General features: G+C 36.8%; 1 protein-coding gene across 1 annotated transcript; it reads left to right on the forward strand.

Annotated features, from left to right (window-relative positions):
• Nucleotides 1-20,804: 20,804 nt before the first annotated feature.
• On the forward strand, nucleotides 20,805-121,653 carry LOC106054705 (protein bicaudal C homolog 1-A-like). The gene is made up of 21 exons (XM_056019015.1): nucleotides 20,805-21,044; nucleotides 50,801-50,850; nucleotides 62,189-62,258; nucleotides 82,554-82,633; nucleotides 91,470-91,631; nucleotides 92,704-92,757; nucleotides 101,413-101,646; nucleotides 102,903-103,115; nucleotides 103,427-103,484; nucleotides 104,152-104,225; nucleotides 105,440-105,593; nucleotides 106,869-107,144; nucleotides 107,265-107,408; nucleotides 107,697-107,783; nucleotides 108,070-108,259; nucleotides 110,629-110,786; nucleotides 111,620-111,780; nucleotides 112,596-112,713; nucleotides 113,109-113,254; nucleotides 115,860-115,959; nucleotides 116,059-121,653. The coding sequence occupies exons 1-21, from the start codon at nucleotides 20,858-20,860 to the stop codon at nucleotides 116,268-116,270; spliced, it is 2,928 nt and encodes a 975-aa protein (XP_055874990.1). The 5' UTR covers nucleotides 20,805-20,857; the 3' UTR covers nucleotides 116,271-121,653.
• Nucleotides 121,654-124,714: the final 3,061 nt, after the last annotated feature.

Consider the following 124,714-nt stretch of genomic DNA (forward strand, 5'->3'; position numbering starts at 1 on the left):
AAATGAGACTGGTGCGTCATATTGAATCGATGAGTAGCCAGAGTAGTCATACATGAGCATAATACAGAACTAGGCTGTAGTGTTTTTTTTCATTTAACCTATACAGTATAGGAGCGGTAAAGCGCTTGGCTTCTGAACCGAGGTCGCGGGTTCGAATCCTTGTGAAAACTGGGATTTTGGATTCGGGATCTCTGGGCGCCTCTGAGTCCACCCAGCTCTAATGGGCACCTGACATTAGTTGGGGAAAGTAAAGGCGGTTGGTCGTTGTGCTGACCGCATGGCACCCTCGTTAACTGTTGGCCATAGAAACAGATGACCTTTACCTTATCTGCCCTATAGATCTCAAGGTCTGAAAGTGGAACTTATACGTTATATAGAGGGACTTCTTATGGTCCAACAGTTACGCTGGGCAGGGCATGTATCACCTTTGGGCCAAAAGCAGTCTTTTTTTGGTGAGCTGAAAGGGTGGTCGACGTAAAAGAGGTCCCCCAGGGAAAGCTTTAAAGATCAGCTTAGGCGCCAACTTGCTTTAACTGACATAGAAGAGAGCACCTGGCTGCAAGCGGCTTCGGAACGAGACAGCTGGAGATCACCACAAAGTCCTCGGAATACACATTTGAGGCCAAAAGAAAGTCCACTGCCGAGGACAGACCTTGACAGCGAAAAAAATAATCTAAATCGACTACCGGCGGAAAATGGTCATGTCATGTTATGGATGTTGCAAAATATCAATTCGCAGCTTGGGCTCATTAATCTTCGGACTCGAAGACATATCTTATTTTTATACTTCTACTTTAGATCAGATTAGATGTGATCGCAAATCTTATCCAACTTTAAACCTTTTATGTGATAACAGACATTCAGATACTAAGCTGCTTATGTCAACTTATTCATAAATGTAGGCTTATGTCTCTGGGCGAAATTTGCCTGCATCATCATGTGAAATAAAAAAAAAAAGTTGACCTACATAAAAAAAAAAAAAGCAATAGATAAAAACATTGAACACAAAGCACAAGGCAATGACAGGTAAATATATAGAAAGATGACTCACAGACTATTGTTTTGTTATACTTAGCTCTTTATTTCTTAACAATCTAACGTCCGTTATATGTAGGCCTACTTTGAATGTTGCTTGCAGGAAAATAAATTACAATATATAATAATACTTACAACGAACTAACTAAGAACATCTCAGATGATTTTGGGGGTTTTTTATGGGGAAAAACGACACAGCCATATATCTCAATACTGTAAGATTTATTTCCCCCTTTTTCGAGATCATGCAAATTAATGAATTAATGACCTCTATTTAATTAACTAGTTAGTTATTTTTTTTAATTGATTCCTTTTTTGTTAGGAATAATAATTGTGCAAAGTTTCAACTTGATCCAAGAATGGAAAGTAAGAGAAATAACGTGTTCAAAATTTGTGCCAGACAGACAGACAGACAGAGTGAGTTGATAAAAACCTTGTCAAAAAATCCCATCTTGCCTTATCTCACAGATTACAGACGTTACTTTAAAAGAGAAGATAATTACGTCTGATTGGATCTTTCAAGCCCCTTTATATCTATGACATATTTTCCTCCTAAACTGTGCCTTCACAACATTGTTTTTTTGTTTTAAATCCTTTATGCTTGAGCAGGCATTTAATAATTGTTTCTAACATCTGTCCCATTTTGTGCAACAATCACGTACCCTGACCCAAAAACGTTGTCAAGTATAGCAAGGCGGGCGAACTGGCTAGTCCTAGAGAAGAATATACTTTTGGGGGAATTAAGGCGACAGTATATGCTGACAGAGGCCTGGCTATAGCATGGTGATCATACGGGGTATTCTTCTTTTACGCAAGCCATGCCTTTGCTCTTTCATCAAAAAAAAATGCATGTTTGTGATATAGTTCTGCAATATCACTTAATGTTAGGCTTTCATTTTTCTTTTAAATAAAGATACATTTGAAGATGTGACATTTGCAATGTTTAATATGACTCTTGCCTACTAGGTGATACTACATGTTACTTCGCTTTGCCATTCCTCTCAGGCATTATCTTCTGGGATTCGTAGTGAGTGTTGATTGGTGGGCTGGAAAAGGAAAATAGTGAAGTTGTCTTCGTGCGTTTCCGCGTGTCTCCGTGTGTTTCCGCGTTTCTCCGTGTAAATTTATAGAATATAGAGAACGGGAGGCGCTCTTTTACACTAGATCTATAACCAGATTTTAATATGCCACGAGTTGCAAGAATATAATCTAGTCACCCAAACATAACATTATATGTATAGAAAGTAAACAACTGCATCCATTTTAGGCTGTACTTCTTCTGTTGGTAGGGCAGAATACTTTCAGGAAGTGTTCACCCGTCACTAAATAGCGACGTATGCTACGCCACGGGTCGGCTAGTATTCTTGTAGTATTGTATTTTCTTCCATTGTCAGTCAATGACTATACAGTATTTTTTAAATAATAATAATAGGTCTACAACTTATTGAATGTTTATTTCCAACATAGTGTGACCTATTTCTCCTGGTCTCACAGTTCCATAAGAATTCTTGTCTGCTTTTGTATAATATTTTTATTTCTCAGTTATTTTATTCCACTAATGTCTCTATCAGTTCCTAGTCTTGAGTTCTATCATCGATGCTAATTAAATTTCTTCCTGGTTCGACATGACATCCTCCCCTTGATTTCCCCTTCCCCTGCACACACATCCATCCCCCATTAAGGGATCCAACTTCAAGAAAGCATTTTTAAGGTCTAATTTTTTATACCCATTCACGGGCTTGCTACAAATTAAATAACCCAAAAATGTAAAAGTAATAATATTTTTGTTTAGTGTGTAAACCTTCCTTACCGATAAAGACAGCACTTCGAATTTGTTCAATTTCTTTGACACATTGTTCATTATCGATTTTTGTTAGTTGACTTCAGCGCATGCATTATATATTCTTGTATTTTACATGAAGGCGAAGGCTGTTTATAGGTCTAAACTCTATGGGGATCTTTCATTGATCAATAGCATTGGGACAGATCGATTTTAATGTATTGCCCTATATATGCCAAACTCGTTTTTTTTCCCCTTTACATCGCCAGCCCTAGTCCATTTTCCAGGCTAAATTATTTTGTATAAAATTGATTTCATAATTACTTTGAAATAGACTCAGTATTTAAAAAAAAATAAACAAACCAGTTTTGTTGTTTTTAAAAGTGTGAACCTTTCCTGAGAGGGATGGCCCAATAAAAAATAATTTTATCCCGTGACTAGGATGGGAAACTGGCTCTTCACCGACATCCCAGTCAGAAAACCCCCAAGAAGGTGATCATTTATTCACACCTGTCTTTTATGAGACACGGCTCCTTGAGCCAACGTCATAGGTTCCTCATCCTATGGAAAGGCCGGAGGCCGAGCTCACGGGGGACTCTCCTTACTCCTATAATGTACCGAAGCAATTGGTATACTCAGAGAACGCATTCAATGCACTGGTATCCGAGTCACCAGATGGGGATTTAACAAAGATGTTAATCCATCCCCCCCCCCCCAAAAAAAAAAAGTCGCCTTACGTTCCACAAGGAGGACATCATCTGAATCCCAGTGGAGGTCTCTTCACAGAACATGACGGTCAAATAATAGGAATATGAAGGGATTCCTGTCATCTCAATCCCGGTGGAGGTCTCTTCACAGAACATGGCGGTCAAATAATAGGTCTATGAAGGGATTCCTGTCATGTAGTTTAGACAAGTGTCTTTAGCTTTCTCCCAACTGTTAAGTTTTTTCTCCGCTACTCGTAATGCTTGTACGAGGCGAGATTGCCTTGTTTTTTGTTTTGCATTGTTTGTTACGTCACAAAGTCCGTTGACATTTATTGGTCATTCTTTGTCACGAGACAGTTCACCATCTGAATTTGGTTGAAACAGACGGTGTGTTGGGCCGTAAAAAGATTATTAGTCTGTGTTAACAAATACTAGTTCCTTGGACGTATTATTTTGTAGGATTTTTGGACCCCTGTTTAGGGTGAGTTACTTCGTGTGTGATATCTCTTATTATATGTTGTATGAGGTTGTCACTATTTCTAGTTTTAGAGTAGAAGTTGAGTTTTGTGTTTATTTCGTTCCCTAGGGGGCGTTTTCGAGATTTTGGGGGACGCTGAGAGCCAAAGGGGCGGTAGGGGGGCGCTGGGCACAAAATGGGGCGGTAAGGGGGCGCTGGGCATAAAGGCGGAAAGAAGAATCTAAAGGTGCTCTGAAACAAAACAAATTTAAAAATTCTTCAACATTAAAGCTGGAAAACTAATTATAGACAAATTATAGTTAACTTGCTTTTAATTTAAGAACAGAAACAGCGTTAGTAAATTGAGTTCGGGAATCCCATTTTCTATTTTTAAATTCTTACTCTTATGCTATTATCGGAGAGTATTTATTGACCTTGGATCTCGCGCGTATAAACGTTTAAGATTTGATAAACAAACTAGGTAATACGCCTTTTAGATTATAGTTTATTTTATCTACACATGTTAATATATTGATATGTAAATGTTAATTGCAAAAAACATTAAAAGTAACATTTAACAGAATAATTTAACTTTTTAAAAACAAAAAACATTGATAAAATGTTATTACGAAAACCATAGACATAAATAAATATAGACTGGAAGTAGGAAGTTATTTTTATTTGGGGGGAGTCAATATGTTTTATGTACTATATCTATGTGAAAAAAAAATGGCGGCGATTGAGCTATAAATTCTAGGACTAACATTTCAGCCAATATATACCTTTGATCTTTAGTTTTAAAAAGTGCAAAACTGCCATATTCCCAATATTTTGTCTTTGTTTTATAATCATAGACATAGGCAAATATATATAGGTTTGTGAGGTGGATCTACAAACTGATCTTTTCCCAAATATTTCCGATAATAATTTGTTCTTTATCGTCCAGTCTATATATATATATGTCTATGACGAAAACTCACTGGTATGTCATGTAATATTTCCTGAGATTTAGTGAATTTCCACTAGAAAAAAAGTAAGCTCTACTTTGATGCCATTTTCAGATGAGGTTATGAAACCAAGTCGGCTTCACGAACATATAGCGATTTCCAAAAATAATTTAAGAATATTCCTGAACAATTATAAAAATCTACAATTAAAACAATATTAAAAACAAAAAACAGTAAAGCAAGATATATTTTAATGGCTGCTTAGAAAAATGCATAGCTTTTTAAAAATCGGCATGATGTTGAAAAATTGATTAAAACTAAATTTATTTTAAAACATATGTAACACTAATAGACTTTTTTTCTGTTAGAGATGAAATATTATTTCAAAATTGTCTAGTTATGTAGCTTATGAGGACATGTAGGAAACCATCAGTGGTTGGACGCTACAATGACTTCATAGGTGATATAGAATAAAGAACAAATCTGTTCACTATTCACCTTGTGAGTTATGATACACAAGAAAAGTTTAGCCCGCAATTTCATTTCTATTTGAATCTAATTATAAAACTGTAAATAAAATACAAACCCGTGCCGAAAATAATCGCATCTTTCAACAGTTTTGTGAAACAAATGATGAAAAAGGTGTTAGACTCTTGTTGTAAACTGGAGTTTGCTGGATTTCGAAAGGGGTTTGTTAATTGTTATCGTTTTTTTAAGCTCTTAAAAAAAATTTTTTTTTAAGAAACTGGAAGATTCAACGGTTGGCGATGACTTAAAGCAGGCTAAAAAATTTGTTTTACATGGCAGGCATCTCACACAAATGAATGAAACGAACCTCCGACTGCTAGGAAAGATATCGACTTTTATTGATAATATCATTTTGTCTTTTATCGAGATATTAAATCTATTTTAAAGAGTTTTACAATCTCACATAACTTGTTTGTTGACAAATGAATTAGCCTACTGCCCAAGGAGACCGATATCTATGCAATTCACATAACAATGCTCTATGAAGAAATTACGATTCGCTTCTAAAAATTAAACAATATATATATATATATATATATATATATATGACAATTATTAAACATCTGTTACTGATGTTGAAATTGAGTTGCATGAAAAAATAGATTTACAAAAACTATGTCTTCAGTAAAAAGAATGTAAACATAGGAGGCACACTGTGGCGTAGCTAGGGTAGGGGGAGGGTGGAATTAAAAAATCCCCCGGGCCCCCATTTAAGAAAGGGTGGGGGCAAATATTACGCTAAATGCAGCGGCTCCAAAAGATGTCAAGCCCACTAGCCCCAAACGATGAAAATTCCTAGCTACGCCCCTGGAGGCACAACAGAGATGTTTCAGTAAAATTCCAAAACTGTGGTCGAAATTGGAATTATGTTTTAGCATTTCAGTAAACATACATGGTTAACCTAGATTTAGTGCGTAACAAAGTTAATGAATAAGCAAAGAAATAGACAGGATGTAGCCACTAGAAGAGACCTTCGCCTTGCTTTGGCAAATTTAAAGCTTAAAATTTCTAATATTGTGAGACTGCATGGGGCACAAGGTTCCCATTAGCTTGATTTCTTTTTGTAGTGAATTCAGCAATAATAATATGTATATTAAAAAATAAAACTAAATTTACAATTAAACCTAAAAACAGTAGGCTCTAATATTCAAAAAATTAAACGGAGACTATTCTTAGGATTTGAAAGAAAGTCTTTACTATTAATTTTTGTGTGTAATCACTGCCAATTATTTGACATAATTTTTGTGTAATGATAATATTGGCTGTTTTTGCCTTTAATTCCGAAGATTACGGCTGAGTCCAGTGTTTCACATAACTACGCAAACCCAACTGCAACCTACATATTTTCCCGAATTTTATGCAGACAAAGCCTTTGTATGCTGTGTTCTATTTAAGTTTTCTTTCCGTCTTTTGCGCCTGTCTTCAATAATGGCTTTTCTTTGAGTTTCAAATGTTTGTCCCGCAGTTTTTGTAAGAGCTCTCGAAATGTTTCTCTCAGAGGCTATCTGCTGCCAGAGAATGCTGCCAGGTACTTTCCTCTATGCCAGGGAGAGCGGGGGGAGGGGGGCACCTCTGTAACTCAGTCCTCCTCAAAGCTCGTCAGTCATAGACCAAGGAGTTCACAACAATCGCCTTTGGCATGCGGTCGTCTCCAAAGCGGGATAAGTGTTATTGACAGCATAAAAATTAATAAATAGATGATATTTTGTTCAAATTTGCCTTCTCACGCTTCTTTATAACTGTTTTTCTTACGGGGAGGGGGGGGCGCTGGCGGATTTTTTAAAAGAAATAATTCGAAAAAGGGGGCGGTAGGCCAAAAAAGGTTGAAGACCACTGTATTACAGTCTTGAGTGTCTTCGTCAGACTGGCTATTGTTGACGGCGTTGAGTGTCAGTGGCCGTTACACAACAGTTCGTGCCAGTTAGGGGTCATTTGAGGTCTAACTCTATCATTGCCGATGTCGACAGTATTGTGACGTCAATCGGTCAGCGTCTGGTTTACTATGAAACCATGGTGACAATTTGGTAGCAGTAGCAAGGTGCTTATGTGTAATTACTGAATACATATCTATATCTATATATTCTATATATATTATCTATTCATCATTCAATCATTCTCATTGTACATATAGGCCTATATATATCAGTATCATACAATTAAAGTCAATTTGTTATGTTATTTAAATCCATCCACATAGTTGATTACTCTATGTACGACTGTGTGTGAATGATGTTCTTGTCAGGTTGAACCTCGGGACCTTAATTTTGTTCAGCTATTGAACAACCTAAATAACTCCTAAACCTGACAATTCCCTGTGATGCGCGGCCTTCATCCGCAAGAGCAAGGGGCAAGTTTGTCCGGAAGTTAAGACCGTGCAACATGGTGTGACCTATACCCATGGTCCCAAAGTGTCTCGACAATTAAGGGACCTTCAAACAGAAACGAGCGGCGAGGGGTGACAGAGAAAGGAAGAACCACCAGTCTGAGACAAATCTTTTTCAGTGGTCAAAGGGGGTCAGCCGAACCCTTGCACTTTATCCAAGATGATATTTCGTCGCTTTGGGGTCACATTTAGGATAATTTAAATATATTTCAGTAGGTCTCAACAATTGCCGCAAAGATTGACTTTAAACAAATTAGGTTTCCATTAAATGCAATACTTATTAGTAACTTATTACTGTTCTGTTTTATGACATTAATCAATGGTACCAGGCTTATTAGCAGTTTACTTCTTATCTTACGAAAATAATTCTTTCCTTGAGTTAAAAAAACAACACAAAAGTACGCGTGACACAATACGCAAAGTAAACCAAGAATTAAAATCATTTCTCTCTTTTTTGAATGCGTATTGGTTGATTACATAACTTACAACAGCGGGATCGATTCTAACTTTAAACCGATTACTATTTTCATGTGACGCAATTTTATGCTTTGGCCAGATAAGAATTGACAGCGTAAACACATATCATATGAAGATAGATCAGTTAGGGTCAAAAATGCTTGTAAAGATAACAGCGGTAGCGTTATTTTCGTTGCATCACCAGGGCGTATATAGATCTACATATGAAGGTCCAAGTATCCAACTAGGCCTAGATATATGTTTATGTTTTCTACAAACGCGGCCAACAATCACATTTTTTGAAACTCTAAATGAAATTCTTATGTTTTTTCCTAAAAAAAAAGCCAAAGTTTATTTAGGCCTATATCTTTGGAGCATAGGGGCACTGGAAATTTCAATGAGATGATCCATAGTCTCTTCGCGAACGAAGGAGGCCATAGACCTTTATTTTTAAGCTGTCAAAGGGAGCTAACTATTTATTTCTTTTGTATTCGTAGTATAATTCGAGTTACCTTCTTTGTTGTATATATTAATATTATTATGATGTCAGCCAGTCGTGCACTGGCTATATGGCATTCGGGAAAATGTCCAGTAGGCCGGCACAGAATGGTATGGTGAGGCCGCCGCCAAATAGGACAGTTTGAATGACAGTAAGGCCGTAAATGATTTCACATATTTCCTCTTCATGTTGATGACTAGATGGATGACGCGTAGGACGTAAATTTCTCTTTTGAAGTAACGTCTGTATTTTATAAGATAAGATAAGGTGACTATTGATTAAAAACGTTCTACTAGACATTGGGTTTGGACACAATCACGAACAATCTGTCAGCGGCTAGTTCATGTCTACGGTAGAAGTAAGGAACTTTTTCCTTTCCCATCTGTTTTTTCAAGAGTTCAGTTTTAGCCATCTCAAATAATTACAAAATCATCTTATAAAGTTTTTAATGTGAAACAATTAAGATTGTAATCATAATGTAGATTTATTTTATTTTATTTCATATAGCCAGCTCTAATGCTATCTCTATGTAGAAATACAATACGTTACGTAATCTAACGAATGAGTTCATTTTTCGATGCTTGATCCAACTTGGGACTTATAGTGACATACATATTGTGAATAGCATGGGCGTAGCCAGGATTTTCGTTTCAGTGGTGGGTGGGTGGCGAAGGGGGATTTTTTTCTACCCCCCCCCCCCGGGCCCAAAAAATTTATATGTGTGTGTGTGCGTGTGTGTGTGTACATAACTAATCTTTATTACATTCTGACTCTTCATTCTTTCAGAAGACGTTTATTGCGCCCTAGAATAGGCTATTCATGGAGTTAGTGGAAAAATTCTAGACTGCTCGCCCTTGCCAGCAAGGGGTACAGGGGAGCTCCCGAAGCGCGAGGCGGAGCCCCGCCACCAAGCCCTATTTCCGTTATTAAAAGCGAACAAAATGCATATTCTGAGGCATCTACAGTGCATTATCGTGCTATTAAAAAGTTTTATTTCAAAAACCTAGAGTGCTATTCTTACTGACTTGGGGCGGCAAGCTGTTTCCACAAAAAGCTATCACTGGCAATGTCTGAAGCCTCTTCCCACCTGCTCCGAGGACCTCCATGAAAGTGTGTACTAGGATGTCATCGCAACTCTTATTATGCGTAATTCATTTTGTCGGAGAACATATCCCGCAAACCTCATGCGACGCTCTGTCACAACCTTACAAGTGGTCGACTCTCAGTTCGGCATAGGATTTCCTTGATTGAGACCCGATCTCTATAACTGATTTCTAAAATCCGTCTTAGCCATCTTTGTTGAGCCACATTTAGGGTTTTTCAATTTCGGCAGATGACTATTCACTGCATTTTATTAATGGAGCCCAGCCACTGGTAGAAATGTGCAACCTCTCTTGTCTACGCTCTTGGAATTAGGTGACTGTAGTTTGCTTTAGATTTTATATCGAAAAGGGAAGTTTTATCATCAAAATCATCTGCTGGGGGATTTTTAAACTAAAAAATTTCTGAAGTTTTTTTTGTTTTTTTTTAAATTCAAAACCCCATTTAGCTATGCTCATAGAATTTGGTGACTGTAATTTGCTTTTTCAACCTCAAAACTCTCAGTAGGGGGATTTTAAACTCAAAACCATCTGGATGGGTTTTAAAATTTAAAAAAAGCCATCTGGAGGAGGGGGGTTTAAAATTCCCCCCCCCCCATTAGATTGGCTACCCTCATAGCATTTTGAGTGTGTAATTTCTTTTTTTTTATATTGAAGAGGTATTTTTTTAGCTTCAAACCCCACTGGTGGGGGGTTTAAACTCAAAACCCCTTTGGTTACGCTCATATATTTTAGAGTGTGCAATTTGCTTTTTTTTTTAAATATTGAAATGGTGTTTTTTAACTTCAAATCCCGCTGAAGGAGTGTTTAAACTCAAAACCCCTTTGGTTACGCTTATAGAATCTTGAGTGTGTAATTCGCTTTTTATATTGAGAATGGGTTTTATCGTAAATTTCCGAGGGGGTTTTAAAATCAAAATCTTTCTTAGCTGTGCTCTGGGAATTTGGGGATTGTCGTTTGCATTTTTTAATTTTATTTTATTGAAGAGGGAGATTTAACTGCAGAACCCCTTGGTAGGGGCTTTTAAACTCAAAACCCCCTTGACTGTGCTGGGGCAAGTGATGGTTTAGTATTAAAATGTCACATAAAATAAACAATGCAAAAAATTTGTCACTAAATTCCAGCCCCCCTCTCCCTGAGGGGAATTGCATTTCGGGGGGGGGGGGGGGGTTGAACCCCTCCTCCCCCCGGCTACGCCCATGATGAATAGGCCTATGACGACAAGCCTACGAATGGATCCTTGTCATATGCACCAAAGATGTGGGCCGTTTGAATGTTATGCTAGGGAAGATTTAGGCACCTCATATATAACATGGAGCAATACATGATAATGAAGCCTACAAATAGGGACCTACAATCACCTACCAATAATGTGCAGATGGTTTCGATCTCAATGATACTACATTAACCTTGTATCTAGTAAACGAATTCTCGCTGTAAAAGAAATCCATTGTGCTGTGATTAGAGGTTAATCTAGTACTATGAAAAACACTGTGTATTGTAGATCTACTGTATGATCCGTTTCAGACTTTTCCAATGTATCCTAATTAGGTATTACTTCCCTTGTATGTGAAAGAGTTTATGTTTGTATAGTGCTCTGATACCCAGCATTGCCATTCCTATTTATTGTGTTATCTCCCTTTTGTTATTATTATTTCTTGTTTTATGCAAACTTTCATCTTATCCTCTAATTAAATTACATTGTCCATTAATTAAAACAAAACAAAACCAAGTAATAATTGTTTTAATCAGGTCTCATTTTAATAATAATAATAATAATAATAGTAATAATAATAATAATTATTGTAATTTAAGAAAAACTGAGTTGGAAAAACAACGAAAATATGTGAACCTAGGCTTGGAGATTAAGCGTTTATGGAAGTTATCTAAAACAAAAAGCCCCATTGTTATATCAACTGAAAGGATAATAATAACTGATCTCACAGATACTTTCAAGGCCCTTGGTATTCCTAGGAAGATTCTCGTTGCCTGTCAGAGGGCGGTACTGCTGCAGACCTGCCACATCACCAGAAAACTCCTCGGTGGAAACTGATAAAGTGACTACGATGAATTGTGTTTCCCTTTAATGAAACTCGACCCAGGCAGCGCCAGAGAATGAATACTCGTTCTTTTCTAACATAATAATAATTACAGAGCATTGTTAACAAACAAAATGTAGGCTCAAGGCACTGTGATAACATTACAAACATAAACACGAGAGCTAAAATAACTAACTTATGTAAAAAAGTTTTTTACAGACAGATCTTAATGTTCTTCTTGAATGTAGTGTAGCATGTTTTCTGTCTGAGATCAATGGGGAGTGAGTTTCAAACATGTGGTCCGTGCACTGAAAAAGCCCTAAGACCGTAGCATTTGAGGGAGAAACGTGGCACCACGAGAAGCATTGATTCCATTGAATGTAGGGCTCTCTGTAATGGAGTGATCAGTCTGCTAAGGTAGAAAAGCCGAACAAATGCCTGTATATTGTTTTAAGATTTTATAATATTCTCTCTTTAAAAGCAACACTTTGAGCGTCGTGACTGGTGGAGGCGTCGCACAGGACTCTTTCACATTTTGTTTAAGGAAGAGATTGTGAAACGTGTGCATGTTAATGCTATAGTTCATTAGGTTTTTAAGAAATAGCGTACATTTTTTTTTTCGTTTATTTCGTTTAGGGCTTCCCATTATTTAAAGCTGGCCCTGATAACATTACCACAAAATGGCGACAGCGTCTATGGCCAACACATTTTGACAAAGTCGAAAACAAAAACAAACAAAATAAAAAAAAATACGTTACAAACAAACAAAACAAAGCTTATATGTAGAGAAGAACTACATATTTACAGCCATATATATATCAATATTTATACATCTATATCAATAAAATTAATTAAATAATTGGTTAATTTTTTGATTGATTCATGTGCTATTAGATGATGAATAATTGTGCAAAGTTTTACCTTGATCTGAGAATGAAGGTAGGAAAAATAACATATACAAAATTTTGTACCAGACACAGACGAGTGAGTTGAACTGTTGATAAAAGTTTTGTAAACAAGCTATAGAAAAAAAAAAAAGAATTCTTTTTATAAACAAAGCCTATCTAAGGTCAAGAACAGATAATAACCATTTACTGAAAAATATTGTTAAAACAAAATAGATTAATTAGTAACAAATGATTAACTAATTGGTTAATTTTTGGATTGATTCGTGGATTGTCATTAACTATGAATAATTATGCAAAATTTCAGCTGGAGCCGAAATGGGAAGTGGGAGAAAAAGCATATCAAAGCGAAGTTAGGGGAGTAAATCCATATAAACATCTACATCTCTCATTAAGTAGCATTTATTCCCCTTATTCTGTTATCAAACAAAATAATTAATCACCAATAATTAATTAACTAATTGGTTAATATTTTTTTATTCATGTCTTGTTAGGTTCATTGATTAATTGTGCAAAGTTTTAACTTGATCCGAGAATGGAAAATGGGAGAAAAACATGTTCAAATTTTTTACCAGATAGACAGACAGACAGCCAGCCAGAGTGAATTGATTGTGGTTGTAATCATTCAGTTTATATTGCTTTTATTTCTGATTCATTTCAAATTTTGGATAGGCCTATATATTGTATTGCGAGATTTTTTTTTTTAAAGTATAAACCTAAACCAACTTAATCCATGCTACTTTAGTGTATAATTTAACAAATCCGCACGTGTTCTGTTGTAATCAGCAGGGCCGGTTTTAGACTTGACAATGCCCTAGGTAAGCTATTTGAAATATGGATCCACTTGTAATCAAAATAAGGCATTTTTTCCCTTTGATTTCTTTTCAAAATGAGCGAAACTATCCCTGGAACCATTTTTGGTGGGCACCCGAACGAGTGGGGGCCCAAATCCCACGTCTATAGGTAAATCCAGAAATGGTAATGAGAGATATAATTAATACAAATTTACTATGAAATATACACATAAACCAACTTTCGAACAAACAACGCCTCACCGACCTATGTTAAGATGAAGTTCACACTAACATATGCACTATAGTTTGCTCGGTTGACATGTTGGTCCTATTTTGATTTGTTTCTATAGGTAAAAACTCCCCTGCCCCCCCCCCTTTCAACTTTCCCCTTTCTAGTAGATAACTGCATAGAAACATGCTTCGACGTCTGATTTTCAGAGCGCTACTATCATGCGAACTAAATTAGGGGCTACTAATCAAACAAGAGAGCTATAGATTAGCCCTGGCAAACAAAAAAAAATCTTTTTTTTTTAAATTTCAAAGGAAATATGTTCGTGTCTTTGACAATGCCATACTGTGTTTCTGGTAATATCGAGCTCTGAATGCGGTCACGTCACGTCATTATTGCTAATCGATTGATCTATGCTTTTCAAGAATGAGGAGGTGGGAGGGGGGGAATGAGGCCTGGAAAGTGGAAAGGTAGGTCGCTGTGCAAACTTTGTCCTGTTTTGAGTTCTAGCAGACAACTTCAATCAGTCGCTAGAGCTGTTTCCGATGTCAATAGGATCAATTTGTCGATACTCCCAGAGGAAATGTTGTATTAAGACTTATACAAATTTTAGAAACCTATTTTAAAAAATGTTACTTTCAAAACACTCTACACTTGGATTAGGAAACAATATACATCAGTCACTTTACATTCCTCTAATTTAAAGACGAAACACAACATTTTGTTTGATTAATCTTTTTTTTCTTTTTTTCTTTGTCTATTTATTCTTATGGATTATAAAACAGCTATCTCTGTCTCAAAAAAAAAAAAGATAATTGAAACATTATAGGCTACACTATTGGTTAAAGGACTAAACAAGCGAAATAAAATAAAGTCAAACAATATCAAGCAAAATAATTGATTACCAATAATTAATTGACTAATTGGTTCATTTTTTAAAAAATTATTATTGTTTACGCTCTAGGACAATCATAAATGAATAATTGTGCAAAGTTTCATGGGAGGGGGTGGGGCGAAGTATGTGTAGTCTACACAATTTTTCATGTATGTCCATGGCGCCGCGATCTGGAAGCAGATGCCAAGTAGATGGGCAAGACGTGGGGACAGTTGGAGAGATTCGCCCAGAACCGAGATGCCTCGAGGAAGCTGGTTGGTGGACTACGCCCCAGAAGGGACCACAGGCAGAGATGAGATGAGATGATACAAACTTTTTACCCGAAACACAGAGTGAGTTGATATAAGCTTTGTAAAAAAAGAAAATGCGATATACTAATCAGAGTTTTTAAATACAAAGTCCGCAGATTAAAGTCATATTCTTAAAGAATTGCTATGTGTACACTTGCCGTATACTGCTCTACCGCGGCCTTCCTTTTTTATTTGATAAACATACCCTGTGGTGGCGTGGCTGTTGCAGTATCTCATTCAATATAATCTTCTTTAGTTTTAATAGAAAGGGCTTTTTCACAATAATTTCTTTTAGTGGGTTTTCATTAGGCACATTTCTCTTGAACTAATCTTGAACTAATCTTGAGGATCTTTTGAGCATATATCTCTTTAACATTTCTTGAGCTAATTTTCAACATATCTTGAACCTATCTTAAATATCTCTTGAACTTATCTTGAACATCTCTTGAACTTATCTTGAACATCTCTTGAACTATCTTGAACATCTCTTGAACATCTCTAGAACTTATCTTGAACGTCTCTTGAACTATCTTGAACACCTCTTGAACTTATCTTGAACAACTTCTTGAACAACTTCTTGAACGTCTCTTGAACTATCTTGAACAAGCTAATTTCCTAAGCTAATTTGAAACATATCTTGAACCTATCTTAAATATCTCTTGAACTTATCTTGAACAACTTCTTGAACAACTTCTTGAACGTCTCTTGAACTATCTTGAACAAGCTAATTTCCTTAGCTAATTTGCAACATATCTTGAACCTATCTTAAATATCTCTTGAACTTATCTTGAACAACTTCTTGAACAACTTCTTGAACATCTCTTGAACTTATTTTGAACAACTTCTTGAACAACTTCTTGAACGTCTCTTGAACTATCTTGAATAAGCTAATTTCCTAAGCTAATTTGCAACATATCTTGAACCTATCTTAAATATCTCTTGAACTTATCTTGAACATCTCTTGAACTATCTTCAACATCCCTTGAACTTATCTTGAACATCTCTTGAACTTATCTTGAACATCTCTTGAACTTATGTTGAACATCTCTTGAACTTATCATGAACATCTCTTGAACTTATCTTGAACATCTCTTGAACTTATCTTGAACATCTCTTGAACTTATCATGAACATCTCTTGAACTTATCTTGAACATACCTTGAACTTATCTTGAACATCTCTTGAACTTATCTTGAACATCCCTTGAACTTATCTTGAACATCCCTTGAACTTATCTTGAACATCTCTTGAACTTATCTTGAACATCTCTTGAACTTATTTTGAACAACTTCTTGAACAACTTCTTGAACGTCTCTTGAACTTATTTTGAACTAACTTCTTGAACAACTCCTTGAACGTCTCTTGAACTATCTTGAACATCTTTTGAACTTATTTTGAACAACTTCTTGAACGTCTCTTGAACATCTCTTGAGCTTATCTTGAAGATTTCTTGAAATGTTCTTAAACAACTTTTGAACTCGTGCACATGTCTTGATGACCTTTTAGATCCTCTCTTGATTTTAATTTCATTAATGGCGCCTCTCTACATCTACAACTGTTCAAATCTTAAAAGACAATTCAAACATAGAACAAGTGCAACACAGACTGTAGATCTTGACTGATTTATATGCTCTACCAGATGGGAACAGAACAGACACATTGAATCTCCTTTGCTGTACTGTCGATCAGTATATTTCACGACCGCTCTTCATCTTCCTGTAGGCTTCTAGCAGAAATTCCAAGTATTATCTTATAGAGCAGCGGTTCTCAACCTTTTAAGCTCGGTGACCCCTTTTTACAATCCCCCACTCTGCCGCGACCCCCCCCCCCCACACACACACATACAGCAATAGAAGAGTAGACAATAACAATCCATATTTTAGATGGTCTTAAGCCACCCCTGGCAAATGGTCAATCGACCCCCCAAGAGGGTCGCGACCCACAGGTTGAGAACCCCTGCTATAGAGTTTTGGATGACAACTGACTTCAACACGTGATTCTTTTAACATTGCTTGCAATTTTTTTTGTTATAGTTTGTGTGTTTATGAAGTGCTTTAATAATAATGTTCAACACACGCATTTACAGTGGCGTAGCTAGGAATATGCTATCATTTGGGGACAGAATGCATTCAAAGACTTTCTTATGTTAGTCATAAACTCAAATCACTTAAAAAGATGAAATTTTATAAGTTAATTCAATAGAATGGTTTTTATTATCAAGATTAATTAGTCTTACGTATATTATAATCAGTATGATAAAAAACAACAACAGACACTCCGTCCTGACATGCTACTAATGCAAATTCTATTTTGGAATTTCATATACCCCTGAAAGTTTGGTGGCTCTCTCAGAGGCGTAGATAGGGTGGGGGAATGGAGGGGGAGAATTTGAAAATCCCCTCGGGCCGGCGCCTTCGACATTGAAAAGGGGGGGGGGGTCCTAATTGAGTGTTGTTTTTTTTTACATTAAATATTAAATATTACATCAAATGCAGGGGCCCCCAAAGAGGTCAAGCCCCCGGTCATTTGTTTCTATGGCCTGGGGTTTACGTAGGTGTTATGTGGCTAGCACAACGACCAACCGCCTTTGCTTTTCCCCTACTAATGTCAGGTACCCATTTGAGCTGGGTGGACTCACAGGTGCCCAAAGATATCGAAATTAAAACATTCCAGTCTTTGTCAGGTGGGAGAACAGTTTAAATAGGGTATGATATACGATCCCAGGCTCCCCACCGAACGCTGGTCATTAATTCCCTGTTGGGGTTGTACTTAAGTCGTGGCTCGTCTGCCTGGACACCACTAACAGTCTATTCTTTATTTATTAATAGTATTAACAAGGCAAATACAAGTTATACATATTATGCAAATGAAATATAGCACACCTTAAGCTCGGTGCCACAATTTGATCAGGACTCGCGAAGAACACACACAATCATTCACAACGCCATGGATGCACGGGCCATACCAAAACAAATCAGGCGCGACTATAACAGAGTTCCAAGCCTGCGTCCCTAAACAAGAAAAATAGGCGTTCCTTGAGACCGCCATTCACGATATTATATTAATAACGATTTCAAAACTACAACGCGCAGAATAAAGCAAAATAAACTAACTTACCCAATACTGGGGAAGAAAACAACAAAAGAAAGCTCCAACAAAAGATCCGCCATCAGCACAAACACAACTGAAGCAATGAAGCAATGACATCAATATAGCGCGTCCTTAGGAACTAGAACTAGCGCACAAAACCATTATGGTGCTTGAAAGAAAACATCACACAAGAAGCAACTCTAGATGCGCACGACATCCTCCCCTCTCCACCTAACTGGATCTTGCGAATACAAGTCCAGTCTTCAAAGAGATATTGACAACTGAACGACATAGACAACTGGAATCAGCAAAAAGTATTAGGAAACATTACCAAAACTTAAAGCCGAAGAACACAACCTTCAGATAGTCAAGAATAAGCAACTATGATGCCGCAAAGAACAACACCCCTCACGAAAATAATATACAACATTGCAATGCATAAAAAATACATATCACATATATATATATATAGCAATATCTATACTAAAATAGTCTTTATAAGAGAATCACACTAGTCTTGAGCACAGGTCCGCTAGTATATTGTCCTCTCCTTTCAGCGGCGGACTGGGCGTCAAAATAGGCCCGGGAATTTCTATACCATCCGGTCCTTAATTTGTATATCTTATGATCGGCATCCTGTTCTACCTGCCCTCAAAATCATTATGTTAATTTTGATAAAGTACCCCTTCCAGACCTTGCGATCTATAGGGCAGATGATGTAGAGGTCATCAGTTTCTGTAAAGGTTATCTGAATTTGTGGCCCACTGATTACGAGGGTGTCATAATGTGGCCAGCACACGACCAAAATCATTCACCTTTCCTCAACTTTTGTCTGGTACACATTAAAGCTGGATGGATATCGAAATTAAAATCTAAGTCTTTACCATGATTTGAGCCCGGGGCTTCTCGGTTCGTAAGGCAAGCTTTTCCACTAAGCCAATGCGCCCCTTTTCTACGGGTGAAGGTTATTACATTTTTTCAGAAAACGTGTTATATTAAATAAAGAGTTTGTAAAAGATTTTTTTAGAACACAACACTCAAAGGGTCACATTTTTAAGAGAATATTATAAAGCTTTTAACACAATACCTATCACAGTGACATCCATGCGGTCTTTTCGGTGGCCCTACCGGCCCACTTGGGTACCGGCCCACCGGGCATTAGCCTGCATGCCCATATAGCCAGTCCGCCCCTGTCTCCTTTGATGTGACACACGTCGAAGGTGTAGTCCTGGAGCATCAGAGCCCACCTCGTAACTCGGTGGTTCATTAAGTTCGTGCTCCGGAGATACGCTAAGACCTTGTGGTCAGTTTGAAGGTGAAACTTCACGCCAGTCAGGCACTAGTCCAGTTTTTTTAATGGCAAATACGATAGCAAATAGATGATCGAATACCTCTGCTCCCGAGGCAACAACTTTCGACTCACATACTTGACGGGATGCAGAACACCATTCACACACTGACTCAGTATACCGGAGATTCCTTTATCCGAAGCATCGGTCAGAAGAAAAAATGGCAAAGAAGGATCGGGCAAACGAAGAATGGGGTACCTGCACAGATATGCCTGCACCCTGCTCAAAGCCTCCGCGCACTCATGATTCCAGTGCACCCTAACAGACCGACCCCGACACAATAAATCAGTAAAAGGATAAACCAGATCAGAGAATCTCGGTACAAACCTGCTGTAATAGTTTACCAACCCTACATTATCGCCAAGAAACTTAACATTAGTGAACCCCACCTCTAATTTGGCTGGCTTAAAGTAAAACCATTTTCCCTAAGAGCGCCGAAAACCATTATGGTGCATGAAAGAAAACATCACACAAGAAGCAACTTTAGATGCACACGACAGTCTTCACCAGGATTCAAACCCGGGACCCCCGGTTCGGAAGCCAAGTGCTTTACCGCTTAGCCACCGCGCCTCCAAATGATGGCAAGTTCCTAGCTACGCTACTGGGCTCTCTAGATACACGGACCAAACGTTTCTGTAATTTTTGTTGTAGCTAGATTTACTTAAGCATGTATCTGTGGGTGTGTAGGGGGGAGGTTGTATCTCGTTTCAGCCTCAGCCTTACACCCCTCCCAATCATATTATTAGGCCTACTGATCTACTCTTCCGCTCATATCTTATTCACCCTAACCAGATACAGCCTCCGTCACTGGCCAATCCACACATTCAACTGTCACATAAAAGGTCTACGTATTTTTAATTAAAACGTAATGTAGGTCTATCTTTTTGGGGGCAATGACTCACGCATCTAAGTGTGCTAGCCATTGAAATAGTAATAACAACGGTAAATCTTTTTTTTTTTTTGTTAGAGAGAGAGAGAGAGAGAGAGAGAGAGAGAGATTAAAATAGCCTTATTTTACAAATCACATTTTTAAAGAAAAAAAAAGCAATTAGAAAAATAAATATCTGAATGACACGAACAGAAGTAAGCACATGTAGTTAACTGGGGCAAAAAAAAAGTGTGGGTGGGTGGGGGAGCATGGGTACAGTATTATAAAACTCTAAGTGCCAGAGAAATGGTAAAAAGGAGATAAAGACACTTATAAAAAGAAAATACACACTCACACACATACACGCTAAAACATGTGAGGAAAGAACCACCAGAAGCAGCTCGCACGCGGAACCAATGCCTCGCGGTGTTTCTTGTACCTTGGTGCTGGAACTCTTTGGCCTACTCGAGTCTGCTAGCCTCGTTCTCAGATAACAACAAGTATGCTATGGCGGAAGGTGTTTCCGTGCTCTCCATAAGAATGAAAGAAACTTTGTTCAATGGAGATAATGGAATGGATAGTGTTGAAACAGAATCCCAGGGAAGCAGGGATGATATTATTGAGCGTGATCCAGGATTTATTGAAGACAGATTTCGGGTAGATAGGAAGAAATTGGAACAAATGCTCCAGTTAGGTAAGTTTTTTTTTTCTTCTAAGGTCAGCAGTGGTTTTGTATACTTTATTTTTTGCAGTGATCTCCCCTGACTCGTAGTCAACATTTTAAAACATGACAGCTACACTCTATCACTATGACTATAGATCTAGCTAGCTCTAGAAGACCTAGATTATAGAGTCTAGGTGTCTACATTTGAATATAGATCTATATTTTTACTAATTTTAGATCTAGATTCTGATATACTATCTTGTTCTAGATCTAGATCTAGTATTATCATCTAGTGAGTCTAGTGATCTGATGATCTGTAATAATAATAATTCTGTAAGACTGTAACTATTTGACTTAGAATCTTAGTAATATAAATATTAAATTAAATTATAAATATATATAGTCAATATAGACTCTAGTAATCTAGACTACTAGATATAGTTACAATATATATTAAATATATATTTATATAGGAATAGATCTAGATCTATATTCAAATGTATCCTAGATCTAGCTAGACTATGGAATTATTCATTCATTAAGAATGAATAAATAATTCGTAGATTCCTTCCTTAACAAAGATTGAATTATTAAGATTCTAGCACTAGACTAGATAAATCTAATCTTAGAATGGCTAAATCTAGATCTATTTAGGATCTTGATTTCTATCATGACTCATGCCTCCCCTTCCTTCTTCCACCGCCATCCATATCAGGGAATTTGTTTTGTTTTACATGTTATCAAATGTTCCTTCGGAGTTGAAGATAATCTACTTCCTATTCTGCAGGATGATGGAGGTTGGCAGCGGGCAGGGTATGAAACCGGGACCATCGAGACGGCTGAACAACAGTCCAGAGCGCATACTGTTTGACCAGGCAGCATATTAAATAGATTAGATCTAGAGCTATGTATGAGTGATGTGTAAGGAAGGATCTAGTACCACTCACTCATCTCTTTGAATGATTGATCTAGAATAGTGTATTGGCTTGAGGAGGCTTTAGCCCTTGAGTTTGAATTCAGGTCTTTCACCTTTTGTTTTTAATAAATGCATTTAAAAAGCGATAATCCAGATACACCCTTCTTTCTCCTCTTCCCCCTTTCCAACAGGTCCAGACAAGTGATAGGATCATAGCATATTGAGAAAGTTAACAGCATGAAATTGCGCTAAACAAAAACAGTTGGTAAAAATAATATAACCCTACAGATCTATTATTATTTCATGACTGATCCAAAATAATTGATACAACTACGTACGTTTAATATATAATATGTTTTGTTTTTTAAAAAAAAAAGTATTTTTTATGTTTTTCTTGTTAAAGCACAATTTAGCAATATATGGGAAGGCTTGATTTTATTAACATTCCCCCCCCCCCCCCTTCCCCCGTGAGAATGTAGTATCCTTCCTGTAGAGGTAACTTAAATTGACAATCATGGTCATAAAGAATCTATTCACAACAGTACCATAAAACACACACACTAAATTATACTTACAGTGGGAAATAACTATTGCAGTCAATCCTTTCTATTTGCTTGAAATATGTTTGATAAAATCAAAGACAAAATCTTGGTTTATCAAAATATTAGAAAGCTTGAACTAAGATTTTAATACCATATATACTATCATGTTTAAAATAAAATAAAATAATATTTAATTTAATATACTAGCAATTATCAATTAGCCAAAATTACATTTTATGATGTTTGAATAAAAAAAATTCTTTATTGTCCTGGTCTCGACCATTAGAAATGAATAGACATTGTTTAATCACAAAAAATGTAAAAAAAAAATCTAATTAATACTGGACATTGTGATAAGTCACAAAAATCACACATAGTAAAAGAATGTTTTTATTTAGTCATGACGCATTGCATTGTAAGAACTGTTAGAATGTAGCACAAACTGTTTATTGCGTTAACTATCCATCATTTTCAAAAGTCAAACTAAATATATCTATTTAGCTCAAGCAGTGCTATGTCTCAACAAATCTAGTACAGTTCGAAGGTTGTGATTTTATTGTATATTTCTTGATTTATTTTCAATTTTATTTTGAAAAAAAAAAGATATGGGGGCTAGGAAGGATGTATCTGACTCCTTGTCTACCATTAGCTAATGTCATTCAATCAAATCGTCCTTCAGCAAAACTATTTGTTCAATCCCATAGTCCACCTGTGAGGGTTCCACTATAATGATGTTGCCAGGTGCTAGAAAGATTTATACTTCTAACTAGTTTAAAAAAAAAATCAGGAATGGAAAGATGGAAACATCATTATAAGTTAGTTATGGGAGCGGTTATATCAATCTTAATTGTCATCTTTCTTCAAGCTATTTACTCTAGCACATGCCGATATATTTTCTATGTATTCTTGGCCCCCCTCCTGCCCCCCCCCCCCCCCCCCCACTTAACTCTGTGCTGTCTATTAATTTATCAGTGTTGTCAGTCTTTATATTCATCTCGATTTTCCACTCAGTGTTTGCGCTTATATCTAGCTAGTTGTTTTTTTTGTGGTCTTTTATCTCTGTTCATTTGGTCTGAACAATTTTACATTTAGATGTTGTTTTTCCTCTTTACACTTAGGTTAGCGTTTCTCAAACCTTGTATCCCTGAGAAACCTTGTATCCCGTGTAGGTTGGCCTACTCCATCTCAATCAATCTCACTCGTTTTCATTTTGAAGTCTTCTTTCTCCTCTCCTGTCATCTAGATCTACAGATTCAACCATTTTTTTTTGTTTCAACTTCAGAAAACTTGTCCGCCCTTTCCAAAATTTCTTTTGAGAATCTCCCAAGGGAAACGTACCCCAGGTTTAAAAGCACAGTCTTTTCTTGCCAAGTAGTATCTGTGGTTGTCTCTTGGAAGAGTTCAACTTTTTAGAGGGAGTGCCGATGCACTCGCCTTCTTTAATATTCGAAATTCCGACCTGATGGATTTGGCTTTCATGGCCTGATTTCTGTTACAATGGCTTTAATGTTTGAAAGTTGGCAGCAATTATTGTAAAGAATTACGTACATAGTTGTACTGTTGAAGAGCATCAACGGAAGCTATTAGGCTGTGCCTAAAAAAGACTATGCTATGTACTTTTAGCTGGGGGGGGGGGAGTTCAAGATAATTCATTGTCCTGCCTTGTAGAACGCAAGTCTGTGTATTCACTTCTCTTGTACTGGTATATTTAGAAATAAGTTTCCTGCCAGATGTTTAGTTTAGATCCAGTGTAGATTTACTGAAGACATACTTGGGTTATCTCAGTTCTTGTTACTAAATTTTTCATTAACTTCAAAAAAAAAAAATAGCACACATTTTTTTGATGGATAAAAAATTTAATTGAAGTACGAGAATTAACATTAGACAAGAATTCATTGAGCCTTGTTCTACGTCAGAAATGTGCAGCGGTGTGTGTGTGTGTGTGAACAGTGAGTGCGAGTGTGGTTTCTCTTACTTTTTCATTAATAACTAGCTTTAGATGTGTAGTCTTTGAAGCTATGATTTTGTATTTCATTGTGGAAATAGCTCAGAGAAAAACAACTAAATTTAAAACAAAACAAAACAGGAAGTGGTGAAGGATGGATGGGACGTACGCACCATTCCTCTTTACTTTTCCATTCTCTGTCTGACTTCCTACTGCTCTGTCTGTTTATAGAAATAATTGGCCGTCCACCAATCTTCACTATCATTCTTGGCTGTCGTCATGTCTGTCGTTCTGTCTACCTGGACTTGATGAACAGGTGGTTGAAGTAAGAACTGTGGGTCTCGGTGCACGATAGTCAGGATTTTTACACAAGTCTCACAAAGCTTGATTTTTTTTTTCGGGAACGCGTTTATGCTTAATGTTGATGCGCAATTCTGAAACTTATGTCAGCACTGACCATTTACCTGCATGGCTGTCGCTGATGTCTATTGGTATGAGACTTCCATAATATCTAGCCTTGATCACACTGTCGGCTGAAATTGGAAATCTGGGCTATTATGCTTGTTACGCGAATTTCAGTTATACAATAACATAGAGGAGAACATAATGGAAAGATATATGTAGAGTAGCCTCCTCTTGGGCGTTAGTTTCAGAACTTTTTAGAACTTGTCTTGGATGATGTGCCGGGTTCACATTTGAACACAATCTGCGAACTTTAATGCGCTAATAAAAAAAAAGCATGAACACTTCTCTTGCTGAGCACTGTAAAAGTTGTTCCGCGGACTACAGGCCTACCAGTTTGAGAAACGCTGCTCGATGGTAAGGTAATTTACGGAATGAACTCTTGGTTCCAGAGCCTCGACTCAAGCAGGACATGCCTGTGCAGGGTCAGATGTGCTTGGCTGCACGTGCGTTTTGTGAGCAAACACTTCAACAAAATGGTCATTAAACTTGAGAGTGTTTAAATTGGATAGGCCTGGTTCCATTTGTTGGCGTGACAATCTTTGTTATAACAGGAGGGGGTAAGGAACAAAGAAAAGGAAAAAAAAATTGAAGGCTGGTAACACTGTTATTCTTTAGAATGTTTTTAACAATATAAAGCTGTACTGTCTGTGCTTAGGTCAAGATACAAACTAACCATTTCATTTGTAATTACACCGAGCTCTTTTCTTGTAATGTATTTTCTCCAGAAAAGTCTGATCATTGATTGGTAGAAGCCTTAAGATGTCAAATCCACGGTCTTGGATTCAAATTTCAGTTGTCGCCGGAAATTTACATATTAGTAACATTTTGTTTGAAGAAGTAAAATGAACTTTATTGACGATTCATGTCACTGAACACAAACTATTGACTTTTATAGCCAAATAAAGGAAAATAAATGAGTGACAGTCAAACAGACGTAGAAATATTCAAAGTAAAAAAAAAACCCACTGACTTTTAAAAGGCAAATAAACCAATGACGTTTCACAGCCAAACAAACTACTGATTGACACAGCCAAACAAACCACTGACTTTTAGTAGCAAAATAAGCCAATGACTTTTAACAGCCAGATAAACCAATGACTTTTCACAGCAAAAACAAACCAGTGACTTTATCAGTCATTTAAGTACTGAGTGTCGCAGCCAAACAAACCACACACTCTCACAGGGATATGAAAACGACATCCAGAAAGAATAAACTGAGCCGCTCGAGAGCGAGCGGAAAACAAAAAGTCATGAAAACTCACATTAGTTACCGGCTAAAGGTTAGGTCTATTAGTCATCTGCCGACTAGCGATATCAACCTAGCACACGCTAAATAGCACTTGCAGGCTTCCCTTTCTTCTCTCCATCCCAACATGTGCCCCGTCTCTCTATCTGTTTCGTCTTTCCGTGATTACTACAGTTCGACTGTACCCGTACCCAGTGTTTTCTGTTTGGTAATCCTGCTTCTAGTTCTCCTTGTTTCTCGTATGTGCCAACTCTCTCTAGGTCTTCATAGTTTTTTTGCGCCATATGTCACTCAGAAATAGATCGGGCTCCTTTTGTGTTAGTCACACGTGCAGCCGTGATCTTTCAATGCCTAGTAGTTGTATGTTGTTTTAGTTGCTTGTTCTAGTCAACCATTGTATTAGACATAATGTACTTTGCATTTGCAACTGCACATTTTGAAATGCGGTTTCAAAAGATCTTAGTGATTCAGACTTTAACGAAATCAGTGATATCTCGCTAGACACACCTGTTGGTGACTGCGGATCTTAAGGTGATGTTTTGAAGACTTCAGTGATTTAAACAGCCGGGAAAATATTGTCTCGAAGACACTGTCTTGGTGAGCAAAATGTTGTCATTTAATTTCTTGTAGCCATTGACTGGTTCATCTTTCTGTATGTTCAAATTACAATGAATGCCACTTCAGCTCCAAACATATCTGTCCACTATGAAAACCTATACATTGTTTTCCATATACTTCATTTTATTGTCATTCTCGCTCTGGTGCAAAAGACGTGAGAACTTGTCGTTTCGCTCATGAAAGCAACGAAAACTTGTTTTATTCACTGGCACCCTCAAGTAAAGTGCATAGATCTATCACGATATTGTTTATTGTCTTTCCTATTTAAATCTGTTCATTTTCGGTCCTGAAGAAAAAAAACCACCTTTCCTCTTTAATTATCTTTCTGTGGTACGCCACATGTGGCTTGACGGTCGTGATCTGGAAACCGTTGCTTCCTAATTTCCTCTCCACATTTATTAAGCATGTTGGTATCTGATGTGGTGCTGCGAGCTGTGGAGAAGAATAAGACAAGCTGTGAAGAGGTGAAGGACTTCTAACTCAAGTACAACGTTGTTGTTAGGCCTTCGAAACAGGTGCAGCGTTCATCTTGTGCTCAAACCAGCCTTTTCTTATTTCAACACTTGAGACTTGTGTAATCCTGACTATCGTGCACCGGACGACAGACATCACGAATGACAGTGGAGCTTGGTGACGACCAATCATTTCTATAAACAGACAGACCAGTAGGAAGGAAGACAGAAAATTGAAAGGAAGTGGGTATAGACAAAAAAAAGGCTCGTACCCCTATCCATCCATCACCCTGTTTTTTTTTTGTGTTTTTAATTTAAATTTAATTTTTCTCATAGTTTTAAAGACTACTAATTAATGACAAAGTAAAACTCTGAATACTAAACGGGTCTTCACCAAAAAATCTAATACCGGTACCAGAATTTATTTCTCTATAGTACTTTTCAAATAAACTGTTTAAGAAATGCAGGTGCAAGTAGACGAGGTCAATCAGGTCACGATAATTTAAGGTTTGTGTCTTAGCAACTAAGAAATGTTTGTCCCCAGTACAGCTAAGAATATATAATGCTTTGGTCAGCTGCTAATAATGCCAAGCTGTCAACCAAATGACAGAAACTACCAGAGACAAAGTTGGATTGATGGAGTAAAAATAATGCTACAAGGATGCCTCCATTTCACCAGACCTCACACCTTGCAACATACCGCCTGCAACGTTTTGCCAAGAATACTCCCCTGTAGAAGATTAAGATAAAAGAACAGGAATGTACAATAACACAAATTTTGGGGGCGATTCAGACATTGCACAATGCAAACTGTGTAGCTAATGTTTGTCTTCATAAGCAGTAAGTCGGACAGAGATCAATAATGTGGATGCTGAGAAATAGATTTGAGAGTGTACAGAGTATCACTGCTGAATTTCATTTATTATCAAGACAAGTCCCGATTTAAGTTTCCCATAGTTGTCATGGCGTAACACACTCATTCCAGTAGTACAACCTCTTTTTTTTTGGTCTAAACTAGCGTAACACTCAATCCAGCAACACATTCTTGTTTTACATGGCATAACACATTTGTTCCAGCAACACATTCTTGTTTTTTCCATGACATAACACATTTGTTCCAGCAACACATTCTTGTTTTACATGGTATAACACATTTGTTCCAGCAACACATTCTTGTTTTACATGGTATAACACATTTGTTCCAGCAACACATTCTTGTTTTACATGGCATAACACATTTGTTCCAGCAACACATTCTTGTTTTACATGGCATAACACATTTGTTCCAGCAACACATTCTTGTTTTACATGGCATAACACATTTGTTTCAGCAACACATTCTTGTTTTACATGGCATAACACATTTGTTTCAGCAACACATTCTTGTTTTACATGGTATAACACATTTGTTCCAGCAACACATTCTTGTTTTACATGGCATAACACATTTGTTTCAGCAACACATTCTTGTTTTACATGGCATAACACATTAGTTCCAGTAACACATTCTTGTTTTACATGGCATAACACATTTGTTTCAGCAACACATTCTTGTTTTACATGGTATAACACATTTGTTCTAGCAACACATTCTTGTTTTACATGGCATAACACATTTGTTCCAGCAACACATTCTTGTTTTACATGGCATAACACATTAGTTCCAGTAACACATTCTTGTTTTACATGGCATAACACATTTGTTCCAGCAACACATTCTTGTTTTACATGGCATAACACATTTGTTCCAGCAACACATTCTTGTTTTACATGGCATAACACATTTGTTTCAGCAACACATTCTTGTTTTACATGGCATAACACATTTGTTCCAGCAACACATTCTTGTTTTACATGGCTTAACACATTTGTTCCAGCAACACATTCTTGTTTTACATGGCATAACACATTTGTTCCAGCAACACATTCTTGTTTTACATGGCATAACACATTTGTTTCAGCAACACATTCTTGTTTTACATGGCTTAACACATTTGTTCCAGCAACACATTCTTGTTTTACATGGCATAACACATTTGTTCCAGCAACACATTCTTGTTTTACATGGCTTAACACATTTGTTCCAATATCACATACTTGTCTGATTTGGCGTAACGCATTCGTTCCACGTAACCCATCCTTGACCTGTTGTGTGGGGCATGTTACTAAGGTTCCAGTATTAAAAAATGATTTGTGAATTTGAATGTACATATAGTGCATTCCTCTGTGAGAGTTTAAGTTTATTCTGCAGTATACACTCTTTATTGTTACTAAACTACTTCTGTTAGAGAGTACTCCTATTCAACAAGATCGATATAAATAGGAGAGATCACGGACAGCACGAGGCCATAACAACAACAACAAACACAACACAACAAAAACAACAACCACCTCATTTGAAGACAGTATGATGTAACACCTCCACATTTATTTATCTATCATCAAAAGAAGAAATGCTTTCATACATCTCTTTAGTCATTAACCAGTTATTACAGAAGAGAACGGATCAGCAATGCCATCACAGCATCGGTTTCGTGTGTGATGACTACTTTCTCCACTATAGGTGTTCATTCACATGGCGAATAGTTTTCTAACCTGTATAGAACAGGGTCTTTACAACGAAGAACCACTGCTTTTAACAAAGTGTAACATTTTAACAACATTTCATTCTAGATCTACATTAAGTTTAGTCAGGACAACAATTCCTTAGAAGTTTTAACTATTTGAACTTTAATATCGACTTATGAACTCTGACCTCCACTGCGCATTTTGTTTTTAACATCCAATGGGTTTTACGTCTCCACCATTTATTGATATGCGCCTTCGTTGAAGGTATTAGCGATGGGATGAATGCACTTTGAAGTTCTGAGAACTCTGAGAAGGGCTTCAAAAAAAAACTATGGGGGAAAATGTGCTTCATCTGCATGCAAACATGGCCCAAGCAAGGCCATCTCTCAGCAGCAGGTGTTGAACCGCATCGTTTAGATCTGAACTACTTTCATCCTGCTGAGAGCAGAGTGCTACCTTGAAATGATCAGTTTTTGTTGTCTTGATATATATTTGTTAATCACCAGGTTCTGATAAGAAAAAGCTACAACTACACACAAGAGATTTAGCGTTTGGAAAGACTGAAGATGCCAATGGGAAATGAAAGGGTTACGTCTGTGGACGCTATTGACCGTCAAATTCAAAAGAGTTACCTTGAACGAAAAGGAAACTTTGAACGTGATCACTTCTACCTCGTTCTGAACTTGTCGGTTGATAGAGTAAAAACTATAAATTAAGGAGCGCTCGTCTTTTGTTTGCTATTGAATAGCTTGTTTTTGTTTTGTGTGTGTTGAGTAAGAGAGAGATTGAGAGAGGTTTTTATTCACCAGTTGAATACGATAGAGTTCCCGAGTTCAATAAACAAAAGTCTTTCAACATGGATTTCTTTGATTGAGCTTGCTGATAGTAACATTGTGTTACTTACTGGACATCTTTCTCTGTACACCTTTCTCTCTTCTCTCACTTTCTCTCACACACACACTCTGTACTCTATTGACATGTTTCTCTGTATACACTTTCTCTTATGTACGACTCTCTCTCTCTCTCTCTCTCTACTCTTTCACATAGGCTCTCTTTGTAGTCTTGACATCTTTCTCTGTACACTTTTCTCTTTATGTAGTCTCCCTCTCTCTCTCTCCTCTTGATTACCTCTCTCTTTATTCTATTTAAATCTCTCTCTGTTTCTCTCATCTTTCATTTTATTCTCGCTCACGTTCTTCCACTTGTCCCAAATAAAGTTTAAAGTTTCAGAAACTGGACGAATTACTTCTCGAAGCATAATTTGGCAATGAAATGACATACCAGTACTGGTATCAATGATTTCTGTCGTGTATGTCGTGATTCTTAGTTTCATTTTGAGGTAATAACACCAGTCTTGCGTTTTAAATCTTAGTCATTCATTCACCTGTTGAAAATCTGTCTTAGTCTCATCAAATATCCTGACAGTAAGATGAAACTAAGAAACGCCAAATGTATAGATTTAGATGTAATTTTATGGTTACAACAGCTAACATATGAAATATATAATATTAAAAGCTGATAATTTCTTTCTGCTAACATTACAAATCGCATCGATATTTAATTTAGATACAACAACAAAAAAAATTATCAGGATCCAGCTATCTCATCAGAAATGTTCATCCACATGGACCAAGATTTTAATCAACATGTTTTCTCAAATCAGCTCCATGTTTGATTTGGATCGGTTCCTTTTTCTATATAAGTGTTGAACAGATCTTAATGAAATCACCCATCTCAAACATGGACTCTCCAGGAAATGTCTTTAATTGAAGGCGTCCAGCAAAGTTATGATAAAATCAAGCAGGCATCGGGATGAAGAATTGTTTCACTTACGTTTTCGGTAAAGTCATAAAAAAATAAAGTAACAAAATAGATGTCTTGTTTTTAAACATCTTTCATCACCACCAGGTGAAGTGGTTTCAAAGGTGCAGAAGAAACTAATCCATCAATACTATTAGGTTGAAGGGTTCACCTCGCACCGCTTTGTCTCGGATTATACTCTTTGTTTAGACAATCCACTAGAAGAGTCTAGGTCGCTAAACATGATTCCCGAGTCGATCTGAAACCCATTGGCGTGTGTGGGATATGCGTAAAGAAGCAAATAGCCTCGTCATCACCTCTTTGGAAATATATTTCATTTTTGATTTCATCAGAGCTAGCGATTATTTGCCAGTTTTGGTCAAGACATGTCATGCAAAATGAAAGTTTGGAAGTAAAATAAAGGCACCATTAAAATGCACGCGAAAGAAAAGCGAAAACCTTTTGTCGTGTTTTGATTGAGACATCTGCTGATCTGAAATCCTTGCCTCATTGTCCTTCACCATGTTACTTTTATTTCCTGGAAGCGTCTTCCCGATGGACGGCTTTAAGGTCTACTCAAGTTGTGGGGTACAATCGAGCTGTAATTTTGACGGCAGTTGGGGAAGTAATTATTCCGGCGTCCATTTGACAATGAATAAATCAAGCACGCAGTGTGCATTCCTTTTTGGATTCTTCGCATGGCTCTGACATAAGAAAAGAAGATTCACAACCTTGAAAAAATAAAGGTGTAACTTAAAAGTTCTTATGAAGTATTATGAAGTATAAACTTAGTTACATACTTTTACATTTGTAACATTTTCTTATGAAGCATTAAGTGTTCCAACTTAGTTACATAATTCTACATTTGCAACATTTTCTTATGAAGCATTAAGTGTTCCAACTTAGTTACATAATTCTACATTTGCAACATTTTCTTATGAAGCATTAAGTGTTCCAACTTAGTTACATAATTCTACATTTGTAACATTTTCTTATGAAGCATTAAGTGTTCCAACTTAGTTACATAATTCTACATTTGTAACATTTTCTTATGAAGCATTAAGTGTTCCAACTTAGTTACATAATTCTACATTTGTAACATTTTCTTATGAAGCATTAAGTGTTCCAACTTAGTTACATAATTCTACATTTGCAACATTTTCTTATGAAGCATTAAGTGTTCCAACTTAGTTACATAATTCTACATTTGTAACATTTTCTTATAAAGCATTAAGTGTTCCAACTTAGTTACATAATTCTACATTTGCAACATTTTCTTATGAAGCATTAAGTGTTCCAACTTAGTTACATAATTCTACATTTGTAACATTTTCTTATGAAGCATTAAGTGTTCCAACTTAGTTACATAATTCTACATTTGTAACATTTTCTTATGAAGCATTAAGTGTTCCAACTTAGTTACATAATTCTACATTTGCAACATTTTCTTATGAAGCATTAAGTGTTCCAACTTAGTTACATAATTCTACATTTGCAACATTTTCTTATGAAGCATTAAGTGTTCCAACTTAGTTACATAATTCTACATTTGCAACATTTTCTTATGAAGCATTAAGTGTTCCAACTTAGTTACATAATTCTACTTTTGTAACATTTTCTTATGAAGCATTAGTTACATAATTCTACATTTGTAACATTTTCTTATGAAGCATTAAGTGTTCCAACTTAGTTACATAATTCTACATTTGCAACATTTTCTTATGAAGCATTAAGTGTTCCAACTTAGTTACATAATTCTACATTTGTAACATTTTCTTATGAAGCATTAAGTGTTCCAACTTAGTTACATAATTCTACATTTGCAACATTTTCTTATGAAGCATTAAGTGTTCCAACTTAGTTACATAATTCTACATTTGCAACATTTTCTTATGAAGCATTAAGTGTTCCAACTTAGTTACATAATTCTACATTTGCAACATTTTCTTATGAAGCATTAAGTGTTCCAACTTAGTTACATAATTCTACATTTGCAACATTTTCTTATGAAGCATTAAGTGTTCCAACTTAGTTACATAATTCTACTTTTGCAACATTTTCTTATGAAGCATTAAGTGTTCCAACTTAGTTACATAATTCTACATTTGTAACATTTTCTTATGAAGCATTAAGTGTTCCAACTTAGTTACATAATTCTACATTTGTAACATTTTCTTATGAAGATTTAAGTGTTCCAACTAAGTTACATAATTTTACATTTGTAACATTTTTATGTCTGTTATGTGTACACAAAAAATAATATTTAAAATATTTCTTGGAGAACAACCAGAGCGTTACAGTTTCTGTATAATCAAACGATTGACATTGATTTTGTTATCGATTAGTTCTAGAAATGAATTGATTGAGAAATGCCCGTGAAATGTTTGCTAAGTAAAAGTTGTGCGTGAGACCCTAGTGATCTATAAGACAAAGAGATTTCACATGTACTTCACAACGAGGGAGTGGTGTGGCCAATAAAATCGTTACATTTCTTAACTCGGTTTTGATAATGTCAGGTACCCATAATTCAGCAACGACCTATATAACTGAATTGCCATCCCACCGGAAACTAACTTGGGAGCCTCTTTTTTGTGTGTGTCCAAGAGAGCAGAAAATTAGAGCTTTGCCAACATATCCTTTGGCTGGACAGTGTACAGATCTTTTAGAAAGCTACATTTTCAGCACTCCCAGCTTTTAAAGACGCGCTGTGAATTGTTTGAGTGATAAATGGCCCAAGGGCTAAGTTGCTTTAAAAAAATCCTACTATTAGCTTATTACAAAACTTAATATCAACTCACTCTGTCTGTCTGGTAAAATTGTTTTTTTTTACGTTATTTCTCACACACCCATTTTAGGATCAAGTTGAAACTTCTCACAATTATTTATTGACATAGACAAGACATGAATCAATAATAAAAGAAAACCCAATCAGATACATAATTACTGATATATCATTATTTTGTTTTATAGCTACAAGAGAAACTAATACTTCAGTATTCACAGATATGGCTACATTTGTTGGGTTTAATCCTCTTAAATAATTGTTAACGCTATTTCTCCCTCATGCATTTTCCGACCAATCTGATACTTCAAACTATTATTTATTGTACCTTATGAATCAATAAACAAAACTATTCAATCATTCAATTAATTATTGGTAATTAATTATTTTGTTTGATATCGAATAAGGGAAATAACGTGTGAATTATTGGTAGATATAGTTTTAAAGACGGAGTTCTTCCCCATAGATAAGCGTCCTTGACATTGTTTAGTTTATCGTGAAAATCTCTAATAAGAAATTCGTAACTAATTTCTCACTACCGGTACATGAATAATAACAGAGAAACAAAACAATGGACCTCATTCACCAATCGTAAACAAACAACATTTAGTCACGTGATCTTATTGATAAAACAACGCCAAAAAAAAGTCACGTGACAACCATCATGAATGAAACATGAGATCGTAAATTGTATAGAAGAGATAGAGCACCACGTGGCTAAATGTTGTTTGTTTACGATTGTTGAATGAGGTCCATTGGTTTCCAAGTTGTTTTTTCCAAATTTTGAACGTGGTGGAAAAATATGTGTTATCATTAAAGTTTGATTGGCCTAATTGCTTGTAGGCTAATGATTTATTTTGACATTAATGTATGAAGCTTTTTTTTTTTGTTTTTTTCTTTCATTTCTTCACCATTGGTGTCTCTGGGAAATATCGAGATACGTACGTAGCTCTTATTGAGGATTTTCACACACACACGCAAGTTAATTTTCTTTGCTTACTTTTTGGATTTTCCAAGGCCTTCGTTCTATAAGCAATAAAACTCAGGAAAAAATAAAGAGAAAGTGATATGAACAAATGTGATGGCATCATAATGGAATGTAATTAAAAACTTGAGAAAACGAAAAGAGGAAGATTGGGTGAGAATTTTGAAATAAATAGCCAAAATACTAGACAATGTCAAGGACGCGATATTGAAAGATCACTTTTGCCAACTGGTACAGACGACTATGTGCTACAAGGTCAAGAGGTTAAGATCCGCTGAAAAGTGCACACCAATGATTAATATCTTATTAACATAGTTCGGTTATCAAGACATTCTTATTTTGTACACCGGATACACCGAAAAGCAACAACCAAATCTCCAATTTTCAGACGTTACATATTTACACGTGGACTCAATTGGACTCAATAATTTCAGTGTTGTGTTTGTATCGTCCATGTTTATTTGACCGGATGTGAGTGTATAACTTCTCCTATCTTATACTCTTAAGTTACAGCGTTCCTTGTGTGTATCGCATATCCACACGTTTTGATGTAGTTGTTGATGCTAGTTACTTCTCTCTTTCACGAATCGTGATGTAAGGACCAATACATCAGTAGGGCCCCATATTACATAAGCATTTAAGCATCGAACCCTTGCCTTTCAGAGATCTGTTTACGTTTTCACAAGAAGCACACAATCTTACTTTAAAGTAAGTAACGTCTCCCCTTTCAGACCATACGGTTTATACCATCAGATTCTTTGTGTCTTGTGGCCAGCACAACGACCAACCGCCTTTGGATGGACTCGGGGGCGTCCTAAAAATCTACATTTTCAAAATCCCAGTCATCACCGAGATTCGAACCCAGGTTTCCAGGTTCGGAAGCCAAGCGCTTAACCACTTAGCCACCGCGCCCCTTCAATCGTATTTTGTGAAACCATATTGCTATTTCAGATTATAATGCGGATCCATAAACCTAAAACGACGTGGTGGACGGATGTATAATCTCTCCTACTGCCTATTCTCTAAGTCTGGGGTTCAAGTTCTAGTGTGGATACTTGTCGATCATTGAAGATTCAGGCTGAGGAATGAAATCCCTGTGTTCAATCTCCGTGCATGTTTACTCTCTTTCTATAGAATGTCAAGTCTGATGTTGTGTTGACCTTACACTACTCTAGTTACACTAGTAGACTAATTGGTCAAGAAAAATACGTTTACCACCGCCTTCCCCGCAGACCATTTCGAGAACTTTACATGAACTTTACATGAAATAAGCTTGGTAATTCTAATGGCGCTACAGTCGACAGAAATACCGTCCATGCATTGGTTTGGAGAAACTGTATGTTGTTTTTTTTTCACTCTGTGTGTGTGTGTCCATACCACTGGTGTGTCTTAAAAATATTGAAAACCAACTAAAATGTTCGGATCCAATCCTTTGTTTGTAGAATTTATATAGCATACTTTATAACACCAAATTGCCCAGTGTCAAAGACCCCCGCCCCCCGGGACCTGTTTGTTGTTTCTTTCACATTCCCGAAGAAAGCCAATCTATTTTCATTGACGTAGTAAATACTACACATATGTTTTGTTTTCATAGGAATATAATTGTAGAAGACAGCAGAAGTCCAAGTCTTATCTTTGAACCATTCACCTCCCCACTTTGTCACTTAGATAAGTAAGTAGTTCCAAGTGTATCCTGATGTTCAACAATTTACACAGTCTCCATCGAACCTGGAACCTATTTACCTTTTGAACTTTTGTCACCCACTTATCTTGCCGACATCGAGTGAAGGGCACATTTGGAGATTGATGGAGATTCATTTATCCTTCCTCGGTTGAGTGTATTGAACATTTATGTGAATATAGGAGTTGATTTTATTTTTAAATTAGGTAAAACAAATCAAGAAAGACTCTCGGGCGAATAAAAAGACTTTCTGGTGAATACAAATTCCAGTAACGTTCTCGTTTCAATTTGGGCTAGTATCTAAATGTGCTAAGCCTGACCTCTATAAATACCTTGGTGGATAGAAGTGCAAGCGATATTGTAATTCAACTTGTGATGATGTGACGTCTTTTCAACTCTAGGATTCGTTTGATTATTTCACAATTTCACTAGCGCCCTTTTTATTACAAAGCATTTATCAAATCACTCTGTGTGTCTGGTAAAAGGCTTGTACATTTTATTTCTCACATACCCATTCTCGGATCAAGTTGAAACTTTGCACAATTATTCATTGGCATAGACAAGACATGAATCAATAAAACGAATTAACCAATTTGTTAATTAATAAATTTTTTCCCACACCCATTCTCAGATCAAGTGGAAACTTTAAACAGTTAAGATTATACCCAACAAAACATGAATCAATTAAAAAAAAGTAACCAATCAGTCAATTATTTTTTGTTTGATATTCAATGAAGGAAATAACTTCTACATGATGGAGAGATGTAGTTGTAAGTGCGAAGTTCTTCCCCTTAGATAAACTTTGTTTTGTTTTAAAAAAAAAACATTTTTCTTGTTTGCAACTTACTTTACAGTACATTGACATTGAATTTTGACAATAGACATACCTCTACGTTTGTTGGTCAGGCGAATTCAACACAAATAATAAGAAAGAACATTTTTGTTTACAATGAACTTTATAGCGTGTTTTTAAACATACGTAATAATAATAATAAACACAGTCTATTTTTTTTAGATGTTTTCCTATAATTTAAAAGAAACCCTATTATTTCAGTTATCCTCTTATTCACATTGCTTGGCTAATTAGTTGTTTTTTTTAAATCGTATATTTCCGTTTGAAGAACTAAACTCCTGAAATAAAAACTTTGATTTATTTTCTGTTTCTATACTTGTAAAATAAACTTTGTGAGAAATACATTAGATAATTATTGCTTTTAGAGTGCTTTTGTAATATGTGAACATTAAAACTTACCTTACATATTACCTTCGTACTCGGAATGTGCAATCTCAGTTTTAGAAGTCCTCCGCGTTGTACACTTTAATTATATAGTGTAAACTGCACCAAAGTATTTCAGTACAAGAGTCCATCAAATTATTTTAGTGTCAAGCGCACAAAACGATTTAAAAGTGCACCAAAATGTTTTCTCCAAAGACAGCCAGCACAGCAGTAGTGCACAAATAACAGTCGTGGTGCATCGCTCCAAGATACTTGTAAATAAAGTAAACCATTTCAGAACACTTTCATGCTACTCTCTACAATCTCAAAGATAGATTAACATTTCCTACTTGTATTAGAACATACAAAGTCCATCTAGTTGTTCTATAGTCATCACTTGACATTCAGAAAGTGTGGCTTAATGTGGTACTCGTTCACCTTGTCCACTAGACGTGGAATGTTCTGTTTTCGTTGCTTAATGTGGTACTCATTCACCTTGTCCACTAGACATGGAACGTTTTGATTAAATTTGCTTAATGTGATGCTCATTCACCTTGTCCACTAGACGTGGAATGTTCTGTTTTCATTGCTTAATGTGGTACTCATTCACCTTGTCCACTAGACATGGAACGTTTTGTTTTCATTGCTTAATGTGGTACTCATTCACCTTGTCCACTAGACGTTGAATGTTCTGTTTTCATTGCTTAATGTGGTATTCATTCACCTTGTCCACTAGACGTTGAATGTTCTGTTTTCATTGCTTAATGTGGTACTCATTCACCTTGTCCACTAGACGTTGAATGTTCTGTTTTCATTGCTTAATGTGGTAATCATTCACCTTGTCCACTAGACGTTGAATGTTCTGTTTTCATTGCTTAATGTGTTACTCATTCACCTTGTCCACTAGACGTTGAATGTTCTGTTTTTATTGCTTAATGTGGTACTCATTCACCTTGTCCACTAGACATGGAACGTTTTGTTTTCATTGCTTAATGTGGTACTCATTCACCTTGTCCACTAGACGTTGAATGTTCTGTTTTCATTGCTTAATGTGGTACTCATTCACCTTGTCCACTAGACATGGAACGTTTTGTTTTCATTGCTTAATGTGGTACTCATTCACCTTGTCCACTAGACGTTGAATGTTCTGTTTTCATTGCTTAATGTGGTACTGATTCACCTTGTCCACTAGACGTTGAATGTTCTGTTTTCATTGCTTAATGTGGTATTCATTCACCTTGTCCACTAGACGTTGAATGTTCTGTTTTCATTGCTTAATGTGGTACTCATTCACCTTGTCCACTAGACGTTGAATGTTCTGTTTTCATTGCTTAATGTGGTACTCATTCACCTTGTCCACTAGACATGGAACGTTTTGTTTTCATTGCTTAATGTGGTACTCATTCACCTTGTCCACTAGACGTTGAATGTTCTGTTTTCATTGCTTAATGTGGTACTCATTCACCTTGTCAACTAGACGTGGAATGTTCTGTTTTCATTGCTTAATGTGGTACTCATTCACCTTGTCCACTAGACGTTGAATGTTCTGTTTTCATTGCTTAATGTGGTACTCATTCACCTTGTCCACTAGACGTTGAATGTTCTGTTTTTATTGCTTAATGTGGTACTCATTCACCTTGTCCACTAGACATGGAACGTTTTGTTTTCATTGCTTAATGTGGTACTCATTCACCTTGTCCACTAGACGTTGAATGTTCTGTTTTCATTGCTTAATGTGGTACTCATTCACCTTGTCCACTAGACGTGAAATGTTCTGTTTTCATTGCTTAATGTGTTACTCATTCACCTTGTCCACTAGACGTGAAATGTTCTGTTTTCATTGCTTAATGTGTTACACATTCGCCTTGTCCACTAGACTTGGAACATTCTGTTTCCAGTACTTATTGTGACTGATACAGGTTTGCTTAGTGAGAGTGACTATTGATTGCCGAGTTTTGAAGGTAGAGACTAAAGAAATACACATTAGAATTGTATTATTAAATCTAAGTTGCCAGTCCTATGTCCTGGAGAGTGATGAAGGGAAACAACTCAGATGTGACTCGTCATCATTATCTTAATGCAATGATGTTTTTGTTGGTGAGGTATTTAAAGAAAAAAATCCTTCCTAAAAGAAAGGACTACGTTTGGCCCCAGGTATATGAGATCAGACGATGAATGCTTCTGATGTAAACGCGCTTATCTCATTCTTGCCCTCCCCTCTCCCCCGTTTATCTCTCATTAAGGTGGTTAGTGAATGAAAACAAGAGTGGTGCAGGGGCGTGTCTGGAGCTGGAAGAAAGAGGAGGAAGGGAAGTAAACGTAGAGCTTCTCATTCTTTCGTGTTTTCCCCCCCATTCACCGCCTGGTCACGTGGTATTTATTTACTACTGTACTTGTTGTTTAGCACTGTGCCTAGTGTCTGTCTTGTAAAACAGTGACGGAAACAGTTGTTTGAGAAATCTTGATCTAAACGTGATTTGTATTGGCTGCTTGGAGGGAGCGTGAGAACCGTACGTTCTCCAACAGACTTTTTTTTTTGTTTCTTCTCAAGAAATCGTTAGACTAGTTTATACCATCATCGAACATGATACCCATGTAACATAGAGAAATCACGTTCGAGACTTTACACTATAAGATCATGAGATATAGATGTAGAAAAACATTTCTGTCGCTAAATATTCTCAGCTAGACAGACGTTCATTTTGGGGGGGGGGGGAATGGAAGGGAGTAGTTCGTGGACGAGCTAGTTCATCTCTGTTCTGGCAGTCATATTGCATTTCTCACGTATTATTTGAATTCATTTTACATTTGAAACAATATCTTAAACTCTGGCCTCACTCTTATTACTGAATTGCCCAAAGTTTCGGTGAAAACAACGTCACAATCTATCGTCTCGTCAATCTACAATATCATTTCTACAAATCGAATTTAAAAGAAATTACGACTCTTGTGCGGTAACGAAGGTACAGGCCCATCATAATGGTACTAAACAGAATACGATACTAAAATTAATACTAATATTCATGTCCATATTGATGGTACTATAGCAATAAGTAAAGAGAAGCGTCGGTTCATAGACATGTTGGAAATGTTGCTCGATGAAAAACAAGTTTGCTTTTAGTCTTTGCGTCTTATTGTTAGGAAATATAAAGTATGTTACACAATATTATGTATATGTATATAAATGTATATCAAATACTGTTTCTCAAGGTAAACGGAACTGGTATTGTATTTATTTTTTACTTAACACAATCCTAAGATGTCTGACGTTATCGCTTCGATTCTAGACACTCGAACTTCATTAGTGAATTCCAGCCACCTCTTGTCATTAAGAGTTCGATCTCGCCCCCCTCTCGGTTCATGGCTCGACCATCCCACCTTGCCCTCGTCTGAAGTAAACACATAGTATTTATTATGTGTACGTCTACCTGGTCAGTTGTACCATCTACCTCCTACGTGCAACTGCGCAGCACCCCCTAGTCCTGCTATTAATGGCTTAATGAGTAAACAAGGCTTCCGGTGCTCATTCTATATTTATCATCGGGAAGAAAAAGCAATAATAATAATAAAAAAAAGAAAAATAAACACGCAGACTGGCGCTCACACACAGACAGAGCGATGATATTTCAAGTCTCTCTGCTGAAACTTACAGAAAGGTTGTCTAGTTTTATTGTGGAAAGTAAAAAAAAAATCAATGCTATTTGCAGTCCTTCTTTCTCACACGGCTTCTTTTTCATCTTAGAGAAAGGGGGGGGGGTCGGTTAGAATTACAAGCAGAATACGTTTTGATCTAAAAACGTTTTTTTTTGTCCAACTTGTTTATGAACACCTAGCAGTTTGTGGTCTTGAGATAATGGATGAAAATAAATTACTTTTTTTTCCCCAATCTGTTCTTTCTTTCAAATTTAAAAAAAAAAGTATTTTCCCCCCTTACTGTTACATTGTAGCTTAATCCAGTTATAAACATCTAAGATGTTGGCTCGGTATTCTGTGTACGAAATTAAACTGCTACTATCATATGAGCGGCTCCTTTATGGGCTGTACATATTGGTATCTATTGTTTTTTAGCGGCCCCCGTAAGGGGAAAAAGCCGCTATTAGGTTTGTGCAAAATGTCCGTCTGTCCGTCTGTCCGTCTGTCCGTCTGTCCGTCTGTCCGTCTGTCACACTCAGATCTCGAAAACTAGAAGAGATATGAAAAATATTATTTCATCATTAAATCCGGCTTGAAAAGTTTAGGTGCAACGGCTACTTTTGGTTTTCTAAAAGCAAACCGTTTAATTTATAAAATTAATTATGCAAGCGATTTTTTCATAAAAATACACCAATTCTAAAACAATTACGTAAATGTAAGGGAGGCAATGTTACAACATGCTAACAAAGATGGACAATTTTTGTGTATTTTTAGTATCACTAAGTCAAATATATTTTAAAAATGTACAGGAAATGTTTACAACAAATATAAATAATAGTTAAAGACGTTTTTTCTGGTCAACTAGTTGCTAAAATTAAAAGAAAACATTTCTGTTTGTTTATAAAGGCTAATAATGCACTTTTTATGTAAATATCACGCACATTTTTTTAAATGGACTTTTTATGCAGCGATTTTCGTGCAGTAGCGTAACGTCGCAACATGATCAGGTGCTAAACCAATTCCTTAAACTTTTTTAAAAAATCAGATTTTATTTATTTTTTGTTTAGTGCCCCCATCCGAATAAAAGAAGCTTATTTTTGTGCGTTTTGTCTGTTGGTCGGTCTGTCCGTCACGATTAGATTTAAAAAACTAGAACTCTAAAAGCTATTGAAAATCTGATTTACCCTTTAATGTTCCTCCCATAACATCTCAATAGTTTTAAGTATCTAAAATTGATTGTTCCGGATTTTTTTGTGCAAAACTAATCAACGCCAACAAATGTTTGTTTGCTCTTCTAACTTATATTACATTCCATTTCCATGCTTAAACGTTGCAAAAACACATTATCAATAATATATTGTTCCGTTTTTTATGTAAATAGCATATTAATGCTAAATCATAATCTCTATACTGACTTATATTTCATTAATTGTAAAAATGTTCCGGATATTGTTTTATAAAACATGAATTATGCCTAATGATTGTTTGAAATCGCATAAGGCTTTTAAAAAAAGTAATTTACTAGAATTGATTACTGAAAATTACTTTTTAGACATTTAATTTTCTTGTAAAACATAACATAGAAGTTTTGTAATCGATAAAGAAAGTTCCGGATTTTGTTTCTTACAAATCGTCGCCAGAAATTTCCGAATTTATTTAAAGATCTACTAACGCCAAATAATTGTTTGAACTCCCTCTTCTAATTAATAAACAAATAATCTTCTCATTTACGAAATAATGTTTTTACGGATTTTTATGAAAAATATTTTAACTCACTACTCTCTTACAGTACATTTAACTTTCTACCTAAAACATTAAAAAATCTAATTATCGTTAATATTATGTTCCGATTTTTAAGGAAAACAGAATCCAAACACCAAAGTAAGGTATGAAAATCTCTCCACGTGGCTGTAGTACATCTAATTTTTATACGAGACCATCCAAAAAATTTAATTAACGGTATTACATTTATCTGAAATTCTCTTTTTCTTTTACTATTTATACAAACATCCGGAACAATCTATTATATAAACTTTTCAATTGTGTTCATACCTAAAAATTATTGCGATGTTTTGAAACGTAAAATAAAGGTTAATCAATTTTTAATAACTTTTAGTTGTTTTTTTTATATCAAGATAACGGACAGACCGACTGACAGACAAAACGCAAAAACAATGTGGCTTTGATCCTTTTTAAATAATATCTATTAGAACTCAGTGCACCAATGTCTATGAACCCTCGTTAAATATCTCGTGTAAATAAAGAAATTTTTTTTTATGGTACCGGTACTAGCCTATTGTGAGGTAATGGAATTTTTTTTCTTTGACGTCATATGAATGGACTCTTTAAATGTAATGTTAAAAGAACGCACTCGGTGCACCAATGTCTATTAACCCTCGAAAAAATTGCTTGTATTAATGAAAACATATTTTAGTCTAACTAAGCCGTGTGACGTAGTGTTTTTTTTTTCCCTTTGACGTCACATGGAATGAATTCTTTAAATGAAATGCTAAAAGAACGCACTCGGTGCACCAATGTCTATTAACCCTCGAAAAAATTGCTTGTATTAATGAAAACATATTTTAGTCTAACTAAGCCGTGTGACGTAGTGTTTTTTTTTCCTTTGACGTCATATGGAATGAATTCTTTAAATGAAATGCTTAAAGAACGCACTCGGTGCACCAAAGTCTATGAACACTCGATAAATGGCTCTTATAGATAAAGGTGATTTTTAGTCTAGCTAGGCCGTGTGACGTAGTGTTTTTTTTTTCCTTTGACGTCATATGGAATGAATTCTTTAAATGAAATGCTTAAAGAACGCACTCGGTGCACCAAAGTCTATGAACACTCGATAAATGGCTCTTATAGATGAAGGCGATTTTTAGTCTAGCTAGGCCGTGTGACGTAGTGTTTTTTTTCCCTCTGACGTTATATGGAATTAATTCTTCAAATGAAATGAAAAAAGAACTCGGTATAGTAATGTTTATTAAGCCTCGTTATGTGACTCGCGTTTAAAAAAGGAATGATATCTTGATTTAGATCTAATCTAGATTTTTTAAACTAGATCTAGATTTTTATTACAGTATATCTAGATCTGGATTTATATTCTAATTAAAATTATTTTAGAGTCTAGATCTAGAATTTCTAGATCTAGTTTAGACTAAAATAGACTAGATTAAGATGTAGAATTTCAATTTCTAAACTTAAAGTGTAAAAAAAAAGTGTAGATTTTCATTTCCAAACGTTTTGATCAATATTGTAATGTTTTAATATACTAAAACTAATCTTCTATTTTTTTATTAAATTTAAATTTAAATTTACGGCAAATGAATCTTTGAAACATTATTACTTTTGACCATCGGATGGCTGCCTGGTCGTGCGGTTTGCGCGCTGGACTGTCGTTCAGATTTATGGATGGCCCAGGGTTCAAACCCTGCCCGCTCCCATCCCCCGTCGTCCTGCGGGAGGTTTGGACTAGGAAGTAATTATCTTCAACTCTGAAGGAACATCCGAAACGTGTAAAACATTTTACATCAAAATTAAATCACCTCTTGAATATTATTTGCGAATATGCAGATCCGACAGGGATCCGACTTCGACGGGGGCCGCCTCTGAGTTTGTGTAACACAAACTCTCTTTGTAATCTTGTTTATCTATTGTTCTTCTCATAAATTCTATAGGTCAAGTTAGAGCCGATCTCTATGTCAAGTTTTGAAAGACCAAAAGTTACGTTGTTATTGTATCGACATAAACACACATCGCATCAATTATTTTTTTAATCAGTCATGTCATTAATTGTTAATAGATCTAAACTAACAATGTGTGCGATTGGAAAATTTGTCTCTATTGTTTTTTGGTAGCTCAACTTTCATGCTTATAAAATGCTCAGAATCGGCCCCCCGAAGTGGTATAAGTAAAAAGGCAGGTTTCAATGTTTTCAGCATGAATATCAGAAGCAATGAACTTGAAACAATCAACAACCACAACCCCATCTCCGCCCATACTAAAAAGAAGAGATGTGTACGTGTTGCCGATATTATTGTATTGTATTCTTTGGTATTGTATTGACCACATGACACCACACGGTTCTAGAATATGTGTATGTCCATTATTACAAAGTTGTTAATATCCATATTTATTCTATGTTTTCAATAAACTAATTGTTATGAAGCTATCGCCTGGACTAACTGATGTTATTGAATGATCATCAACAAAAGTAAACATTATCTTAAAATGTTAGTTGCTTATATAACAGAATACACTTCATTTTTGTATTTTTTTTAAAGAAAAGAACAAAAAAGTTTCAATAGATGTTATAAAATGAACTGAAATATAACTTTCTTTAACTGTAGCCTCCCCTGTTTTTACTTTTTTATTAATAAATTAGTGAATAGATGCAAAAATGTGTATTTTATATATAAAAAAAAACAACTACTGCTAGCATATATAATTTTAAAAACTAAACGGTCCATTTTCGGAAAACAAAAAGTAGCCGTTGCGCCAGAACTTTGCAAGATCTAAAAATATCCTGAAATCGGGTATTCACTTTGTATTCTAGTTTTTGTGATTTCAAAGGGAAGGACAGAACGACCAAACAAAACTAAGAACGGCTATTCGCCTCTAAAAAAAAGAGTTTCGTAATTAATAATTGGCACCCGACGATGAATAATGGTGCAAAGTTTCAACTTGATCTGAGAATGGAAAGTTTGAGAAATAGCAGGTACAAATTTCCTTAAAGCATCAGAGGTGGAAGAGATTTGAGTTTAAGCTCTCAGTTGGGAAGCCGTTCGTGCCATATAGCGCCCCCCCCCCCATTTTGATTAATAAAACACAAACGAACAAAAAAATAGTCTTAAAAAATAAATGTTACAAACAATAATTTTAAAATTGTTTGCGGACATATTCCTGGAACATTTCCGTGCATTATTAAAGGTTGTGCACAATATAAACAGAAAAGTGTTGGCCTATAAGTGCTAGCCAAGCTGACTGGATCAGCTGATATAAACATACTATAGAACTGACTTATTCATAGTCTACAATGAAGACCCTACCATCACCTAGATTCTAGACTATGTTTTTCTAGGGGGGAAATACATGCAGTTGCCAGACACACGTATATAAAACCATACATGTTTAAAGCCATTGGCTACCCAGATACGAAGTCGGGATTCTGTCACAAATAAAGGACACGTGACACAGGTCTCCTTCCCTCATGAGCACGTTCCGTTCTGGACCAGGTTGAATGTTGCTCGGCTTAGAGAGCTACTTAGCTAAGAAACTGTAGTTTGGATTTCAAAGAAGAGATCCATAAGTCTTTGATTAGATTTTGTATCCATTCAAAGGGCCAGCCACTTCTAACGTTTCAATAATCAGAACATACATATTATGTGTCGAAGTGATATATTAGAACAGTATTTCCTAAACTTTTGACCTATGTGTACCCCTTTTATAATTTTTGTAATATAGGGTACCCCTCGCCCTTCCCCCACCACACTTTAATTTATTAACAGAACACAGTAAATGAGATTTAAAACAAAAAATAAGCATAGTTAATGAGGTACAAAGCGTACCCTCTCCAAAGTCTTCCTGTATCCCCGGGGGTACGCGTACCCCACTTTGGGAAACACTGTATTGGAACATAGTGCATCCCAGCCTTCTCTCTTTTTAATTGGCTAATTCTCAAGCCACACTGAGTCACTGTATCTTTGACAAGGACAAATTGAGTATAAAATTAGATGCACATGTTTTATCTTTTTCTTGTTACAGACTTGCACTGATTGGATTAGCACTTGTAGCAAGTAATACTATCAGCCAACTCACTTTCTTTGTTTAAAAAATAGTTCCTCTAGTGTCGCGTCAAATAAAATAAAGAAATGGAAAGTATGTGTCTATGCACTTTTTATATTGCTTGTATTCCTATATGGGTGTGGCAAAATGTGTAGGTCATAGCTGGGGCTGCGCAGCCACGGGAAATACTGCATTCCTCACTGATCTTCGGACTCGAAGACAAGCCTTATTATTCTTATTGTAGTTACACTGATTAAACTACAACCTTTATTTTGTTGAATAGTCCAGCACTTCAAAACTTTCTTTTCGTGTGTAGACCAGCAAATCAAAAACGGATGGAGGACGCGCACTAACCAAGAGACGAACCCGTTTTATAAAGAGCCCTCCATGGTGACTGATATTTAAAAAAACAACAGATTTCGCTGAGCAGGTCATCTCGAAAGAATGTCAGAGAACAGAGGAGCAAAGATAGAAAGACATCGAAAACCAAAAGGCAAACCTCGAGTACGATGGCTTGACGATATCGAGGCAGATCTACAACAGTTAAGAATTAGGGCATGGAGACGAAAAGCGCAGGGGCCTGAATGGAAAGATCTGAGGAGGCAGGCCAGGTCCTCCATGGGCTGTAGTGCCACAGGGATGGATGGATTATTCAATGAAATAGGAGCTACAAAATTCTGTGCGTACTGAGCTAGTAAGATGGGTGATAACTGTTCGTCTGATATGGCTGCTTGAAAAGATGTCGCTGATAGAACCTTTGTTTAACGTAGTATGTTAGCACATGTAGAGTTGTCCTTTGCACTGAGACCTCATCGTCATTGACTCGGTGTATGTTCTATACACATTGCTCCTTGCTTTGATTAGTTTTCCATCGAAGAAATTGATTTGTTCACTTTCTTATTCCCATTCCATTTCCAGCATTATCTTTTCCGTTTTATATTCAAATTGAGAAACAAGTGTTTATCTTATCTTATCTTTATAATTACAGACGTTACTTCAAAAAAGAAGATGATTACGTCCTACGCGTCATGCATTTAGTCATGCATATTAACCAATGACTTAAATTCAGCCAAGTCACTGGTTTTCCTGGCTAGCTCAGGCAACCCATTCCATGCTCTAATAGCACTAGGGAAGAAGGAGTGTTTGTACAAATTTGTCCTAGCATATGGGACGAGGAATGTGCCTTTATCTTTGTGTCTTTCAGAGTATTTTATTAAATTTTGTTTTTGTATTTGAAGATTATGGTTCAGTGTTTTATGTATGATTGCTACTTTACTTTTGAGCATTCTGTCCTGAAGGCTTTTTAAATTTAGTGATTTTACTAAAGGTGTTACTCTTGTCAAATGTGGATATTTGTTTGTTATGAATCTCACTGCTCTATTTTGTGTCTGTTCCAGTTTGTTAATGTTTTCTTGAGTTGAGGGGTCCCAAACAGAGGATGCATATTCAATTATTGGCCTAACCAAGGTTAAATAACATTTTAGTTTTATGTTCTTATTTGATTTATAGAAATTTCTTTTAATAAATCCTAATGCTTTGTTTGATTTTTTGTAGTTTCATCAATATGTGGATTTCATGACAGTTTTTCATTTATTATAACACCTAGATATTTTGCGTTTTTAGTCTGTGTTACTGGTTTGCCATGAATAAGATAAGTGGAATTAATTTGTTTTAGTTTTTTTGTTACTCTTAACAACTGACATTTTTCTGGGTGGAAAGACATGCTCCAATTTGATTCCCATTTCTGTAATTCATCTAATTCTCTTTGTAAAATATCTGTGTCTTGTGTTGTTTTTATTGTTCTATATATTATGCAATCGTCTGCAAATAATCTGACTTTTGTTCCTGAAGTAATGCAATTTGGTAAATCATTTATGTAAATTAAAAATAGTAGTGGACCCAAGACTGTTCCTTGAGGTACACCTGAGTTTACTGTTATCGGTGTTGATTTAGAGCCATTTATTATTACAGTTTGTTCTCTCCCTATCAGAAAATCCACTGATGCATTGGACCATTAATGCCGAAATATTTTAATTTTTTAAGCAAACTATGGTGGTGAACTTTGTCAAAAGCCTTAGAAAAATCTAGTAAGATAGCATCTATTTGTTCACTATTATCTAAACCTTTGGTGGGAATGTATCACCCTAAAATCATTTTGGAGGAAGCTGGATGTTTTCTTTATCTCAAAAACTCTGGCAAGCTCGTGTTAGTCTACAGGTTTTGCTCTTGAAATATTATATATTATAGAATAATTGACATAGTTTTTAAAATGATGAAGATAGATGAGTGTTGATACTCTTTTCTGATTGTGAGCTGGAATATCCTACGGGATTGTGAGCAGTTGACTCCTTAGGACGTTCTTCACCTGTCACCTATATTTTGGTTTACACTTGTGTACAGACAAGTTCTTTGTACTGTTGGATGTATGTTGCACTCTTCTCTCTCACTAGCCACTTGGCAGAAGGATCCAATATTTTCCTTCTGCTCAATGCTCCTGTGTCCGCAGCTTGGGTTTCATTGACTGTTTCTTCCAGGCACCCAGTGGCAGGGGGGTCAGTTTACTGTGAAAATAACTGCCAGTGTTTGGCCCGGCGTGTTGACGTCATCCAAAGGAAATAGACGGGCGCGTGACCCTGAACAACTCTGCTCACCTTTCTCACACTTTACACTGGGTGGGGGATATAGATTTATTAGCAGGAGAAATCTCTTTGGTAAGAGTTAACTTATGGCCGCTAGAAATTAAGACATTTTGGACACAAAATTAACGACACAAATTATTGCTTGAAAGCAGGGCTTTGACTAATTTTTTTTTAATAGATTCATTTTTTTGTTAGGTACAATAAATAATTGTTTAAGGTTTCAACTTGATCCGAGAATGGTTGTGGAAGAAATAGCGTGTACAATTATTTGTCTGGGACTAAACCCGACATATTTAACCATTTCTGTGAGAAAAACAAGCAATCAAACACAAGATCTTGGTTAAAATATATAATCCTGGCTGCACTGCTGGCTAAAAGAAATTTATAGAATTTAAGCTTGTCTGGGACAGATTTTGTTCCTACAGCTGTGTGCATTAGATTGAAAACTAAAATGAGAATATTGTGTTTTACTGAGATGTACGCTTACTGTTCTCTTTCTTCTTTTGCACAGTTCCGTCAAACGATGACACAGACGAAGGCGCGGAGGAGTTTTTTCAAAGGGTGAGTACAGAAATCCCATCTGTCGTACAGTAATACTAATATTGTAAATCATCATTGGCGGTAAATTAATAATCATATAGACCAGGGTACATAGTTCTAGTGTGATGAATAAAATCTGCTTTGAATTAAAAATAATACAATTGATAATTATGGATACTTATATCTGTGCCAGTCATATATAGTATGGCGGTGAGGGTAGGATGGTGTGCGGTGGGGGTGGGGTGGGGATGGAGATAGAAGTGGTATGTAGAGTCAGTGTCTGAATTGGTTTCTGAAAAAAAACAAAACTTTAATTTCAATAATTATCTTACTTGTCTCATGTTAAAAAAAAAAAAAGTGTTTGCATACCAGTGGCAGTAATAATTTGATAAATAATTGGATTGATTATTAGACTGGTAATTTTAGAAGTAGAAATACCAACAAAACATAGAAACTAAAACAGAAACAAAGCTTTTAAAACAAATTCTCTCCCTTTATTTCATTCACCGTAAGCGCAAGACAACAATGCATGTAACAACCAGACTACCGTAACCTTAACCCTAACATAGAAGAAACGTTAGTCTTTTATTTAGTAAGTCTGGGCTGTCGTCTCGATGGTCCCGGGTTCGAACCCTGCCCTCCGCTACCCCCTCCGTCCTACAGGAGGTTTGGCAACGATGTAAACATCTTCAATTCTGATAAAACATCTGAGACATAAGCCTCTGAGTCGTAAGGATCACTTAATTAAGTGACTTCAGTCTAGTGTCGGCCGCGAACCGCAGTTGTTCTAGTCCCAGGCAATGATGTGTGAGATCAATGGTGGTCCAAAGCACACTTTGAGAAACCCTGATAGTCCTCCTTGTAGTTTGTATAGTTCACAACTCTTTTCCCCCCATGTTGATTTGTCTAATTTGTCAATGTTGTTTACAACTTCACCGGAACGTCAAGACGTAGAACCCAGTCTTCTCGCCTCGGCGGCGACCAGGTCAACGGAATTAGCCGCCAGGGGCCACCGTCCGATAAGTCAAAGCAGTGATAAACTCCAGGCCTGTACATTCTGACTTGGCTCTCAAGGTCGGGTTATCAAGTGGGGGGGGGGGGGGGTTTGCAGGGTGAGATAGCTAAAGTGATAACTCAGTTGTAACAAGGTTTGCCACCCTCCTTCCCTTTTTTTTTTTTTTTTCATTTCGGAATCTCTGGTTTTGGTTTTACCAACAAGTTCTTAATGTGAACTCACGTTTTGTTCATGAGATTTAATTAGTCGAACCTGAGGAGGAAAACAGGTGAGGAGACGGGAAGAGAGGGGGCTGAATGGGGAGGTCAAATCTATTTATAATTTTTAATTACTCGCCGTTCCTCCTGTGTCTACATCGTATTTTACCGAATGTATTTTAATACTGGTTTCATTAGCATCAGTCAGGATGTTTCTATACACCCCTCCCCCCCCCCTTTTTTTTTAAAGCAATGGTTCTCACACTTTATTTTGACTTTAGCCCACATCCTCTCTTTTAAAGCCTTTTTGTTACGCACATTTGGTGTGAGGCTTGGACTTGGAACATAGTACACAATCACACAATCGAGGGAGATAAAAGGCACTTCATAGAATCCTAAATGCTGCTGGTAAAGTCATTGGCAAAAAAAAAACAAAACCATTTGGGCAGCTGTTTGAGACAAACGTCCATAAAAAAGCTAAAAAGATTCTAGAAATAAAAAGTCACCCTTTGGGTCAGGATTTTGTTATTTTACCATCATAAAAGAGATACAAGACAACGATAACAAAGACAAAGAGACACAAAAACTCTTTTGTTCCCCTGGCAATCACATCATTAAATAGCAACTATCTGAAATAAACTTTTTGCATGTAAATTATGAGTGAGTCTGGTGTGAATGTATATTTTGGTTTTCTATAGTTAAAATGTTTTGTTTTGTGTAATGCACAACTTGTAAGACGATGATCTCTGGAGTTCCGCTCCCGCCCCTCCCCCCTTTCTAGATCCCATCCAGCATTCAGCTCCCCTCCTCCTGCCCCCCTCCCCCCCGGCTCCTTATCTTAGATCACACACAAATTTAATAAAAAGTAAAAAAGTTGTTTCGTAACTTAAATTTTCACACAGACCTGTATAGTTTTGTTAATTAGTTTTATGCGAGTAAGTGCACTTTTAAAGTTGGGAGATGTCAGCCCGACGTCTGATCGCCGAGTTTATTAAGTTTATCGGAAAACTTTGACATTTGAAATGACTCACCGCGAGCGCCAGGGTCATTCTCAAGGTTAGAGCAAATATCATTACCCACAACAGAGAAATGTAAACATGTCCACACACACGCACGCGCGCACACACACACCGTGCTGTATTGGGTACAGTTAGAATCTGATCTGTTGGTGTATGTGTTTGTGTATGTGTAGGCTGGGCTGCAAGTGGCATTAGACTTCTTTGGAGGTAGTTTGGAAAAAAAAAGTGCAACATATTTGATTAATTGGACAGCTGCTGTTCGATGGTGCTGCGCTCCCCCCCCCCCCAAACCAACCCGCTTTTCACCTGGGCGAGCACATGAGTGCCACTTTAAGTATGCCCCTCCCCCTCCCAAACGTTCTTCCTCCCTGTTAGTCTTTGATAAGTCTAGTTTCTGTGATTTCTTACGTAAGTGCAGCTTTTAACAGACTCACCCCATACTTGCTGTCTTTCAAGCTGTGTCTCTGTTTTCCGTCATTGACATATTCCTATCCTCTCTATTTCTCTCTATCTCTCTCTCTCTCTCTCTATTTCTCTCTCTATCTCTCACACACGCACACACTTTTGTATTTACATTTATTTTATATCAAATTTTGAATCTGCTTTTTTTCTCTATCTCTCGCTCTGTCTCTTTTACTTTCACCCTCCCAGCCTCTCTCTCTCTCTCTCGCTCTGTCTCTTTTACTTTCAGCCTCTCTCTCTCGCTCTGTCTCTTTTACTTTCAGCCTCTCTCTCTTGCTCTGTCTCTTTTACTTTCAGCCTCTCTCTCTCGCTCTGTCTCTTTTACTTTCAGCCTCTCAGCCTCTCTCTCTCGCTCTGTCTCTTTTACTTTCAGCCTCTCTCTCTCGCTGTCTCTTTTACTTTCAGCCTCTCTCTCTCGCTCTGTCTCTTTTACTTTCAGCCTCTCTCTCTTGCTCTGTCTCTTTTACTTTCAGCCTCTCTCTCTCGCTCTGTCTCTTTTACTTTCAGCCTCTCTCTCTCGCTCTGTCTCTTTTACTTTCAGCCTCTCTCTCTCGCTCTGTCTCTTTTACTTTCAGCCTCTCTCTCTTGCTCTGTCTCTTTTACTTTCAGCCTCTCTCTCTCACTCTGTCTCTTTTACTTTCAGCCTCTCTCTCTTGCTCTGTCTCTTTTACTTTCAGCCTCTCTCTCTCGCTCTGTCTCTTTTACTTTCACCCTCTCAGCCTCTCTCTCTCTCTCTCTCTCTTGCTCTGTCTCTTTTACTTTCAGCCTCTCTCTCTCGCTCTGTCTCTTTTACTTTCAGCCTCTCTCTCTCGCTCTGTCTCTTTTACTTTCACCCTCTCAGCCTCTCTCTTTCTCTCTCTCTCTCTCTCTTACTCTGTCTCTTTTACTTTCAGCCTCTCGTGCTCTGTCTCTTTTACTTTCAGCCTCTCAGCCTCTCTCTCTCTCTCTCTCTCTCTCTTACTCTGTCTCTTTTACTTTCAGCCTCTCGTGCTCTGTCTCTTTTACTTTCAGCCTCTCAGCCTCTCTCTCTCTCTCTCTCTCTTGCTCTGTCTCTTTTACTTTCAGCCTCTCTCTCTCGCTCTGTCTCTTTTACTTTCAGCCTCTCTCTCTTGCTCTGTCTCTTTTACTTTCAGCCTCTCTCTCTCGCTCTGTCTCTTTTACTTTCACCCTCTCAGCCTCTCTTTCTCTCTCTCTCTCTCTCTCTCTCTCTCTTGCTCTGTCTCTTTTACTTTCAGCCTCTCTCTCTCGCTCTGTCTCTTTTACTTTCACCCTCTCAGCCTCTCTCTCTCTCTCTCTCTCTCTTGCTCTGTCTCTTTTACTTTCAGCCTCTCTCTCTCGCTCTGTCTCTTTTACTTTCACCCTCTCAGCCTCTCTTTCTCGCTCTTGCTCTGTCTCTTTTACTTTCAGCCTCTCTCTCTCGCTCTGTCTCTTTTACTTTCACCATCTCAGCCTCTCTTTCTCGCTCTTGCTCTGTCTCTTTTACTTTCAGCCTCTCTCTCTCGCTCTGTCTCTTTTACTTTCACCCTCTCTCTCTCTCTCTCTCTCTCTTGCTCTGTCTCTTTTACTTTCAGCCTCTCTCTCTCGCTCTGTCTCTTTTACTTTCACCCTCTCAGCCTCTCTCTCTCTCTCTCTCTCTCTCTTGCTCTTTTTCTTTTACTTTCAGCCTCTCTCTCTCGCTCTGTCTCTTTTACTTTCACCCTCTCAGCCTCTCTCTCTCTCTCTTGCTCTGTCTCTTTTACTTTCAGCCTCTCTCTCTCGCTCTGTCTCTTTTACTTTCACCCTCTCAGCCTCTCTTTCTCGCTCTTGCTCTGTCTCTTTTACTTTCAGCCTCTCTCTCTCGATCTGTCTCTTTTACTTTCACCCTCTCAGCCTCTCTCTCTCTCTCTCTCTCTCTTGCTCTATCTCTTTTACTTTCAGCCTCTCTCTCTCGCTCTGTCTCTTTTACTTTCACCCTCTCAGCCTCTCTCTCTCTCTCTCTCTTGCTCTGTCTCTTTTACTTTCAGCCTCTCTTTATCGTGCTCTGTCTCTTTTACTTTCAGCCTCTCAGCCTCTCTCTCTCTCTCTCTCTCTTGCTCTGTCTCTTTTACTTTCAGCCTCTCTCTCTCTCTCTCTCTCTCTCTCTCTCGCTCTGTCTCTTTTACTTTCAGCCTCTCTCTCTTGCTCTGTCTCTTTTACTTTCAGCCTCTCTCTCTCGCTCTGTCTCTTTTACTTTCACCCTCTCAGCCTCTCTTTCTCGCTCTCTTTTTCCTCCCCTTTCTCTCCTTCTCTCTCTCATATATATTTCCCCATTCTCCCCTTTCATCAATATCTGCCACTCACCTTATTTGTTCAAATAGTCATCTTCTAATCAAGGTGTGTGAAACAAAAAAGTTTTTTATTGTTCAGGGACACGTGTTGACTGGATGACTACAAAATGACTTAGAAACGTGTGGAGCGTCTCACTAAATCTAGTGGAGTTTGGGGAATTATGTGTGTAGATGACCACAAGATGACATCAGGAATGATTGGAGCTTCTTTTTAAATCTAGAGGGTGTATAAAAATGAAGCAGTATGCACTTTTGCAATTTACATTGATCTGGTGAATTTAAAGTGTTGGCATTAACAAAACGTCTATGTCTATTGTACAAAAAAAAACAAAACAACAACAACATTTTAGCACGTTGTATTTTACTACGGGTGAGAATATTTCGGTTCCATTGATACCCAAGAAAACTAGTGTTACTAAAGCAGTACCCTAGATGGATGATATTAAGAGATCAGAAACAAAAGCTGAAACATTTGTAATGCCATAATCTTCAAATACAGAAACAAAATCTAATAAAATACACAGAAAGATACAAAGATAAAGGCACATTCCTCGTTCCATAAGCTAGGAAAAATGTGTACAACTGGGTTGCCTGGGCCAGTCAGAGTAAACAATGACTTGGCAGAATTCAAGTCATTGGATAACATGCATGACTAGATGCATGACGCGTAGGACGTAATCATCTTATTTTTTTATGTAACGCCTGTATTATATAAGATAAGATATGAAGTCAAGAGGGGGGGGGAATGTGAACAAACTCAAGCTCAGCCCAGGGACCCTCACACCTGATACTCACATAACCCCATTTACAAAGCTTATATTAACTTACTCTGTGTGGTACCACATTTTGTACACGTTTTTTCTCTCCACTTCTCCACTACTCGGCTCAAGTAGAAATCTCGCACAGGTATTCAGTATCTGACAATACATGAATCAATACAAAAATTAACCAATTAATTAATCAATTAGTAGTTACATTAATTAAATTTTTATTATATAGAAAAAAAGTTAAGCCTTGCAGTATTGATATATGTGGGTATTGATTTTGCGGTTCTTCTCCTCAGCCAAGCCTTTTTTGTTTAAAAGTACTTTTTAAATTTTTTATGTCGTCGTTGTAGAAATCTTCTTCTTATTGTTATTTGAGATAGCGTTATCCTTCTTGCTTGATGTAATTTGCGTAAAGTATTCGCCATGGAACCGGAAACAATTTCCCGCAAAACGATTTCCTCTTGCGATTCTTTGCGACCTAGACGTTATTTCTTGTTGGATCGTCTCTTCCGGGAATCAGCGGTCGGGGGAAAAAATAGTTGAAACGGTGTGGAATCAGCGGAATAATACATCCTCCACTATCTAACACCGAGCATCACTTGAGTGCCATCTTTGTTAAGTGCGTAGTCTTCAGGAGTTTCTTGTTAAAACAAGTGGAATAGAAGTCTACTCAGCACGACATTCGAACCAAAGGATCAAAATTAGATTTCTTTTTTTTTTTTAAACTCTCTTTTTTTTTCTAGCTAGGTGTTAGCCACATTTTATTTTTCGCTAGTTATTTACCGCCCCCTCTCTTTCTCCTTTTTTTTTGTAGCTACTTATTTGACGCCCCTTTTGCACCAGTCTAATAGTATCCTCTTTTAAACTTTCTATATTGTGTATTATATATTTTATTGTATGTCATGTTGAAAACATTGAGTTCTATCGTTCAGAAATGTCACTGCTATCATTTTGAAATAGAAGCCTCCGTTTCTCTAATTGATTACCGCTGGACGATATACTCTATACGTCTATACAGGTGATGTACGGTAGTGTTTTCCATGAAGCTGATCCACCCAGCACATGACATTGCGAAAAAACAAAACAATAATTGAACGACACCGCAGGGCGCACAACAGGTTGAACAACTTCCAGCATCCTTCCCTGGCGTTTTTGTTGTTAGAAGATTTTCATAAAAAAAAATAACAGACAAAAAGCACCCTGCAGTGTAGATAATGACAGTGTACCGCGATTCAACATCCCCGTTATATTGACCCTGCGGAGCCCTACTGCGTGAGCACTTTACGAGAGACGATAAGCCGCATCCTCTCGAGGTCTAGTGGCTACGGATTCGAGCAATCTCTTCCAACGGTATCGTTCCATTGTAATCTGCTGGAAATGTTGCCAGAGTAATAGTGTAGAATAGGTTCAATTCGCATCTAGTTGATGAAGAGCTCACTGTCAAACGAAGTTTAGAAAATGTGGACATCTGTTTTGTGGACGAACTTAAAAAAGTTACGCAATATTGAACGATTGATTGCTGAGGTATACTATATTACAATATGCATTCGTAATAAAACAATGGGCGATGCTTTTGGGGTAGAAAATTCTTTAACTCCTTTTTACACTTTTAAATTGGACAACGATAATGAAATTCCGTTATGTACAGAATGTTAAATATCAAGACAAAATAGACAATATTAGGTCTCACTAGCACCAATACTTTATAGATTATTCCGACGAACAATGGTTTTGTCTATAATGTTCAAGTATTGAATTCACAGGTTACAAAAGGAGACAAGCCAAGATCCGGGTCTTTTGTCTGATCAAACTCTTTCAAGTGATGCCACTCCAGTTTTTTTTTTTCTTTCTAAAATACTGAGTAACATTGTGGAAGTGAATAAGTGATCCCCGGCATCTAGTTCTCTTGTCCTGACACAGACTTAGATACACAGTTAACTTTGGCAATACATCATGGCCGGAGAGTCGGCTGTGGAAAGTTGAAAGAACTTTTGAACCACTTGAGTTTGTAAACTCTGACAGGTCTCTTGGGCTGGAGATGGTTCCACATGGACATAGATCTACTGGATTTGTTACTCGTTCACTTTCTTTGTTTTCAAACTTTGTTTGTTTTGAAATTCATTTTTAGAATGCAGGAAATGCCCGATGTTTAGAAATGAATGGTTTTGTCAGGGGAAGTGCGCCATCAGCGGGAAATCTGGAGTCACGAGAAGATACGATGTGAATGTTTGAAGAGGTTTACTTGCAATGGTTTGTTGGTATTTGCTGATGTACCTCGTTTGGAGCTCTGACAGTATGCAGAGGTGTGTTTTGAAAGGAAACTATTGCATTGTTTAATATTATTGTAACAGTTCATCTGGTCTTTTTAATGCAAAGATTTCGCATAATCATTGGCCGTTTGTGTGAAACCCTGTTTTTTTTTTGTTTTTGTTATTTTAAGTAACTTATGCCTTTAGGACGGATAACTTTTTTAGTATTCATAGCCCAGTGTGAACTAATGTAGATGATAGTGAGACTTTACCTTAGGACCTATATGTGCCATTCTCGTGCTGGTCTAAATATTTAAATTGTCCATGAGATTGGGGAAAAGGACTGGCTAGGGAAAGAAACCTAGACATGAAATTGTGTGAATGTGGAAACCATCCTATACACTACATTATTCACATTATTCAACTTTCTGAGAGGGATGTCTTAAATACTTCATTCCAAAAAAAAAAAGTCGTTTAAACAAAATCATTCATGGAGGAAAAAAATCGAAAGAAAGAAAGATAATTTGAGCAGCAAAGAGTGTCACGTGGGACTTTTTATTACAAAGCTTTTATCAACTTACTCCTTCTGTCTGTCATAAATTTTGTATGCGTTATGTCTCCCACTTCCCATTTTCAGATCAAGTTGAATCATTGCACAATTATTCATTGGCCAGAACATATCGTAAATCAATTTAATAATTTAATTAATTGATGAAGCAGTGGTAATTTTTTTAAAATACAAAAATAGGAATAAATCTTAAATAAATAAATAAATAAATAAATAAATATATATATATATATATATATATATATAAATATATATATATATATATATATATATATATATATATATATATATATATATATATATATATATATATATATATATGGCTGTAAATATGCAGTTCTTCCACTGTGTAGGCTGTTATTTACACACACAATCGTTTTATTAGCTTTTTCAATGCAGCGTTTTATATTCCGATGAAAGAGAACCTCTTATCAATACAATAGATGGGTCGAGTCCATTGGATGTACCGGCACTACTACCTACATCAGGTCCCTCTATTACGTAGCTTTGTTTCCATTACCTTTTTTCCCCTCCAGCCACTTCAGTCAACGAGGAACTCGCAATCGAGAAACTGTGATAGTGGCTCTGGAACCTGTCAGTGTGTTACACTTTAGAAACAAAAAAAACAAAGCAGTTTAAGTTCCTGGTAAAGTCTTGCTATACACGAGAACAATCACGGCCTTTGTTATCTGAGATAGCACACTGATGATATTGCCAAACTTTCTCTGCCACAAAGGATAGATCAACATATAAAAAAGCCTAGAACCTCGAAGTCAGCAGATTTTGAGCAATGATTTATTGAATGTGAAGTGTAAACTTTGTGGAATTGTTCGTTTTAGTTTAATAGCCGAAGAGCAGCTCATGGGATAGGTCATTGTTTGGATCACATCCTAGTTAAGTTAAAATCTTTGTTTCAACGTCAGGCCTCGACTAGAGTTTGGGAAATCTTTCACCTATTACCAAGTTCTAGCGACCCAATACATGGCTCGAAGTTTGACTAGAACTTCCATCACGCTTCTCGTACGTGTGAGCACTTTGGGCCAATGCGGTGTGTGTGTGTGTGTGTGTGTATGTATATATATATATATATATATATATATATATATATATATATATATATATATATATATATATATATATATATATATATATATATGTAGTATTCACACTTTAGGGAAATAGTTTGACTGAACCAGTAAGCACATGCAACTATTGAAATGCACTACAGTTGCTTATTTGGATGCCAAAATGACGATGCATTTCAAATAACGTGTCCTTATTTTATATGAAGTTTGTTTTGGAACTCTTGAAAACATTGTTTACAAACAGACCTAGATACTTTAATTTATTATAGTTTCAGGGACTCGTTATCTTTAATTCTGAATGTCACAGAGGAAAGGAGAGAAAAAAAAAAGAAAGTGGAAGTGGAGGAGTATATTGTACCTACAATTTGATTAGAGCATCTGAATTGTGCTGAAGATAATGTTTATCAGAAGTGGCATAGTCAGCATCCTAACCAGTGCTAGAGGGAATGAACAATTTAGAAACCACTGTTAGGTTTCTAACCGCTAGATTATCGTCCAGCCAATATCCGCTGTCCCCATCTGATACGGTTGGATTATACTTCGACCATCATGTAGAACCAAGGCCTAGGATTCAAAATGTCACATTGACGATTGCGAAGATAAGTCTTTGCGACGGCTTTAATCCCTTACAGTCACACCAAAATGGTAATGTTGAAAACTGTATTATCAATGTTTGTCTTTCATTGGCATAGACATGACAGTCATCAAAAAACAAATTAAACAATTAGTCAATTAATTACTGGTAATTTATTATTTGGTTTGATGCCAACTAGGGACATTAATCATTCAGTATTTAAACATATGGTTAAATATGTAGGGGTTTCGTCCCCTTAGATAAATGTACACTTTATATCCCCCACGCCCATTCTCAGATCAAGTAGATTTATTGTATCTAACAAAAGATGAATTAATAAAAAATTAACCAATTAGTCTATTAATAATTGTTTTAGTTTGATATCGAATACGGGCAATAACTTTTACATCTTTGAGAATTATAGTTGTAAGTGCGGCGTTCTTCCCCCTAGAAAGTTTTTGCTTGTTAATGGCAATGTCTCCAATTCCGAAGATTAAGGATGCATGCAGTGATTCACATGACTATGCAGACACAGTTGTCACCTGCCTATTGTCCCACGTTTCGTGCAGACAAAGCCGTTGTCCGCTGGCGGTCTATTTAAGTTTTCTTTCCTTCTTCTGCGCCTGTCTTCAATAATGGTTTTTCTTTTGAGTCTTAGAGAAAGCTAAAAGCGTGAAACAAAAACAATTGGTAAAAATATTTCTAATCGCACAGATTTATTGTTGTAGATCTATTACATATTTAATTACATGACTGATCCAAAGTAATTTATACAATTACACTTCGTATAAGCTTTTTTTGAAAAGTTATTCTATATTTTTCTTGTATAAAGCTATAAATAGATGTGATGGTCAGCTGCTTTCTATTACTTACAAAACTGTGTGGAGGTGAGAACAAAATAACCTTCCAGTGAAGTTGTCTCTTTGCTCATGAAGGAACTGTTACCCTTAAGCAGTCTTTTCAGTGACATTGCTCCTTTCTCTCCTACTATAAATATCACATTGAGCCGTGTTCTGTTGAAGAAATATGTTTGTGTTATCTTGTTGCTGGTCTTATAAAGGACTCTACCAAAAAAAATATTTGAATCTTATTGATTTCTTTCCATCTCTTCTTTCAGATTATGGAGGAAACGAATACGGAGATTACCTGGCCGTCCAAATTAAAGATTGGAGCTAAGTCGAAAAAAGGTAAGGGACAAAATAAATAGAGTTGACCAGCAGGCGAGGTTACTGATACAAAATGTTAATGTAAAAGAAGGTCATCCTAGATTAGGTCGAAAACATACAACTTTTTATAACCCGAGGTGACCAGCGGCGAGTCTTCACGCCACTGGTCAAACTATTTGTACAAGGTGGTCATCCAAGACCTGGTTTAAACAGATTTGTTTGTTCAAAAGGATTGTTGATAATTTGATTCCAAATTGTAAAATGCTGACATCCCACGTTCCTTTAAGTCCGCTCTTAGGCTGGTAAATTGTTGGATGTTGTTATTAGGGCACGTATTTTTCCGTTTTGGCGCCAGATTGAATAGCCACTTAGTGTATTTCCTACTGCCCTCTAGCGGCGTGTGAGGTCTGACAAGTGCTGGAGGCTATCTGTCGTTTTCAACTTCTTACGTCATTTCCTGCTTGAAATCTTTTCCCTTTCAAAATTTTAGAAACAATTGCTTGTCTGTTTACAACTTTAAAAAAAAAATATATATGGTAAACATGACTTTGGACCCTGTCTTCCTGTTACCATAGAGAGGCTCGTGCGGTGCTGTTTTAAAAGATGAGAGAATGGCATCCATGATGGGGCCAGTCTATCTTTCGTTGTCTCATTCAGAATAACAAAGTGGATTGAGGTATGCGAAGGAGTCAACTTCGGGGCCTCAGCGACCCTACCACTGGATTGTGAACATAATGTGTAAACTTGAGTGGTTTTGACTGTTTCTCTAATTCATTTTATCAACTCACACTTTCGTCCTTGTCAAAATTGAACTCATTTAATCTGATAACATTTCATGATGTTGTCGAGATGAAATTTCACTGCGTGATAACACATTATATTACAACTTCAGAAAGATCGCTTGTTTTAAATTACTAGCCGGATATGACCCGCGGTTTGCGGGCCTAAGTTTGGGTATTACTGATCCACAGGATTGAATTTAGATAAATGTCAAACATGGAGAATGTTCTATTATCATTTATTAATATATTTAAATATTTTGCCATGAAAATAATAGTAGAGTGTGAAAATGGGTTTACCCGTTTAGCGGACATTTTGATAACAAATATAACAAGGGAGATGAAAATGATGAACATTTATTAAAGTGAGGGAGATTTGCGCAGCATCGTCCTTACTCTATCGCCCCTTACCAACTAAATCCAGTGGCAGAACAGAGCCCAGACAACTAGAGCTGGTTTGGGGTGGAGTGGATGACCAGTGTGCTCTACATGTCCCACAGTGCTCCAAAACGATAACAAATATAAAATAACTGTGAAGACGGGTTTACCCGATTTGTTAAAAAGTTTCGTCCTTTAATAGAGATATATTTAGGTATATATATATATATATATATATATATATATATATATATATATATATATATATATATATATATATATATATATATATATATATATTTATTTGAGGGCCTTCCGGTTGTCGGTGGGACAGTAAACATACACTACGTGCTCCGACATATCTAGGGAACATTAATTCCAAGTTTTATCAAGATTGGTCAAACAGTTTTGATTCTATGCGGGACATACATACATGCTCCATACTTTCTACTTTATATATTAGAGGACTTAATAAAAAAAAAATATAGTTAAAGTAAGTGTTCCGTCATTAGGACTCAAGGGAAACATATTGTATTTTTCTTATTGCTGAATATCAGAGAAATTCTTTTGACATATGGCCACCCCCAATGCAGAGGTAAAACACAGCCAATTTACTAACGATAAATTATGAATGTTTAGTTTACTATATAATTTGAAAATAATTTAACAGTTTAATTCATTTCTAATTTTTAGCGGCTCCCGAAAGGGGAAAAGACGCTACTAGTTTTGAGTGGCCTGTCTGTCCGTCCGTCGCTTTTCGATCTCGTAAACTAGAAAAGATAGTGAAAATCCGACATCACAATATTTTAGACCATTCAAAGTTCTGATGCAAAGGCTACTTTTTTCTTTTCTGAAAGCGAAAAATCTAATTTTTTAAATCACATGCAAGCAGTTTTTTCATAAAAATACACCACTTTTACAACTATTCACTATTAATAGTAACAAACACTTGAGGCTCTTTATTAGGGGAGTCGACAATGTACCATATTTTTAAAACATGTATGCAAACGGTTGTAGATTTTTTGTAAAAAAAAAAAAATATATTTTTTTATTGTTAAGTTATGTAAGTTCTGTTATACTAAGTACTATATTTACACACAAATTTTTAAAAATATTTTTTAAAGAGAAAATTTCTATTTAGTATACATATAAGTCAGACATAATTTAAAACAATAATTAATAAGTAGTTTTTCATATTATCGCGTAAACTGCAATGACACCCCACCATAATACAACACCTAACCAAAGAAAAAAAAAAGATTTTTTTTGTTTTGTTTTTTGTACGGAAATGTCTTATTCTTGAGGAATAAGAGATTGGCCCTTTACAAAACAATTAGATCAATTAGATATTCATTATAAGACATCAGTTAGGCCAGGTTCACATCTAACTTCACATTCACTTTCAACTATCCTTTGGTCTGCTGGACCCCTGGGGCACCACACAAGAACTGTTAACCTTTTTTTCTCCATTATTTTCTGTCATTTGTCTTTGATAGAATTTCATTCTGATAATATTGAAACCTGCCTTTTTACCTGCCTGGGTGGACCACTTCGGGGGCCGATTTTCAGTTTGTGTTTCCACACAAACTGTCTTTGTAACCTTGTTCTTTTAAATATTACTTGTTACTACTTTTTATTTTAAATCAACTGTTTTATTACTAAATCTCAAAGCGCATTTTATCCACACAGTAATCATTATTAGAACAAAACATATTGCATATGCGTAGCTTTCTACCTAGCAAAGAAACAGACTTATTAGATCATGCAGTCCACTTGTTAATGCGGCGCAGAGATAAGGATAACACGGTATAAATGGCCCTCTTGGTGTGGATTAAATAAATGCTCTTAAAGTAAGAAACCGTTTTGACGCCCCGGGTTTTCACGAACGCATCTCCTGAAAAGCGATATCAATTCTTCTGACAGTAATAGCCACTGCCGTTGGTATCTGATAGTGTCTGACTGCTAGTGTTAGAATGTATCAGGGATGAAGAATGGGGAAAAACAATATCCCCGAACGTTGTTGTGACTGATACACTGCTCTCACTAGAATTAAACACTTTATTGTACAGCTTCTATATGGCTGTTGGCGGGGCGAGGAAGCTAGACCAATATGACATCACTTCAATAATGTTTACTTTTTAACAGTACAAAACTTATAGGCAATTTTTTTTGGTATCATTTTTGACTAGTATCTTAACAATGAATACGTTTTGTAAAAAGAAAAATACGTTGGCATTTTGTGTGTGTGTGTGTGTGTGTTTGCCTAAAACTTTTGTCTACATGAAAAATTCTAGCTATCTACATTGTATAGCTGCAAGCCTGTAGAGTGCATTTATGTATTAGTAATCGTTCAGGCGTCAGCACATATGGTGGTGGTGGTGAGGGGGGTGGGAACTCACACGTAAACAATCACATACACATAGCTACTTATAAACACACAGACACACACTCATGTGCAACAGCTCACTAGATAGAATCCTACAAGAGTTGAACTCTACGGGAGTCTAGAAAGACAACGCTAGCATTGTTCAACGCCAGTCCTTAGACCCTATGTTAAATGAACTATTTGAGAGACCCGTGGTGAATGAAGACTTCTGTTTTGGCAGCCATGAAAATATTTGTTCAGATTTGATAACACCTCCCTCTTTTTTTTTTGAGTGCGCGTGTGTGTGATTTATTTGGCTGGTGAGCTACAAATACATCTCTGTAGATACGGAGAACACACATAAACACACACCTTCGCTCTTGACATATCTAAAATCTCTGTCTATTGTAGTAAAAGTAATTTCGTTCACACTATTGGCTGCTATAGTGAAGATGATGAAGGAGGAATGGTTGGTCTTTCTGCAAGGATTCGTTTTCTACAACCATGATTGGTCACTTGTTATATCATGCAACATTCTTGAACTCGACAATGACTCGAAGGTATATTGCAACAAGTTCGTACACTAAATAAATATATATTCCCTCCGACCTAACCTATTCCTTGAGATATCACTCGGCATACTCCGTCAGTCATTCAGCAGAGTTGATGATACTGCCTTTATTTTATATCTGCCTAGATCTATTAGCTTGTTAAAGTCTCATTACCAATAGATTTGGCTGAGCTGAAAGAAAGTGTGTGTGTGTGTGTGTGTGTGTATAATGTGAGGTTGTTGTTTCTTTCAATCATGTGTGAAGACAGTGTGAGAACGTTGGTTCGGAATTTCCCAATGTTTTACCTTTTTGACATTTTCGTCTGACATTGTTTTGTTAAAAAGTGGAAATTTGTTTGCGCTCTACACAGCTCCTGCGTTGACTAACTTCACAAGTATTAATTAGATGAACTCATGCATAATAAAACTAGCCTCGAACAAAATTCCAGACCAAAAAAAAAAGCTACATTGTCATATAATATTATCAGATGGTTGCGGACATCTGTTTAAATTGTGCGGGAGACGTTCGAATCTCGAAGCGAGTTGTGTTTGTTGAATGCCAGCACCTCCCTAATAGCCCCTACCCGCCCCACCTGTCCACAAAAGAAATTGAACCAGCATGCAATAGAGCATGGCAACATGTGACGGGACGAAAAGTGTCTCAAGTAAAAACTGAAGATTTCTACTTTTCTAAATGTTCGTCCAAGAATCTTAGCAAAAAGGTAGGCATTCTCGCAATGGTCTTGTCAAATAAATCATCTGATATCGATAGATAAAAAAAAAAAGCAAAATTGTGTGTTTTGTTTAGACGAGATAAATCTTGAAGGTGTGCTTCAATAGCTCTGCTCCTCGATGTCAAACCTGGCCACTTAGAGACTTCTCTGCTGATTCGTATTGATCATTTAAAAAAAGAACACTATTTCCTTGTCCTATGTTATTTAGAGAGTGTAATCTCGTAGAACTAGTTTATGTATGTAGTACTCATCCTTCCTTAGACTCCAGCAGTGCCTTCAGGTTGATACTATCAATGAAATTACAATAAATAACCATGGCATTCAATCTCAATCCACGAACACAACAAAATACTGCAACCTGTTAAATACCTGTGTACTTGTGTTTCTAACTAAGCGTACACCAATCATTTTTATCACTGCCACCAAAAACTGCTTATCCCTGTTTGACTCCCCTACGACTTGTACATAACTACAATGTGAAAGGAGCTTTGAAAAGCACGAAGTCTCGACACTTGCTTCCGGTGCAATCCTTCCTGTAACAATTGCCTTGCCTTGCCCTCGAAATAGTTGGCTTTCTCCTTGAGTGCCTCGCATTACTTTATCCGTTTGATTTACCCAGCACAGGAGAATATGTTCCCAACTTGAATAGCAATAAACTGTTATGTATCTATGTCATCTGTAGACAAGACATGGTACGACACCAGTACACTCGTGGTGGCATTGTGAACGTATCGACAGACGGCGCACTGAGGAACACTTTCTGTCTCCGTTGCAGGTAAACTTTTGTTGAAAAATATCTAAGCCAGCGTTTCCCAAATTATGAGTCGCCATTGGATACCAGATCATAGCCGCCTTAAGTGCCCGGTCGCAAAAGTCAGAAAGTAAAGTGCTTTAAAAAAAAGCTTTAAAGAATATTAGTGGGTCCCGAAGATGATGGTTACAACATCATGAGGTCACGGACAAAAAAATAAAATTCTGAAGCACTGGTCCATGGATTGTAAAACTACTGACCTTAGACTTTTGTATTGTAACTCAAGAATTATAAAAGACTGGGTCTTATAAGAGAATATGCCTACTCGTCCAGGGATTCTAGGCTTCTAGAGTTTGAATGGAAGTATGGGTCCTTCATAGTATGTGTCTTACAGTCCAACGATTTTAGAACTATGGCTCCCTGATAGACTTACATTCTGCACTCAATAGGAGCCAAGTAGATCTGCATGGACGTTTGTTGGTCTGGAATAACAGCGTTATTGAAAGTCATTCTGTAATCTGTTTACCTTACCAGTTCTTCGAGCGTCAAACGTGGATATAGAACTGAGTCGACTGTTTCGTTAGATTACATTGTAGATTATACTAAATAAACATCTGTACTGACCCTCTCACCCAATACTCAATGGTTGAGAATCGCGTTATTGAAAGTCATTCTGTAATCTGTTTACCTTACCAGTTCTTCGAGCGTCAAACGTGGATATAGAACTGAGTCGACTGTTTCGTTAGATTACAATGTAGATTATACTAAATAAACATCTGTACTGACCCTCTCACCCAATACTCAATGGTTGAGAATCGCCGAACTAGATCTTCTGGGTCGTCTTTGATACTGAAGGTGTTCCCCACAATTTTACGGTTGATCGAACTCACACGTCGTGAACTTTCCCAGAACAAACCGACCGATTCAGGTACTGGGATGGTGTTGTAACGACTTGTTAAAGCGCAGTAGGCAGGCACCTGATTACACCTGGCCGCAAAGGCGTCTTAAGAATTCAAAGGGATTCTTAAGGGATTCAAAGAATTCTCAATATTATACGTATTAGTAAATAGTTGACCACTAATGAACCTCTGGAAGAGTATTTCTCAAACTTTTACCGGCGGCGCCAACCTTAATGACACAACTTTTGCCCCCCCCCCCCCCCCAAGGCAGTAGGGCACATGGACGATTGCTGAAGGGCAATCCGATTCTACTATTTCTCCTGTTTTCCGTGTAAGTATTTTTGCAGACGTCTCTAGTGGAAACAGTATACGTTTTAAAAGAATCTTATAAGAGAATGAAAAGACGTCTCTTGCTTAAAACATTTAATGTTTAAAACTTTGTTAGTAATGCCATTTTACTTGATTAACATTCAAACATGGATTGATAACTACAATGCAATGCAACCTTTTTTTTTTCTTAAAAAATAAATTAACCGGTTTTGCGCCGACCTTTTTTCAGGACATCGATTTCCCCCTTGAGAGGACCTTATAGGGGCGCGCCCTTCAATTTGAGAAAGTCTGCTTAAGAACCTGATGGTGAACTTCTGATGGTGAACTTCTGTAGCTTGTCGAAATTTTTTTTTTCTTATATACCGGTAAACAACAGAATAAAGTATTTGACTGTGTAAGTTACTTTTAAATTAAAGAACACTTGTTTATTATAATGTCCACCTTATCAGTTACTTTCTATGATCTTGATCGGTTTTAGTAAGCATGAAGTTAGATTTGGTAAAGGTGGCGACGAAAAGATGAACAACCGACAAAACGGTGGTCTTGTGGTGTCCCGCGCTAAATGGAAATATGTAAATCTGCTTTAGTCATACTTTTATAACCTAGTGCCAACTTCTAAAGGCTCTAAATTTACATTATCCCAATGCTCCGCACTCCTTGTCACAGCACTTTTCGCCGAATCTTGCATCATGCGAATTCGCTATCATTGTTATGATTATGATTCAAAACTCTTCGTAAACAAAGACAAGCTCTAAAATAAAACAACAATCTGCTCCTTTTGTTCCATGTTTCCAATGATGTTCAGTTGCTTCTTTCTTTACATTTGTTTGTTTTGTTTGTATTTGTGTGCATATCTTCGTCAATCAGTATTCTGAGAGCGTATCCGAATGGAAAACAAGCTGATAAACAACACACTTACAGACCTTTTCAAGATTTTATGTTGCACTAAATGCGTTGAACAAATAAAAAAAAAAAACTGTCTGTATGACACTTTATGTTTCAAACTGGCAAATGTAGATTTTCCATTTCGCTTTGAGTTATTTAAAATGATGACATAGAGCTGTCCTCTCAATTAGGAAATGTCTAATCAATGTGTTCAAAACTTCAAACTGAATAAGCTCTAAATAGCTACCGGTAGTTTGGCGGTTTTCTTTGAGTCCGAATCTGTGCCACCCACACCCCATTCTTTTTTTTTTTGTTGTTGTTGTTCCTTTTATTTTGTAATAGGCCTGAATCTTTCTTTGTATTTTATATTCATTGGGTGGTAAACTGCCTTAACTACTGATTTTGTGTCCAACCTTTCTTTTCAACTGAAAACTGTGTTTACTTCGACGGCCCTTGTTGGAACTCATCTTGAAGGCCCTGGTCGTAACACATCTTGAAGGGCCTGGTTGTAACACTTCTTGAAGTCCTGTGACCAAACTCTCTTTTGAACTGAAAATGTGTTTACTTCGACGGCCCTGGTCGTAACTCATGTTGAAGGCCTGGTTGTAACACATTCTTTAAGGCCCTGGTGGTAGCACATCTTGAAGGCTCTGGTTGTAGCATATCTCGAAGGCCCTGGTTGTAACATATTCTTGAAGGCCCTGGTTGTAACACATCTTGAAGGCCTGGTTGTAACACATTCTTTAAGGCCCTGGTTGTAACATATTCTTGAAGGCCCTGGTTGTAACACATCTTGAAGGCTCTGGTTGTAGCATATCTTGAAGGCCCTGGTTGTAACACATCTTGAAGGCCTGGTTGTAACACATCTTGAAGGCCCTGGTTGTAACACATCTTGAAGGCCCTGGTTGTAACACATCTTGAAGGCCTGGTTGTAACACATCTTGAAGGCCCTGGTTGTAACACATCTTGAAGGCCTGGTTGTAACACATTCTTTAAGGCCCTGGTGGTAGCACATCTTGAAGGCTCTGGTTGTAGCATATCTCGAAGGCCCAGGTTGTAACATATTCTTGAAGGCCCTGGTTGTAACACATCTTGAAGGCCCTGGTTGTAACACATCTTGAAGGCCCTGGTTGTAACACATTCTTTAAGGCCCTGGTGGTAGCACATCTTGAAGGCTCTGGTTGTAGCATATCTTGAAGGCCCTGGTTGTAACACATCTTGAAGGCCCTGGTTGTAACACATCTTGAAGGCCCTGGTTGTAACACATCATTGTAGTTTGAATACGTGAAGCATTAAAAAAAAATTGTTCCCCTGCCTGGAAACTTCACTTGTAATTGTACGGCCTGTCATGTCAGTGCGACCTGGCGTTTATTATCATTAATATATCTCAAGGGAAAATAATGCTGGCGCCTTTAAAGAGTAAAAAAAATCTCTTCTCCTGAAGCCTTTTTAGTATAAAGATTTATAGATGCTTAGGTGTATGTCTTTTTGTTTCTCTATGGCAGGACGTTGTACTCATGTGGATGTTTTTGTGTTGTTAGTTGTATCACTAAGATTTGTTCCTTCTCTGTTTTGTCTTGTTTTTCGTTGTAAACATGGCGGTGTCTGAAGTCAGCAACGACCCGCGGTGATGTTTGAGGCGTCCATTTGAACAAACCCGCCCTCTGCTTCTATCGTGTAGTCGTAGTGTAGTCTTGTCTTAGCGACGCTTTCATCGCGTCATTCTTCGTAAGCATCAATCAGAGAGAACTGCTAAGTGAGACAATGAATGGATTCAGAGCCTCTGCCACTTAGTTGGAACAAGGACAAAAGCCATTTCTTTTATGGTGCAAAACAAAATGGCTTAATTTACTCTCTAAATTACACTTTTTTTTTTCTGTTCAGGGGTGTCTGCTACTTATGTTAAACTGGTGTGCTGGCAACTGAAAACATACACATAAAAATTCTATAAAATAAAAAAGCTGAACTATTAAAGAGAATAAGAATGAAATCAGCTTTACAGTGACTTGTTTTTCAGAGTCAGGTTTAGAGTGCTATGATCACAGAGTTTAAATGGTCATATTGTTTCACCTGGATTTGTTTGGCAACCCAATGCATGCTTGGAGAGAAAAAAAGATAGAAATAGATCTTGTATGTTTTAGTCCCACCATCTGGTATCAGAACATGTTTTCACGCTAGTTCTTGCTGAATAATGTCCAAAGTTCTGATTGGTTCTCTGATTCGTTTGGTCATTCAAATGTAACTTGTTCCGACTGCAACTTGTAATGATTACATTCAATAGAAACCTTACAGTTTGTGTGTCTCTTCGGTCTTGGTGTCATTGACAGAAAGTCATGTAATAGTTCATCATTGAAATTGAAGAGATTAGAGACATGATTAGTACAGCGATTGGATCCCTCGGTGACCTGTCAACTACTGTCAAAAACAAAAAACAGACGCAAACTTAAAATTCTATGGCCATATTACAATGTCCTCAGGGCTCGCAAAGACTTTCTTCCAGGGAACAGTACCAGGAAAAAGAAGAAGAGGCAGACAGAGAAAGCGATGGGAAGACAACATAAAGAGATGGACAGGCCTGTCATTGAAGGAGATTCTGTCCAAGACAAAAGACAGAGAGGAATGGAGAAGGACGGTCTACAGATCTTGTGTGACGCCCCAACGGTCCAACAGAGTAAAAGAGAGAGGTGACGTGACATGAGCGAGGAGTTGTTTTTCTAAGTGCTACATGCTGCTACATTGTGATATTCTTCAACAATGTCTAGAGTTACTGCTAGCTACTGAGAGATACTATTTGAGATTGTTCCGTGATTCATTATGTTGCTGATCACCAAGCTCGTTAAATCCCCATCACAGTGCAAACATTTCACGCTCCAGACATCCCAGCTTCAGAAGACAATCCCATAGTGAACTTTGGCGAACCCGACACACGTGTAATACATACGCATAAAAATAAAGTGCAGTTAAACTCCTGGGGAATGGGGGGGGGGGGGGGAATACAGCTTTTTTTTTCTGACTTTTTTTTGGTTGGCGTGTACTGCTCACCTCTGGGCCAACATCCCCCCCCCCTTTTTTTTTTCCTTCTCCCAAACTTCCTCCTGTCCCGATTCCCCCCTCCCCCCGTGTTATTGTTAGTTATTATGTTTCAGTGATTCCAAAGTGATTACTCGGAGAAAGTAGACATAATATAAAGAGAAAGAAGAAAAAAAAAGTGGGGAGTGTGTGGGGGGGGGAGGGGTTAAGAAGGTGAGATTTAAAAAATGATAAAGTTAGTTGTTGTTTTTTGTTCAGGTTCATAAAGTTTGATTGTAGAAGTTCTCCACATAGAATGCTCAGTTTTAAAAAAAAAATGTCTTTCCTTTTTGTTTTCTTTCTTTATACAGTCCAAACACAACGCCATCTTGTTCCAGTGATTTCATGCTAGAGAGAGATGTCAAACAAATAAAGTTATTCTACGTCTGCTCGCTTGACGTGTCATTCCTTGATTGATGGGGGACCTGTGGGAGGGCTTTTTACTTTGTCCTACAGTCATGTATTGGTTAGAGTCTCTCTCTTTCTCTCTCTCTCTCTCTATATATATATATACTGTCAAACGAAACTCTAGATCGAACCTATATATAACCTTTATGTCAAAGTAGTTGTGTCATTACAGTTAACGACAGTACATTGTATAGTCTATATACAATTAGAACAAGGTGATAATCGAATGGTAATTTGTTAATTTGTTCCCTCCCTTTTGAACCTTCTGATACTATTAGAAAAGCCTAAAATTAAACGCTCCCCTACATTCCTTTGGCCCTCCAATACTAGTATCTGTTAACGTTGGACCGGCTCGTAAATTCGAGTATCCCTACTTCCCCCCTTCTCCGTCTATATAGACCATCTTATTTACACTCTCTGGCTATTCTTCTTCTTTTCCGTTTTTAACTGAAATAGTTGGTCCCTGAACTCTTGTATATGTTACGTGCAATTGGAACGGCCCGCTTTAAAAGGCCTTCCAAAATACACTCACTTCTGGCCTGTGAATTCTAGCTTCAATTCAAGTCAAAAGTCTATGTCAGAGAACTTACTGATACGCAGAGTGAAAAAAAAACACAATTGAGGTCCCAGAGAGAGAGAAGGAAAGAGAAAGAGTGGGCCGTTCCATTTCAAATAAACAGATACTAGAATTCACGGGTTAAAACGTATGTTAAGGGGGTCGTTGAGCTGCTACCCATGTATAGGAAATTAAAATAAATACATGGGGATATTTCGACCAAAATAAACATTTTATATTATAGAAAGGGAATATATAGAATGGTTAGCCGGTGTGTAATGCTAGTATTAAGATATTTCATAAGCTCTATGCTGCTTTTCTGGACCGGAACCCCCCTTTTTTTTATCACTCTGGCGGCCTAATGCTCTTTCACCCAAGAATTCTATTCTCTTTTTCAGCATTAATTAATTTGAAAAAAAAAAAGTAATGAAAGTATAAATACCGAACACTGAATACACAAATGAAATCTGTACAATAGGGCTTGCTACGAAAGCTATAACTTCAACATTTAGACTACCTGAACATAGAATGCTTGTAAGTCAGATGAAAGTCGCCTTCCACTTGTCTGACTGCAGCACAATACAAGTAGTGACTAAGTGGTTGTCCTGACACTGTCCAGAAGCTATGGTATCTCTCTTCTTATCTCCCGTGCCAGCAAACACTGGTCTCAACCAACTTTGACGTAACAACGAATTACTCACCAGTTTCCTTGACTACATAGTAAAAGTTGTTTGTTTTTTTTAGTCTGCATAGCTTAATTTTTTACAAGGGACTTAATCCTTTTCACTTACGCCAAACTTCTTTTTCTTCTTTCATATTATCGCATTTGAACTCTACCAGAAGATGTATCGATCAAGTTTTGCTGTGTACGTTTTTTTTTTTTAAAAAGAAAATGCATTTTAATTTTTAAAAATTCTTTAAAAAAAAAAATACCTCCTTTATAGAACTTATATACATATTTTTTTTACATAACTAATTAATTTTGGAATTCAAAAGATGTCGTCTTTTTTACCCCTCCCCATTCCGCCCCTCCCCCCTTTCAACTTTCCCTTCGAAGGAAGAATCCTTGTCAAGCGAATGTATAGATCTAGTAGACTTAAAATATTCCAATGATAGACCTTTAGAGATAGTGTTCGAATAGAAGAATATGCGCAAAATGTTCCTGAACATTTGTTGAACTCTTGAATGAATCCTGCCAACATGTGGAAATATCCGAAGACGTATTGGCCATTCAACATTAATATTTTCTCATTCTCTAGCCAAATTCTTTGTTTACTTAGAACGGTTAAACTAGAGTTTTTCCAGTGCGGCCAACGAGCTAGTCATTCCCCAACGATATACGCCAACTGTCAAATTTGTAGGAAAATCATTAGAGCCGTTTTCGAGATCCTTGTCAAGGTTCCACCAACCCAGAAAGTCTCAGGTTCCACGAAGTTACGAGTTGAATAGAGGTATTGTAATAAATAGATGTTCATGGACATTTTGCGTACCGTCTTCTAGGTATTGATCTAGATCTATAGACCTATCATAAGAATTTTATATTCTCCTTATTTTTTTTCAAATATTTTACTTGTATTTTACAGTACTGAATTATGTTTACACCTAATGAAACAGTTTCTTTCTATTGCAACATTTTATCGATATTTTTCTATATGTAAATAGAGCGTAAAACACATACTGGATGTTATTGATTGCGTCCAACAATGACATTATTTTTTGTTAAAATCATTTAACCCTTTTGTTAGACGCCCTATGATAGAAAGTGTTAAGAGTACAACAGCAGTATCAGTGATGTAGATCAGTCTGTCACAATTAGAATAACGTATAACAGCTTTGAACTTGCATACATAACTCTCTTTACTTTTGTTGTTGTCTTATATGACTTTTTTTTAAATCTCTAAATCTGAAGGTTTATTATAATCAAAGCGTTTTTTTTTGTTCCCTTTTTTCGGCCTTTTTTTCCTTTATCATGTTTAAAAGAGTCAAAAGCAAAAATAAATCCAGGCTTTCAATTAAATAAAATACTTAGGATTTTTTAAATCATGGACAAGAAACATGAATCTCGTGCTTAGAGATCTGTGTGTTTTTCAATGCCTAGTAATTATCTTTGTAAAAAAAAATGTTCAAAGTTTATGTAGACCGAATTATTTGTTCCGATCAAACATGGAGATTCTGACGTCCATGGATCTTTTTTTCTGACGTGTTCAAATCAAGTCACTTCAACTGTTGCTTTAGTCTTTGTTCTTCAGTTTAGAAAGTACATTACAGTATGTATTGTAACTGTAGCTGTTAGTGTTACTTCAGTTTAGAAAGTACATTACAGTATGTATTGTAACTGTAGCTGTTAGTGTTACTTCAGTTTAGAAAGTACATTACAGTATGTATTGTAACTGTAGCTGTTAGTGTTACTTCAGTTTAGAAAGTACATTACAGGATGTATTATAGCTGTAGCTGTTAGTGTCACTTCAGTTTAGAAAGTACATTACAGGATGTATTGTAGCTGTTAGTGTTACTTCAGTTTAGAAAGTACATTACAGGATGTATTGTAGCTGTAGCTGTTAGTGTCACTTCAGTTTAGAAAGTACATTACAGGATGTATTGTAGCTGTTAGTGTTACTTCAGTTTAGAAAGTACATTACAGGATGTATTGTAGCTGTTAGTGTCACTTCAGTTTAGAAAGTACATTACAGGATGTATTGTAGCTGTTAGTGTTACTTCAGTTTAGAAAGTACATTACAGGATGTATTGTAGCTGTAGCTGTTAGTGTTACTTCAGTTTAGAAAGTACATTACAGGATGTATTATAGCTGTAGCTGTTAGTGTCACTTCAGTTTAGAAAGTACATTACAGGATGTATTGTAGCTGTTAGTGTTACTTCAGTTTAGAAAGTACATTACAGGATGTATTGTAGCTGTTAGTGTTACTTCAGTTTAGAAAGTACATTACAGGATGTATTGTAGCTGTTAGTGTTACTTCAGTTTAGAAAGTACATTACAGGATGTATTGTAGCTGTAGCTGTTAGTGTCACTTCAGTTTAGAAAGTACATTACAGGATGTATTATAGCTGTAGCTGTTAGTGTCACTTCAGTTTAGAAAGTACATTACAGGATGTATTGTAGCTGTAGCTGTTAGTGTTACTTCAGTTTAGAAAGTACATTACAGGATGTATTGTAGCTGTTAGTGTTACTTCAGTTTAGAAAGTACATTACAGGATGTATTGTAGCTGTAGCTGTTAGTGTTACTTCAGTTTAGAAAGTACATTACAGGATGTATTGTAGCTGTTAGTGTTACTTCAGTTTAGAAAGTACATTACAGGATGTATTGTAGCTGTAGCTGTTAGTGTTACTTCAGTTTAGAAAGTACATTACAGGATGTATTGTAGCTGTTAGTGTCACTTCAGTTTAGAAAGTACATTACAGGATGTATTGTAGCTGTAGCTGTTAGTGTCACTTCAGTTTAGAAAGTACATTACAGGATGTATTGTAGCTGTTAGTGTTACTTCAGTTTAGAAAGTACATTACAGGATGTATTGTAGCTGTAGCTGTTAGTGTTACTTCAGTTTAGAAAGTACATTACAGGATGTATTGTAGCTGTAGCTGTTAGTGTTACTTCAGTTTAGAAAGTACATTACAGGATGTATTGTAGCTGTAGCTGTTAGTGTTACTTCAGTTTAGAAAGTACATTACAGGATGTATTGTAGCTGTTAGTGTCACTTCAGTTTAGAAAGTACATTACAGGATGTATTGTAGCTGTAGCTGTTAGTGTTACTTCAGTTTAGAAAGTACATTACAGGATGTATTGTAGCTGTTAGTGTTACTTCAGTTTAGAAAGTACATTACAGGATGTATTGTAGCTGTAGCTGTTAGTGTTACTTCAGTTTAGAAAGTACATTACAGGATGTATTGTAGCTGTAGCTGTTAGTGTCACTTCAGTTTAGAAAGTACATTACAGGATGTATTGTAGCTGTAGCTGTTAGTGTCACTTCAGTTTAGAAAGTACATTACAGGATGTATTGTAGCTGTAGCTGTTAGTGTTACTTCAGTTTAGAAAGTACATTACAGTATGTATTGTAACTGTAGCTGTTAGTGTTACTTCAGTTTAGAAAGTACATTACAGGATGTATTGTAGCTGTTAGTGTTACTTCAGTTTAGAAAGTACATTACAGGATGTATTGTAGCTGTTAGTGTTACTTCAGTTTAGAAAGTACATTACAGGATGTATTGTAGCTGTAGCTGTTAGTGTCACTTCAGTTTAGAAAGTACATTACAGGATGTATTGTAGCTGTAGCTGTTAGTGTTACTTCAGTTTAGAAAGTACATTACAGGATGTATTGTAGCTGTTAGTGTTACTTCAGTTTAGAAAGTACATTACAGGATGTATTGTAGCTGTAGCTGTTAGTGTCACTTCAGTTTAGAAAGTACATTACAGGATGTATTGTAGCTGTAGCTGTTAGTGTCACTTCAGTTTAGAAAGTACATTACAGGATGTATTGTAGCTGTAGCTGTTAGTGTCACTTCAGTTTAGAAAGTACATTACAGGATGTATTGTAGCTGTAGCTGTTAGTGTTACTTCAGTTTAGAAAGTACATTACAGGATGTATTGTAGCTGTTAGTGTTACTTCAGTTTAAAAAGTACATTACAGGATGTATTGTAGCTGTAGCTGTTAGTGTTACTAACAGTTTAGAAAGTAAATTGTTGGCCTCCTTCAGTCGTAACGACTATGGTTCATGTCGTAGAAAGCGAGATGAAAGCCTGGGCATTATTTACGGTCGGAACGATGTCGCCCACATAGCAACCAAAGTAACGGAATATCCGATACATTTTGCGATCATTAGCGCCGCCGGTTCTGCCAGGCTTTAGCACAGTGTGCCACAATCTGCCTAAGGGTCAGAATCTCCTGAATTTTCCCCAGAGTTGTCTCCCGAAGCCTTTTCCTTGTTTGGGTATAGCCGCAAGGCAGCGGAGGTTTGGATTTAGAGTTTTCCTTCTCCTAGATGGGTAGCCACCCAAGGCTGACGTGCCCCTCCTGCCCGAAGCTTAATGGTATAGGCTCCAGTTGCTCGTATTGCCCCTTCTCCTGTCAGTGGTAACGTGGGCTCAATATCTGAACCACACGTGAAGGCCAGGAGTTGAAATGGTACATAACAAAATTTATTATAGCTGTTAGTGTTTCTTCAAACTTTTCTTTTCATCGAGTTTTACACCTCATCGCCCCCTCCCCCAAACCACTCCCATGTTTAAAATACTTAGATCTAGCTTTGAAAAACTTTAAAACATCTTGTTGTTGTTTTCTTCTTTGCTTATTATAAGCACAAATCTGTCAACATTCATAAAATGCACTTTTAAATATATATTTCAATCTTTGCCTATTTCGAATCAATAGTATCGATATACAATGACTAAAAAAGAGCAAAAACAACAATTTCAGGGCCTGCATGCCCCTCCCTCTCCACCTCAAAGTTCTGTTTTCGACCTTGTGTCTAAAGCTGTGTCTGTAGTTACTCTCTGGACATTTTGCAAGCCAATTGATCACTGCCCTCCAAGTGATAATTCAACGTCCCTGACTACGTCCTGTTTTTTTTTCTTCGCTGTGCAGGTCAAATATGCTTACCATATGAGTCAAAACATTTAGTTTAATGTTTAAGTTTGACAAAGTGTGTAGTTTTTACATTTTCATTGTCGGGCCTGTGAATAAAAATAAATTGAAAAATAAGAAAATATTTAAATTCTGGATAAACAACACCTTTGGCTGATTTCGATTGGTCGTTGTGCTAGCTGCGTGACATCCTTGTTGACCGTCGGGCAGAGAAGCAGACAACATTTACATAACACCCCCCCCCTCCACGGATTAGAATATGACTGTTCGGAGGAGTCGGTGTATTTTGTTCTGACTAGTTCTTGGATAAATGCTGGTAAGTTCATTGCACCCTTGACGTCTCTTATTTACAAAGTGTCGGCGTCATGATATAGGAAACTCTTTTCTTATTCATTATGTTTACACTGTTAACATTTCTGTACTATCTTTTGTTGATGTACTAGGTCTATGGGTTGGCGTCTTCAAGCCGAAGAACTTGCCTTTCTGTTAAGACGCTTATTAATGTTCACGAAAAAATAATCTTATCCTAATTATCTGCATCCTTGATGTCGTTGCTTGTGTCAGTTGGATTGTGACGTAACAGTTGGAGAACTTCTTTTTTTTCATGTAGCTATTTAAAAAAATATGCAACAATTCACTGAGCCAGGAAAAGGCTGTTAACTTTGAAATGTGCTGCTTTCGTTTACTTTATGTCATCACCTCTCTCTCTCTCTCTCTCTTTCTTTTCTCTCTTCTCTCTCTCTCTTCTCTCTATTTATTTCCCCCCTCACATACGTCTGCCTGGAAAGTGAATCGTTTGACGTTCTACGAATACACAAGTGGCAGTGAACTCTTCAGTAGCTGAGTTCAAAGAAAGTTTCCATTGGGTTCAGTATTTGTTTCTTTTTTCAATCCCAATGAAATCTAATATCAAAACATATTAAACTTATTGAAAATAGTCCCTTTCATTCTCGGAAAACATTTAAGACCTCGCTATTTATAGGACATTGGTGTAATTTAATCAATTAGTTATTTAATTACATTTAATTACGCTATTATGTTCTTATGACGACCTTAGACCAGCGCACAATCCAGGTTGGGGAAACAGACACACAGGTGACGAACAGTTACAGAAGGGAAAATTACATCAGTTCTAAAAGATAAAATATTTAATGAGTAAATTTAGGATTAACAATGGTGGGGAGAAATAATAAAGTCTATAGTAAGCCTGTAGATAGATACGTTAGAGAATCAAATCATCACTTTTATTGCTTGATATATTCGTATGCTGTGCTCTATTGTTGGTTTTACTTAGCTCTAGTGTTCTAGTGTCCAGTTGTCACTCAGAGGCGGAACCTTCTGCGTTCTGTAGGCTGGTCAGGCCTATTGGTGTGAGTGCCTGCGTCGGAAGGTGTAAGCTCCAACCGAAGACTCTAGTTGAGATGAAGATTGCCCGCCCGCTGTTGTGCGTTCTTGGGGTGTGGGGGAGCAGCGGTGGCGGGAATAGAATCGAACGATGTTGAGACAGGAATCGGATGCTCCGAAGAGAAGCGTCTATGGGTCCTATGAATCGATACCAGTGAACTAAGCTTTCAACTGATACTTGCGAATTTGTTAATATAGTATGGCATACGAGTGGGGGGGGGATACAACATGTGAAATATCAGGGATAAAACATACGTATTATACGAAACTCTATGCAAACAAATCCCCAAATTCCAAATTCCATTCTTCCAGCGAAATTCGAACCAAAGACCCCTTGTTTCGGAAATGAAGCGCTTTATCCCCCAGTATGAATTCAAGCTGTTTGTATTTTTCTTCTTCCTCAAACTCCTGTTCACAAAAACCACTTCAAGGAGACGCTAAGAAACAACAAAACAACTTGACACTGGATGATAGACAATGACGTTATACTCAGAATGTAATCTAATCCTGTGGATCTGGACTGTCAAAATTATAGCTGTATTCTGTGCTTAGAACTTTTTTTTTTCCTACATGGCTGAAGAGTGCTTGACTTAGTATTAACAGATTTAAAAAAAAAAATTAACTGCGACCCTCCGGCCCTCAAAACTCCTGCCCACACTGGGTAATAAAGCCACAGAGGCTTGCTTCCATTGGACTTACTTCCGATGTTTGTGCGGCCCTTGACACCGTGCGGTAAATGTATATGGTCCCCTCGCTGTAAGAGGTTGGGCATCACTGCTCTAGACTTAGGTATGAAGTTGTAGGAGCAGGAGCGTGCTATAGATATGGTCCCTCATTAAACTGTCTCATCATAGGCACAGTAAAAAGGCGACCGTAAAAGTCTTCATCTCTATGGGACAGCTACAAAGAAAGCCGTAAATATGTCGTGACAGATGAACATAGACTCTCACAGACTCGCGCGTGTGTGTGAGAGCGGCTCGGTGTGTGCGGCGTGCGTCATTCAACGAGTATATCTAAGTGACGTCACTCACCCACGGTTTCCCAGCACCTGTTGAGCTTACCTGTGCCGGCACCCTAGACGGGGGGAGTCCTCTAATGAGGGCGCCGATGTTCACAGCACCCAGTGCCTGTGTTCACTTCTGATACTTGCTCTTTGTGCGTGTGTGTGTGTTTCTCTGTAGATATCTATTGGTTATCACTTTTACTGCTTGGCCTAACTCAGTGCTTCTCAGACCTGTTGACCCCGTGACCCCATAAAAAGGTAGACACGCAAAAATGCGCATAAAGAATTTAGAGAATTTACAGCATTGGCAAGCGAGCTTAGTCTCATTTTGAAGGTTTCGGGTTCGAATCCATTTCCTTGTTAAAACCATTTACTGTGGGGCATTTATTAACGGTTAACGATAGAGTTCAGTGCGCAGAAAAATGACCAAGTTAATGCTCTATCCCTCAAATGTCGTATTTTAGTAGTGTGTGTGTTTAAACTTCATTTAGAATGAGGACTAATGTAAAACTAATACTTGCTCTTCCAAGATCTGATTGAGCCGGTCCGCCTGTTTCTACAGACATTCTTGTTGTATTGAAGTATGAACGTGTTTGTTTCCACTCCACAGATCCTCACATCAAAGTGATTGGTTACCCTCACAATGTCAGTGTGGCCAAAACAAAGATTATGACAGTTCTTGACACCAAGGTAAGAAGTTTATTTATTCAGGGCCCTGCCCGAAGTCCAAGCACAAACAACTGACCCCTAGCTTTTTTTTTATTTTCAAAGGAAGGGGGGATTAATTTAGCCTAGACAGAAAAGTCTTGATTAAACTAACTATTAACAACATATGTCCTGTCAGGTATTTATATACAAGTAATTTGAGATTGTCTCAACTGAGCTTCATTTCGCGTAGTATTAAGTCTTCAAGCGTTTTCTTGTGAGATTATTCAGCTTTAAGGGAGACCCAAAGATAAGCCCTTACTGAAGAAAGGTCAGTCTGCGAAAAGAAATCGGCTTTGTTTGATTAGTGGTGGCAAAATATGCAGGTCGAAACTGGGTCTGAAAAGTCCCTTGAAATATTGCACTCATTCGTAATTTCGAAGACAATACTTTTTTTTTCGGGACTTACAATAACAACACTATGTCATTGAGACTTGATCCAAACCACTAGCACTTTAAGAAATTCTTTACGACTTTAAGTCGAAACCAGTTATTACAAAATATTGTTAATTCAGTTAATATGTCATCGAAATGTCGCATGTATCAACTTTTTAAAATTCATATACTTATCATAAGCCAAATCTGTCCGACTTTCAAATGTCCTTTTGAGATTGAAATATGGCAGTCCCCTTTAAAAAGTCAAAATCATAATCTCCAGCAATAGTGAAATTAAAATGTGACAAAGGTAGATCACTGCGGACAGCACTGATATATATATATATATGGTTAAGCCAGGATAGGCTCTACCTTCGTATTGAGTGTTATTGTTACTCGTTCCGTTAGTGACGTTGGGCATTGAATTTTTTTTATCTCGGCAGATATTATTTTTCATTCATGCATGTGAATCAAATCTTCGAGATGACATTATCTATGAAAGTTATGAATACCAATACCACGTGTAGAGGCCGATGTAATCCACGTCAGCTATTGAACGAATCACTCTGGATTCCCGATCAAGCAGTTCATTGGGTGCAGGGCAAGACCTGATTGATTTTTTTTTCCTCTTACGTTCTTTTTTTTTCGTTTAAATGTGTGCCGTGGCTCTGTTTCAAGATAGACAAAACTTCACAAAGAGCTATGACGTCATTGTGTTTATCAACACACTGTTTTAGCCCTTGACTATGGTATATAAAGGGCCAAGATAACAGTAATAATGAAAAAAAAAAAGACGTCCATTCACGAAGAGTGTATGCGTGTGCGTGCGTGCGTTGCGTGTGTTGTGTGTGTGTTCATTCACGCTGAGTCCTGAATTAACGTTTGAGTTTCAGCTTGTTTTGATTGATTCCATTAGTGTTACGTCCCTTGTTTGATTAGCTAGAGTTCATTGTCCTTGTCACGAATCGAGTTGAAATTCGATTGATTGGCAAAAAGAAGTGTTTAAACGACTCCTTTTGCTGTTAGGCCAGTACACACTGTTGATCGTTAGAGGCATTATCTTACTCAGCCGTTTGAGACAGCCCTGCTCTTTGACTGTCGTCTCGATGGGCGCGGGTTCGAACAGTGCCCGATGCCATTCACTGCCGTCCTGCTGGGGGTCTGTGCCAGGATTTTATACTCTTCATTCCTGAAGGAACTTCCGAAACTAACAAGTCAACTGATTTATTGGTGACCAGTGGCTCTCAACTAACAAGTCAACTGATTTATTGGTGATCAGTAGCTCTCAACTAACAAGTCAACTGACTTATCGGTGACCAGTGGCTCTCAACTAACAAGTCAGCTGACATATTGTTGACCAGTGGCTCTCAACTAACACGTCAACTGATTTATTGGTGACCAGTGGCTCTCAACTAACAAGTCAGCTGACATATTGGTGACCAGTGGCTCTCAACTAACAAGTCAACTGATTTATTGGTGACCAGTGGCTCTCAACTAACAAGTCAACTGACTTATCGGTGACTAGTGGCGCTCAACTAACAAGTCAACTGACTTATCGGTGACCAGTGGCTCTCAACAGACAAGTCAATTGAATTAACGTGTGTCTTTTATAATATAAGATTAGTGACCAGGCACTCTTAGTCTAGGAAATTTTTTTGTTTGTTTTTATTTTCACAAATATTTTAGTAGTCACTCTTTCCCGGCCCTTCCTTTAGTCATGGTTTGTTTATTCATTCTGTAAAAAAAACAACAACATTCTACTAACTGACTATTTACTGCCGTTCAAAGTTTACTGACAGAACGTTAACATTTAGTAGACAAAACTGTGACATGCTGTTGTCTTGAAAGGAATTATTGACTCCCTAATCAACTGTGTGAATGGAATGTATTATCGTCTGTGTAATGTATGGGACACATTAATGGTTTGACGTTGATTTTGTGATCAATGTTCTCAGCATTAAACTTAATGCACACCTCGCCAGCGATGTTTCAGAATTCATTATGTTTATACTGATGTTATTTATCTTACATATGTCAATCTTTAATGGCAACACACGCCGTTTTTTTTATCGTTATTTTGATGACTTTCAATTGGTTGATAAGAAGGCATTATCCCTGATCTTCTAAGAATAATACCTAAAGCTTGTTTTAGACTTGACAGCTGCTTCTAGTCGGCCATCGATTGTTAACGCAAGGCTTCCTTAATTGCATGTCATGATAATCACGACGTGTTAGTGTGAGCCTGAAACCAACAAGCTGTTACACAATAAGTGGAGAGATAAGCTCAAGCTGTCGGCACTTGACGTCTGCACCAGAATTCAAGCAGACATTCAATTTTTTTTAGGCCACATAATCTAATGAAGCATCAAAACTGATTAAGGAAACAAGATTCAAATGCCAGACCCGGAATTCACCTTTACGCTCAGCCCTGCAAGACTGTCCACTTACTAAGGGAAGATCTTAAGGCTGGGATTACCCCACCCTTGCACTTCCAAAAGAGGACAGAGAGGCGGACAAAGCCTAAAAAAGGAGGACAAATCTACGCGTGGAATCAACGGAGTATTTCTTTGTTTTGTCCACTCTGCCACTACTGTACCTTGATCAATTGAGTATTTCTTTCTTTTGTCCACTCTGCCACTACTGTACATTGATCAATTGAGTATTTCTTTCTTTTGTCCACTCTGCCACGACTGTACCTTGATCAATGGAGTATTTCTTTCTTTTGTCCACTCTGCCACGACTGTACCTTGATCAATGGAGTATTTCTTTCTTTTGTCCACTCTGCCACTACTGTACCTTGATCAATGGAGTATTTCTTTCTTTTGTCCACTCTGCCACTACTGTACCTTGATCAATGGAGTATTTCTTTCTTTTGTCCACTCTGCCACGACTGTATTTTGATCAATGGAGTATTTCTTTCTTTTGTCCACTCTGCCACGACTGTACATTGATCAATGGAGTATTTCTTTCTTTTGTCCACTCTGCCACGACTGTATTTTGATCAATGGAGTATTTCTTTCTTTTGTCCACTCTGCCACGACTGTACATTGATCAATGGAGTATTTCTTTCTTTTGTCCACTCTGCCACGACTGTACCTTGATCAATGGAGTATTTCTTTCTTTTGTCCACTCTGCCACGACTGTACCTTGATCAATGGAAAGGAAAGACCCACCTTTGGTCGGACGACTGGTAACCCCATGGCCAGAGTGAAATCAAAAGCCAAGCTCTTGGATTATAGGCATTGTAATTCTTATCTTGTAGGAAGTAGACTAGATTTGGTTATTGGCCGAAATCCTCTATGACGTGAACAAAAAATTAACCTAAAGGTCAGATTGACACATCTCAATGTCCTGGAAGGTATCGAAGTAACGTTCACTGCTCAAATGTATTTAAATTTTATTTTTGATTTTCAAAATTATACAAAAAAAAAATTATGCAGAACAAAATCTAACTTTGAGCTATACATGACGAAATATCCCGTTTTAAAAGCATGGAGTGGACGAAGATGTTCTCCCCCCACCCCGAGGGCACTTTGCCCGAAGTTCTAACCAAATCATACTGAGTTCGCAGACGAGATCTATCGCACTCCGACCCTTTTTTCCGCCGGTGCTCGTTTCGAACTGCAAAGAATCAAGGCAAAGAGCTTGATGTGGTGTCCCAACGAGTCTAGCTTGCGGATACAAAACAAAGGATATAAGATACAAACCATGTTGCTATGTGACTGTTTGTTTGTTTTACATGTTTCGGATGTTCCTTCAGAGTTGAAGATAATTACTTCCTAGTCCAAACCTCCCGCAGGACGACGGGGGATGGGAGCGGGCAGGGTTATAGGACTGTTATAGGAATCTAATAGCGGCCATTATTTGGATGACGCCGATTACACTGTTGGAAGTCAAAGCTGGTCGTATGAAAGTAAAAGAATTAACTTTGGCACGTTCCATGTTGTAACTGCTTGAAATGCGATCAGAGTATCACTACACATGATTATCTAGTCACGCGCTCTTCCAAACAGAAAATGTTTCCTCGATACTATCATATTTTCAAAGTGATGTTTTTCATTTCAATTTTGGATACTGGCTCGCATAGTGCTTAATTGTAAAATCATTTTGCAGCGGACCTACACTTGTCACGGAAATGACGTCATCATAACCGTGGTACTTTTGCTTCACTTTTTTTCTGACGTGAGACGAATACAATCGCTTTGGTAGAGCCAAGAGGCATTGTAATATCTTCTGCTACGTTTTGAGTCTATCTCGTTCCAGACGCCTCTTTCAAAAACTGTATAAAAAGGTCCTACTTGTTAAGAAAAGACGTCTGCGAATTTATTAATTTAATTTTCTAAACTTAGGAAATAAGGATGTTTTTAAAATCAGTACTCAAATAGTGATCTACAACGACAATGCAAGAACAACAGATGTGTTTGTCCTTGAAAAAAAAAAAACAAGACCGTAATCGCACCCCCTTCTCCTGGTTAATTCCCCCACTAAAAAGAATTGAATCACTGCGGAGATATAGGACCGGGGTGTTCGTCATGGGTAAGAACAAATAAGAAAAAAAAATGAACTCAAACTAATTCTGTTAACTTAGAGACATTGACATTTGTAGCCTTGGCAACGTTTTAGTTGAGCCAGTAGGACGTGGACCCAACTGTTTTGGAGGTTGTACATTCTTGCCCGTCACAGAGAGCGATGAAATGTGACAAGCACATTCCGACCTATTACCATCATCTCCTTGCAGTCTGTGTGTGTGTGTGACGGCACTTGGTGGGATGTAAACAATCAAAATGGAAGGCAGTAGGAGAAAAAAAAAGGTGGGAGGGGAGGGATATGCAGGTCTGTACAGTTATAAACACAAAGACAGAAAGAAAAAAAGGCTGGACTGATGGATAAAGAATATAGACTGAAAGATGCGATATGAGAAAGACAGATATGGAAAAAGGAATGAAGATACAGAGAGAGAAAGAGAGTGAAGGTACTGAGATAGAAAGAGACACAAAAGAGAGATATAGGGGTGGTTGTGAAGGGAAAGAGAAACTTATGTCTGTAATTGTTGTGTTTTCCCCCCATCTAAAACTACCACGTGATAAAGGCGCTAGGTCTATTAGATCGGATTAATTTCATGTAAGTGCTTGATATTGGCTGTGGAACAAATGTCGAACTGTGCATCTGGGGCTTCAGGCATCTTTCAGTGGCTGGAGTAGAGCTGAAGTCTCTGTCTCGACTGAAGTGTCTTGCAGCATGATCTCCTCTTGTCTTCCAGTGCCTCCCACAATGATCCCATTGAAAATATATTTTCATACCGAAACAATTCCACAGTTGATCATTGTATGAGGACTAGTAGGATTGTCCCCCTTTGTCAAACTTCGATCCTGGCATGGAGGATGTCATTAACAAAAATAAAAACATGTTCTCATCGAGAAAATTAGGGTACGCGACGTTTTGGCGATAGTCGTTTTGGCGCGAGAGGTTCTGACGATAATTTATAAAACAAAACGTTTATAATAAACATTGTTGTTCCCCCCCCCCATTCTACACTATAGTATATATAGTATATATTGTCCCCCCCCTCCCCACCCCCCTCGAAAAAAAGTTTTGATAATTCAGTCTATTTCAAGGAAAGCAAATTGCGAACTAAGGATGTCTGCCTGCGGTATGGGCTCGGGACATCTCATCTCGATGGTTGCGGGTTCAAACCCTGCCCGCCGCAATCCTCCGCCATCCTGTGGGAGGTTTGGGCTTTGTTGTTATAATCTACATTTCTGAGGGAACATCCAAAACATGTAAACCATACAAAGTATGAAAGGTCAGAGACCTACCTGAGACATGCTTCTCCCACACCCATACATTATAGGCGAGGTGTGCGGAGCGCACAGGAAACATTTATCAGCTTTCTTCTTTTTTTTTCTGTAGTTGGAACTAGTAGAAATGAAATAAATCATTTTCTGGTGGAAAAAAATAATTGCATCGATTGTCTTCTATCATTGTTTCAGTTTGTTTTTGGACCCCCCCCCCCACACACACATTATAACAATAATTACACAACACACTTATATCCTTTATCTAATAGACAAAAAATAACTATTGTTCTTTACATACAAAATACGTTTGAACACAAATACACATACGAAACATTGATAATATTTAAAGATGTAATAATTGAACATACATGAGGATAAGGCATTTATCGCAAAAAGACCATCTCGTCAAAAAGACCATCTCTTCATAACGGCTGCGCCAAAACGTCCTGCTTCGTTGACGGTAAGATTGCTTAAAGGTTGAAGCACTTCGCCTAACCCCTAACTGATTGCCCGAAGCGCGAATCTTGTTTTAATCCGTGGTTTTCTCAATGAGCCCAGGCAATTCTTAATTACGTAATACTTAGGATCTCTTGCATTATATGATACCTTTGTAGATTATAGAATGGGGAGGGAACTCAGTTTCATATTTTTTGTTTTTTAAATGAATTTTCTTCTATTAATTTTTGCTTTCTATCTTGACTAATAATTTTCTAAATTTTGATATTTAAAAACGTGTCTATGCCACTGTTTGAAACAATAGCTTATACAATTAATGGTAACTATTTTGACGCCTGCCATTTGATGACTACTACTCTATTTCCCTTTAATAGAACGAAGAGGTTATTTCCCCTTTGTTTGTTTGTAAAATGTTTTACATGTTTCGGATGTTCCTTCAGAGTTGAAGATAGTTTACTTCCTAGTCCAAACCTCCCGCAGGACGACGGGGGATGGGAGCGGGCAGGATTTGAACCCTCGACCATCAATAAATCCGAACGACAGTCCAGCGCGCAAACCTCACGACCAGGCAGCCATTCCCCTTGAATGAAATTAGTATCGAGAATAATCTCCCTACGTATTTTGGATCTAGTTTTCTGACTTTTAAGATTTTCCTGAACGCACACTCCTTTGAATTTTGTGAAGAGATGTAACAGTAAAATGATTTGAACTGAAAATTGTCAATCCTTTTTTTTTCTGTTGAGTTTCTTGGACTGGCCGCTGCTTTGTTCTTTGGGTTCTACTCTCAGTGTGCTGGCAAGTTGCTGCACTGTGCACACTCAACATGTTTATCACTTAAACGTCTCAGCCAAGCCTTCTGACCTTCTTACTAATCATGTATTGCCACCCGTTGTTTGTTGACATTGGGCCTGAATAGTGTCTCACCTCCAGCCATGCTTTAGTAGCACACATCTCAGCAGAACAAAAAAATCAAATGTTGCCTGCGAAGTGAAGAGAATGATGGCATAGTTTTGAGAGCGCGTTCTTTCAAGTTGAACAAAAAGAAATATGACATTGTTACTTTGAAAACGAAGCCACATAACCCCCCTCTTCCCCCACACACACATTTGCCCCTTTATAATTTGAAACCAGCCGTGACTAACTAAGTATTGTGGGAATAATCATGATCAACTTCATAATGTCAAAGACGCTCAACTGAACGTTGATATTGCTCGCTTAAAAAAAGGACTAAATAAGTGCACCAATATTATTATATCACTTCTTTGATTCTCTACACCGGATACACCAAAAAGCCAGCTATTTATAGTTTGTCCGATGTAACTGACGCACTCTCAATAAATCCTTTTTATGACGTAGGTCTAATGTACATTGGTTGGAGAAAACTGCAGAGGACCACAGTGTGCGATACTGCGACATGTGCATTGGATGATCGTTTCTCGATGTGATGCTTTTCTTTGCTGAGTGATGGGGGATAAAGACCTCAGTCATGTGTTGGGCGAGATAAGGCTTTTAATCGCTTGGTGTGGGAAAATGAAAAAATGTTCCTCTGTTTGTGTTGGTCGTTGGGCAAATTGATTTGTCAGAAGGTAAGGTCTGAATCCATAGGTAATAGTGTGGGCATTGGCTACAACATTTTTGTTTGGTTTTCTTTTTGTGATACCTTTTAGATCTTTAAATTTGCGATTTTTTCCAATGATTGTTACAAATAATTATTCCTCAGGTAACCGATACGCTGAAAAGCTAATGTTAAGGTAGAAGACTCGGGTCATTGTCAGGTGTAAGAAAACATAAGTCAAGATTTCTTGTAGCCTTTCACTTTTTGTGACCTGACATCATTGGAGGCGCGGTGGTTGAGTTTTAAAGCGCTTGGTTTCCGAACCGAAGGGGTCCCGGGTTCGAATCCTGGTGAAGACTGGAAATTGTTAATATTATTGGGATCTTTATGGCGTCTTTGAGTTGACCCAGCTCTAATGGTTACCTGATGTTAGTTGGGAAAAGTAAAGGCGGTTGGTCGTTGTGCTGGACACGTGACAAGTGTTCTCATTTTGAACATCTACACACTTTGTGTTTTCTAGTTGCTTTGTTTGCCATGCGTTTGTTAGAAGATATAAACTTTTAGTTCAGAACAAAAAATTTCATTGACTATTAATGACAATAAATAAAAATTGATTGGCATATTTTCTCATCTCCAGAGCAATCGTGTGACATTAAAAATGGACGTTTCCCACACAGAGCATTCCCATGTGATAGGCAAAGGAGGCAACAACATCAAACGTGTCATGACAGAGACCGGATGTCACATTCACTTCCCAGACTCCAACAGAGGAAACAGTTTGCAGGAGAAGAGCAACCAGGTACGCCCTGTCTGTGCCGCGCTACATCAATGCACGCTGTACTCCGCGGTAGATGTCCACATCACGTGTCTAGACAGCGCTCCAGGTCTTGCTGCACATGCCGCGTGCAATCATTGAAAAGCTCCATCAGGAACTACCAGTGAAAGTCTGGATTTGGAGTTTGAACATTATTTAGAGAATACACTGTTTCACATTGGTGAGACGTAGAGGGTCAAGTAATAAAGATAAAAAACGGAAGTGCCCGAGTTCACATCTTGGTATAGAACTGATGTTATTAACTTAGAATACCTAGACTGTCTTTAGATAGAGACATGACATCTGTTTGGGTAAATTAGAGGCAGTTGTCATGGTGATCAGTAAATTAATGGACACGGAAATGGGAAGCTCTTCTTTTGCCCTATAACTAAATGTATTGAATGAGAAGTTAGCTTTATTTTTACCAAGTTTATCTCAATTCACTCTGTCTGTCTGGTAAAATTTGTACACGTTATTTCTCCCACACCCTATTTCGGATCAAACTGAAATTTGAATGATGTGGAGGTATAGGTTGAATTAGCCCACCTTTATACTTTGAAGGTTGCCGCTTTAAAGTTTGAAGCTAACAATAGATAACTATAAAATCTTTTATTTTCATAAGCGATTCCCTGTCAGAGTGGTTAGTGTATTGGCTTAAGGAGGCTTTAGCCCTCGATTTCGAATTCAGGTCATTCAACTTTAAAAAAATATATTTATAAATGCATTTAAAAAGCGATAACCTAGATACCCCATTCTTTCTCCTCCTACCCCTTTCCAACTGGTCCAGTTAAGTGATAGGATCATAGCTTATTGAGAAACAGCATGAAACGCTAAACAAAAACAATTGGTAAAAATATTTGTAATAGATTTAGTATTGTTAATCTAGATCTATTACAAATTTAAATGCATGACTAATTGAAACTAATTGATAAAACTACGCTTAAAATAAACTTTTTAAAAAGTATTTTTTAAGTTTTTCTTGTTTGTATATCTTTATGCTTATTATCACAGAGCTGGCTGTGTACATTTAACAACTGTAAAATGTCCTTTGTTGCAGGTTTCAATAGCCGGTCAGCCTGATGGTGTTGAAACAGCCAGGTCACAGATAAGGGTGAGTGGACAATGTCAATAACTTGTGCTCAGGTGTGCTTATTAAGACGTGATTGGCACACCTGGACGATGACGTCAGTCAACTGCTTGGGCAATAAATCCAGGATTCCATTTAATTTAGCCTTTTGAGAACACGATGCCCTTGCTTTGGGCTGCTGGATTAAAAATCTCTATATACTGTTGATTGGTTTGGGCTGCTGGATTAAACATCTCTATATACTGTTGATTGGTTTGGGCTGCTGGATTAAAAATCTCTATATACTGTTGATTGGTTTGGGCTGCTGGATTAAAAATCTCTATATACTGTTGATTGGTTTGGGCTGCTGGATTAAACATCTCTATATACTGTTGATTGGTTTGGGCTGCTGTATGAAACATCTCTATATACTGTTGATTGGTTTGGGCTGCTGTATGAAACATCTCTATATACTGTTGATTGGTTTGGGCTGCTGTATGAAACATCTCTATATACTGTTGATTGGTTTGGGCTGCTGTATGAAACATCTCTATATACTGTTGATTGGTTTGGGCTGCTGTATGAAACATCTCTATATACTGTTGATTGGTTTGGGCTGCTGTATTAAACAGTGACTTTGGCTTTTTATTTTACTGGATTACTTTTTGTTAATGTTGGACTTCCATAGACCAAGTTTCTTTGATACTTCAATTAAAGTTGATTGTACTATGATTTTTACATTGCAAGCAGTTATAAAAAAATACTCTGGCTGGCCGAGCTAGTAACTGTTTGGAAAAGAAGATAATACCTTAAAAAGACAAAAAGTATGGCTAAGCAGTTCAGAAAGTTGGGGTCACTGGGTCACAACGTCCCTTGGTTCATTGTGATATCTTTTTGTGAACAATTAAATTATTTTTACAAAGCTGAAATCAACTCTGTCTGGTAAAAAGTTTGTACACGTTATTTCTTCTTTACCCAATCTCGTTATTTCTTCTTTACCCAATCTCGTTATTTCTTCTTCACCCAATCTCGAATCAAGCTGAAATTTTGCAAAATTATTTCTTTTATCTGACAAAACAAAATCAATATAAAAAAAATCCGTTAAAAAAAATTATGGCGTCACTAAAATATGGGAAGGGGGGGTGCGGTGGGGATAAAAAAAAATAAGGAAGAGAACATTTGAACTGCAACTGATTTAGATTTAGAAGTGCTGCTAGCGGTAGCTTTAAAGAATACCTCACTCTTTCGTTCACTTTGCAACGACCTGTAGTCTAGTTGTATCCTTTCATAGGTCTGAACAGCAGCATCGGGCGAGAGAATAGAGGTGGGAGAAAGTGAGCTTCGTGACGTCACTCTTACCTCTCCCCCCCCCCTCCTTTCTGTTTTTTTCCCCCCCTTGAACTAAATGTATCTTCTACGTTGTCAACTGTAGATTGATTTCCCAGATTGTCCAGCAGACCTTACGTAACCAATCCAAGATGAACCCAGTTCTTGTGTCTGGGGAGTCGAGTTTCTAGAATAGAAGCGTGCTTAAAGTGAACCCTTTATCCCAAAAGAAGCCGACACTTGCTTGATCATTTTCTCGTTTGGGTTGGCTTCATGGTTCTGGGGCATCTGTTGAGCGGGTCCATACTGTGATACATCGATGTATTGCCTTACACACAGACATAGGCTTACCTATGAGAAAGCCTGAAACGTTGGGAGTTCTTTTAACTCGTACCTCCGTGGAAACTAAAACTGAAAACATTGGCTCAAAACTCAAAAACCTGGGTGGACATGGATCTCGAATATTTTCCTAGAAATTTGACAGTTGATGTATATCATTGGGAAAAGAATTACTAGCTCGTAGGCCACACTGGGGAAACTCTAGTTTGACCATCAAATTCATCTAGGCCACACTGGGGAAACTCTAGTTTGACCATCAAATTCATCTAGGCCACACTGGGGAAACTCTAGTTTGACCATCAAATTCATCTAGGCCACACTGGGGAAACTCTAGTTTGACCATCAAATTCATCTAGGCCACACTGGGGAAACTCTAGTTTGACCATCAAATTCATCTAGGCCACACTGGGGAAACTCTAGTTTGACCATCAAATTCATCTAGGCCACACTGGGGAAACTCTAGTTTGACCATCAAATTCATCTAGGCCACACTGGGGAAACTCTAGTTTGACCATCAAATTCATCTAGGCCACACTGGGGAAACTCTAGTTTGACCATCAAATTCATCTAGGCCACACTGGGGAAACTCTAGTTTGACCATCAAATTCATCTAGGCCACACTGGGGAAACTCTAGTTTGACCATCATATTCATCTTAAATGGACTCTATGTCTTCGTGGGAAATGTGCATACATCACATCAAACATTCATAACTTATTAAGAGAAAAATAATCGCTCTATAACTTGTATAAAAGAGGTATTGTTTTTTTTTTTCATTTGAAACAAAAAGTGAAAGGCGTGGCTGAAAGTCACATAACACATTTTATTTTCTGATTTCTTTTCTACTTTTTGTTGTTATTGAAAAGTTGGCGTATGACTTTGTTACATTTTTTTTTTTTGTTTTCATTACCTTTTATAGTTCACATACTGCCTACTTATACCAACAAAATTTCGCCTGAATATATTTATTCTTAATCCCCGGGGAGGGGGGTTCTGTTGTTTTTGTGTGGTATAAATGTTGTTTATAGTTTAAGGGGGAAAAAAGACAAAATGTAATCAATCATTATCATCAAACTCTATGTGAATGAGGACCTGAGAAACTCCAATCTTCTCTTGCAAAAGCCCTGGACAGAAACCCTGTAGTTATGCGTAATTGAAGGTCTGTATATAGGTCAAGAGCATGTGGCTGCCCAGACCTATATCAATGCGGCACAAGTCTGGAGCAGTGGAAAAGAATGAGACACGGTTTCCTCTTCCTCCCTGCAGCGAGGCACCGTGACTAGGTGTGAGCCGAAGTTTGGCCTGAAGCGTGAGAAATAAGAAACAAGTGGACACAAAATGTAACGAGTAGCAATGTTTGATCGTGATCAGGGGGAATTAAGGGGAGGCGAGTCAATGAATAGCATGTGGAGCATTGTCATGTGGTCTTGTGTACGTTTATTCATTTGTTATAGATTATGTATTTATTTGTTATAGATTATGTATTTATTTGTTATAGATTATGTATTTATTTGTTATAGATTATGTATTAATTTGTTATAGATTATGTATTAATTTGTTATAGATTATGTATTAATTTGTTATAGATTATGTATTTATTTGTTATAGATTATGTATTAATTTGTTATAGATTATGTACATAGCCCCATTCGTGATGCAGACTCCAACAATTTTGCCACTACTGCTTTACATCATTTTTTATCCTCTGTTCATTAATGACCCACTCGCAAAACATTTTCATTTTGAAAAGTAGGCCTTTACATGTCATTAGTTATAGATCTACCTGATTTTTATAAAAACAAAGGCTTATGTGTGTGTTTGTCTTCTTTTTTTTTTTTTTTGGACAGAGGGGGTGGGGGTTACTTACGTATTTGTGTTAAGTGCTGCCAAATCTAGTCAACATTTGTACAAACACATTTGGACAGTCTCTAGGTATTTATTAGAAAATAAAAACAGGTTTGTTTTTTTAAATTCTGAACTATACAAATTCTGTTGGTCGAAACACGTGCGTTCATAATACATGTGCTGATAGTGAAAGACTTGGATATGTTGTGAATACATGGGGGATAATTGGCAAAGTGACAAAGAGATTCGTGTGCTTGATGTATATGCAGTACATACACGTTAGGCCTATTAGAAGGCTTTGCTTTTGCCTGAGCCTTGTCCTTTGTTTTTAGTACATTTTGCGAAACCTGTTTGTTGACTGAACATTTTAGGACACTCTGAGTGTTAAACTATTACTGCACGGTAGATGATTAAATTAGTATTTGTAAAACTATTACTGCACATTGAACTAGTTAGTCGTGCTGGCTGAGTGGTAAAGCGCTTAGCTTCCGAACCGAGGGGTCCCGGATTTGAATCCTGGTGAAGACTGGGATTTTTTTTTCTCGGGATCTCTAGTCCATCCAGCTCTTATGGGTACATGGCATGGTTGGGGAAAAGTAAAGGTGGTTGGTCGTTGTGCTGGCCACATGACACCTTCGTTAACCTTGGGCCACAGAGACAGATGACTTTTACTTCATCGCAAGGTTTGAAAAGAGAACTTTTTTTTTTACACATTAGAACTATCTGGCAGATCTTAATAGAACAAGTTTCAATACACCACCGTTTGACAAGTGTTTAAATTTACGTCGTGACCTTGGAATCGCTTGAGTCAAGGCCGCATAAATCTGTGAGTGCGGTCCGTGTGAGGGAGCGCCAGAAGTTCCTGCTCGTCAATCCTCCCTTAGCCTCATCAGGGAAAGAAAACAAACAAACGCCCCTCTTCAAAGTGCTAGAACCAAAACCTTTTGCTGTTTACCAGCTGTGCTGGTTGGAAGTTTTGTCTTCTATTATATAAGAGTAAATTGTCTGGGGGGGGGGGGAGGAAATTAGCGAAAAAGAAAAAAAAGTGTCTTTTAAAAAGTCTTTGATTATCTAGAAAAAGGTTCGGCAACTTTTTTGAAATACTATCTGCAAAGTCAACAGAAAGTAAAATGACAATTTGAGACAAATTGTTTCATAAATAGAAAATAATATTGAATGGTAGTTTCAAAGTCGGTAATGTCAGATGCAAAAGCAGATATTGCACTGCTCAGCTGTGAGCGGTGAACGCATATTTTTCTTGAGCAAGCTCAGTATTGCTTTCTATCTAACTCTTGCTTAATGCTAACTTGTGCTGTTAAATGCTTTGAAGAGGTCATATCCTGCACAAGTAATGTCCTGTAAGTAACCATGCGTTTTACGAGAGATGTTTGCAGTTTCTTTTCTTCTAGATCGACGTTCATTTTGTCTTTTTCCTAAATCACATCACCAGTATCTTGAATATAGAGGCTATTTTTTTAAAATTGTTAGTAAGAGGAAAGAGTTTAATTTGTGCTAATCTGACTTTAAGAAGAAAGAGTTAAATTTGTGTAATTTTGACCTAGTTTCGAAGTCCCTGTTTCATTCCATCTATTGTCGGGATCTCATGTATTTTGATCATTATTATATTTTTTTAAAACTTATTTTAAAATCACTACATAAGCGTAGTTTTGACTTGCTATAATTTCTCACTAACAGAAAGAGAGAGAGAGAGGGGGAAAAAAGGGGGAGGAGAGAGTTTGCAACTACTTGTATCAACACGCACATTTGTTCTGGGGTGGTCAGTTTCTCTTGTTCGCATTCTTCAAACCATAATTCTACATGAATCTAGAGACTGCACTGTGGCATTCACTGAAACAGAAGCCCGTTTATCTGGATGCTTATTAAGCAGTTGCAGACGTCTCCCGAGTTTATTCCCGTTGAGACAAATGACATTACATACCACCGAAGTGTTAGAGAGTACAGGGTGGCACGTGACATTCTCTTGGGAAGAAGCCTCTAGCCATGCTTCTTAACTCGCCCTTGAGAAAATGAATGTGTTCTAAAAGCCTGTCCATAAAAAAAAAAAAATCTAAATGAAACACATTATGTTTAGAAAGTGATATCTTGACCTTATCATGACTGTAAACTCAGTCTCTGTCTTCATTGTGATTTTTTTTTTTTTGGCTTAGCTTCGTTCACGTCTGCTCACGTCATGGTTGAAGAAGGGGCAAAGAACTCCTGCCTCGCTCGTCAACAAATATCAGCAGACATGGAGTAGCGTGCACATATAGTCTACAAACCAAGCACATCAACAGTTGAAATAGTTTTCAGCCAACTACCTGCCCCCTCCCCCAAACACTTTTCCGTCTTTTTCCCGTCTTTAAACTCCATGGACCACAAACTATTTTATCTGGACACTTATCTCCTATATCTTCCGTTGAAACAGCGGTTCTAATATTATCTCGCATTCCTCGCTTGTTCAGCTCTTAGATTTCTCGTTCCTTGTGCACCGGTTAAGACATGAGTTGTCTTTTTTTTTTTCCCAAGTCGTTGACCTTTAAATGATAATGATGTAGAATAGTAACCTCCCTTGGGGGGCGTGACCCACCTGTTAAAAACAAAAATACTGGCCGAGACATATTCTTTGTTTGGTTCTCTGAAGTTTCTCTATACATTGTTATTCTCTTATTGTTTTAATTTTTCTTTTTCCTCCAACTGTTTAAAATAGAATAATGTGACCATTGACAATAATCTGGGAAAGTGTGAAATTGTTGAGTCCCTTGCAGCCCTGCACTTAGTGATAGGAGAAGAAGTTCTATAGAGAACATTTATAACTTATAATTAGGTAATGCAGAAAGCAAAGGTAGATGCTGTATATTTTATCAGTCGTGTAATAAGCTACCTTTGGGCCTAGGTTTTTTTTGTTGTTGTTTTACATGTTTAGGATGTTTCTTCAGAATTGAAAATTATCACATTCTAGCCCAAACCTCCATGAAAAGGATGGTGGCAGGCAGGGTTCAAACCCTACACCATCTCTATGATAGTCCCAAATGCATACCACATAGCCAGGTTGAATAATTGAATGATGCCTCCTCCTTACACATACTAAAAACCAAATCGAGTCATCCTGTAGACCTATGTAGCAAAAGGTTTACAGAAGAAGACATTTCTATGCAGAAAATCAACTACCTTTGACAAGTATTATTGTGATTGTACTCAATTTCATAAGGCTTCTAGCATTTACATGTAACAGATCTACATGATATAGCTTCAGTATATTTAAAGTTTTTAAATAACTTTTTTAAATAGTTTTTTTTTTTCAAGGGCCACTGTGGGCCCCTAATGATCATGGACCCGGTCTCTATGAACCTCAATGCACCATGGTTGCTACACTGCTAGATTTTATGTACTTCTTTTCACATAAATAAACTTATCCTGGTTGCTGCACTTTCAAAATGATGCCATTCTATAATTGGTCTCCCATGTCTAGACTAATAAATGTTTGGAACAAAGACAGATAAGAACAAGTTGCCTGCCAATCTACAGTTGAACTTGTCTGGCAGCAAGGGCGTGAATGATAGAGTCTTCCAGCAGGGAAGAAGTAACAGCTGTCAGTTATCGGCATGTAGATATTAAATGTTTGAATTGTAAATAAAGATGGATTAGGTCATGTAAACATGATACAGAGGGTTGGATGTACTGGAAGGGCTGAGAAATCAGTTTCTGTTAGAATAATATTTAGAACTTGAGAGTACTTAAGAGTGTTAAACATTCAACTTATGGAAGACATGATGGAATGATCTTTACAACTTGGTCTATAATATATTCAAAAGGAAAAATGTAAAAATTGAAACAAAAAATATGGGGGGAAGAAAAACAATCTTAGGTGTGACAAAGAACACAAACAGGAAAGAGTTGTAAGATACTACAGACATTCACTGTGTCAGCTGGCTGGTCATGTGGTATGTGCTTCAGACTTTGTCAGCTGGCTGGTCATGTGGTATGTGCTTCAGACTTTGTCAGCTGGCTGGTCATGTGGTATGTGCTTCAGACTGTGTCAGCTGGCTGGTCATGTGGTATGTGCTTCAGACTGTGTCAGCTGGCTGGTCATGTGGTATGTGCTTCAGACTGTGTTCATCTGGCTGGTCATGTGGTATGTGCTTCAGACTGTGTCAGCTGGCTGGTCATGTGGTATGTGCTTCAGACTGTGTCAGCTGGCTGGTCATGTGGTATGTGCTTCAGACTGTGTTCATCTGGCTGGTCATGTGGTATGTGCTTCAGACTGTGTTCATCTGGCTGGTCATGTGGTATGTGCTTCAGACTGTGTCAGCTGGCTGGTCATGTGGTATGTGCTTCAGACTGTGTTCATCTGGCTGGTCATGTGGTATGTGCTTCAGACTGTGCTCCTGAGTTTGAACACTGCAGCAGGTTTAATCAAGGATGATTACATCTTAATTTCTGAAGGAACAACGAAAACTTTGAAAATTAGCATTATCAGCATTTTATTTCCAAACTGGGCCAGAAAAATATTTTGTAATGGGGTATTGGGATATTTTCATACATGGTGAAAAAACTATAAATAGCTTTTTGGCCTCTCCTCCAATGTATACAATACAGGACGTGTTGAAAAGCTGTTGGTTAAGTACAGAGAATCATTTGTTTGTCACTGCAGAATGAAATGTTCTAAGCACATCTGTTTGTGGCACAAAATCATTTCAATATGGAGGAAGCATTAGACTTTCATTCTACCACTTAAAACTTCCATGCATTGAGATATTGTTAAAATTAGAGCTCAATTCTGAAGCACATACCACATGACCAGCCAGCTGACACAGTCTGAAGCACATACCACATGACCAGCTAGCTGACACAGTCTGAAGTACATACCACATGACCAGCCAGCTGACACAGTCTGAAGCACATACCACATGACCAACCAGAGTCCTTGATATTGTTCAGTTTCAAATGTCCAATACAAATTAAATACTAACCTGTCACATGGAATTAATGCTTTCTAATAACCATTTGTTTTAGTTTTCTTTGTTTTTGTAGTACAATTTATTAGAAAGCTTTTATGAACAGATGATGCACAAGAATGTAAATGGGAGTGAAATTAATTTTCAGTTTTAAATAACAACTACAAATAAAGAATATTTTTCTTTTCTGTTTCAAGATAAGTGGGAAATTTTTTTAAATTTTTTTTTGTTTCTAGGAGTTGCTTCCCTTGGTATTTATGTTTGAGATTCCAGTGAGCTCCCCTGTGACCACCATACCAGATGTGTCATCTCCCCTTATCCAGCAGCTCCAGCAGACCAACAATGTCACCATAAACTTCAAACAGAGGCCACGGACATTCACCACTACTGCCATCATTCGGGGATCCGTCCACAGTGCCAAAGGAGTGAAGCAAGTCACTGCCAGGTTGATGGAACAGCTGACAGGGAATGTAAGAAATTCTATTTTTCCCAGACATATTCAGTGCCTAGGTAGGGGATAGGGGGGGACTGACCGAAATCACAATACATGTGATTCTTGGACTGTTAACCATTATTGAAAGTCCAATAACAATGATTTAGATGGCATGTTTGGGACTGAGAACCAGAAGAAATATCCCTTTTTATATATATATATATATAAGTGCAGCAAACTGTTTCTTCTGGGTTTTACATTGTCATTGAATATTGAAGCAGCTATATTATCCCCTTAAATGTAGTGCTTGCTTTGCCACAGTTGGTTTCCAAGTGCATGGTCCCACAGTTGGTTCCAAAGTGCCCATCTGAATGAATATATAAGAGTTAAAAAGAGTTAACCTACATATGAAATTAATTCAACTTCTGAAATATAGTTTGTCCATCATGGTTCAATGATGACCACTTTTGTCATCCAGGGGGCTGAGGGCTTATTTGGGGGGGGGGGGGGGGGGGGGACTAAGTGACTGGCGCTTAAAATTTTTATTAAAGTAAGGAACATTCCCGCAACATGTCGAGCTCACTCTCTAACCCTAAAGCCCAACTTCTGAACTATCAGAATGAAGAATGAAAGAATTCAAAATGACCAGTGGTTTGCCGAAAATCTATACTTCAAGTGTATTTAGAGCAATGGCAATGTTTATAACAGTGTTTAGAAGATATGTGAAGATTTCAAATATCCATACAAAGACTTAGTGTTTCTTTTGTTCATATTTTGTGTTATCTAAGAACATAACTCTACACATAATCAGTGCTGTGTGGCAAAGTTTAAAGAAGCTTATAATCCACCTCTTGATTAATGGCATGCCTTTGTCTGACCTGACAGGTGACCAGTTGAGTAATGACATTCATGACTTACGTTTGTCTGACCTGACAGGTGACCAGTTGAGTAGTGACATTCATGTCCTAACTTTGTCTGACCTGACAGGTGACCAGTTGACTAGTGACATTCATGTCCTACCTTTGTCTAACCTGACAGGTGACCAGTTGACTAGTGACATTCATGTCCTACCTTTGTCTGACCTGACAGGTGACCAGTTGAGTAATGACATTTATGACTTACGTTTGTCTGACCTGACAGGTGACCAGTTGAGTAATGACATTCATGACCTACATTTGTCTGAACTGACAGGTGACCAGTTGAGTAATGACATTCATGACTTACGTTTGTCTGACCTGACAGGTGACCAGTTGACTAATGACATTCATGACCTACCTTTGTCTGAACTGACAGGTGAGCCTTCCAGTGTCAATGCAGCTTGAGATAGCCCCCCAGCACCACATGTTCATCATTGGAAGAGCTGGAGTTAACATCAAACACATCATGCAGCAGACAGGAGCCAACATTCTCTTTCCGGACCCCAACACGGCTGCCCCACAAAGGAAAGGCACTGTCTTCATCAGCGGTAGCATTGATAGTGTTTTTATGGCTCGCCAGCAGTTGATTGTGAGTCTTGATGGAGCTTAGTAGTTTTTTTTTAAATAAATTTTAGCATGATGACCAAGATATAGATTGGTCAGGCTGATATGTGGAGGCACAATGATATACATACAAATGACTAAAAGACTCATACAATGCTAGTTGTATCTTACATCACTGCTAAGGTAGCTTGAAAAGTCAAGTAATTAAAACCCACACTCTAGTTACTCATGTAGGAAGAGATTGTAATAATGTATGTCGCATGTTATTTAAAATATTGACATTTGCACAGTTACATTAAGTGTTGATTATTACAGATTTTTTAAAAATTCATTTAGGGTTGTCTTCCTCTTGTTTTGATGTTTGATATCAAGGAAACAATTGAATTAGATCAAGGTGAGTGAACAATGGAAGAGTGTCCAGCGGGGGTGGCCATATGCAAAAAGGATATTACTGATACTCAGTACTAAGACAAATATAATTGTTAGTTCCCCTGAGTCTAATAGATAGTGCACTGGGCTTTTATTGGTTAATAATCTTTTTTTTTATATTGTTCATAATTATTGAAGTGATCTTTCTGAAATTTTAATCAAATGTGTTTTATGAGTTAATGTATGAACTTCAGCTTGATAGAATAATGAAATGTCAAAATAAATGATTTTTTTGTTTACCTTTTTTATCTCTTCTGCCTCCTAGTTTCACATGTACACCTCTTTCAAAATAAATGGGAGAAAATTAAATTATGAATATCAAATGCTTTATTCAAGCAACTTGCAATTATGCTCCACAAGTCTTTCATTTATTTGTTAAGAAACTGTTGTGCAGTTTACTAGAGGACAGTCAATTACGAGCCCCTTACATATGATTTCATTAGAAAATTGTAAAACTAAGAACATCTGAACAAAAAAGAATATTTAAGTATATTATTGAGTTTCTTAGTTAATTTTTAAATAAATATATTGAAAGCTGTTTTCAAAGTGAAATTATTTATCACAATGATACTAATAGTGAATCCTCATGTTAGAGAATAAAGACTTTATTTCATTGTCCTTTTTTTCTTCAGGGAGGATAACTCACTTGATGGAATCTCTGGATGTTTACATTAGTGTCAAACCTAAACCTAAACAACCAAGCAAGGTAAACATCAATAGTAAACAAAGATTGCAAACATAAAATACAAATAGTAAACATCTTTATGAGCTGACGCCCAGGAGGCTCCATATTTTACAATCTGTTACATTATTATTTTTTTTTATAAACTCATCTTCTGAGGTTGCTAGATATGTCAGAAATAGTCTGTGATACCAACTGAATAAAAATTATTTTTTTAATTATTTTTTTATCCATTATCTCACAAAGCATTATAAATAAATCATTCAAGACAATAAAATTGAAATCAGTAGCCTATTAAGCTGTTGTTTTACCTTCTGAAAAATCACATTCTAATAAGAACATTGAAGTAAATGAACGCATCTTACATGCACTCCAAGAGGAACAAAACTCAAGGTACTAATCAAAGAAAAACTATTCAAGATAAAATAGTAAACATTTTAAAAATTTGGGGGTAGAATGAAAATGAAACAAATAATTTTTAAAAGATTGGTTATGGTAAATTGGCCTGAGGAAAATCTCAAACTGATGATGCGAGGTTATTTCCAGAAGAAAAAAAAAGAGTTATCAAAATTTTCTTGCATTGCTCCTATACCCACTTTTACTTCATATACACAATATGCCTGTTAGTCTATTTTCACTAGTGCTACATTGGCCCAGGAGCCTGGTATTGAAGTAGCTGCCAGTGTGTCATTGGGTCTCATACAATTACAGACATCATAGTACTGGTAAATAAAATAAATAAGAAATGGACAAGCTCTCATCCAAATCACAAGAAAGATGATGCCAATTATAAGCTGTCCCGACAAGATCAACATCTAATCTTTCGACTCTGGACTGGACACAACAGAATGAGACAACATATGTACCGGAAGCTCACAATTGGAACCAGTGAAATCTGCCCATGTGGAGTGTCACCAGAGAATGCTGATCATGTTCTCAAAACTGCTCCCTTTACCAAGAGGCCTGTACAAGACACTGGCCCCAAAACACCCCAATAGAAAGAAAATTAAATGGAGAGCTCCCTGATTTGGAAACCACTGCACAGTTCATCTCATATATTGGTCTAGTCATCTGAACGCTCCAACACAAAAAATGAGAACAAAGAAGTATAGTACTGGCTTTTTAAAATTATGTTTTCACTAGTGCTACATTGGCCCAGGAGCCAGGTATTGAACCAACTCCCAGTGATTCATTGGGTCTCACAGACATATTACTGGCTTTTTTATTTCTATTTTCAGTCTGTGATTGTGAAGAGCATTGAAAGAAATGCAGCCAACATGTACTGGACCAGAGAAATACTCCTAGGTCTTAGGTCTGACATCCAGCAAATCAATGCCATCAACTGCCCACCAAGTCCTTTGAGATTAACTCCCTTGTCTTTTACTGGCTTAGGTAAGTCTACCCCACTCTTTAGTAGTGACACTGTATATCAGGAAAGTTTTATTTTGTCAAGAATATTCAAGTGTCAATGAATGTCCGGACAATTTTTCCCAGCCCAGAAATCAAGACACTAAATGGGTCATTAAGGATCTTCTGTAGGGTTGCAGTTTTGAATGAACTAATATGGTACACATATTGCTACACAATTCAAATCCTTGATATATATATATATATACAGAGCTTTTATTGTGACGGTATGCAGCAGTACAGTGTACCGACATCTTTTTTAATGTGGGGAAAAAATTATTACTTTTCCTGTATTTTAACATATATTATTAATTTATTAGTAGTTAAAAGTTAGGCAATCAATCACTGAGTACCGCCAGCTAGTTTTTTTTACAAAAAAAGCACTGTAGATATATATGTATATATATATTTATGAATAGGTTTTAAATGATAATTATTGGCTTGTTAAATAAGTTGTTTTTTTAATTTGTTTGAGTGAAAATGTATCATGTCAGTGGAGAATTTATAAGTAAAAACTTTTAAACAAAGAAAACAAACTCGCAGGGAGAAAAAACCTACAGCTAGCCATCACTTTATTGTCATACCAGCAAGTTCAGGTGTTTATGCACATCCTAAATTTATAGCTTTTATATAGCGCTACTTTTATGCTTATAGCATGCTCAGAGTGCTATGGTCCAATCTCATTTGTGGACCAGTGGGGGAGGGGAGGGGGCATTTGGGAGAAGGTTTTCTTTGCTGCCTTTAAGGCGCTCAGTAAACACAACTCTGATCAAGTCAGGTGTCGAACCTTGAGCCCCCTTCATAGTTAGTGAAGAAAGGCCAAGTTCATACATACTTAGCCTCTCGACCACAATTCCCACACATCCTAACTAAAAGGATCATTGCTCTAGTTTATCAGTGATAACTAAAGATTCTATAAACATTTTATCCCTTTCTTCTACTGTGGAAATATCTTGTCTTGATTTTTTTTCTGGTTTCTAAGTTTCTTCAAATTTTTTTTTCAGAATTCGTAACTGCTAAAGTAGATTTGTTATTTTATGTTTATTCCTAATTAAATAGTTTTTTTAGCCATAATATATATATGTATATAGCTCCTCCTTCGTGGTCGAAGATTAGCACATTTCTCATTTCCATAATATGTCTTGTAAGTACAAATAAAGAAATATCACTATCTAGAGGAACTTCAAAGTATATAGTTATTTGAAGAATTAGGTTTTTAATTATATAGCCATATACAGGTTGTCACTATTTGATCTCCAGGATATCTAAGTCCAAGTTCGCTCAGTGTCAACAATACAAACTACCTGCACAGTGGCCACCCCAACACCAACACCTTCCTGTCCTCTGGCCAGCCCAGTACTACCAGCTTCATCCCTGGTAGCCAATCTAGCATTACCAGCTTTTTACCTAGTGGTCAGCAAAGTAGTAGTACCAGTTTCTTGCTCAATGGTCAGCACACATCCAGTACTATAGATGTGAGTCATTGTGCCACAAGTCCAGTCATCAGCCCCAACCAATGGGGGAACAAAACACAAGGTGAAATTTGATATCATTTTTACAGTTATTTCCCCTTCTAACAAAATTTTTAACATTAATATTATTAACTTTTAATGCTTTCTACTAGTTTTATTGTGTTGACCATAACTTTGCTTTCAGTTTATAGTCCACTAATGGTCATCACTCCAGCGGCCAGCATCTCGTCTATTGACATTTTGAGTCCACCAGGGTCAGTTCGGAATGGCTTTCATCCTGAATTTGCTGGCAGTGCATTCATTCATGTCCCCACACCTCTGGATCATGGTACTTTGACCTACACATATTTAACTACATTTTCAGTCAGTAAATAAATTAGGTTTTGAGCTAAACATGCATTTTCCCATTGTTCATCTCATGATGTCTAATGTATATGGGGAGGGGAACTATTACAAACAGTACTTGCCAAGAAAATGATCATTTAGATTGTATTTTTAAGAGAATAGGGAGTACCCCCACAATAAAGACTGCATGTCTAGTCATTGATGTAGTCAATGTATACTTTTGTTAAACCTGTAACTCTGCGTCAAGAAAGTGTTTTCTGTCTACTTGTAGGTCCCAATTGTAACACCAGTGACTCTGCTAGCCCCCCTCAGTCTCCATCTAACAGTCCCACCACTGCTGGTCTTTGCAAAACTGCTGGTGAGTAATACACATTCATAATTGGTTACATTTATGTCAGAGCATCATTAACGTGATTCACAAGTTTCGTTGGATTTGAACAAAAAATAAAGTTGCTTTCTAAACAACTACCTTTTTCTCCTATTGAGATTTACATGGGTTTTTTTTTTTCTCTTAGTGTATTCTATTAAATGTGGTTCATGAAAAGGAATTAAAAATTGTACTACTAAATGTTTAATTCAATTATACAAGCATCTGTTAAATGAATGTCTTTTTCAAATGTACCATTTTGTTACTTCCTAATCAGCTGACCTAGTGAACTTACAGAAGAGAGGGACACTAGGTGAAGTGTTGACCCATGACACTTTGCTGGCCACCACACTCCATCCACACCACCAACAGCAACACCTGCTCCAGCAACACCACCAACAGCATGGCTTGACCTCACCCACCTCACAGTTGTACAATGGGAGGAGTCATACATGTTCACACCTTATGTAAGTAGTCCAGTCAAACTTCACACCTAGGCTTTATGTGCACAGTCTGGTCAAACTTTACACCTAGATTTTATGTACATAGTCTGGTCAAACTTTACACCTAGATTTTATGTACATAGTCTGGTCAAACTTTACACCTATACTTTATGTACATAGTCTGGTCAAACTGAACACTTAGATTTTATGTACATAGTCTGGTCAAACTTTACACCTAGACTTTATGTACATAGTCTGGTCAAACTTTACACCTAGACTTTATGTACATAGTCGTGTCAAACTTTACACTTAGATTTTATGTACATAGTCTGGTCAAACTTCACACTAAGATTTTATATACATAGTCCATTCAAACTTCACACTTAGATTTTATGTACATAGTCCATTCAAACTTCACACTTAGATTTTATGTACATAGTCCATTCAAACTTCACACTTATATTTTATGTACATAGTCAGGTTAAACTTAACACATAGATTTTATATACATAGTCCAGTCAAATTTCACACATAGATTTTATGTAAATAGCTCAGCCCATGTTCACACATAGATCTTATGAAACTATCAACTGTCACAAAGGTTTATGTAAGTAGCTCAGCCCATGTTCACACATAGATCTTATGAAACTAGTCTAGTCAACTGTCACACAAATTTATGTAAGTAGTCAAAGCCAAACTCCACACTTAGATCTTATGTAAATGGGGCATTCAATCTATTAACATACTTTTTTGATAATAGTTAAGTTAGTCTCTCACACATTCGGTATAATTCTTATTTTCAGAATTTATTTCTATTGCCAGTGCTATTAAATTCTTGATTCTTATATACATCTTAAATATATTTACCAAATACCACTGACTCATGTAATAAGAGCTCTATATATCTGTCCAATGGATTTGCATGAAATTTCATACACAGAAAATAGCTGCATGAATAGTTCCCCTTTAAGACCCTGTGGTCTATAGGGCAGATGATGTAAAGGTCATCAGATTCTGTGGCCTACAGTTAATGAGGGTGTCATGTAGCCAGCACAACGACCAACCGCCTTTACTTTTCCCTAACTAATGTCAGGTACCCATTAGATCAGAAGCGCCCAAAGATTCCAAAATTGAAAATCCCAGTTTTCACCAGGATTCAAACCCTGGACCCCCAGTTCAGAAGCCAAGTGCTTTAATGCTCAGCCACCGTGCCTCCCAGCTGCATAATGTTTATAAAAACAAAATGAAACCAATAATTTTTTGATGTGCAACTCGCCATTGTGGACACTTTAGAAAGTTAACAGACTTAGCCAATTGATATTTTTTTAATTTTTATCTCTCAACAATACCAAACAACTTTGAGGGCCTATTACAAGTGTGTGTGTGTTTTTTTTGGGGATAGGATTGTTTGTTTCTTACAGTTTCTAGGGGTGGATATGAAATGCAAAAAGAGCCTTTTAATCATGTTGAACGGGGGGGGGGGGGGGGGGGAGGAGGAGAGAAAAGGGATTGTAAAATTACTGGCCAAAACTGTGTTTTTGTCCAATTCAAGTTAAACTTCAAGACCATTTTAAAGTGCGAGGTGCAAAAAAAAAAAATGAGAAAGAGAAAAAGAGTGAGACAAGGGGACTATATGGGCGACAATTACTATGGGTAGGGTACAAAAAAGGAGGATGGAGAGAGATTAGGAGAAGGAAAGAGATGTGGAGAGAAAGACAAAGGGATAACTATCAGACCATTCTGATTCAAGTTAAAAGTCTAAATTGGAGAGCATTACGATCAAAGAATGCAAAGAAATGGAGGAAGCTCCAGAGAAGGGAAGATAGATACAGAGGGAGAGAAAGAGCAGGTCATTCAATTTCAAAGTAACAAATACTAGAATTCACAAGTGTTAAAATGCAGCCCGTAGTATTGGAAGGAAAAAAAAGGATGGGAGGTTTTGGCCAAATTGAGCACTTGATAGTGTGAGAGCAATATATATATATATATATATATATATATATATATATATATATATATATATATATATATATATATATATATATATATATATGTGCTTTTTTTTGTAAAAAAAAATAGGTGCCGGTACTCACTGATTATGTGCCGGTACTCTGGTGGATTGCCTAACTTTTAAATACTAATAAATTAATAATAAACATTAAAATACAAGAAAAGTAATAATTTTATCCCCACATTGAAAAAGGTGCTGTACGCGTACTGTCACAAAAAAAAGTCCTGTATAATGCATACACATATACACACACACCCTTTTATATATACACAGACCTTTTTTTTTTATTTATTGTTTTGTCATTAACACACATTAAAAAAAAACAACATAAAATTAATTTTTTTAAATCCTACATAAATTTGTTCTCTTCATGGGTCTACAGGAATGGTGACAGTAGCAGTGAAAATGGTCGTGGAGAAAATCATCCGTCAGATAAACTGGCACCAGGAATAGAAAGAAAAAGTTCCACAACTTCCCTGTACTCCTCCAATCTACAATATGGCTTTGATTATGAACAGAAGAAGTTGCTGGCCATGAAAGGTATCAGACATTTTCAACATATATATTTTATAATTTGAGTGGTTGAAATCCTCTGAAGATAGTTTTGAGTTTTATCTTATCTTGTCTTATATAATACAGACGTTACTTTAAAAAAAGAAGATGATTACGTCCTACGCGTCATGCATTCAGTCATGCATATTAATCAATGACTTAAATTCTGCCAAGTCACTGGTTTTCCTGGCTAGCTCAGGCAACCCATTCCATGCCCTAATAGCACTATTAAATTATTAAATTTTGTTTTTGCATTTGAAGATTATGGTTCAGTGTTTTATGTATAATTGCTACTTTACTTTTAAGTCTTCTATCCTGAAGGCTTTCTAAATTTAGTGATTTAACTAAAGGTGTTACTCTAGTCAAGTGTGAATATTCGTTTGTTATGAATCTCACCGCTCTATTTTGTGTCTGTTCCAGTTTCTTAATGTTTTCTTGAGTTGGGGGGGTCCCAAACAGAGGATGCATATTCTATTACTGGCCTAACCAAGGTTAAATAACATTTTAGTTTTATGTTCTTATTTGATTTATAGAAATTTCTTTTAATAAACTGCTTTTTTATGATATTAGTCTCTGGGTGCAATTTTTTAAGTCAGTGATTTGCCCTGGCACACATACAAGCCAAAGAGATTCACATTCTTCCTTCTTGATTGGCAAGTCAGGTGTGCTCTACTGGTTTCATCAACATTGTACCCTCTCTGATAATGACGCCATGGGGAATTGTCCTAAATACTTTTATATAGTGGGAAGTGTGACTGATCTCAGAATTTCACATTTACTGTTCATTGGATTGTTTACCAAGCCTTTTGATTTATTTCCAGCCATGCAGAAGAAGCCAGAAGGAGAGTCAAGGACACCAACAGACATCTGGGCAGGTATGGGCTTCTCCAAGTCTATGCCAGAGTCAGCCATTAGAGATAAACTGGGTCAGATGGGCATCAGTGCCAGAGTCACAGACACATCCATCACTTCAGGTTATGAGGTAGAGTCATCTTCCCCTGCTCTCTAGTAGACTATTAACTCTTTCTCTCCATAATTATTTTGTTATTCCGATGGTATTATTGGTTTTGCTCATTTGTATTTCACTATCCTGTTATCAATAATGTTTTTGTTTGTTATCAGAAAATGGTATATTTGGTATCAAATTATAGGACAATGCATGCTCTTTTTACACATCATAAATTAAAGTTTATAAATCAAAAAGCCAATTTAGTGAAATGGGGGTCAAATCAATGTTGGCATTGTCAATTAGGAGAGAAAGAGTTAAACCAATACTTTTCAGCTAGAGTTATTTCCTTCACTTTTTTAAAGACTGCAAAAAAAGTGTTTGTCTATAAAGTTATGAATCAAGAAAATGTAGATTCAAATCAATGGAAATTTAAGAATTTTGTTTTAAAAGTATTTGCTTTATAAATATTATGAAATCTTTTGTTTCTTCTTTTTTGGCTGCTTCACTTAGAGCACTATGACACCTTTAATTAGTAAGTGCTAGATTGTTTCCCACACAGCATGTTCCCCTTAACCCTTTCCACCATGCTGTTGTGTCCAAAGGAACAACATAAACTGGTGGTTTTGGATCAGCAGCTTTGCAGGGCCTGCCAGAGTGACGCACAGTGTGCTGCAGTCGGCCAAAGGGTTACCAATTCCTAATGTTTCCTCAGGGCTGACTCCTGAAGCATATCCCCTGTTTGAGTTTAGCACCATTGAACCAGAGATTTGGTTTCAGATTTTGGTTCTCCTTGGTTCGTGGTCATTCAAGGCTTTCTTGACCTTAATTTTTTTTTCTTCCAATTTCAGCCTAACAGGCCAGAGATAGACTTAAACATAGATAAAGATTTGTGGACTGATGGGACAGGCTCATCTAACAGACCTTTAAACAAAGCTCCTGGAGAATATCCAAGTCCTAGGAAAAAATGTAAGCCTTTGAACATTTCAGTTTGGTATAGTTGGTTTTATGTTTCATTATATTTCTGTACAATATGTTCAATCAGTGTTTCACTAACTTGTTCTCAAACAGAACACTTTACACATTCTGAGTATCTAGCAGAACACTTTGCTTATAGTTTAGAGAGATTAATTCATGTGGTGGGCCTTCTAGTTAAAATTCCAGTAGTTTGTGAAACACCTACTTTGAAACACTAGGGTTCAACGGAACACAGTTTGGGAATCACTCTGTGAGATGTTGATTTACCATTGTCTCGAATGAGGGAAATGTTGCTTGAACTATTTATTGTATGATATAAATTAAAATAATATTTGGAATTTTATTTTTTTTTGGTGTCAATTTTCTGTTGTTTCTCTCTCCACTAGTTCAGTATGGTTTAAGCCACAGTAACCATGTTGATAGTGCCAGCTTGCCAAGCTCTAAAGCTATGTGGTCTACCAAGACAGATTTGGCAGAACTCTTTAGTGCCCTCAGCCTTGGCAAGTACACAGATCTGTTCCAGCAGCAGGAGGTTAGTTTCTGCATTTCTTTTTTTTTTAGTCCTTTAAGTTAATATTTAAAATGGGATGACAGCCCACAGTGTAATAGCAAAGTTTGGACGGGTGATTTTTTAAATTTAGTTATGTCTAATTGGATGAAATTGAATAATTGGTCATACACTTTTATATCAGGATTTGGTGATGAAAGTATTTTATCAATAGATCTGAATCTTATCTTATATAATACAGACGTTACTTCAAAAAAAAAAAAAAGATAATTACGTCCTACATGTCATGCATATTAACCAATGACCTAAATTCTGCCAAGTCACTGGTTTTCCTGGCTAGCTCAGGCAACCCATTCCATGCTCTAATAGCACTAGGGAAGAAGGAGCATTTGTACAAATTTGTCCTAGCATATGGTACGAGGAATGTGCCTCAGTATCAGTAATAAGTACCTTGTGAGGAATTCATGTTTAATTTCTTCATTAAAAGATAGGTTCATACTAATGTTCTCTACATTAAAGATGGTTTATACTAAAGATCTCTACACTAAAGGTGGGTTCATACTAATGTTCTCTACACTAAAGATGGTTTATACTAAAGATCTCTACAATAAAGGTGGGTTCATACTAATGTTCTCTACATTAAAGATGGCTTCATACTAAAGATCTCTACAATAAAGGTGGGTTCATACTAATGTTCTCTACATTAAAGATGGTTTATACTAAAGATCTCTACACTAAAGGTGGGTTCATACTAATGTTCTCTACACTAAAGATGGTTTATACTAAAGATCTCTACAATAAAGGTGGGTTCATACTAATGTTCTCTACATTAAAGATGGTTTATACTAAAGATCTCTACAATAAAGGTGGGTTCATACTAATGTTCTCTACATTAAAGATGGTTTATACTAAAGATCTCTACACTAAAGGTGGGTTCATACTAATGTTCTCTACACTAAAGATGGTTTATACTAAAGATCTCTACAATAAAGGTGGGTTCATACTAATGTTCTCTACATTAAAGATGGCTTCATACTAAAGATCTCTACAATAAAGGTGGGTTCATACTAATGTTCTCTACACTAAAGATGGTTAATACTAAAGATCTCTACAATAAAGGTGGGTTCATACTAATGTTCTCTACACTAAAGATGGCTTCATACTAAAGATCTCTACACTAAAGGTGGGTTCATACTAATGTTCTCTACATTAAAGATGGCTTCATACTAAAGATCTCTACAATAAAGGTGGGTTCATACTAATGTTCTCTACATTAAAGATGGTTTATACTAAAGATCTCTACAATAAAGGTGGGTTCATACTAATGTTCTGTACATTAAAGATGGTTTATACTAAAGATCTCTACAATAAAGGTGGGTTCATACTAATGTTCTCTACATTAAAGATGGCTTCATACTAAAGATCTCTACAATAAATGTGGGTTCATACTAATGTTCTCTACACTAAAGATGGTTAATACTAAAGATCTCTACAATAAAGGTGGGTTCATACTAATGTTCTCTACACTAAAGATGGCTTCATACTAAAGATCTCTACAATAAAGGTGGGTTCATACTAATGTTCTCTACATTAAAGATGGCTTCATACTAAAGATCTCTACAATAAAGGTGGGTTCATACTAATGTTCTCTACATTAAAGATGGCTTCATACTAAAGATCTCTACAATAAAGGTGGGTTCATACTAATGTTCTCTACATTAAAGATGGTTTATACTAAAGATCTCTACACTAAAGGTGGGTTCATACTAATGTTCTCTACACTAAAGATGGTTTATACTAAAGATCTCTACAATAAAGGTGGGTTCATACTAATGTTCTCTACATTAAAGATGGCTTCATACTAAAGATCTCTACAATAAAGGTGGGTTCATACTAATGTTCTCTACATTAAAGATGGTTTATACTAAAGATCTCTACAATAAAGGTGGGTTCATACTAATGTTCTCTACACAAAAGATGGTTTATACTAAAGATCTCTACAATAAAGGTGGGTTCATACTAATGTTCTCTACATTAAAGATGGTTTATACTAAAGATCTCTACACTAAAGGTGGGTTCATACTAATGTTCTCTACACTAAAGATGGTTTATACTAAAGATCTCTACAATAAAGGTGGGTTCATACTAATGTTCTCTACATTAAAGATGGCTTCATACTAAAGATCTCTACAATAAAGGTGGGTTCATACTAATGTTCTCTACATTAAAGATGGTTTATACTAAAGATCTCTACAATAAAGGTGGGTTCATACTAATGTTCTCTACACAAAAGATGGTTTATACTAAAGATCTCTACAATAAAGGTGGGTTCATACTAATGTTCTCTACATTAAAGAGGGCTTCATACTAAAGTTCTCTACATTAAAGATGGGTTTATATTAAACTTCTACATAAAAGCATTATTCTAATTTCTAAAGTTTGATAGATGTAAGTGGTGAGATCTGTTCACATAACTTGCTTGAATTTTGCTTTTATTCTGCTGGAAATCAGCTTTCACTACACATCTCTTACCATCTTTTTAAAAATTTTCTTTTATTTTTAGGTCCTTTGGTTTTATATTCTAAAAAAATGTGTATAAATCAAAACTAACTTTGACTTGGTTCTTTAGATTGACCTGTCCACATTTTTGACCCTTTCTGACCATGATCTCCGTGAACTTGGAATCTCAACTTTTGGAGCCAGAAGAAAAATGTTACTGGCTATTGCAGGTTAGTGAATAAACTAGAACAAATTTTTTTTTTTTTTAAATGCCTTTTTAGGTATGTTTTCCCATCGTCTCTAAATAGACATCCTTTTTTTTTTTAAAGATCTCAATAAACGACGAACTCTCTTACCTTCATCAAGTTTAAGGACGTCCTCATCAATTGGTCAAGGTCTACCTGCTGACACCAATACCAGTGACAGCTTAAGGGCTGGAGGAAACAGTGTGAGTCAATTGTTCCCTTCACCCAGCCCAGCCCCCTCTTTGATCAACAGTCGAGGTGGCCCTGACCTGGGAAGTCTAAGTGGACACTGGTAGCTCACTAAACTGCACAAAGCTAAAATGTACAGAAACTTGGACTAGACTCTTTTTGGAACATTTAATATATGTTGAAATGTAATATTTGTTCAACACAACTTTTCTTTTGACAAGTCTCAGCGGAGATTATGCTTGTTTCAGAATTTATTTCCTCCGTCCAATGGGGACTGTCGCTTGTTTTCAAGCTCTTTCTTTCTCTAACTGCTGATCAAAATAATTTTGTACAATGTTTTTGTTTTCTCTTTCAAACCATTGACAATGTTCACAAGTTGGTGTCAGATGTTTCTATTGGCTCATTCAGCTGGCCACATTTTACTTAGTACTTTTTTTTTTAAAAAGTGTTGGATGTACTTTTGTTTGTTGTCTTGCTGTTTTTTTTCGGGTTGCATTTTTTTTGTGTGCACATAAATTTTGTTCATAAAAGTAACAACGATGATAAATGACGAAATTTCCTTCGATGGATGCTCCATATTTTCCATGACAACAATCTTGCTCAACTCTAAGAGTTGTGGGTCTTGCTTGATATGTTTTGTTTGTATTGATTCACTGACTAGTTCAGTCAGTCTTGCTCTGTGATCTGAGTCTTCAGTTCCTTTCATTAACTTTGGTTCATTCAAAGAATTTTGACAAATGAGAAATTAGTTTAGCTATTGTAGAATTGTAAACATTTGCTTTTTGAGAAATCCTGGTAGTGGAGAGTAGGTCTGTTTTAGTGAAGTTGTCAATCAATTGTCAGCTACATAATGGTGGAGAAATCAGGAATTGAACATGTTTTCTTGAGGTGCTGTTATTTAATGAAAAATAAAGTATACTATTTCGTTAATTTTTTTCTTTTACTTAACTAAATAAAGTCAGGTACTTCATTTGTCAGAAAATTGTACAAGGTTGTTGTTCTTTGATTTTGATAATGTAATTGATTATATTAATTAAAGATATTCTGCTTACAGTTCAATCTAAAGCCCCATTATAATTAGCAAAAAAGAATTTTTTTTTTATAACTTGGTGGTTATCACAGCTAATATTAAATACATAATAGGTAGAGGTAATACAGAGGATATAAATTATTTTAGCAGTTACTACATTTGGCTATGTTCTAAAAATCTGCAGACATTTCCTAATTGAAATCTCTCTCATTTGATGATGTCTTGTAGAACAAAGGCTTCAATGTGTTCAGTCTTGACTGAGAGAGAACTTTTTATGTTTTTAGCACCACAGCACTGATGCCATCCTTATGTGTTGTTGTAAAACTCTTGGTTGTTCTCAGTTTTCAAAGTGGTGAAGCAACATATTTCTGGCTGCCTGGTCGTGCAGTTTGTGCGCTGGACTGTCGTTCAGATTTATCGATGGTCGAGGGTTCAAACCCTGCCAGCTCCCAACCCCCGTCGTCCTGCAGGAGGTTTGGACTAGGAAGTAATTATCTTCAACTCTGAAGGAACATCCGAAACATGTAAAACATTTTACAAACATTTTTACATTTCTGTTCATAATCACACAATGTCTCTCTGCTTAAAAGTTAAAAATACAAGATTATACAAGTTCAGACATCTTTGTTTACATAATACATGATTGTGTCAACTTTTTAAGAATGTACTACAAATGAGTTTTAAATAAAAGACATAATTTAATGGCATACAGAGCAGATTAATAGACAAATTATCAAATATTTTTTTTTATCCAAATTGTATAAATAATCAAACTTAAATGTGGTCTCCAATCTTGCTGAGCAACTTGTGTATATTTAGTTGTTTTGTTTTTAAATTGTATTTACCTGTAATAATAATTTACATAAATAATGTATAAACAAATAAATTGTATTGTATAATGTGATGAGGTATAGAATGAAACTGGGCAAAGATTGTTAGTACTTTTGTTTATGTCAGTTTTCACATTCTTTAGATTGATACTTCAGCCATAAATTTTGAAGCTACATCTTAAGTAAACTCTAGATATTCCATTGAGTACTGCTCTAGCCTTTAATTAATACAAGATGATAATCTATGACAAAGTTGATCTCCAACTAATAGGGTGCCTGGAGGTACAATGTTTTTCCTGGAGTCAAAATTGAAGAAAGAAAAACAGAACATTAAAACATAAGTACAAAAGAAAATGACAGCTCTATTAGTTGTACATGTGTTGCATATGTTGAGCTCTATTAGTTGTACATGTGTTGCATATGTTGACCCTCTCTGGCAATGTCTCATCAACATAGAAGTTGTCTCATTTAGAGTGAGCTCCCTTCATTCTATGACCTAACAAGAGTTACTTTTAAGTTTAAATTGTATTTATTTTGTATCTGGATAAAATTGTACAAATTTGCCTTAAAATACTGCTGAGTAAATTAACATTATTTTTATAACTATTTGTTTCAGTATTATTAGTTGCAATGTAAATGACAGTGACTATACGCTCTAGTATCAGTCTACAAAGTTAGAATTTTACGGAACAATTTGTTTCCTTGCAGTATTTTTTTTAATCTGCCTTAGTATTAGTTTGAAATAAACTTGAAATATTGTCTGCGATGTTCAATTTCTGTGATCATGTTTGGTGCTTTGACAAAATATTGTTTAGTTCTAGAAGTATTTCTTTCTTTCTTGTCCGTCCAAAGGAAAGTTGTTTTATTTTTCACGTTCTTGCCATAACAAAAGATTTTTATGAGGTCAAGTCAAGGTTTATATACAAAGAAGTTTTATTTTTTTTTTCCTTTTCCTACAAATGCTCTACTTGAAGATAAAACCATTTTATGTAAATATAACTTTGTTAAGTCAAATATTAAACAAATATTTTAGAATTGCTAGTTTCTTTGTTCCCATGAGGACACCACTAGTGTGATAACAAAAACAAAAGTTTGATGTTTCTAGCTTGTGCTCAACAATGAAAGTCCTATGAACACATTTTTTTTGGCTTTTGTTTTCTCCTAATGCTAATGTATATTCATTGTATTGTATCAAGCAAGATCCACGTTGACTGCGTCCATCGAAACCCTCATGTTTTACTGACTAAGAATCTTGTATTGAAGATTTTGAAACTTTGATGTCAAGACAGCTTTACTATTTGACTGAAATCTTCAACTTTGGACTTGAAACATTCCTGTCACAGAATTGACGAATGGTTTAACAAAATTAAAAATCAAGCCCCCCTCTTCACTTTTTTTTGTGTGTTCAAGTATGTAACTAAATTTTTTTTTAATTATATTTTAGGTTTTATTGTAAACAAGGTTAATGTATTCTATATTTTTTTTTTTTTATTTTGAAAAGAGTATTGTAAAAAAAAAATTGTTTAAAGTAAAATATATTTATGTTAAATAATGATTATTAAAACATCATTCTCTAGCACTGCCAGAACTGACATTGGTCAAAGAGAAACAGAATAATATTTGTTTTGATGATTTGTTCTTTTTATAAAAAGGTGAAGCTTTTAAGTTTTTTGTAGATCCGATGAGGGAAACTGTTGCCATGACTTGAATTAATCATTACCGGTTGTATTTGACTCAAGAAACTTTGATGCAAGACAATTTTTGTCAAACAAAACATGTAGGTCAGTGAGTCTTCAGAAGATTGGCTTTCCACCATTGTCCACACTGGCTGTGTCCAGAAGCTGGTTGCTCATTCTCCTCCCAGTCCACTTATTCTTTGCTAGTAGACAACATTTGTTATGTTGTCATTCAATACCTTTTATTTTTTTTTTTGTAAGTGTAAAAAAAAAGTTCCCCTTTCAGACCTTGCGATCTATAGAGCAGATGATGTAAAGGTCATCTTTCTGTGGCCCATGGTTAACAAGGGTGTCATGTGGCCAGCATGATGACCAACCACCTTTACTTTTCCCCAACTAGTGTTAGGTACCTATTAGAGCTGGGTGGACTCAAAGGCGCCCAAAGATCCCAAAATTTAAAAGCCCATTCATCACCAGGATTCAAACCCGGGACTTCCGTTCAGAAGCCAAGCGCTTTACTGTTCAGCCACTGCACCTCCTTTTTGTAAGTGTGCAAGATGAATTAAAATTTCATAAAATTTCCTCTAAAAGAGCAGCCTAGAGTTCCTTCTTCTTCTAATTACATACTTTCTGTGATTGATCAGGGCTGTCTGACAAGAATCCTGGCCAGTATTGTAGCTTATAATGATCTTGTTATCAATACACAATTGTCCCATGCCACACACCCTCACAACAGCCAGATGATGACAGCCTTTATAATTACAAATAATAACAATGTAGACAAAGCTAACAATGCATATCTTGCATTGTTTTCATGTGAATGAGCTGCTAGCTTAACACCAGCCAAAGTCAATTTGAGCCTTTTGTTGTTTCTATTGAAAACATATATATATATATATATGTTCATATGCATGAATTATTCACTATGATCATTGAAATATTGTTTCTTTGTTTGATTTGATATGTTTTTAATGTTCATTTCTGTTTGTTTTATTCAATATAACCTATAGTATTTGTGAGAAATGATTGATCCACCTTGGTGGTCAAAGTGATTGGATGGTTTCTCCACCAATGCAACTATGCAGGTCATGTATGGACAACTGACTGGGACTAGCTGGACTTTGAAAGTTATCCTGATGAACCTTTTTGGCAAAACTAGTTTTTATCTTGAATTACACCTAGTAGGACAAATGTAGTCTACACGTTTAGAATCTCCAATCATTAATAATAGGCTGGGGTCATTTGTATCAAATTAAGAAATGGACATTAGCTAGTTATTAGCACATTAAAAACAAAGTACTATGTGAGAATCCAAATATTATGGAAAAAACTTTTATTGTTACTACTATAATAATAATAATAATAATAATCTTTATTATCCGTAAGGAAATTTGTCTTACAATTTGTGCATTACACCAAACAAAAAACATTATAACTATAAGAAACCAAAGTGTACATTCACACCAGACTCACTCATAATTTACATGTGACAAAGTTTATACCAGATTGTTCTTATTTAATGATTTGATTGCCAGTGGAACAAAAGTATATAGTTTCAGCATTAAATTATAGAGTAGGAAAATAAAAGCAACAGTAAAGTTTTTCAAACACAACTATTTGCCAGATTGGATTCTGTTTCAGTCACAATGTACAATTGTGTTGACTAATTCTGTACATATTGTTTGAAGCTAAATTCTGTTAGGTTTTAGTTTGTAATTATTTTGTTGTCAATAAGTTTTTATATTTTCATTCATGACTTTTTAAGTTTCCTCCGTCCAAAGAAAAAGTTGATCATGTGATGAAGTTTTATTTGTATTTAACTATTTAGTCAAGTCTCATTTTTGTATTTGGTCCAACATTTTTGTTTTAACTTTTTTTTTTATTAACAAGTTCAGTAACTGATACATTTTACATAAAGTTTTTTTTTTATGCCAATAAATAAATTTCAAATTTACTTCATTTTATCTTTTTTTTTACTTCGGCTTAAATGTACACACTCCGTCTGTCTGGTCAAGATCTTTTACATGCTGTACACATTCTGTCTGTCTGGTCAAGATCTTTTACATGCTGCTTCACTCACTTCCCATTCGGATGAAGTTGAAACGTCATGTCAATGACAATACATGAATCAATACAAAAATTATCAATTAGTTGTAATAAATTCATTTTGTTTTATATGGATAATGTAGAGAATTAGTTCATGTGATATAAATTTTAAACTCACAATTTTAATAAGCACTTATATAGCTCAGTGACAAAACTCCTTGGCCTTGGCTTCAGTCTGACTTGAGCAGACCTTTTCTTTTCCAAATTGCTTTTGAATAAGCAGCATGGAAACCTTATCCTGGATGGTAACATTATTCTATGTAATCTAAGTAATCTATGCAATTTCACTCTACATAAGCAATATTTTTCAAAATTAATTTTATATTTAACTTGTGTAAAGTTTATCTTCCAATTCTTCCATCAACCTTTCTTTCACTTGGTTGTGTGATAAGCTCACTGGACTGTCATTTGGTCCTGGATTCATACCCTGATTACTACCATTCCCCATAGGTTTGGACTAGGAAGTAGATTATCTTCACTCTGAAGGAACATCCGAAACATGTCAAACATATGACAAACAACATACAAAATTATTACGTAAGTAAAGACCTTAAAATCGATTAAGCAGATATGTTTCTATTGATGAAGGTTAACAAGGGTGTCATGTGGCCAGCACATGGACCAACTTCCTTTACTTTCCAAACTAATGTCAGAAATCCAGGTGGACTCTAGTGTAATGAGAAAACTAAAAGCATGAAATGGTGCTAAACAAAAACAATTGTTAAAAATATTTCTTATCTCACATATTTTCTTTGTTGTTGGTCTAGATCTATTACAAACTTAATTGCACATGACTGATCCAAACTAATTGATACAACTACACTAGCTACATATTAAACCGGCTAAAACCGATAGCAGACAACATCATATCAGAAGAACAAGCAGGTTTTAGACAAGGTCGCAGCACAACAGAGCAAATCCTAAACCTCAGAATACTCTGTGAGAAATATCTCCAACACCAAGAGAATCTTTTCCATGTCTTTATTGATTTCAAGAAAGCTTTCGATCGAGTATGGCACGGAGCACTCTGGGCGACAATGGAAAAGTACAACATTAATAAAAACATAATCAAAGTTATCCAGAACCTCTACAAGGAGGCCACCAGTGCGGTGTACTTCAACAATAATATTGGGGACTGGTTCAAAACCACAGTTGGAGTAAGACAAGGCTGCCTACTGTCACCGACACTCTTCAATATCTTCCTTGAAAGGATAATGGAAGATGCCCTCGAGGGCTATGAAGGTACTGTTAGCATTGGAGGAAGAAGAATTACTAACTTGCGCTTCGCAGATGACATTGACGGCCTAGCAGGGACAGAAGAAGAACTAGCTGACCTGGTGATGCGCATTGACAAGACTTCCGCAGCATATGGCATGCAAATAAATGCCGAAAAAACTCAAATTATGACCAATAGCCATCAGGGCTTTAAAAGAGGCATCAGTATTGGAGGTGAAAAGCTAACTAGAGTTAACAGCTTCAAATACCTCGGAGCTATTGTCTCAGATGAGGGAACAAAACCCGAATTATTGGCCCGAATAGCACAGTCCACAGCAGCCCTTTCAAAACTTAAAATAATATGGAAAGATAAGGGCTTAGCCCTCGGCACCAAAATCAGACTGATGCGCTCTCTGGTCATGGCCACATTTTTATATGCTTGTGAGTCGTGGACGTTGAATGCAGAGCTTGAGAGGAGGATCCTAGCAATGGAATTGAGATGCTACAGAAGGATCCTAGGCATCACATTCAAAGACCGCATCACAAACCAAGAAATCAGAGACAGGGTTACTGTAGCGATCGGAGCTCATGACGACCTGCTTACTATTGTGAAAAAACGAAAGCTTAAAACCTTTGGCCACATTACGAGATCTACGGGGCTCGCAAAGACCTTTCTTCAGGGAACAGTGCCAGGGAAAAGAAGAAGAGGCAGACAGAAAAAGCGATGGGAGGACAACATTAAAGAATGGACAGGCCTGCCATTGAGAGAGGTTCTGAACAAGGCAAAAAAAAGGGAGGAATGGAGAAAGACGGTCGACAAATCTTGCCTGGTGCCCCAACGGTCCAACAGACTAAGGGATAGGTAAAGGTAAGGTAAACACTAGCTTTGTTTTTTTTTTAAGAAGCATTTTTTTTTATATTTTAAGAGAAAAAAGTAAAGTACCCCTTACAGACCTTGTGATCTATAGAGCAGATGATGTAAAGTTCATCTGTTTCTGTGGCCACGGTTAATGAGGGTGTCATGGCTAGGACAACAACCAACCGCCTTTACTTTTCCTTAACTAATGTCAGGTAACCATTAGAGCTGGGTGGACTCAGAGGCGCCCTAAAATTCCAAATCCCAGTCTTCGCCTGGATTTGAACCTTGATCCCTTGGTTCAGAAGCCAAAGCTTTACCACACGTCATCGCACCTCATTTTTCATATTTTGCTTGTTTAAAATTATGGTAATATCTTTTCTTACCAGTCTTTATTATAGCAGTGCTGCTAAGTGATTAAAATATATTTACTTTTTTTTTTTTAAGTATTAAAGTATTTCCCCTTTTCCATAACCTTGTCAGTTTGCAAAATAAATAGCTATCAATTAGTCCTATCTTTTATGCTTTTTAAAAAATTTCCATAAGAGAGTGACTTCCAAATGGAAAAGTTGCTGTTCTGCTAATGTCTCTTCATCTATCATGTTTAGATCTGTCTGTTCTGTTATAGGCCCGACATGTCCTGCCTATGTTCCAAAAATCTAAAAACTAAACTAAGTATCTTATTTTAGGATCTCAAAAACTGTTAAAAAACCCAACTTCATGAACTGTATCAAGGTTAAAATGGGCATAGCAGCAACTTCTCTTCTGAAAGCAAACTCTTGTTTTCAAAATAAAATGTTTTATTTTTTTTTCTGTACACATTCTCCAATTTTAAACT

This window comes from Biomphalaria glabrata, chromosome 2 (assembly GCF_947242115.1).
Source record: "Biomphalaria glabrata chromosome 2, xgBioGlab47.1, whole genome shotgun sequence".
In the NCBI taxonomy this organism is placed as follows: Eukaryota; Metazoa; Mollusca; class Gastropoda; family Planorbidae; genus Biomphalaria; species Biomphalaria glabrata.

Bases quoted from the DNA above. Each gene is read 5' to 3' on its own strand.
- LOC106054705 (XM_056019015.1), top strand. From the start codon at position 20,858: ATGGCGGAAGGTGTTTCCGTGCTCTCCATAAGAATGAAAGAAACTTTG. The intron at 62,259-82,553 runs GTAAGGGACAAA...TCCACTCCACAG, and splicing joins TGGAGCTAAGTCGAAAAAAG to ATCCTCACATCAAAGTGATT. The intron at 108,260-110,628 runs GTAAGTAGTCCA...ATGGGTCTACAG, and splicing joins CATACATGTTCACACCTTAT to GAATGGTGACAGTAGCAGTG.